This window comes from Aphis gossypii, chromosome 3 (genome assembly GCF_020184175.1).
Source record: "Aphis gossypii isolate Hap1 chromosome 3, ASM2018417v2, whole genome shotgun sequence".
In the NCBI taxonomy this organism is placed as follows: Eukaryota; Metazoa; Arthropoda; class Insecta; order Hemiptera; family Aphididae; genus Aphis; species Aphis gossypii.
In genome coordinates this window covers 11336484-11480662 of record NC_065532.1, presented here as the reverse complement: position 1 = coordinate 11480662, position 144179 = coordinate 11336484, and the positions used below count along the sequence as shown (strand labels likewise).

General features: G+C 28.1%; 9 protein-coding genes, 3 long non-coding RNA genes and 1 pseudogene across 21 annotated transcripts in view; 8 read left to right on the top strand and 5 right to left on the bottom strand.

Annotated features, from left to right (window-relative positions):
• Positions 1-9225, top strand: part of LOC114120575 (uncharacterized) — a 22552-nt gene extending 13327 nt beyond the window's left edge. The window contains 13 exon segments of the mRNA XM_027982519.2: positions 212-347; positions 595-799; positions 1796-2009; positions 2927-3040; positions 3109-3212; positions 3473-3600; positions 4927-5569; positions 5667-5917; positions 6512-7307; positions 7380-7620; positions 7694-7828; positions 7831-8030; positions 8180-9225. Of these exon segments, the coding sequence (XP_027838320.2) occupies positions 212-347; positions 595-799; positions 1796-2009; positions 2927-3040; positions 3109-3212; positions 3473-3600; positions 4927-5569; positions 5667-5917; positions 6512-7307; positions 7380-7620; positions 7694-7828; positions 7831-8030; positions 8180-8368 (3356 nt within the window). The 3' untranslated portion in view covers positions 8369-9225.
• A 4233-nt stretch (positions 9226-13458) lies between these two features.
• On the top strand, positions 13459-28288 carry LOC114120586 (protein mesh). 2 transcript variants are annotated; one of them, XM_027982537.2, is made up of 17 exons: positions 13462-13839; positions 16219-16826; positions 16929-17066; positions 17180-17348; positions 18098-18209; positions 18294-18439; positions 18526-18719; positions 18821-18966; positions 19341-19755; positions 19842-19989; positions 21346-21672; positions 21814-21950; positions 22067-22196; positions 22360-22653; positions 22809-22991; positions 27571-27706; positions 27983-28288. In XM_027982537.2, the coding sequence occupies exons 1-17, from the start codon at positions 13548-13550 to the stop codon at positions 28125-28127; spliced, it is 3720 nt and encodes a 1239-aa protein (XP_027838338.2). In that variant the 5' UTR covers positions 13462-13547; the 3' UTR covers positions 28128-28288. The 2 variants fall into 2 exon arrangements, with proteins under 2 accessions (XP_027838337.2, XP_027838338.2); XM_027982536.2 differs by lacking the exons at positions 27571-27706; positions 27983-28288 and adding an exon at positions 24750-26753 and having other exon boundaries at positions 13459-13839.
• Positions 28289-28626: 338 nt separating this feature from the next.
• On the bottom strand, positions 28627-60737 carry LOC114120589 (serine-rich adhesin for platelets-like). Its single transcript, XM_050204106.1, has 10 exons — positions 60441-60737; positions 43939-44045; positions 43701-43881; positions 43490-43619; positions 41946-42089; positions 41792-41869; positions 32684-32771; positions 32480-32583; positions 32289-32391; positions 28627-31429 (listed from the first exon to the last, which is right to left on the bottom strand). The coding sequence occupies exons 2-10, from the start codon at positions 43994-43996 to the stop codon at positions 30126-30128; spliced, it is 2190 nt and encodes a 729-aa protein (XP_050060063.1). The 5' UTR covers positions 43997-44045; positions 60441-60737; the 3' UTR covers positions 28627-30125.
• Positions 47890-48867, top strand: LOC114120590 (uncharacterized). Of its 3 annotated transcripts, none has more exons than XM_050204108.1 (3): positions 47890-48306; positions 48386-48713; positions 48777-48867. In XM_050204108.1, exon 2 carries the CDS (start codon positions 48428-48430, stop codon positions 48704-48706), a length of 279 nt encoding a protein of 92 aa, XP_050060065.1. In that variant the 5' UTR covers positions 47890-48306; positions 48386-48427; the 3' UTR covers positions 48707-48713; positions 48777-48867. The 3 variants fall into 3 exon arrangements, with proteins under 3 accessions (XP_050060065.1, XP_027838344.1, XP_050060064.1); XM_050204107.1 differs by having other exon boundaries at positions 48181-48306; positions 48383-48713; XM_027982543.2 differs by lacking the exon at positions 48777-48867 and having other exon boundaries at positions 48180-48306; positions 48383-48762.
• Positions 60738-68206: 7469 nt separating the features above from the next.
• LOC114120597 (ankyrin repeat and LEM domain-containing protein 2) lies at positions 68207-75036 on the top strand. The gene is made up of 12 exons (XM_027982552.2): positions 68207-68657; positions 68740-69056; positions 69383-69688; positions 69750-69914; positions 69985-70184; positions 70261-70561; positions 70625-70890; positions 71559-71767; positions 72025-72078; positions 72161-72217; positions 72275-72410; positions 73690-75036. The coding sequence occupies exons 1-12, from the start codon at positions 68573-68575 to the stop codon at positions 73820-73822; spliced, it is 2229 nt and encodes a 742-aa protein (XP_027838353.2). The 5' UTR covers positions 68207-68572; the 3' UTR covers positions 73823-75036.
• A 1240-nt stretch (positions 75037-76276) lies between these two features.
• LOC114120602 (dynein regulatory complex subunit 2-like) lies at positions 76277-82866 on the bottom strand. The gene is made up of 8 exons (XM_050203216.1): positions 82444-82866; positions 82267-82380; positions 81111-81249; positions 78895-79118; positions 78433-78630; positions 77390-77584; positions 77190-77306; positions 76277-76632 (listed from the first exon to the last, which is right to left on the bottom strand). Exons 1-8 carry the CDS (start codon positions 82582-82584, stop codon positions 76414-76416), a joined length of 1347 nt encoding a protein of 448 aa, XP_050059173.1. The 5' UTR covers positions 82585-82866; the 3' UTR covers positions 76277-76413.
• Positions 82867-84022: 1156 nt separating this feature from the next.
• Positions 84023-91273, bottom strand: LOC114120598 (uncharacterized). Its single transcript, XM_027982553.2, has 6 exons — positions 90597-91273; positions 89565-89778; positions 87002-87438; positions 86711-86927; positions 85436-85732; positions 84023-85216 (listed from the first exon to the last, which is right to left on the bottom strand). Exons 1-6 carry the CDS (start codon positions 91097-91099, stop codon positions 84812-84814), a joined length of 2073 nt encoding a protein of 690 aa, XP_027838354.2. The 5' UTR covers positions 91100-91273; the 3' UTR covers positions 84023-84811.
• Positions 91274-94391: 3118 nt separating this feature from the next.
• LOC114120587 (protein N-terminal asparagine amidohydrolase) lies at positions 94392-115920 on the top strand. Of its 4 annotated transcripts, XR_007604957.1 has the most exons (11): positions 94392-94568; positions 94716-94798; positions 97712-97795; positions 110851-111038; positions 112245-112310; positions 113549-113731; positions 113837-113944; positions 114018-114118; positions 114729-114890; positions 115316-115512; positions 115592-115920. XR_007604957.1 is itself a non-coding variant. In XM_050203460.1 (10 exons), exons 4-10 carry the CDS (start codon positions 110852-110854, stop codon positions 115439-115441), a joined length of 933 nt encoding a protein of 310 aa, XP_050059417.1. In that variant the 5' UTR covers positions 94392-94568; positions 94716-94798; positions 97712-97795; position 110851; the 3' UTR covers positions 115442-115920. The 4 variants fall into 4 exon arrangements, 3 of the variants coding, with proteins under 3 accessions (XP_050059417.1, XP_027838340.1, XP_027838342.1); XM_050203460.1 differs by having other exon boundaries at positions 115316-115920; XM_027982539.2 differs by lacking the exons at positions 94392-94568; positions 94716-94798; positions 97712-97795 and adding an exon at positions 104199-104448 and having other exon boundaries at positions 115316-115920.
• A 3099-nt stretch (positions 115921-119019) lies between these two features.
• LOC126550983 (ionotropic receptor 25a-like) lies at positions 119020-119750 on the top strand (annotated as a pseudogene).
• Positions 119751-121816: 2066 nt separating this feature from the next.
• LOC126551220 (uncharacterized) lies at positions 121817-123525 on the bottom strand. 2 transcript variants are annotated; one of them, XR_007605086.1, is made up of 4 exons: positions 123385-123525; positions 122495-122733; positions 122258-122433; positions 121817-122048 (listed from the first exon to the last, which is right to left on the bottom strand). It is a non-coding gene; the product is annotated as an uncharacterized LOC126551220 (long non-coding RNA). The 2 variants fall into 2 exon arrangements; XR_007605085.1 differs by lacking the exon at positions 121817-122048 and having other exon boundaries at positions 122244-122433.
• A 5097-nt stretch (positions 123526-128622) lies between these two features.
• LOC114120591 (ATP synthase subunit alpha, mitochondrial-like) lies at positions 128623-133296 on the top strand. Its single transcript, XM_050204377.1, has 10 exons — positions 128623-128898; positions 130024-130149; positions 131083-131195; positions 131344-131685; positions 131757-131905; positions 131991-132160; positions 132222-132536; positions 132601-132745; positions 132903-133020; positions 133108-133296. The coding sequence occupies exons 1-10, from the start codon at positions 128833-128835 to the stop codon at positions 133214-133216; spliced, it is 1653 nt and encodes a 550-aa protein (XP_050060334.1). The 5' UTR covers positions 128623-128832; the 3' UTR covers positions 133217-133296.
• LOC126551324 (uncharacterized) lies at positions 132628-139396 on the bottom strand. Of its 3 annotated transcripts, none has more exons than XR_007605209.1 (4): positions 138783-139396; positions 136784-137270; positions 132807-132913; positions 132628-132723 (listed from the first exon to the last, which is right to left on the bottom strand). It is a non-coding gene; the product is annotated as an uncharacterized LOC126551324 (long non-coding RNA). The 3 variants fall into 3 exon arrangements; XR_007605207.1 differs by lacking the exon at positions 132807-132913 and having other exon boundaries at positions 136784-137018; positions 137080-137270; positions 138783-139379; XR_007605208.1 differs by lacking the exon at positions 132807-132913 and having other exon boundaries at positions 138783-139389.
• LOC126551325 (uncharacterized) lies at positions 137080-142740 on the top strand. The gene is made up of 3 exons (XR_007605210.1): positions 137080-137166; positions 137594-137742; positions 142268-142740. It is a non-coding gene; the product is annotated as an uncharacterized LOC126551325 (long non-coding RNA).
• The last annotated feature ends 1439 nt before the right edge of the window (positions 142741-144179 follow it).

Genomic DNA, 144179 nt, shown 5'->3' with positions numbered 1-144179 from the left:
AGTACTAAACTTCAATTTTACATCTGATATTTTTTATTAATATAGTTTTTGCTTAAGCTATTTTGTATACATCGTATTTTCCACAATTTTATATACATTTACTTAACGGAAATACTTCTTCAATGGGTATACGTTCTATTGAATTATGTGTCTTGCAAAGGCTCTCATACTGTGTAAATATATTATATGTTGTGTTTGCTTGTTTATATAGTTGTATACTGTGACTACGCAGCTTCTGGAAAATCGCTGCAATTTATTGAAGACTACATACTTAAAGAAGTTTTACCCGTCTATGGTAACACTCATACGACAACGAACGTCACTTCGTTGCAGTCTACTCTATACAGGTAAAAATGTGTCCATTATAATAATTGACACTGAGTATCATAATACCTGTTAGATTCCGTTAAATATAAAAGAAATAAATCCTTTTTAAATATTGTATGTCTCAGTAAACAATTTGTTTGTGGATTGTATGACAAAAGTATTTTTTGATTTCCCCATAATAATCAATTTTTGAAGGATGCTTTTATTAAATAAACAATTATTATTCAACCTAAATTTAAAATGTAATCATTATATTTTCTCATGTAGACATGAAGCCCGTGATATCGTTCGTAATGCTGTCCATGCTTCGGAAGACGACGCTGTAATATTCGTCGGGAGTGGATGTACCGGCGCCGTTCACAAATTGATACACGCCATGGACTTCGCTTCTGACGAAATCAAACCAATAGTCCTGGTCGGTCCTTACGAACACCATTCAAATTTATTGCCTTGGAGAGAGATCGGCGCTACGGTAAATACTCGGAATAGCAGCTCGGTCTGGCGTATCTTTGTGTATTGACGGAAGTAATAATATTGTTTATTTATTCCGTTAATTGTTTCATTTCTACCAAGAGTAATATACTCACTGAATTTTAATGTAATTTCGACGACCGTGAAAACATGTATTCTGTATCGATAGTAATCAATGATATACGATAATAATATATTGTCACTTCGTAGCCGATGTTGTCCATGTACTACCTAATATTGATAAATAGATATTTTGTGTTGGTCCTACAATCGGAGTAATTATTTTATCATATTAAATCGAATCGGTGGCCGATATTACATTGAATAAATAACTGGAAAATTGTATGCGTCTAGAAGTGATATAAGTAGTTAGTAAATAGTTCATTTCGTCACAATAGACGCTATTTTATTATGAGGACATCTCCGGTGTTTGGTAATGAAATATATTATATGACCTTGGTCAAGAATAATTTTGTTTCTACAGTTTGCGCCTTGACGTTCGTGTCTAAAACAACATGTTTCTTATTATAATCGTTATTCCAGTCATTGTCAAATAATAACGATTACGACTTGGCTCTATTTCAATCGTTTAAAATGTGTATTATGATATTTGATTGCATGCCAAAATGTCTGTTTTCGATTGATTAGAGCCATCGTCGCGTTTCCTTAAAAAACGTTTCTTGTATAAGTATTGTAATTTAAAAGTCAAAAAACGTTAAATAGAACAAAATAATAATAAAAAATTATTATTTATAATTTTAATGTCATTATTATAACAGCTATAAAATTCGTCTAACAAAATAATTTACTAACTAATATTGTCATTATATTATTTAATAATTGTTTACTATTTACTTGACTTCTAACTTAAATAATACATATTAAAAATTAACTTTACAATTTTCTATTTCCTCTGTCACAGACCACAGTCCTAAAATTATTTAATTATTATCGTATTGTGTGATTAAAAGTTTAAAATTTTTTTTGAATTTTTTAGGTCATACGCGTAGCGGAAACTAAAGAAGGTTTTATTGACCTCGTTGATCTCGAAAATAAACTTCGATTGTATCAATCAATTAGTCCAGGAGCACAATTAGTTGGTTGTTTTTCTGCCGCCTCCAATATTACCGGAATACTTGCTGACGATATTGCCACCACGTTGATTTTACACCAATATGGTGCACTGGCATTTTGGGATTATGCATCCGCAGGTAATGATTAATGTGTCATTGTAGCTCTGGCTTTTAAAAAATGATGGTATATTTATAGATTCTGAATAGAATGATGACGTTAACCGACTAACGCTCTTAAGGTCTTATGTGATTTATATGTTTATTTTTTATACTATTTTTATTTAAATTTTATAAACTTATAAATATTTACAATAACTAAAAAAAGGATATTTCATGTAGCACATAGTATTCTGGTGTGGACCAAGTATTATTTAAGTGTAAAACACTGTTTCTGCTTTTATTTGTTACAAATATATGTATAATAAATATATGTATATTATCGTGATTTGTTTTTCTCAAATTTTTCCTAATAATTTGTGTAATATCAACTAATCTTATACTATATTTATTAAACAAAAAAAAAAAACCATAATAAAATAACAATAAGTATAAGTATAATGAGCAATTTAATACAAATACAGTAGATATAAAAATACAATTTTACAGTACTGAACAATTAATTATGCATTTTAAAAAGATCAACTTAAAAATTCACTTTTAATTACAAAAATTTTAAACTACATTTTATGCTATAAAACATGCATAATGCATATGTACTACATTTTTTTATCTGTTTTTAAAAATGACTTAACTAATAAGGTTATTTATTTTAAACAATGACTAAGTTAACAACAATAAATATGTCATTAGCATAGACATTATGTTTAGTTATAACTTATAACCAAAATGTCTATGATAATATGAAATCTTCAAAATTGTTATTTCTAAACAATGATATTGTTAATATTCTGTAGTAACCTGTACCATATCCTAACTATTACCTCATATATATATAGTATCTACATTAAATATGTTTATTTAACACCTGCCAACTCAAATAGTGTGTTTAACTTTTTATGAATGTTTTGAATGTTTTTATATTTTTATTTTTATAGCTCCATATGTGGTTTTGGATATGAACCCTTTGTTTCCAGCTAATGACCAAGCCGTTTATAAAGATGCTATATTTTTCTCTGGTCATAAATTTGTGGGCGGAATACAAACACCAGGTTTGAAAAACTGTTTGAATTCATATATTCCTATGGCTGTTTAATAAAGAGATTTATGGACCGCTTAGGTGTATTGGTGGCCAAAAAAAAACTATTCAAAAACAAGGTGCCAAATGGCAGTGGTGGCGGTGCAGTGTTTTTTGTCTCAAGAAAAGATCACAGATATTTAAAAGTAAATATAGTTAAATTAGATTGGGTTTGTATGATTGGTGGACATTTTGAGAGGAATTAGCATTATTAGTTTTCTCCTCAAATTGCATTGTATGTACAACATTAGTGTACATTTATAGATCGTGTAAATAGTTATCAAGTAGCAGACCACTTTACTGCTACTGTTAATGGATAATTTCAACTAAAAAAAAAAAAAAATAGTTGTCTACCTGTGGTATGTACTCATTTCTGAGATTCATGTATATCTATTATCTATTCTAGGATACAGAATTGCGAGAAGAAGGTGGTACTGGGGCCATTGTGGAATCTGTGCGCTTGGGTTTAGCATTACAACTAAAACAAAATATTGGAGTACCATTTATTATGGGCAGGGAAGAAAAAATTACTAAGTAAATAATATTTTTATCTTCAGTAATAATTGCAAAATATATAACTAGATAACATTTATTATGTTTGATGATTAACATTATTAAAATTAGCTGTAATAACTATTTCATTAATATTTTTTTTTTTACAAATTTTTGTTTTAGTATTTTTCATATTTTATTAGTGGCATACAAAGAATACATGCTAAAGAGTTAACAATAAAACTTGTTTAAAAATTTGCTATGCATTTGTGTATACAATACACATATAGATAATAAATTAAAGATATCAAGCTGTCGAGAAACCTCACAATCCCACTCAGTTTACAAACTACATATTTTTTAAGATTTCAAGGGTCTTCAAAAATAAACTGCATTGTACACTTTTATAGACAATTTTATAAATTATTTTCGTATTTCAACAATATTGTACTTTAAAAGTCGTGTAAAAATATAATCATATAGGTAGTAATTTTATTTAAATTATACTATATATTTAATTATTTATTGTTTATTTATTTTTCAACATGTCTTAGAAGTTGAATAAATTAATTTTTTTATTTAATTAAATTTATAAATATGCATTTTTATAAAGATTTCTTGACATAATTCAATTTTATAAAAATATTATTACTTTGAAGGCAGTTCTGTTATTTTTAATTATAAATATTTCAATATAAAAAAATTGTTAACTGATATTTCTTAGTTTTTTTTATAGCAATAACTATAATAAATATTAAAAATATACCTTTTAAAATTATTTACCTTTAATCTACCTTAAACTTATGTATATATTTAATAGTTTTTGATTTTAATAAAATTTAATCAATATTTTTATTTTAAAAATAGGAAAATAATAAAATATGTATTTCTTTAATACTTTTAGAATATTAGAAGAACTCTATTCTATTTATACACATTCTAGAATGATTTGTAATAACTAATAACTGATAGGTCTGGTTATGGTTTGTTATTTTTGAAAAGTATATATTATTATCGTCATCATCATTGTTTTATATGACCTCTAAAAATTATCACTATCACTTATATATTGGTAGTATTATTAGAAACATTATAAGTTAGTCTTGAATTATAGTATGTGGTTAGAATAAGAATTACATGTATTAGTAATGAGTAAAGATATAATAAATAAATAAAATTACTTCTTAATCTGTATGCAAAATATTATATTCACTATAAATTTTAATATACATTGATATTATTAAAATATAATGATCTTGAATGAGTATAAAAAATAAATGTGTTTATAAATGTCATTTTGTGATCACTGTTTTTTTTATCAACTATTATTGTATTAATAATTATATAATATATTTTTTGTTGTTGTAGGACAGTTTTATCTTTTCTACAAACTATGCCGGAAATAATAGTGTTAGGTAACTGCTCGCAAACGGTGAGACGGCTGCCAATTTTCTCAATGTTGGTGCGGCATCCTCGCGGTGCGTTTTTGCATCACAATTTTGTGTGCGCTATCCTCAACGACGTGTTTGGTGTACAGGCTCGTGGTGGTTGTGCTTGTGCTGGACCTTATGCTCAAGATCTTTTGGGTATCAGCGACACTCTGGCCATAGAATATGAAAACATGTTACTAGAAGACGACCGTTTGGACAGACATCACCTGCGCCGTCACGAAGAACATTCTCCATTTGAGATGCTCAGGCCTGGTTTTATCCGTATATCTTTGCCATTCTTTATGTCTGACAACGAAGTGTCTTATGTACTTGAAGCCCTGAAAATGGTGGCCACCGAGGGCTGGAAATTATTACCACAATATACATTAAATCCAGAGACAGGTGAATGGAAACATCATACTAACAATGTGTTCCGCGATCGTAAGTGGTTGGGATCAATACGATATACAGATGGTAAATTATCAGTGCCAGAACGTAAGATTTCTGTACAAAATACATGCCCTGCTGATTATGCTGAATGTCTGAAGACAGCAAGAAACACATTCAACAAAGCGAGAAAAGTAATTTTTAATTGTGATATTTTAAGTTTTATTGGTAACAAACAATTATATTTATGTTAATAATAATTATTTTTTTTTTATATTTTTATACTTCTAGATGGCAAAACGATTTCCATTGCCTGATCAGAGGAGTATGTTCACAGAAAAGGCTGAACATTTACGTTGGTTCATGTTGCCAAGTGAAGCTCAAGACTTATTGTTAGGACATTCATCCAGCCATATTAAACAACGTGTTCCGTTTTCACCAGCAGTCTACTATGGATCACCTCGAACTTCTGAATCATCAAACGTTTCTTCTCCAAATTCATCTTTAGCCAGATATAACAGTCTATCTGCTTTAGATCACAAGTATTGTCTCATTTATATTTATATTTATAACTTTTTTAATATAGACAGATATTTAATTATTCAGCAAACAATTATACAAACTATAATTAACCTAAATTATGATTAAAACAAATACAGAAGTTCAATAAAAAATATTCATTTTTTTTATTAGTGTTTTAATATGTTTTTTTTGTGTTTTGAGATCAATTATATTAACCATGAACATTAATACAAATTAAAAATGATGTATAATTTACTAAACATAAAAAAAATATTGCATATTTTATCACATCATTACATCATAGCTCTAACGATAACATTATTTATATAATATAATCCCTACATATTATTTATTATATTTTATATACATACATATGCTGTGGAACTCGAACTATTAGATTTGATTATATTAGAAAATTCCCAGCTTATATTATTTGAAAACAAATTTTGTGTTCATAAAAATTATAGTTTGTAATTGACAAGCTAAATAAATATAACACAGGTCACAAGCATGTTTTTATAAACTAAAAACTTAAAAACAAATTACATTTTAAGCTTGGAAATAATTCATTTGTATTTCAATTAAATAATCTCATTCCTTTATTTTTTTTTCAGTTTATCTGCTCGTGTGAGATCTTCAAGTGGTAGTTCGGATATGTTACTGCCTAATAAACACTTGAGTCCTGTTGGACTAATTTCTCAAAGAGAAAGATGTTATAGCTTAGGGTCAAATCCTAATCAATTTAGAAGGTTACGTGAACGACAGTGTTCTTGCAGTAGTCAAACTGAATTAAGTGATTCTGAATCACGTGCATCTTGTAGTGATGTACAACATGATGAAAGTATTGAAGCTTATGTACAAGAAATGACTAAGGAGTTTGTTACAGAAATCAAATCTGAACTACGTGAAGTTATAGCTACCGTTGACAATGCATTGTCAGAGAGCTCAGAAAGCTTGAATGTTATAGATAAACAAAGTAACATTTCCAAAAATATCCACAAAATTATGCCTAGAAATAATTCTGTCCCAGTAATAACTACCACACCATGTCAAAATGGCCTTGAAGAACAAGTCATCACTCGTTTATCTGAATTTGCTTCAGAAATGAAATCAGAAATACATGACATGGTAAGCTCTGTTTTGGCTTCTTCATCTTCTCTGTCAGATGAGAACACAGACACTATAATGGAAAAAGAAACAGATTCAGAGAGTGACAAAGAAAACAATTTAAAACATCCAAATCTTAGCTCAACTGATAGTGGTATAAACATTAAGACAGAACCAATTGAAATTAATTTGAAAAAGTTTAAATCTGAATGTACTGTGAAAATGAATTATGAGAAAAATGTTGATTTTGCTGTAGCTAGGTGGTATTGTCCAGCAAAGCCCATTTGGAAACCAACAATTGAAGTAAGTATTAAATGTAATTAATTTTTAAATTATTTTTTAAATGTAGCTCAAGACTATACTTTGAAATTTAAGGCTATTAGGGAATTCAAGATGATTCGAGACGGAGATCGTATAATGGTTTGTTTATCGGGTGGAAAAGATTCATTGTCATTACTTCATACACTTCATCAGTACCAATATTATGCTTCATCAAAAGGTATACATTTCACATTGGGAGCTGCTACAGTTGATCCTGGTAGTGCAGCTTATGACCCTAAACCTCTTATACCATACTTAAAAGCATTAGGAGTTCATTATTTATATGAAGAACAAAGTAAGTATTGTAATACATAGTTGAATAAGCATATAATCAATATATAAATAAATGTACATATATTTGTTGATAGAGATTCTTGAACAAGCTGCTTCTACTGAGTGCCGTTCCATTTGTAGTTTTTGTAGTCGCATGAAACGAGGACGTTTGTACTCTACTGCACGAGCAAATGGTTATAATGTGCTGGCTCTTGGTCAACATTTGGATGATTGGCTGAGAGTTTTTTAATGTCCACATTTCATAATGGTCGATTGAGATCAATGAAAGCTCATTATGCAATTAATGAACGTGATTTACGTGTAATAAGACCATTTGTTTATGTCAGAGAAAAAATGTTACGCCAATTTGCTGAATCTAAAAAATTACCTGTTATCTCAGAAAATTGTCCTGCGTGCTTTGAAGCTCCCAAGGTAATACCCGAAAATACCTGATGTTAATAGTTATATTCCTCTAAATAAAGAAAAACAATGTTGTAATTTGAAAATAATAAAACAATGATTGTTTACTTTTTAATTTAATACAATATTTATGTATTATTTGCTTTTTGTTTTAATTTTAGGAGCGACATAGAACAAAACAATTACTCGCTCAACAAGAAATATTGTTCCCACACTTGTTTGCATCTTTACGCTCAGCTTTACGGCCCTTAATTAGTTTTAAACAAACTGGTGAAGAAACCAAAGCATACCATCGCATGACTGGATTTGACGATTTTCAATGTGATAAAGATTCAGAAGAAGAACCATGATGTTTATTACTACCAAAATAACTTCACATAGCCTAATTTACCATTTTTTTCTTACTATTTTTAATTTACAATAATTGAAGACATTTGAAATATTTCCTTCGTGTTTGTTTGTTATTATGATTCTTTTTTGTTCTCTTATTTATTTATTTTTTTTTTATTAAGTTACATGACACTTTAATTATAAAATAGATATTATTATTATTTTAACGAAAGATCTTGGTAATATTTACTTACATCTAATTTATAATTATAATAAATATAGACCCATAAGTTATTTAATTATGGTACTTGTATGTTTTCAATTTAATGTAACAATTTAATTATTACATTATCTTAATTGCATACAACATACCTACCTTTACAAATGTATGATGGTTTTATTGACCTCTTGAATACATTCAATAGAGTTTAAATTTCTTAATTATTTATTTATTATATGAATATAATACATGTTATTAATTTACTATAAACTAATTTTATAGATCTTCCTCGACATTAATGACAGTCAAATTACAATATAACATTGATATTGTATTGGAATGTTTGTAATTTTAATGGAAAAACTTAAATTTGATGTATACGATTCCAAACATTGTGTTAATTTAAAGTATAAAAATAATATTTTTTGCATGTGTATTTTTGTTCAATTTTGATATTTTTGACTTTTATTTAATATACAACCACTAGTTTTAAGACCATAAATATAATTTCAGTTTGTGTTGTTTTGTTTATGTTTTAAACTATAAAGTATATTTTTTAAATAGTTATTAGATACTATAAGAATTTTGGGTATGAAATGCTTTCAGCTTTAACTTAAAGCCTTTAAGTAATTCAATAAAGTATTCAATTTTAAAGAACTTAGCTTTATATTGATTTTAATAATAAATCATGCATTCTTAAATTTATTTATTTATTTATTTGTTAATCAGTTTACAGGTAGTACATTTTTAATACAATCAAGTAATATATTTAAGGTATAGTAAAGCAAAAAAACACACATAGCAAAACAAATTATAATAACATACACGAAAAAAGAAGATACTTAATTTACAAAGTTGAAAACAGTTAAACAGTAAGAGTAATTAGACTAGAAAGGAGGTATCCTCATTGGTGCTAGATATTATGAGTCCTAACTCCTAACGGTTCATTTTTCATATAGTTGTTTTTAAATTGGGGAATATGAAGGACATAGGTGTGCGGATAGAAAATTGGTTAAAACTTTAACATTTTATGTTGTTAAATATATAATATACCATTGTAATCTCGTCAGGGGTTTAATATTATTCAAAACATATACATAATATATTGATATTCACCCTCCTCGTAAATGAAAACTTATTGTACGTGAGTACGTCATTGAAACTTTTAAAAAAATATGTAATGTTTGTCACTAATTATATACTTGATACTTGTACTTGAAAAGTTAAACTAACGATAGTCAAAACGTAGAGCAAGCATCGGAAATTACAGTTTCAATACTAAACTCAAGTCTGTATCGTTTTTCGAACTTAATAATTTGTCATTGAATTTGAATTTATTATTAGATACTACAGATTATCCTGACTCGAGCCACTAGTCAAGCTAAAAAATATATCAAATGAGATCTCATACACTTGGTCGTGGTAATTTCAGTACTCCACAAATAATCCATCCGTTTTTATTTTTTAATATAAAATTTGGAGATAGCAAGCTCGTCGATCATGGTCATTCAAGCCATGCGGAGAAATCAATGTATCAATCCTCTGTCGACGACACAAGCGCTTATAAGATTTCATTATATTGTATTATCTTTACCTATCTAGACATGTTTTGTTTTGGACAGTGATTTTTTCTAATTTTTTAAGAAAAACATGAAGTTTTCAGAACTCTACCTATTCGTCAATAACATGCAATATGAACATGCAGTACAAATATATACCTAACTACCTAAGTAATGAAAGAAAGCGTTATTGAAGTAAATTTGTCCAACTACGACTGTTCGCCCGCACACTGCTGTTATTATAAATAGGTATTAAAAATAAAATAATCTACTAAAACTGAAACAGAAAATATGCAAATGTAAGTGACATGACGTGTTTGGTAAGTATATCTGTATAATAACACATCTAACGCGACTTAATTAAATCTGCAGTGTTAAAATTTAACGTCTAAAGATTTCTGTTAAGATGTAATGACTAATGAGTTAGTGATCTTAAATTTAAAAAATTACATTGGCATACAACCGAAAACATGTCGAATTAGTATTAGGTATGTAGTATGTACTTATTATAATAAGACAATGCAGTATAACGATACAATATAATATGTACCAATATTGTATAGGTAAAGTTTACGGAAAATGCATTTAACGCTGAATAAGCGAATGAATATTCAACGAACTGTTTCTATGTGTCACGTCAAAGCAGCTTTACTCAACCAGTGACACAATAGATATTATGATTTCGAGTGAACAAGACGAGCGCGTGCTCTTATAATGTTATATTATGCTCACATCGTAATAATAAGTAGGCAATAGCCCTTACGATGTATACAATGTTAAGTACCTACACACAATTAAAAAAAAAATGATGATGTACAGCGAATACAATTTTACTATGATGAAATTTATTATATTGTATATTATGTATGTATTCGTATTATTATTCTGAACAATGGGACGAAAACGAGATAAAAATAAAATAAAAACTTTATGAATTAAAGTATAAAAGTCTATTCTTCGTGAATTTATTTTATTTACGTAAAGTTTTCCCATCTTTAAATCTGTACACATATGTATTACATATTATGTAGGTACAATTTAAAAACATTGACATATCGTACATCGCAAAATGGGCAAAACGCCAGAAAACGCCACCATTTGTTTAGTAATATTTGTCAGTAAGAACAGAATTAAAAGACTACGAAATATTCATAAAAGTATGTATATAAAAAAAGAAGTTAAACAACGCTCAAGGCGTACTTATTTTTAAATTTCGTTTTTATAGAAATATTTGTGATTTACATTTTTAGACATTATTACGTTAATACTTGTACTAATAAATTACCTATATGAATAATATATTACATCATTAACGTATTCAAATTTCAATCCCATAATATAAGTTGTTCAATATGATTTCGATTCTATAGTACCTACCCATCTATGTCGTTTATCAAAACTTGTTGATCATAATTATTATATAATTCACGTTGTGGTGACAAAAACGAAGGTCGATGACGACAATTTTGCCGAACATAATATTTGTTTGGATACTTTACCATAAAACAATAAACATGCTCAAATCTGTTCTAAAGTACATAATTTTTTTCAAATACTGACTTTTGGAACTTTTAATATAGGTATCTAAACTCGACACAACCACAATGTCCTGACCATTGGAGGAGCCAACAGGTTCAGAGGTGCAAATATTTCTGAAGATCTTAACCACCCGACCACATCCATCTACATAAAAATATTATCAATACAATATATACATACACTATATAGTACCTATTGTGCATTTATTTTATAGAAGCAAAAGTCACGAAATAAAATTATTAAATTACAACAAATTGTAAGGTTACTTGGACTACACACATCATGCACAATGACTCACTCCGCTCAAGATCTAAATTCGTCATACGTAAAGGAGTTTTTTTTGTTTAGGACGTATCACCGCGTACCCTGCACCGCCTGTATGGTCTTGACACATTTCCGGAAGTTCAACAGAAACGGCGTTTCCTGTGCTGCGGTTGCATTTTGGTATCTATGTGATATTATCATTTATCGTAATATCTATATATCTGTATACCTACTACATTTGTTATAGAATCATTTAAAATTTAAAAATTAATGTTATTTATTGTAATCAGATAATATTAATTAAATTACAGTACCAACCACTATACTATGTACTTAACCACTAATGTTTGAGATGTACAAAAATATTATTTATGAATAATAATGTACATACACGTGCGCGTGTTTACAGATATTAAATTTTAGTCTATCATCATAAACGGCGTTGCCAATGACAAAAATAATAGGTACCGCTTAACCGCAGTGCAGGATATAACCCGTCTTAAATTCGAGTAGTTTTAACTAAAAAAATATAATACAGGTTTAAAATTGTGTCTATAATTATAATATTTATTTGGTTTTCCGTAACCAATGAATGGAAAATAAAAAAATATTCGTTTTTCGCGCGGCCAACAAATCTGCACCGTCGTGATAGCCCATCTTTAAAAAGCGATATTTAAGAATAATACTTCGTGGTGTACAACCTCGGAAGGATATACAATATACAAATATATATAATATAAAGGATTACAATTATGTATAAAATCTTAGAACCACGTGCTTGCAGGCTGTTGATCATAATGTATGATTGTTGTAAGTATGCAAACATACTTACACTTGCACACACAGACATCGACTTTCATTAATATATATATATATGTATTATGTATTCTACATGTATGTATGTATAAATATCTACTCTCCAAGTCTCCAATATATACATATAGGTATATAATTGCTCAATAATTTATACATCTGCATTGTCGGCTTTGTATTGCCTTTTTTATTTATTTATAAAATTATTATACGTTTTATTAATTATTTATGCTTTATAGTTAGTGTGCCTATACTTATCGCCATCATAATTAATATAATATAACCTATTTAGATTTTGGTACACTCAGTTTCCACTCGATTAACCTAATCTGTTTATATTGTTTAGGTATTTATTAGTGATGTTGACGTACATACAATCTACACGTATCAGAATAATTAATCAAGTAACAACACACACCCTACGATCCCGCATCGCTTTAAAATGGTAAAATATCCTCATCGTATAACTCGTATATAATATGGCATTATACATAGCGTTCGTTTTTTAAATAACATGTTGAATTGTATTTGTCCAAATATTTCATCACACTAGTATTTAATATACAAAACCATGAGTAATATAGCAGTTTGAAAATACGAATGCATTGATTAGATAAACTTTTCTCGAGTGGTTCGAACCCACAGTACGCATAAACCTACACCCATATTTGTTTTCTCCAAATCTTATCTGTTCGTGTGTGTGGCTTGAGATACACATTTGAAATTACATTTTTTTAGCATACGTCCGATAGCTGTTGTATATTGCGGTCGTATACCTACCTATTAGTTACCTATACACCGCGAATGGCGAATAATTGTTGTTTTTATTTGGTTGCGTGCTTAGCACTATACGCGTATCCGGTGGTCAGTCAAAACGGCTTTAACAATCCTTACGCTCAAAATGCTCAGACGTTTTGGCAACAGGCACAGCAGCAGAGGCCGCAGGACCTCATCAACCAACAATTCAGCCGTCCAGGGTACAATTTCCAAGAATCCCAACTACAGGCTCAGCAGCAACAGCAACAACAACTACTACTACAACAGCAGCTACAGTCACAGCAAAATCCAACCATGTTTCAGAGAGGACAGAATTACAGTAAGTAACAGATCACTTTCCTTTTTATATAATGTAAGTACCTACCTATAGAAATGTAGGACGTATTATTTTAGTTGAGTTTACAGTAATATGTACGTAGAGCACAAAGAAGAAACCTCTGGTTTAAACTTTAAAGTATTGAAAAATATACTCATTGTCAATATTATTAGATGATTATTTTTAAATAAATTATTAGTTGAATGATAAAAAGAAGCTAAATCGGGTGTCACTTAGATTAATTGATTGCCAGGTACAAATTATTATTTGTCTACTATATGATGACTATATGATGATTAAGTATTTCTCCCAAAATATTGTTACCCCAATTTTTGGACAAATAAATTATGGAGCTAAATGAAAGGGTGAAATAATGAAATCCGGTACCACCCTCTAGTCCCGATTCAAAAACGTATGTAAAAAAAGCTTTTAATCCATAGCCTTTGTAAGATAATAATATTATAATTTATATTTAATACATATATGAATGATATGGTTAGATATATGACTAACGAAAATTTAAAAACTATAATAATGATCTTCATTAAATTTACTATGATACAATTAAAACATATTTTTAAATTAAATAAAAATTGGTCTACAATATGAATTTTTTAAGTAAAAATAATATTAATCCATTATTAATGTGAATTAAACGAAATAACTTAAAGTGCTTTAGGTGCTCCACGTGGTCTAGTACTCTAATCAAATAAACTTGTTTAACACCAAATTAAACTGTATAATAGACCTAACAATATACTATTCAACAAAAAATAAAAATAAAACATTTGTTTTTTAATCAAAATGTCACATCCTTTGAAAATTATTTAAAATTATATACTTCTTAAATTGAATATACCTAATACATTGTTAAACTATAGTTAGGTACTTATCGAGCAATATAAATTGTGTGTACCTAATATTTTTACGGTCGTAATAAACATAATATAATAATATCTTATATTGTATAATATATAGGTACTAATACCATACATATTATATAGCTGTAATTAAAACGAAAATTCCTAAATTCACATTTAGATTAGGCGACGTGTGTTTACTTTAGAATATTATTTCGACATTTGCGATGGAAATTACAATGTAATTTGATGTAACGAAAGTGGAATACTATATGGTTATTATAGGTATTGCATTAAGAAGAGTACAATCGCAGACCTCAGATCAAAATTTGATTTACACGTGTGCGACCGTGCAAGGAGGGCCATGTGCGGGTTGCGCATCGTCCTACCTACCAATAATTGGTGTAAATACATTTGTAACTATAGATTTATTGTTTTAATGTTATTTGCAGTTTTTATATAATCTTAACTTATGTGTGTATTAGGTATATATATACATGTATATTGTATATAATTAAATTCAAGAATTCCCAAATTTTTGTTTAACATGATGTTTTTTTATTTTAATACCAACTAAATAATAAATAAGTAATACAATAATATACTACTTATATTAGTATTAGACTTATATTATACACTTATAGTTCCAGTAATAATGAATAAATAACAGTTAAGACATTAGGTAATGTTAATGTTGTATGCGTTATAAATATTATTGGATTATACATGGAGTATATGATGGTGTGTCACATTATAGTTATGTTTATATATTGTTTATCTCTAGTAGTATAAGCTCACTGCTCGACAAGACTAAATGAGTGTGACGTAATTATTATAAATTCCATCACTGAAAACAATAAGCAATAACTTAATACGTAACAGATTTTATATTTAAACCGCTTCCTGTTGTAGTTTATTTACACAGTGACAAAAATCATAAAACATTAAAACATAATATTATATTGCCGTATTGGTTGTGTCAGAAGTTTTAATGTATTTACTTTTGTATTATTACATCTAAAAACGTACCTATGATTCAAATTGTTATAAATGACTATAATATATCTACGACCTACCAGCTATATATATATATTGAATAATTATTTTTATTAGCTGATAAAATATTATAAATTTATACTTTTTATCACTTATATGATTTATAATATTCAACAGACAACATTTGCCAAGTATTAAAAACTATATTACTTTTACGTTTTAAGTAAAAACTTTATACACCATTAAACCCATTACATAAAGAAAAATATGTTATTTGATATGTCAAGTGTATGAATTTAAAATATAGCACTTCCATTAAAACTACTTATAAAATTATAGAGTTTATTGTTAAATATTAGTTATTCTTACTTATATATTTGATATAAAATTTATCGATTTTATTTACAGTGATATTTTATCTATAATATATACCTCCTACTACGTGTAATGCGTGTAACGTATATACAATATACATTTTATATATATATACATATAACAATTTTTAAGTCTTAATTTTATATTACAGATGCTTTCGCGTCCAGATATGCACCTCCTACCCTAAGATTACAATCTGGTTCGGCTCCATACGTTTTGACCCAAGAGAGATTGGCCGAAATCCGCGAAGAGTTTATGTACTGGTATTTTGATAGAGGCGGCGATAATGATCTAGGAGACTATCAGACCGACATACACGGATCTATGCCTCAGATTCACAAAAATTTTAATTTTCAATTGCCGTTTTTCGGCTTCAGATTTAACTACACTCGGGTGTCGATGAACGGTTATTTAGAATTCAGCGATCCGCCGAAACACTACCGCTATCCGTTGTCATTTCCAGTTAAAGAGTGGCCAAGGAAAAACGATCCGTCTTTCATCGGAATATTTTTCAGCAAGTGTCGTATTGGTTCACTTAGACCCGACGACATTGACCGTCGCAAGCCCGGTGTTTATTTCCGCATGGAGAGGGATTTACAGGCTCGTACCGATCAATTCGGAGTGGAAATGAGAGAAAGATTAATGTGGGATATCCGAGAAGGCGTAGTCGGCGCGGACTCGTTTGTACCTAAACATTCAGCTATTATTACGTGGAAAAATATGTCATTTGCTGGAGGAATTGACAATTCTCTATACAGGGTAAACACGAAATTGCATTTCATTTATAAGTACCGATAATTTCTACTTCGCAATTTTATAAACGCCGACACACAACAATGTAATTTTTGTTGTTGATTTCAGACTAATACGTTCCAAATGGTCTTGGCCACCGACGAAGTATTTACTTACGCCATATTCAATTACGCAGACATGCAATGGACCAGTCATACAGAAGCCGGAGGAGATACGACTGGAGGCGAAGGAGGAGTACCGGCTTTCGTGAGTTTATTTGAAAAATCGTTTTAAATGTTTCAATATTATAATACTAAATCGAATTTGTAGAAACAGTATATTATATTAGTATATTACCTATTATTATGCTCTATTTATAGGTGGGATTCAACGCTGGCAATGGAACTAGAAGTTTCGAGTATTATCCCTACTCGCAAAGGTCGACCATCAGAGATTTAGTGGGTCGTGGTTGGGCCAATAATTTTCCGGGTCGACACATATTCAGAATCGACGAAAACATAATGTTAGGAACGTGTAACAAAGATATCGGTCAGTAAATCAATTGAAAATGTATTTTAAATACTACGTGATTATAGATTGCTATTTCGGTTAAAAGTTAATACTTAAAATATAATTATATACAGGACGATTAAACAATCATACTCGTCCAATTTAATTCTATTATATTTTTTTGTATTTTTAAATAGAAATAATAAAAACTTTAAAAAAATCTTGTACTAAATTATTTTGACAAAGTAATTTTTTTCATCAATATTTTTAGAAAAAACTTTCAAAAACATCAATTTTTAAATGTATATTATAGCCTATAGATATAATAGCTTGAAAAGAGTCAAAATATTTTTAAATAATATCGTGTATAAAAAATGCTAATGAACACAAACATTTGACGAAAAATTCAAGTATATAATATGTAGTTACATATAAATTGGTTTTTTTATTTCATCAAAAAAATAGTTTTGCATACAAAATCCACAAATATTTTTTTCCTGGTGATTTTGAAAAATACTAGTAATTTTTAATTTTTACCTCCTAAAGGTTCCAACTTCCTAACTAGAAAATATATCAAAGTTGAAAATCAAAGCATTATTTACACTATATAAAACGTGTACTAACAAAATTGTAAAATTAATAAATAGTCATCACTTCGCTTAAAATCTAAAAAAATGTCTTCTACATCTAAAATAGTATTTAAACACTTTACGACAGTGGTATTATATCTGGTACTTTAAAATGTTTAATATATTATATTTTATTATAATACAATTCTCGATGTTTAGCTGGTACGAATTTGCCATTGGTTTTCGCACCGGAAAGTGGCAACATGTTGGGCGGCACTGTCGTCAACATCACCGGACCGTGTTTTGAGCCTGGAGACAAAGTACGATGCAAGTAAGTAACATGTTTTTTTGTTAGCTTAAAATCATCGAATAGAGCTTTAGTAAAACACGATTTAACGTATACACGTCACTGTAGATTTGACACGGAAGAAGTTGTTGGCACCGTAGTGAATAGAAACCGCGCAGTTTGCATTCAGCCGTTTTTGATGGCCGAAGGTTATGTCATATTTGATGTGGCGATTGGTGACGAAAAATACAACTGGAAAGGAAAATACTTTGTGGGTATGACGATATCGACGATAAATTCGCGGTTTAATACTTAAAGTTTAGTTTTGTTCACTTTGCGTATTTTTCACGTTGTTCTGCAGAGACTCCGGCCACGGCTACCGAACGCATTCGGTTCCAAGACGCGGCAATACGGGAACGGAAGCCTAAAGAAATAAAAATCACTTGGGAAAAGCAAAATCTCACTACCAATTTTGACGCCCAAATACAGATATCGCTTTACGGTTACAGAGAAGTAACGATCGCACCCGAGCTCGTATTCATCGACGTCATAGCGGTAAGTTAATTGTTTACCTAACACACGAGGTTTTTCACATTGTTGTATCGACAGACTTCCCGTGATCTATATAATATCATTATTGTTTTGTATCTGCGCAGACGAATATTCCCAATTCTGGCGAATATACCATAAACCCGGCTGCTTTCGAAGACCGCGACAACACCGTAAACCTAGATTTGACGTTTGGATTCTTACAAATAAAACTGACCAACCCGACGACGTACTCCGGCATTTCGATTTCTCCGTAACCGTCTTTCTATTATTATTTACACAGGCTATTGTGTTCTATTTCATCCTCCCTGTCCAAATTGCACCGGGTTAACAATTGTAAGTCGATTATAGCTCAATTATTATTCGTATGTAATCGTAATATATATAGTTCATGTGAAACGAAATAAATTATTTATGACGGAGGTGCTATATTACGCCAATTCCCCGAAATTAATACCCGTAAACCGACGAACTTACTAACAGTTCGTAAAAAATCGACTTACAATCGTTCGGAAATCGAGCTTTTCACACAGTCACGATTTTCCCGGCGTGATTTGGACACGGCTCCGCCTCACATCACTCGGTTTTTGACGTTCACCCGTTACCTACGTTATTCGTGTCGTGCAGGATACTGTGGAGCAAGCCCGTACCTCTAGGGTGGTATTTCGCGCCGCAGTGGGAAGAGTGGCACGGGTCTGCTTGGCCCGAGAGGCTGTGCGACAATTGGATCAAGAACGACAGGTACCTGAAAAACTTCGCCGCCGAGATATTCCAGTGCCCGTGCACGCTGGAACACGCCCTCGTCGACCGTGGACGGTTCTTGCCCGACGCCGACTGCGACCGGGACGCCAACCCGCAGTGTCTGTACAACAGGGGCGCGGTGCACTGCGTGACGACCGGGGCGCCGAGCATGGAGGGCTCGGAGCAGCAGTGTTGCTACGACAAAAACAACTATCTGATGTTGTCCTACGACCAGCAGTGGGGTTCTAGGCCGCGGAGATCGCACAACTTGGGATTTTTACCGTGGACCGAAGCCAACAAGGTACGAATAAATTAACCTAACGGAAAACGCCCGTCACCCGCGACCGATTTTCCGCAATAACGGTGAAACGTTTGTCCGCGTTCCAGGTGCCGACGCTGTCCCAGTGGTTCCACGATATGAGTCCGTTTTTCCCGTGTTGTATGTGGCAGGAAGAGCAGGCGGTCGGTTGCGAGACTTACCGTTTCGAACGACGTCCGTCTCAAGATTGCGTCGCATACCAATCGCCTTACGTCGGTAAGTGTAAAAAAACCGGCGATCCCGGGGCAGAAAGTTAACTCGTGTTTTACAATAAATTATTGTTGACACGGTAAATTCGAAACCGGGTTTTTTTATCGATTTCGAGCCCGAATGTATGCACCCACCCACATAAATAACCTACCACATTTTTCACAGTTGAGTCATAGGATCACTGGTTGTTTGGTTGTTTGTATCGCACCGAAAATGTCCACTGTTTTTGCCGCATTTCGGTATCACGCAGTTGTGCTAAATTTATCACATATACTTTCGAATCACGTTGAACGCAGTATACTGAAAATAGAATATATTCTATATCGAGGGTGGCCAACAGGTCGATTACGAATATTTTTCGTCATTTCTTGAATTTTTTTAAGAATAAACAAATAATAATACGTTAAAAGTACTCAATAATTTGTAATCAAATATATTAAAATACCTGTCGTGTACAATTATGAAATCAAACGTTATTATTACTTATTATTATTATTAATATTCTAAATAAATGAAGTGTAACACGCATAATATATAAACAATATATTTTTTTTTATTAAGAGCCATTTTTTTCGGTCGGTCACGATTACCTACCTAAAAAACGATAGTAAATCGGTGGTATTGTTTGCCGGAAATCGGAGGATAAATCGTATAAATTACTAAATAAAATCAAATTATTCATCCGAAGACGATAACGAATTGACACCTAAATAAAAAAAATCCGATTGTAGCAGACTCCCAATGACGAACGTAAAAATGTATAGGTAGGTCTAGTTGTCTAGTGTCTTCTTCTGCATAACTATCGGTGCTATGCTATTTGGCCCGTGACTTAAAGGTGTCATCTACACGTAGTGTTATCACACTATAATTTTATCAAACATTATCCACGTTCAAATATTTTCTCTACAAATAAAAAAAGTTGAAATTTCTAAATTAGTAATATAATTAAATAACAAAAATCTCAAACGCGAATAATTGCATTTAGTATAACAATATAATTACCCGAAATTATACCCTTGGAAACTAGGTTAACTATATAGGTACCTAATGTTGAGTTTTGAGTATAGTTACAAAAATAATAATATTTATATAGTATAAAGTAGAATACGCGTTTGTGTGTTTTATTGTATAAGAATTTATTAAGACGTAGTTATAGGTTTTGTTTGTTTTAGTTTTTCCATATAGTTTCTAATTAAATTTTAAAACTGCTCCAAAATAATCTCGTTTGATGGCACCATATATATATATATATATATATATTGTATATGCGTTATAATTATCTGTATCATATATATAATTTATTTAATTACACAAATTTTAATCACTATTATACACCTGATCTCATATTATGCAAATATATAGCTACCGTCTTTGGCGATCCACACGTGATTACTTTCGACGATCTGGAGTACACTTTCAACGGAAAAGGCGAGTTCGTGTTGGTTCACGTGGATTCGGAAAAGTTCAAATTCGACGTACAAGGTAGATTCGAACAGTTGCCGGACAATATATACGGACCGGTAAAAGCCACTACGCTGACGTCCGTAGTCTCCAGAGACAACACGTCCACCGTGATCGAAGTCCGATTACGGCCCCAAGCGGCTCAGTGGAGGTACAGGTTGGACGTTTTTGCCGACGGTAAACGAGTGTACTTCGACAGACCGGCGTTGAAGGTGCAACACTTTCACGGTAAATTCAGTGCTAGTACATTGTTATTATTTTTATTATTATATCGGAGCAGTGTTGTTGGATAGGTATATACGGTCGAAAGCGACCGTCATACAAACCTTTATCATTTATTTATGATTTTTTCAATTCGTTTCCATACAGGTGTGACCGTTTACGCGCCTTCTTACGTTTTAAACCAGTCCGAAATCGTGGTCATGTTTCAATCTGGCGCCGGGTTAGAAGTTTTGGAAAACAAAGGATTCATGACTACTCGGGTGTATTTGCCATGGCAGTTTATCGTAAATATATATTATATTTATATTTTTAAACTATTAAAATTCGAAACTTCTCTATTGCAGTTCTAGGTAGACAATACACTTGTGTATTTTTTTTTTTTATTTTGTTATTCTTACAGAATCGAACTCGAGGATTGTTTGGTAACTGGAGTTTTGACCAATCCGATGATTTTACTCTACCCGACGGTTCAATAGTACAGCCTAATACGTATGATTTCGAAGCAGTGCACAAGCTGTATGCTTCCAATTGTGAGTAATGAACGAGTATAACAACTATAATAACTATACACACACACACAGTACACACATATTATAAACACACTCGTATAATGTGTTTCTTTTGTTTATTGTTTTCTCGTTATTTTATCGCAACACAATAATATTATTGTGTCATAATTGTTTTGTATCTCAGGGATTTTAGAAGACAGAGACGAAAAGAACAAAGGCGGCGCATTATTCTTTCGCGAATACGGTCGAACGGCCAGTTATTATGCGAACCGAACGTTTGAACCCGTTTTCGAGTCCACTCCGGAAATGATTATACCCGCTAACCGATCTTCCGACATACAAAGAGCCAACGAACTTTGCGGTGACTCGTATCAATGCAAATACGATTATTCGGTTAGTCTTAATAGAGATCTGGCGTTTTATACGTTACAATATCAAGACGGATATGTCAACACGAAAAAAATGAGTAAACAGAGAGGTAATATAGAGAAAATCTTACATTTAAATTTTAAAGCCGCGCGCATATATATATATAATATATACCTGTATACAATATAAGTTATGTACACCTATATGGGTGGTGAGGCCATAATCCGATCGTATATTTCATTACCTTGTATAATACTGTTGTAGTTATATCGTGCGGAGTTTTGGAAACGCCACGTTTCGGACGAAAAAGTAACTTTCTGTTTGTACCCAACACCAAGGTGACATTCGAGTGTAATCAAGAATTCGTATTGATTGGCGACCAAAGAAGATCTTGCTCGTCCGATGGTAAATGGGACATACCAGAATACGGGTACACGGAATGCTTACGTAAGTGCCAACTCTTAAAGTTATGAATTTGTGATAAAAATATAATGACGGTCGACTTTCTAGTTGAAAAAAAATCAAACGTACTCTGTACTGTATGGAGAATATTATGAATTAAGAGCGCGGATTTTTATACACTGCAATGAAAAATACTAAAATACTATGTTTCTTTAAAAAAACTGACAACAAGTGGCTGTAGGTTGAGGGTTCTATTAGAGTCTAATTTTAATTTTGATATTTTTTACTTTTTTGTGCATTAGTCATCGCATTAGATCACATATATGTGAAATTTTGAATTTGAAAACTTATTTCTTCATCAAGTATAGTACATAATGGGTTTTTTTCAAAAAAAAAACGGTATTTCGTGGCTTTTCACATTACATTTTGAGATACTCCATATTATTATTGTTCTAAAAGATATGTGACGTTTTCTTAAGGTGTTTAATGCGTTTTTAAAATGACAGCAGTTTATTTACACTGAAAAATACGTATAACAAGTTTTTTTTAGTAAAAACTGACAACTAACCTGTGAGTTCTATTAGAGTCTTAAAATATACAGATATATACAAATAAAATTGTACCATTAAATTCGTGTAAATAACAGACATTAATCTGAAATAGTAAAAAGGAAAAAAATATGCAATTGTATAGTTATCCGTGCTCTAATTATGATCTGTAATAGGAGCTATGATTAAATAATTCAAAAATCGAAAATTCTTAAAGTTAATCTTATTTTTTATATCATTTATTTGACGTAATGTTTGCCTACACATTAGCATTTTAAACCCATATAATTTCTTTCGTTAGCTTAGGTACCTATATAATTTTTATCTAATTAAAAAAAAAAAATATGTTAGTAAAGCCACAATAACCGGACAATATACAGTTTTTATACATATACATACATCTTCTAACAATACTTTTACTTCAAATTTAAATTTGGACGGTGTATTCATTTTAATACGTTTAAAAAACAATAATCATTTCTTCAGTAGTCGCTGCTAATCACTTTCAAATCTTTTATTTTTCATTATGTGAGTGCTATTGATTAAAGTGGATGTCTTTGATTCTTTGATATTAAGCGCTTGTGTGACGTACGAGTTAGTTTCTTATTTGAAAAAAAAAACAACACGTATTTTTACATCAACTTTTCTTCGTACAGTATAAATCAGGGGCTCTCAACCTATTTATCATCGAGTACATACCAGACACTTTTACAATCAATACGCGTACCATTTCAATTTTAAAACTAAATTATTTTTAACAAATATTTTTATGATTCATTAATTTCTTAACATTTTTTGTTATTTGATATTTATGAAAGTAAAAAAAAAAATTTAATTTTTTAGTTAGGTAAATCTTTAATTTAAAATTTCTTTGCTTACCACCCGCGAGCCTTCCGCGTACCGCGGGTAGCAGGAGACCCCTGGTCTAAATAATATAATATATAATACGTGATTGTAGCGGACGCTTAAAATTATAATTTTTGTCCGTTGTGCAGGCCGAAAAATTATATTTTGTTTTCAGTAAAAAAAGCAATATTTAGACGCTTAAAAAAAAAAAAGCCTAAGTCTTAATAACGGTTCGATATTCTGCTGCAGGCTGTACGACGACATAATAATATAATATTAATAATAATTACGATCCGTATAATATTATAATATAATAATATAATCTTATGACATGATAATATTATATGAAATACAATACAATAATACAGTAATATTATAAGAGAGTGATGTATGATGACGTGGTGTAAAGGTCACATCGAGTACGAGTCTCGGAGTGCCTGGACGACGATCGCTCTGATTGCGTGCCTCATAGTACCGCTGCTGGTAGGCATCTGCTGCGTGGTGTCGCAAGTGTACCGGCGCAGCGGCCGGCTGAGCCTGAGGTACCAGACGGCGCGGGCGGCCAAGAGGCGCAACTCGGTGCTGGCCCTGAGCACGGTCGACCTGTCGTCGGCGGGCGCGGCGGCCAAGAACGGCAAAGGACGGCGTCGCCAAAACGGGGAAAACGACGATAGCGGCGGCGGCGACGACGGTGGATCGTCCACCGAGGACGAAGGACCGGCCAGTTCGGTGCCCAGTTCGACGAACCCGCGCCGGTCGTACGACGCCGTGTACCGGACGCACGAACCGCTGCCCGGCAAACCGGACGTGGAGTTCGACAAGACAAAGGTCTGGGACCTGGAAGCCGAGTACGAGGGACAGCTGGACAAGGTGGACAAGAGGACGGCCATTTACGTGCCCGGATCGCCGCCGCCGCCGTCGGCTGGGGACGCGACCGCGGGATGGAGGTCGCCGCCCGTCGCAGGACCTTCGGTGGCTGTCCAAAAACAGATTTTGCCGTCCCGATTCAAAGACTCGTTTTGAAAAAAACCGTTTTTACCTCTTTTTTTTTTTGATTCTTTTTTATGCGCGTGTAAAAGGACGAAATTTCATTCCAAACATGAAGCGGCGGCGGTACTATACAATAATAATATGTTATAATAAAACATTAATCGATTAATAACAATATATATTAACAGTGCAATATAATATTATACCTATCGTCTATGATGGGACCCAGTCGAGTGGGTGTTCAAAATTATATACAATTATAGGAATATTAAATCAATTCGCGAAATCCCCGAATAATATAGGTATATACGTCATTTTGTAGGACCCGAATCGATCTTAACCCGTAACATAATAAAATAAAAAAAATATTGTACCTATAACACGAATGTTTTAATGGTTTATTAATTACTTTTTAATCATCCCGGTTAACTCGAACTTTTTTTTTTATTTCACAAATTTCACGAGATAATAATATGTAATCTTGTATGTATTTCTTGCGGATTTTTTTTATTTTCGACTAATCACTAAACATATTTTATAACCATCAACACTAGCTAACTCTAAGGTCAATGCATTATTATGCTTCCGTCCGTTAATTCAGCAGTATCGTCAACCAGTAATACTTTATGAAATTAAACGATATTCTAAAGAACGTCAATAAATCTATTAAAAAATTATTGTCGTAGGTGGTACACGTTGTTATATAATAGTTTTCAAATTGAGTTTTTGTTGCAGAACTACACTGCTGTTCAGTATTAATCATCATATCGACCCGTATATAAAAAGAGTTATGGACGCCCAAACGTTTGATCAAAATATATTTTACTTCGGTGTATGAACACTCTAACGGCCGAATAAATGACTCGGTCTTAATAAGCCTCGACGTAACACTTAATGCACTTATAAAAACATACCAACCCGAATAGTTTTATGTCCTCGTGTCGAGACTCCTTTCCGGCCACGGTTCGGTGTTTATAACGGACAATCCACTTTTTTCTCGCTTTAACGTTATGTACCCGTACAATATAATTAATATTTTTCTCGATTTTGCCCTCGAAAATCCCTTTTACTTTCAAAACACGACAAAAGTATTCTACGGCGTGCCCTGCTCAGTTTAAAACTCCAATAGCGATCAGTATAGTGTGGAAAATCGATACTCCTAAGACGATCGAATAAGAATTTTTACAAATACCTGCGTCGCCGCGATGACAATCATGTGGAATGAAAATTCGGCTTTCGATATTTTCGTTATTATAGTTGTGTACCTATTTGTGTAAAAATATATTTATAATTGTTTATAAACACCGATTTTGTAAATACATTATCGATTTTGTATTATGACTGTACGGCTGTTATTACGCCATTGTACGATTTGACGATTAAGTTTCAAAGTCTTAATTAAATCGCAATTATTTTCATTTCACATGAACTGTGTATTGTTGTTTCTTTTTCGAGTGTATATCTACTCTTTTGTACAATAATATTATGATTGACGACGTCGGGTGTCGGAAAAATGTGATTTTAAAACCAAAAATAAAATCATCTCTTATTACAGCGGTAGATAGGTAACTGCTCATCCTATTCGGGACGAGCGCACCGTGCAAATTCGTAATTTTACGGTTTTACTTATTGTACATAATATCGTGATATTATCGTTACGATGATGTCAGATACCGGAAATCGGACTCGATAACGAAACGAGGTCGACGAGTCATCGACTGATTATTTATTGACAGATGACTCTACCGAGTATAAATGAATCGCGATAGATAAAAAGTTGCACGAGTTGCGTTATAATGGGAATTCGAGATTTATGAAGTGTCGAAGGATTTTAATAATTACAAACGAACGGATTATGAAAACAACACATTTTCCTATATAAAATTGTCTCGTTTGATTTACAAGTATATTGTTTGGTTTGCGCAACGGCTTTATTTTTTTTAAAGCATTTTAGTCTATATAGAAATCTCAAAATCATAAAAGTACATAAGATTATATTATATTTTTTTCCTGAACGCTACGACATGGAAAAATTAAAAACACCAAAAAGTAAAAACAATCGGTTTTTTGAACGTTCACCGCGCACTTTGAATAATCAGCGAGCCAACAATTCATTATTGTCCGGGTATAGTGCTACACTATATTATATACTTTTAGATTTCCCTAATGAGGAATGAAATAATATTAAGAGTGATGTACATATAACGTGTTTAATCGCACTGTCCCTGCTCGCGCAACAGGTCATCAAGAGTTTTCGTCGAGAGCGCTGGTGACCATCGTACCGATCATGTTGCTCCTGTTGGGGCCGCTTTTCCTCGTCCTGGTATGCATCGGTTACCGAATATTTATCAAGACCAAAAAGGCGCAGGCCGTCAAGTAAGTACCGTGATACACAGCGCCAGACCTACCGACTTAACGGTCGGAAAGGCGAATAATTCTGTGCAGTGGCGTAGCTAGCCATTTTTTTCTTGAGTAGGCCCGATATTTTGATGTAATAAGGATTATCGATGAATATTTTTATAAAATAAAAAACATGATATAAAACATTTATTTTTTAAGAAAAATGGGTAGGACCGGGCCTACCCGCTGGCTACGCCACTGATTCTGTGAGACTAAACTTATTATAATTACGCTTATTTTTTTCTCGCTCAGTCGATTGCGAGGCTTGTCGAGACGTCACTCGCGACAGTCCCGCGAAGGCGCTCCAAACGAAATCGGCGACGAAGAACTGCAGCAGCAGCCGGGCGAGGAAAACACGGTCCAGGAAAGTCATCAGAGGGAAACGGAAATCAACTGACGACCGGAAAGCGGTTTTCGTTCCTCGGACAAGTCGTGTCGTCCATAGACTTATATATATATAAATATTAATAATAATTTTGTTACACTTGTATTGTAATAATTAGTTTTTAATTTTTTTCAACAATTTTTAAATATATAATATAATATAATATATAATAATGTCGATTTCAAAATATTATAATATATGTTGGTCATAAAATATAAATACAAAAATACACGGTTTTACGAAAAATAAATATTCAACATATTTATAAATATACAATGATGATATAATAATAATAATAATAATAATAATAAAAGTATACAAGCGTCGAAAAAAAAAATAATAATAAAAATAATAATGTGATGATGATCACACAATGATAATAGTAAATGATAATAATAGGCCGAAATATTGTCAGGTAGTTTTTTTCTTTTTTGATATAGTTATATATATATATTATTATGTATATATTGTTAGTACGTAAAGGGTGTTTTTTTCACAGGTATTTTGATTAAAAAAAAAAAACAAAAAATTACACGAGGTTAATGTTTTTTTGTTATCGTTTACATTCAATCCAACCAATAATCTATATGTATATATATATATTTATTTATAGTATATTATTATACTATAGTCGATCGACCGTCGAAATACTATGGAGATCACGGTTCATTAAGTTTCAGTCGATTGGATTAAAAAAAAAAATAATAAAATAAAAATGTTATTTCGAATTTAGGTACTCGCTGTGATAGGATCGTGCAAAAATAAGTCGATAAGTCTATACACGTTAAAAATAACACAACCTGTCGGTGAAAATACACTCGAAACACGACACGCTACCATACCAAACGAGAAATTTCGTCCAAACGGTTCAACGCGTCCGCCGTCATCCGGACCTAATATTCGTGTACGCGACATGGTTTTTTACGACCTGGTAATCGGTATGCGTGGTCCAAAATATATAGTGACGTTTTTGCGCGGATGACTGTCGGACGGGATCCGTGACGCGGGTGTGAAGAGGGGCAAGAACGCGGCGACGACGTATCGTATACAACGAGCGTACATTATGTATTAATAATATTGTCGAAAGGTAAACATTAAATATAAAAAAAAAAAATCACCATTAAATACTTAATAAATAATGGACAGTTTAGTAAAATTTATGAAGAGGAAGGAACTTTAACAACGAAAACAAATTGGGCAAGGTAAATACAACAATTATTAAATTTTAGATAAATGTTAGTTAAAATTATTATTAAAAAAAAATGTCTTAAACGTTTTGAAATCACAGATTAACAGTTATGAAAAAAATTAACGAAAAAACAAACATCGTTACTACAACATCAATCGCTTTATATAGACTCAACAATAAATGTAAATATAATATAAGTACCTACATATATATATATATATTATCTAAATAACTTTTTGAAATATATAGGACTTTACGAACTGACGAAAAAATATTTGTCCAAAACAACATAACTACAGTAATATTATATACTCTCTTACTATATATATATATATGGATATATAATAAAATATATATATTTTTATAACACGAACATTTATTATATATCTTTAAATTTATAAAATGGTAATATCTGTTGAATTATTATTATCGAGTTTTTTTTTTTTATCAAAATATATATTGCATTTGTAAAAGGTACGTGAGTTTAACGAACATATATATATAACGAAAGTCACAACCTATAGTTAATAATGTATGTATAGACTCTCGCAAAAGTCTAATGGGGTAAAAAGTTAACAACCATCATCTAGCACCATTCTATGTATGTATAGAAAAGGAATATAATATATGATAAAAACAGCGATTTTCGACTCGTCGCGTATTGATCGAATAAAAAACAGTTGATCACACCTGGGGCGGAAGTGACTCATATATCATCGTGATAACAGATGTAGAGGGTGGAAAGGGTGAAAGCGGAGAGAGGACGAGAGAGAAAAGAAGAGGAATCTATAGTACTGCCGATCCTTCCGCATCGCCGCTCATCAGTTCCGCTGTTGCTGCAACAGTCGCTTTTCCCACTCTTCGCGGCGCTGCTGTATGCGCTTAAATCTGGGCACGACTTCGACTGCCGCCGCCGCCTGGACCGTCTGGTTCTCGTTGACGTCCACCATCACGTGCTCGACGGCTTGACGGTTATCGTCGTCGTCGTCCACCACGACCACGACCACCCGGTCCTCGGACGCCACCGCTTGACGTTCCGCCGGCCACTCGCCGTTTGAAGGCGTCGCCGCCTTGTCGTCGCCGTCGCCGCCGCCGTCCACCTCGGCGGCCGCCAACAGCAGGAATTCGGGTTCGCCGTCCTTGCCCAACTTCAGCGACCGCCGGGCGAACACTTTCAGCAGTTCGGGTTGCTGTTGGTGGTCGTCGCGCTTCTTCCGCCTCACCACCACGTCGGCCGCGGTACCGCCCGCGCCGTTGTACAGTTTGGACGGGCGCGGGGCGGGCACCGGTCGCAGGTGTTGTTGGTGTTGGCCGCCGGCCAGGTGTTCCGAGTCGCTCGAACTGTAACTCCGATGCCGTTCGTCCGTCGACGACACCGCAGCCGCAGCAGCAGCCGTCGCCGTCGAATCGGCCGACTCGTCCAGCGCGGCGCTGGACACGCTGTCCGACGACGAGGACTTCTGGACGGACGACGACCCGCCGTCGCCGCTGGACGTGGCTTCGTCGTCCGTGGTGGCCATCGAGTGCTGTCCGAGACTGAACGAGTGTTTGATCGGCGCGAACGTGTCCGGCTCGAAAACGTCCTCGGCCACCGCCGACGGCGCCGGCACGCGGTGGTGGTGGTGGTGGTGCTGCTGCTGAGGACGGTGGTCGGGCGGCAAGTCCGGAGGATACGACAGCTGCATGCGGCCGGCCGGCGGCGGTTCTTCGCGTTGCCGCGGCCTCGCGCCCGTCGCCTCGTCGAACAGGAACCGGTCCACGTCCACGTCTTCGGCGGACGTCGACTTGGCCGCGGCCTTTTTCTTGGTGCTCCGGCGCGACAGCAAGCGGTGGAAAAAACCTTCTTCGCGCCGCGGCACGTTCTCCACGGAGATCTCGTCCACGGACGTGTCCAAGTCGCAAGACCCGACCGACGAGGCGGTGGCAGCGACGTGAGTCGTCGTCGTGTCGGTGACCGCTGCGAAGACCGGCACCTCGGTCGTGAAGACCGTGTCGTCTGTAGACGTGGCGGTGGCGGCGGTGGTGGAGGTGGATGTGGTGGTGTTGGCAGTGGAGGTGGTGGTGACGGTGGTAGAGGTTTTAGTGTTCGAGGTGGTGGTGGCGGTGCTGATGGTGGTGGTGCCATCTGCAAACAAAAATAGATAAACACGTGTTGTAGTATAGTGAGTGCAAAGTAAAAAAAAAAAAAACTAAAAAAAAATCTGGGTGATGGTACAGCGGATGAGAGAAGGAAAAAAGCGGTAGTCATTTATTATTATTATTATTATATTATTATCATCGTCGCAAATGCCCTTGCCTAGACTCAAACGAGAACGCGCGCGCGAGTTTATCTGTCTATAAATTAAAGCATAACATTAAATTTTAAAACGGCACTAGCAATGCGTTTTTCCACCGACTGATCGTTGCAGTTTTCATCGTCGCGTAGTCCACGGAGCCCCCACACAGGGGACACACGTCCTCTTCGCTGATGGCCGACAGTCTTTTTCTCTTCGACATGGCGTCATCTTCACCACAGACGTTACTACTACTCGTTCCACAACTACTATCACTACTCGTACTAGTACACACGAAGTAACTCTCCAGAAACGCCAAATACCCTTCCGGATAAGCGTACAAATTCAGTCTAATTCTACCTTGGGTCACATCGATTTGTTGTGGTCGTTGTTGTTGTTGTTGTGGTGGTGGTGGTGGTCGTCGTCGTGGAAGCGATTGTCGTTTTTTACGAACCGACAATGGAGGAGAAATCTTGTTAAATCCGACTGGGCGAACGGACGAACTTCGCACGAAATACGGGAGCGTGTCGTTTCGTACCCGATATGCGCCGGAACGGCTACGGCCGAGACAGCCGCACAAACGAAAAGCGCGGCACCGTCGATTCGGTATTTTACGTTTCGGTTTAGCAAAAGCGTTATTTTTCGACGGCCGTTTAGCACTGAATTTGCTCGGATAATAAGCGGAATAGCTTTGACCGTAATTGTATATACCTGCTGTGTCGGCAGTCTGAGGTTTGGTTTCGGGCGACGTTGACCGGCCTGAGTGCTCTTCGTTCACTTCGGGCGTCGCGGGAAGAGCGTTTGTCACAGCCAGCTGAATATAAAACATTAAACGTGTCGTTGGTATATTAACATAAATATGAAAATTCAAAATAATGCAATTATAGGTCATTCACACTTACCGGTTTTTTGCTGCGAGGGTTGCCGTGCTTTCTTTTGGGCCTTATCGCCATTCGGTGTTTAGCTACATCGTGACTAAGAGGAACACTTGTAGAATTGTCACCGTCTGCACAAAGTATAATACATAGTTTCAAATATTATATATATATATTATACATGAATCAATATTACAATAAAATATATTAAATAATGCTCGTGATATTTACCCGAACTGTCTAAATGAGTTTGAGACGCGCGCTTGTCATGTAACGATATTTTTGACGAATGTCGAGAATTGTGAGGTCCAAAAGAATCCTTAAAAAAAAAATTGTATTCAATAAAAATAAAAACGTAGAGTTTATAGTAGGTACATATTTACATTTTATTTTTTATTAACATGTTTTATGTTAATAGGAATTCAAATTTAAACAATTTATTAACATAAATATGTGATATTTTTTGCATGGTATATTATATCGCATACTAAGATATATATATATATGTATAATTAAATATTTTAGCTTACTCGGGAGTTATTTAATACTTAAAAATAACCTTCAGGACATATTTGATAAAATTATAGTTAAGAGGATATCGTACCCATGTGTGTTATTATTATCTAATACATGCATAACATGGCAAATGTATGTATTGGATTCCATTACTACGTACTTAAAGTTAATTTATTAATAATATTAAAGTAAATTTACTTAATATCGAACTTGTAGAAGTTAGATAATATAATAAACCGTGTTCGAATAAAGAATTTTCTTTTCATATTTTTATTTTAAAATGAGTTAAAAGTAATTAAAAATTTATTTTTTCAATTTATACAACTAGTGTTTTTTTTTTATCTTATTTTACTTAGATCTTTGATCTCAACTACGTAAAGTCGGATTCCTTTGTCTTATACTTCTATAGGATTCTGCTCCTCATCTCTTTTTCAGTTACATGAATCATTTTTGTATCATTCTCTATTTTGTTTATATATCTCTTCTTCGATCTTCCTCTCCCTCAAATTCGTTTTAAAATTAAAATATGAAATTAAAAATTAGTATACTTAAATATTTTCAAAATTGAATTGATCTTTATTCTACTTTAATCATGTATTTTGTATTTAAATGTATAGTATGTACCAACTGTGGTGTACGTCTTTAGCGTTTTGATTTGTTTATTTTTTCAATTCATAACTTTATTAAACATTATATGTGTCGCCGCCAAGACGTCCCTATATTATTATTATTATCGCGTCATTATTATATTATATTATACATCCCGCTGCCGACCGATCACACACACACGCACGCGCATTTTAATGTCATTTATATTATTGTTTAAATTTGTATTTGTGAATTATATAGTATATAATAGTAAGATTAAGCGCAATCAGCCGCATTTTTATGTCTTCCGTCGGTCCGCGGCGGCCGTGTATTATTTTAATTATGTTAGTCGTTCTTCTCCAGCGTTTCATGCCATAACGCACTTTTTTGTCACGTGCGCTAATCGACGGGTTTATTTTGTTTGCAAAGTTGCAATTTGTGGGCGCGAATCGCCACATTTTTGTTATACTACACGTACGGTTTCGTGTGCGCAAATCGCTACCATTAAACCATTTGTTCATTATTATATCGCAGGCGCGAATCGCCACGGTCTATTATATTATATTTTATTTTATTGGCACTAATTGTCACAATCTTATTGTTTTATTATATTATTATATTTACGGCGCGAATCGCCGCATTAATATTCTATTTTATTTTATTGGCGCTAATCGCCGCAATTTTATTATTTTTTTTATGTTTGTTATTTATATTTTTGTTCTTTGTGTGCAATTATTATATAGGTGTCTTTAGGTAGCGGCTGGCCAGCAATGCTCCACAAATTGTGAGTTTTTATTTATTTATTATTATTATTTATATTTTTACCTATAGTTTTATTATTGAATATTGGTCGCATTAATAAATTATCATCGTTATTTTGGTTGTGCCGAACCGGCAAATATTATTATTATACTATACATATTTTTACCTGTTGGGCCAAAAGGGCCGTAAATTATTATCATAATTATTATTATTATACTATAACCTTTTACAAAAATTTCTACTGCGTTACCATTTATTTTGAATTACCATATTTTTATCATTTACCTCTTTGTTCTTAGCTATTAGTTGTTACACACGCATACAATATACACACATACACACACCACCGCACACTAGCACTCTCAGATCTTGCTCGGCGAACCTGTCCACTTTCTGTTGAGTGCTATACATATATACACACATTTTACACAGGTCGGTCGGTGTGTGTGGTACGAAGTATTTCGGTGACCGGGCGCGCGTATTATAATTATACGCACCCGGCCCGCACATTTGGTGACCTCGACGTGATATCATACGACGGTATCGCGATTATTTATTATTATTGTTATCATTGATATCGCAATTTTATAATATACGTGGCTCATTAAATCATACGTAAATTCGATGCAACTTTCTAACTTTGAGCCTTTATTGTATTAGCTCGTGCTTACGTTGTATTTTATTTTAGCGTGCATTTTTAATTATAAGATACATCATATTTGGAGTTAGACTGGTATTAACTGTCTTATAAATTGCTACAATAAAGGTAGCAATGGTTTTAGACGGAGAAACATCGAAACTATTATCGGATCTAAAACGTAAGCGAGGTGTTGTGAAAGCTGCGCTTACACGAACGCTAAAATTTATAGGAAATTTTGATCCAAAGGTTGAAGCACTATCCTTGCTAGAGTTTAGGCAGGAAGAGTTGCCACAAATTAATAGAAAATTCGATGATATTCAAGTAGAGATAGAATTGCTCAGCACTGATGATCCTTCGGAAGAAGAAAGGGAAAGAGAAGAATTTGAAAATAATTATTTTGCTGCACGTTCTCTAATTCAAGAAATCATAAATAAAAATAAACGTCGTAATGCATCAGGTGATGATGCTTCGCTTGATTCAGCGGCGCCGTACCCTCGATCGCGTCTAGCTCCGATCGACTTACCGAAATTCAACGGGAATATTCAAGAATGGGAAGCTTTCTTCGACAGTTTCAAGGTGATGGTACACCAGCAAGACAGCTATTCACCAGCTCATAAATTCCACTACCTACGATCAACGTTAAGTGGACAAGCACTAGACCTAATAAAGTCTCTACCAATGACGGATGCCAACTATGGATTAGCAATACAAAAACTTCAGCAGCGATACGACAACAAAGGTTTAGTAATCCAAACACATATTCGGGAGATTATGAATAGTCCTCGAGTACAGTCTGCCACTGCTCAAGAATTGTCAAGGCTACAATCACATGTCGCCGCGCACTTAGCAGCATTAGAAGCGCTAAGCATGCCTATTAAACATTGGGACGCATGGTTGGTAACTATTCTAGTGGAAAGAATGGACGGAGCATCCAGTCATGAATGGCAACTCCGACAAAGGAATACAGAGTTACCCAAATATAATGAAGTGATGGAATTTTTGGCAAGCCGCAGCATCGCCTTTGAAAGCTCGGAAGCCCTAGCGATTAGGGTAAACGAAACCAACCACTCATCGAAAAGGGCAAGTCAAGGAACCATTAGCAAAAGAATAGCACTGGCGGCGTCATCAGAATCGAAGCGTGATAAGTGTAGCCTGTGTGAAGGATCACACAGGCTATATGCCTGCTTGAAATTTAAGGAACTATCCGTGTCAGATCGATTTAATCATGTGCGTGGGAGGCGTTTATGTTTCAATTGTCTGGCGCCACATCACATGTCTGATACATGTCGGTCTAAGTATTCTTGTATAAAATGTAGACGAGCTCATAATACTCTGCTACACTTTGAAGGGCATGTTCAAGACGTTACGTCTGCAGTTACTGACCCAAAAGATAACGAAGCCGCATTTAACGTCGAAAAGGGTTCTGATGGAGATCAAGTGTCATTATTAGTAAATTACAAGAACAGTCACGTGTTTCTGTCAACCGCGGTTGTACTAGCAGCTGATAAATTTGGTAATGACCGTCAATGTCGGACTATATTGGATAGTGGGTCTCAGGTAAATTTCATATCCAAGAGTCTGTACAACAAGTTGCAACTGCCGACAAGGTGTTCAATTCTGCCAATAAACGGTATTGGATCAAGTCACGTGCAGTCAAGTTCCTGTGTGGAAGTGCAACTCAAGTCAAGAGTGACAAATTTCAGCTTAAATCTATCTTGTTATATATTGCCGGTAATCGTGGACACACTACCCGCAGTAGCCTCCCCAGCGCATGGTTGGAATATACCAGAAGAACTAGTAAAGGGCTTGGCGGATCCGATGTTTTTCGAGGCAGGGTCAGTAGACTTGCTTATTGGGGGAGGCTCGTTCTTCGATCTTTTGGACCCGGAACGAGTTCATTTGGGAGTGGATTCACTGTGCCTGCAAGGTAGCAAATTCGGCTGGATAGTGACAGGTGAAATTGGTGTAATTTCTCTCCCGGGCGTTGCATCGATGGGACAGTTGTTAGAAGAAGATTGGAGAGCGTTGAAGGACAAAGAAGATAATCTATACGGACGGCATTCAAAAACCAATCTCAAGTTGTCGGAAGAGAAGCAGACCGTTGAACATTTCAAGGAGAACACAAAGAGGGAAACGGACGGCCGGTTTATCGTAAGATTGCCATTGAAGCCCTTAGTCGAAGAGCTCGGTGATACGCTGAAAATCGCAACCACCCGTTTTTTAAGTGTAGAAAGGAGGCTAATGCGAGATGAGAAGCTTAAAGGGGAATACACTAGATTTATGGAGGAATACCTTGCTCTTGGGCACATGGAAGAGGTAATTGATGAAGATCAAATACCTAAGCGATCATTTTACCTACCTCACCATGCAGTGATTAAGGAGTCGAGCCTAACCACTAAGGTCCGCGTTGTATTCGATGCTTCTGCAAGGAGTTCGACTGGTGTTACGCTCAATGATGTTTTGATGTGTGGACCAAATGTACAGGAGGATGTCTTCTCCATATTAGCAAGATTCAGGAAGCATCAATACGTGCTAACATCAGACATCGAAAAAATGTTTAGACAGGTAGCAGTTGCTAAAACAGATTGGGATCTCCAGCGAATAGTGTGGAGGGCAAACCCCAGTGGCCCGCTGCGCACGTTCCGACTCACCACCGTAACTTATGGGACAACATCGGCATCATTTCTCGCAACTCAGTGCCTAGTAACCTTAGCGGAAAATGTGAAAGAATCCTACCCTGATACAGCTCAAATAATTGGAAGAGACTTTTACATGGATGACCTCATGACAGGAGCTGACACCGAAGAGGAATGTTTGAAGTCGCAACAAGAGATAAGTGATATTTTGAACTCCGCCAAACTCAAATTGCGAAAATGGTGTTCAAATTCTGTGAGGGTATTAGATAAGATAGACAAGGTTGAGGACGACCCGCTCTTTACCCTAGAGATTAAAGATGGAAGTACTGTGAAGTCTCTGGGTTTAGGTTGGAAACCATTAGTAGATCAGTTTCACTTCAACATCTCCATAGATCCGTCGTTGAACAAATGCACAAAGAGGTCACTATTATCTGATTTGAATCGTGTCTTTGACCCACTTGGATTCTTATGCCCTGTCTTATTAAGAGGAAAAATGTTTTTGCAGCAAATATGGTCGATGAAAATAGATTGGGACACGGAACTTTCTTCTGACATTCTAGGAAGGTGGAAATCATTCATTAGTGACTTACAGGATCTTAAATGTTTATCTATCCCAAGGAAGGTGAAACCGTTGTCAAAGCATCCTCCCGAAATACATGGGTTCTGCGACGCCTCCCAGGAGGCATATGGAGCTTGCATCTATATCAGGACGAGAGATAATCAAGGAAAGTGGAGTTCACAGCTTCTTTGTGCAAAGACAAGAGTGTCACCGCTGAAGGAATGGACCATACCTCGACTAGAGTTAAGTGGCGCCTTGCTGCTAGTGGAATTAGCAAACAAGGTCGCTGAGTCATGGTCTGTTGAACTACATACATTCCAACTGTGGACAGACTCATCAATAGTATTAGGGTGGCTAAATAGTCAAAATACACGGTTAAAAACGTTTGTAGCTAACCGAATCAATCAAATACTAGATTGTACCAACGTTAAACAATGGCACCACATTAGGAGCGAGGATAATCCAGCTGATGTGGCATCAAGGGGATTAAAGCCGACAGAAATATTACATTGCACTAAGTGGTGGAATGGACCTAGTTGGCTCACAACAGAGGAACACAATTGGAAAAATGAAGCTGAATCAATAGTCAAAGAAGAAGACCTGCCTGAGATAAGACCAATTCGTCTTGCGCTAATAACGACCAGCATAACCAGTGATTTGCTGCCCTTATATTCAGATTGGATCAAGCTTGTTCGTGCAATCGCTTGGTTAGGAAAATTCATAGAGTTCAGGCGAGCCAAGAAAACAGGAAGCACGTTACCACGGTACCTTACAGTAACAAATCTCCGCTTAGCAGAACTTAGATTAATAAAGGGAGCGCAAGCCGACGAGTTTGGAATAGACCTTACGAATCTCCTAGCAGGAAGGTCAGTTCGGAAAGGAAGCGTTCTCAGAACCTTGTGCCCGTTTATTAGTGAAGATGGAATAATTTTGGTTGGAGGGCGACTTGAAAATTCTGATATTGCTGAGACTCAAAAGCATCCAATAGTATTACCCTCAAAGCATAAAGTAACAAGATTAATCTTCGAAGATCAACATAGAGCATTGCACCATTGTGGACCCCAAGCTCTTTTGGCCGCTGTCCGACAACGTTATTGGCCACTACGAGGTAGAGTAATGGCACGATCTGTAGCATCTCGCTGCGTCACCTGTATTCGCTCAAGGCCACGATTCGAGAACCCAGTGATGGCACCTTTGCCGAAGAATCGCGTGCAATTTTCAAGACCGTTCACAACAACAGGCGTTGATTTCGCAGGACCCTTGCTGATCCGAAGTGGCATACGTAGAGTAACAGCAATAAAAACTTGGATAGCAGTATTTGTATGTTTCACAACCAGAGCGATTCACCTAGAGGCAGTAGTTGGACTCACAAGCGACGCATTCATGGCATCATTGCGACGCTTTATGTCCAGACGAGGGAAATGTAGGAAGATATATAGTGACAACGGAACTAACTTCGTAGGTGCGCAAAAGGAGTTGTCCAGTTACGTGGAAGGCACTGAAGATCTCATGGCCCGGGAAGGGGTAGAATGGCACTTCAACCCACCATCAGCCCCTCATTTCGGTGGCTTATGGGAGAGCGCCGTAAAGAGTGTAAAAACTCATTTAGTTCGCGTCATCAAGGATACACGGCTCAATCTTGAAGAGCTACAAACGCTATTATGCCAAATTGAAGCGTGCGTCAACTCTCGACCTATGACTCCATTGAATACTGATCCAAGTGAGCCCAATGCCCTGACACCCGCCCACTTCCTAGTAGGCGGTACCTTGTTGTTACCAGCGGAACCCGAGATACCACAAACCGAAGTAGCGCGCTTAAAACGTTGGAAATTTGTACAAGGTCTAATGCAAATATTTTGGAGACGATGGTATAGCGAGTACTTACCACAGCTTCAAGTCAGGGGAAGATGGTTGACCTCAAAAAGGGGAATGGCAATAAATGACGTGGTAATAATAAAGGAAGATTGCACTCCACCGACAAGATGGAAGTTGGGAAGAATAGTCAAGGTGCACCCAGGAGGCGATGGTATCGTTCGTGTAGTGACGTTACGTACTATTACCGGAGTTGAAATGCAAAGGCCTGTCGCTAAGCTATGTCGGCTCCCACTGGAACAAGAAGTTGAAACTTCATAATTTTCAACGGGGGGAGAATGTCGCCGCCAAGACGTCCCTATATTATTATTATTATCGCGTCATTATTATATTATATTATACATCCCGCTGCCGACCGATCACACACACACGCACGCGCATTTTAATGTCATTTATATTATTGTTTAAATTTGTATTTGTGAATTATATAGTATATAATAGTAAGATTAAGCGCAATCAGCCGCATTTTTATGTCTTCCGTCGGTCCGCGGCGGCCGTGTATTATTTTAATTATGTTAGTCGTTCTTCTCCAGCGTTTCATGCCATAACGCACTTTTTTGTCACGTGCGCTAATCGACGGGTTATTTTGTTTGCAAAGTTGCAATTTGTGGGCGCGAATCGCCACATTTTTGTTATACTACACGTACGGTTTCGTGTGCGCAAATCGCTACCATTAAACCATTTGTTCATTATTATATCGCAGGCGCGAATCGCCACGGTCTATTATATTATATTTTATTTTATTGGCACTAATTGTCACAATCTTATTGTTTTATTATATTATTATATTTACGGCGCGAATCGCCGCATTAATATTCTATTTTATTTTATTGGCGCTAATCGCCGCAATTTTATTATTTTTTTTATGTTTGTTATTTATATTTTTGTTCTTTGTGTGCAATTATTATATAGGTGTCTTTAGGTAGCGGCTGGCCAGCAATGCTCCACAAATTGTGAGTTTTTATTTATTTATTATTATTATTTATATTTTTACCTATAGTTTTATTATTGAATATTGGTCGCATTAATAAATTATCATCGTTATTTTGGTTGTGCCGAACCGGCAAATATTATTATTATACTATACATATTTTTACCTGTTGGGCCAAAAGGGCCGTAAATTATTATCATAATTATTATTTATTATACTATAACCTTTTACAAAAATTTCTACTGCGTTACCATTTATTTTGAATTACCATATTTTTATCATTTACCTCTTTGTTCTTAGCTATTAGTTGTTACACACGCATACAAATATACACACATACACACACCACCGCACACTAGCACTCTCAGATCTTGCTCGGCGAACCTGTCCACTTTCTGTTGAGTGCTATACATATATACACACATTTTACACAGGTCGGTCGGTGTGTGTGGTACGAAGTATTTCGGTGACCGGGCGCGCGTATTATAATTATACGCACCCGGCCCGCACAATATGCTTACCTAAATACTATATAAATGGTATATTGCGTAATTGAATATAATATATATGTACCTGATACATACTTTTTTAATTTTTATTTTGCTTGCTTATTTTATAAGTGTATAACACGATTTTATAGTTTTTTTTTTAAATTAATTAATATTAATATTTTATATTATCAAAATTAAAAATAAACTGATTAGGTTAGGTTAACCGCTCTTCCAGCACAATTTTAGCTCATAAGGGTAGGGTACTGCAATACTTAACATTTATAAAAAATATCATCTGCGATTTTTGAAATTAAGTTATTATTATTAATATATATTTGTCATACTTCATCCATTTCGGAACTGCCCATGCTAAGAAGTGATCCATCACTGCATGTACTATGTGAAGATTTAGTTATCAGCTCCTATTAATACGTTTTTTTAAATAATTAGTTATTAGAATAGGTTTAATAAAAAGACGTTTAAGCTATATAATCTTACTTTGCTCAATCGGAGATCGTTGCCAGTGGCAATAGTAGGAGAATGCATTGATGGACTTCGTGGGAGTCCTAAATCTTCATTGTCGAAACTATCATCGTCATCTTGAATTTTTCTTCGCCTTCTTACCGCTTCTAGTAGTTCAGCCTTTATTTAAGTTTAAATAATTTTAGTACGAAAAATTAAAAAATTTAACATAATTTATTAACTAAAAACAGATTTATAATTTTATAAACAAATAAACATAATTCATGCATACATAATATTTTCAGTTCTGTAAACTAGATTCACACCATCACATTTCAGATACCTATATCAGTTTTGAGCACTATTCACAATTGTGCACTTTAGTATAACCTCAGCGTAGATAATTGGATGTGTGAAATGTAAAAAATTAATTATTAATTTTTTGATAATTTTAAAAGGAACTGGCCAACACTTGTTTATATTTTATAATATATTTTGGGTTCAGTAATATAATAACACAAAAATATTATAATTTATAATTACAGTTAAATATTAAAGATTTACATAAATTAATTAGGTAACGATTTTTTTGATTTTTAAGTATATAAGTTATTATTCGTAATGATTGAAACTTCCATTTAAATGAGCTTCGATTACCGTAGTAATAGTATACATAATTGCATAGTTCTACGTAAAGTATGGTGTACATAAGTTTAAAAAGATAAATAATATTTAGAATCAACTATTAAGTGTGTAATAGCAGTATAATATCATCAGATACAGAAGGTATAACAGCAGGGCGTTACACATGGTGGTTTGCTATACAGTGTTGATTAAAGGTCACGGTCAGCTGGGTTCCTGCAATTCTCCCTATTCGAAATGCTTCGGGCCATTGTAGTGTCTGGTACACATACTAAATATAATAGGTCGTTAATGCACTAGCGCGCGCATCAACCTCGCTTATCTAGTTTTAATCGAGAGAAAATGTAAACTGCACGCAAACTAATAAATATGATATTATTATAGTTTCAGAATGAATTCAGAAAAGAAGTGTTTTCGACTAGAATTGTATTTTAACAATTTTAACAATAAAACATCTGAATGATCTATAAAATGATTTACTTACTTGAGCCATATTTTTTTAAAGAAATCTTTAAAGAAACTTATGCGTTCAAGAGTTTTGACGATACGAACAAATTGAGAGTTTCTGTTTCTGTATATTACGTTAGACAGTAAATCTGAATAGCAACACACTACATCATTCTAACGACTTAAAATTTTATATAAATATACATAATTCATTGAACGAACGTTGCATGGAAGTATATGATTTGTTTAAAAAATATCAGAAAACAAGTGTTTGGCAAATTAAACGGAAATTAGCTATTGTCTTTTGGACCATTTAAAAAATTGAAACGAACAATACTAATGAATGTTAACAGGCATTGAAAACAATGAGAAAATTTTCTAAATAATACAAATATAATATTCTAAAATACATATAATATAGTAATGAAAGCATATATTTTTAAGGTGTATTATTAATTTTATATAAAACCAAAAATGGAATTTTTAATTACCTGTATATTGGCTTGAGGAAAACCTAACCGTGGCACGGATACAGCAGATTCAGAATCGGATTGACCAGAATGTTGTTCAGGGTTGAATACACTGTCATGGCTAACACTTAGTATAGTGGAGTGTAAGCTTCTATAATTAATTTAAAAACTTCATTAAAACGTTGCCCCGGAGCGTAAAAGATAAATAAAGAACTTCATTCTTTGTACATACCGCCTCCTGGTAAATGGCTCGTCAATCAGCTGACTAGTCGAACGACTTCTAGACGTATCCAAACTAGGTGGTTCTACAATATTGTCACATGATTTAACTTCATGGGGCTCAGGACTATGAGCTTTACGTTTGAATATTTGACGCAGACGTCTGAGTGGATTAAACCGACGTACTTTTGGTTCTATTAAATTTTTAAAATATTATTTAAAGGATCTTTTTATAACGTTGTTTAATTTACCTGGTCTCTGACTGACTACATGTTCTGATTGCGGTGATGATTCCCGCACACAAGACATGGTGTGTAAATTATCATGCAGTTTGTTTTATTTTTTCCGTTGCATTTAGCTGTAACAAAAAAGAATAATCAATTTTCTTTTTATCTTTGATCATTAAAAAAAAACACATTCATTTTTATTTATTTTGTGGGATTAATGTCATTATTATTATATATATATCAATAAATTGAGTTTCTTCTGTTCGCCAAATACGAAAAACATGTGGCCACCCTATTTTGTATTAATATACATTATATTATATTGAACATTTCCTTTCGATAAAGAGCGCAAAATAGAAACGAAAACACGAATTCATGTGCCGTTATTTTAAAAACTAGTCTGTCTTCAAAACCGTGCCAAAATTATAAACTAAGAAATAAACGGTGATTAAAACTAAATATAACCCATATCAATGAAAAAGACAAAAAGATATTTATTAGATATAGTTTACGCTTTAATAAACAATTGACGTATAAAAATGGTATTTAATAAAATTTAAACTTAGACTTAGCACTGTGTTGTTGATGTATTAACAGTATTATGTATTGAAAATTATATTAAAACTATACGATTTGGCTGGTTTTAAAAGAAATAATACAAGAAAAATAAAAACATAATTTATGCATCAATATTCAACGCATATCTTAATCAGCTTAATTAAAGATCAACAAAATGTAAACCTATGTATCATAAATATATTACCTAGGTATGTTTTAAAATTTAAAAATGACAGATTAGTATATAAATATACAAAATATTTTAATAATTATAGATGTATGCTGTATAAAAGCATTAATTTGGCAGCAAGTAACATAAAACATAACAAACGTGTCTATTAACTATTGTTTATAGAATCTTTAGGTACAGGTATTATGAGTAAGTTTCTATATAAATAGTACACAGTGAAGAAATGCAAAACTTCCAGAACATCTATCAGACCTCTTGGCAATAACATATTAAGCTCACTAATAACAGTCACCATACATTTCATTAAAAAATCATCTTCAAAATAAACTGTAAATTACTAAAATGTACATAAATGTACCTATCCTTTCATTCCTAAAAACTTTAAACTAGCAGATTTAATATTATTAATATTGTTCAATTAATAAATAAAAAAAAATATAATATGACACACTGAAATTGTTTTCCAGTACAAACTACTTTTATTTAAACTTTTACGAACATACTTTTCCGAGTGTTTTCGTAAATTCCAATATTTGTACTTAAAAAATAAAAAATAAATTGTATAATACCTAGTTCACGATCAACATATTACGTTTAAAGTAAATAGGTAATATCCCAAATAATTAATGTATAATTTATATAATATCATTATTTTTATACTAAGTGAACTTTTGTGTTTTATCATATAAAATAGCTAACGCAAATAAACAGTATACCAACAAAGTATACCTATACATATTACATATACTATATAATATACCGAGCTGTTTTTATAATATAAAAAAATATTATAAATAAAATGTCAGTATAGTAATTAAATATATAATTATTATCTTCGATAAGAAACTTTCATAATATAATCATATTATACCTGATTGATATTTTGTGGTGATAAATACATTGCTATGTCATTTAGAATTATTTTTTATTGTGTAATTTTTATGCAGGTATAATATATAGATTTATAAATTTATAGGTACATATTACATATAAGTGAGTCTTTCTTTATTGATTCAAACCAAGTACTGATTTCAAATTTATACACTTATGAATAAAGTAACTGAATTATGTATATAATAAAGTTAATAGTATGTACATTATATTATATACATAATACACTATATATTATTATTATATAATAACCTTAGTTGTTGTCATTATTTTTTTTTTATTATTTAGATTTTGCGGATGTTTAGAAATAACACGTTTATATTTTGCGAACGACGCATAAATATCAGTTTCTCGCTTATTAAATAAAAAGTTTATGTAGGTATATAGAATATAACATAAACGAAAATTATTTTTAAAGACTTTTAAGATTATTCAAATTAAATTAAATTTTTTATTATTATTATCATGTTATTGTATCGACATTTTATTTGTGATTTATTGTATGGGTGGTGATATTAACAAATTCTTATAATATTTAAATGACTTCACAATTAAAATTTTTAACTATAATCCACTGAACAGAAATATTTTCAAATAAAGTTTATATCACAGTATTAAGGTAATAGTTTAATAGTATTCAAATCAATCTATGGATAATTTTGTATAGAAATATATGTTGAAATTAAGCATGATTACAGAAGATTAGAATTGATAACATGTTGATGTTAAGTTAAGCAACATAACTAATAAATGGAACTAGTAATTTTGAACTAGGTAATTTAATTGTTTTGTATTAGTCTATTATAAGAGTTTGCGTTCATCTAAAACAAAAAAAAATAGATTTAAAAAAATTTATATTATTATGTACGAGTATAATGAACAATTATTATTATTAAAAATTTCTGCGGACGCCCTTGCCCTTGGGTGTAATTATAAGAGATAATTTTATAAAGTACCTATAATTTCTATAAAACGCTAAGAAATATAAATTTATATTTTTTTGTTTACTAAGGATATATGTATATCGGAAAAGGATGGATAAAGAAATCACTTATTAGTATTGATTGCAGCAGCTATGTGCTATGGTAATTACTATTTACTATGATCATATATACACAGCTGACACAACAAAGCCCAAGTAAATCATTTGAATGCCGCTACTTGGTGTACCAAAGACATCAAAAATAACTAATCCTGAACCTATGTTTTTAAGTCGATACATCACAATATTTAATTTATATAATAAATAAAATTCTATATATAATATTTTGTATTTATATGCGTATGATGTAAAAATAAAATTAAGATAAAACATTAAATTGTCATGATGTATCAAATTTAATAAATAATAAAACTATTTTTTTAAATATACATTAAATTATACCAGTATATGTTCTAATGTAAAAATATATGCATCGTCATTATAATAAAATATAGTATTAATATAATTACCTATAATAGATAATATTATATGTTATGAGTTTATGAGAGTGATATTATTTAACTATCAATAAGTAGTGACAAAACTCAGCTACTGGTAATTAGTGCTTTGATAACCAATAAGTAATTATCAATTATATTACTGTAAACATTATATTATATAGTGTTGTTATCAACAGAGTAATTTTACAGATAATTATTACGACAATAAATTGTATTGTCTCTACTCATTGTTTTAACATTATTTATAAAAGACATTTCCGTTTTAATATATAATAGAATTTATGCCTTACACAAGTTATAACTTATCAATATTATGAAATATTAATTTGTTTTTAAAGTGTATAAATAACACATTTATTATAATTATAAGTCTAATTTTTAATAAAATATAAAATAATTTACATACCTAATTTCTTACGTTAAAATAAAATAGAAAATCAGAAAATTCAAAATAAATATAATATAATAATTATACTATTTATGTATAGGGGCATGGAGCACAACAGTAATGTTTAACAGTCCGAAATGTGAACCCACTTTCTCTTTTTTATAGTTATGGTTATATTGTATAGAAATGACTAGTCTTTTAATTTTCATCATTGTATTATTTTATTTTTAGAAAATTTGCAATTGTCATATTAAGATGAAAAACTAATCATGTAACAATAACGTTAGGACAATTCTTTACTCGAGAAAATTAGAATATTTGCTGATTGAATTGTCTCTACAATTCTCACATACCGGGGAAATTACATTTCCGCAAAACATATTAATACAAATATTTTCACTCAATAGGTATTAAGTATAGTACAATTATTATGTATTTGAAAAGATGTGAAAATCATTGTTGTTTTCAATTTTTAATAATTATATTAAGATCTGTTATAATTAGAATTATTATTGATGAACTTATCGCTACTTTATAACGTAATATTAAAATCCAATATCACATGATACATACTTGTATAAATGATAATTTTAATATTTATAGTTTATAACATAGTATATATATATGTATAATATAAGCTCAATTCAATGACGTAATTAATGATAGCAATGAATATCAATGCACAGTAACACAATAATATAATATAAATCTGCTATACACGACCGATGTATCAATATAGTATACAATACACTATAAAAACATATTTTTTTTTAATGTAAAAAATAGGTTTGGCGATTTATGTTGTTACTATGGTTATAAACTTATAACTAATAAATGTTATGTCGATTTGAAGAAACCATCATTATTAACGTTCTATTTCGACGTATAGTCAAAAATTAAATAATATATTACTTTGTTTTTGGTATTTATTTTTGTTATATCTAATAATTAGTTATTTGTATCACTCTTTCAAGACCTGATTTGTTATCTGATTTCAGAAGTTAATACATTGTGATAATTCCTACAAGAATAAAAAATTAATAATGGCTAATGATGAAAAATTAAGCCGTAAGATGATTTTTCCATACACATTCACATCTAAGGTTGTCCAGTTTCCCTTTAAACTACACTACAAAAATCATTGGATGTTTCCGTGGTTTATTAGAGCAGCTATACTTGTTACGCCCATATTTTATTTTATTCAGAAAGCTGCCAACAGTGAAGCTAATGTAAAGTTATGGGCCGAGAAAAGGAGGAAAGAAGAAGAACATTACAAACACAAGTGGGATTATAAAGAAGATAGTGCTAAGAATTTAAATTAAACAAATTGTATTTTGGTTAATTTATATAAATAAATAAATGTTTTCGTATACTAAAATGAATTTTGTATAGGAAAAAAACTGTAGAATTAGATTTCATAAAAGGTAAGATCATTTTTAAGTTGAAGTATAGAAAAGGAACAATGAACTATCCATAGTAGGCCAAACTCGTGACAATGCTCCCAGGCCAAGTCATTATTAATACTCAAATGGAAATACAGAAGTTAAAACGATAGCAAAAAATTTTCATAAAACTATAAATGTTGGGAACACCTGAAAACCACTTAACAACTACTGTTTATTTAAGTAACTAGAATTGGCCATATAAGGATCAAAATGGAGTTCGCAAATTCGTTCGTGGTCATGGCTTGACCTTTATTTGTAATTTTTTTCTGTCATCATTACCTTTCTAAGCAATGTAATTCGATTCTGTAATACCTAGACAAAATCTAGTTTTTACATGCATAAATAAATATTTAAAATTATATTAAATCCAAATAATTAATAATTAATTATTTCATAATTGTCATCAATACGTATTGATTCTATTTTTAAATTTAATTTCTCCATACACATTACACATAACAGAAAAAATACCTTATACATTACAAATAATGTATAAAGAATGTTATTTAATTTGAGGGATTAACTTTACCTTCATTTAACAAATTTGTTTTAATTTTTTTAATATTCATAAATATTTAAAATATAGGTGTTACAATACTCTATAATTAATGATTAATATTAAATAATCAAATTTAAAAAATATCAGTTATAATTGAAGTTATCATATCAATGTCCTTCATCTAACGGGCAGCTGTGAGAAACTTGCCAAATATGTTATAGGTTATGCACATGGTGATTTTATTTAGACACAGTATTTTACGTTTCATAACAATGTTTTTTTTTTTTTTTTAATAGAGAACCAGTCACGCCCGCACAGTTTTAATCCAACAACGTTGTAAAACGAGTCGAACGACTATTTTAAAAACGATCCAATGTTTTTCTATACTCATTCGATCGAGATAGGTGGATTGAACGGATATGATCATGGTTACAGGAAGTATGTATCAGTAATGTTTAACAACCCATATCTTCCTTCCGGCTTTTGTATAGTATGAAATCCAATAATAATGCAAAAACATTTAATTCGTTTCTTTGAAAATAAGAAATTAAATCAAATTTTACATTGTTTTTACGAAAATTAATAACAATATTAGGTATTAAATGTTAGATTGGATTTAATTTTTAAATGCCAGAATATAATGACATAAGAAGACACCACATCCGTGTGCTTGTCTCCTCCGCCTTATTCACGTACAACATACAAAATAATCCCGGGAATTGCTTATCCCTAATAAAGATGATAATAAATAGTACCTATAAATAACGTTTTAAAATAAATGAAATATATCATTGCCGAGGTTGTTGCGTATAGTAAAATATTGTTCATAATAATATAAAATACGTATAAACTTAAGTTCCCACGAATAATGTATTCAAGTTGTAACAAAATATTTAAATATTGTTATTTATCGTTTAAATAAGTAATTTTGTCCAAATTAGAACATAAAATGTCAATAAAAAATAACCATCTTTATACATTTTTTAAATATTATGGTTCTTATTTATTAAATTTTCAAAACTTACGAAACAGTAAAGTTAATATTTAATAAGTAAAGTTATTATTAATTGTTAATTATAAAATAGTTTTCAATTTTTCGCTAATTTGACTAATTTCGTCAAAATTTTAACTTGAAATGCGTAAAAAAATTGTGCTAACATATTCAAAAATGTTTGAACAACTTTGAAAATATTATCGTATAATGAAAATGATAATACAAACATTTAATAAAAATTATAAGTATTTATTGTTTTATTTTTTTATTTTATTAACATTGAAATACAATACAAAATATGAATTTGTTAAATAATTATTTTAGGGACGAATATCGTATGTTGTAAACATTTCAACTTGAATTTTAATTAATTTTGGCTTTCAAAATTGGGTTGAAAAACTTAAAAAGAATCTTGTATTACATTTTAAAATATTAGGCATAAAGAAAAATTGTTTTTCCGAATTTCTTTTCGTCTTGTAAGTTTTTAAAAAATTCTTACTAAATAACGCTTAAAAAATACTTTTAGTAAAGATTTTCAATAATGTTTAATAGACAAATTAACAATTTTTGAGGAGTTTTTTATTATTTATATTCAAGCATTTCTTCTCATCAAATAATTTTTAAACGATATTTATGAAAAAAATTTTTGAAAAAAAATTCAAGGTTCTAATGTTATTTGTTTTCGAGTTTTATCAAAAACAAAATTATAGAGAATTGAATTTGCTTAAAAATTCTTATTTTTTTAAGCTAGATCTTTCCAAATTACAAACTACATCCAATTTGTTATCCAAAACTACTACCATTTTTGAAAATTTAAGTATTTTATTTACAACTAATCCGTTATCGTGTACTCATTATTGGTTTTTCTATTAGTATTTGAAGTATTTGAATTTACATATTATTTAAATAAGTTTTATAACATACTTAATACAAATAATTTATAACGGTGGTAAGAAGTAAATATGAATACTATACAACTGAATTCTTACAATAATTAATAGCTTACTTTAATTTAATTTAATTTTTATTGTTCAAAATATTGATACAATTATAATGAAAATTTGTATATAAATAAATTAAATTTACTTGCGAAGTATGTTTTTAAAATAATAATATTGACATGCATATTCAAAAGCACAAATATAATATTTACAATAAGCGCATCGCCAACTCAGTAATATTTTTTTACTGAGTCGTTATGGCAATAATAAAATAATAAGTGGAAAAATCTTAAGACGTGCGTTATCTATTAAACGTGCAGTCAACCAACTTAGTGATGTTGAAACCAGATCAAATTACGCCGGGGAACAGAATGAAGGTGTTCCTATGAAATTTAAGTAACCCATATATTTTGATTTAACCATAACACTGAATTAACTGCTTGTGTAACAATTTATGAGTATTGTATTTATATAAAATATAATAATTATAGTTGATATATTTGTCGTTCAATTCATAATTTATAATAATATGCATTTAATAAAAAAATAACAATTTTAGCATATTCTTCTAGACATTTAATAATATATTACATAATCTTATTGTATGTACTTCATAATAATATGTATAATAGTGTCATTAAATATTAATACTAAAAAACGAAAACCGTTAAGAGGATTTCATCCTCTAAAATCTACAAACTCTCGCGCGAATAACAAAGCAAAAACAAGTTTACGCAGATCAATCATCAGTCATAACTCGAAAATTATTATTAGGAAGTGACTGAAAGTTTAAACTGGTACAATAAAAATAAAAATACATATTCTTGAGCTTCACATAACTTTTTTTTATTATACGAGTATTAAAAACTAAATATAAAAAAATTCTATAAATGTTTTACATAACTTAGAATATGGTAACTTTTTTTTAAAATATTCATAGTCTACAAAAATAGGCAATACTAAAAATAAATGCCTTTAAAAATATTTTTATTTTTTATTTTTTTTTTACAAATTACGTTTGAGTGAACGTTAAACTAAAATATTCACTTTCAATAAATTATTACTTAGTTTATAACTTAGCTGTAAAAGGTAACTCTCTACATATTTTTTCTCGAATGCACAAAACTGCAAATTGCTTCCTCGTGGTAACTATTTTATTATTATTTAATGAAAAAAAAAACTGTTCATATTATCATTATTTTAACCTAAATAATATTTATACGTTAAATATATATACATAGACATGTGTAATTTAAAAATATATATAATTTATTTTACAAATACTATCAGTTCCATCAAGTATTATATATAGGTACCTAACATTATAAATATATAACTTAAAATACATTATAAGTTGTAATAACTTATATGCAACGAACTAGTTTATTTTATTAGGTAACGCTTACTCTTTATCGATAATCAGTGTTTAAAATCATATTTGTATTTATTTATATGTGAAAAAGAAAGGTTTATAACTATTGATTAACAATATATATCCATTATTTCAAAAAGAATTATTTTTTGAAAATAATTACATTTTTAATTTTTATCTTTATCATTTTTAGTTTATTTTTTTAAATGTCATATTCGGAAGCAGAATATTTATTTTAAAATGTCGAAGTCTAATAAATAAGTTTCAAATAAGTATAAATCATTAGTTTTAAGTAGGCATCGATTTAAAGTTTTTAAGAGCCGAATAGAGTGGCCTTGAGGTACCCCAAAAATCGTTGATGTACCACTCCACTTATCTTAATGTAATAATTATAAGTTAAAAAATTACTTAACATCTCCTTCAAAATTCGATTCGTAAACGTAAACACCATACAAATGTCCCGACAAGTGTTCTACTTAAGAATATTAAATTTAAAAGATATGTACCTAGCCTATCAAAAATGAAAATACATTTCGAGATAATGAAAGTTTTATGTTGAAAGGAATCACAATGTACCTCTTATATTACGCACGAAATGTGTAAATAATTATTTTACAATACGAACAAGTAAAAAATAGTCAAGAGTCTTGAGTGAAAAAACCATTCATTGAGTATTGATAGAATTAAATGGCATTGAGTGGTCGATTTTAGTCGTCTAGAAGGTTATGACACCATCTTGTTCAATTTAAATAGTTAATTCGATCATAGATTTAATAATGTGTATTTGATTAAGGGTTTATTATTTGTTTTATTCAAACAAATTACGTCAAAATAATAAAATTAATCGTGGCCGTAAAGTATTTTCATATTATTCGAATTCGGTTATTTTACTGCAGTTAAAAATGTTAATAATAATATTGTATATCAATAGAGATAACAATTTAATAATTAAAATTGTTTGAAGATAGCACACACTTTTCTAACGTAACAAATACAAATTGCATTGCATGCATTTCCTATAATAGCATCATTTTGTTCATTGTAATTTTAAAACAAACAAATATTGAATAGTTATTCAAATATAGGCAGTTACATTTTTTTTTATAAATAAACAATTGAAACATATGTTAAATAATATCAACATTCAACATTTCATAGTAATAAAATTATTGATATTCGTCATCCGATACGTTATGCACCCTACGCAGGGACACATAATCATACTATAAAATACCACCGGAAAACCTCACGAATATCAGATAACAGGCTTGTAACCTATCATAAATGTAATAAAGTGAAACTCTCATTAATTTAACCTAACTATTTTTAGTTTTAATTTACTTGTTGAATTGTGTAGAAAGAAAATAAAATTAAAAACTAAAATTAAAACATAAGAATCACTTGACTTTTAACTTAATATTCTAGTACATTGTATAGTTAAAGAACATCAATCGGGAATGTATAATTATCTATACTTAAAACAATCAGAACTCCAAATGTTGGCAACATGTCAAAAAACTTAAAGATGAACACAAATGGGGAAGAAATAAGAAGATTATAATTTCAAATGCTCAATAGTCAATATTATATTATAATAAATTAATAATATAATACAATATAATATACTTTTTAGTTTTTTACACGGTATCAATCATTATGAATAATGATAATACTTACTAGAAAATAGATAATAATATCTAAACCTATGCATTAATAGCTCTTATGGGCACAATACTAACACGCAATTATGATAATTATGATAATTTTAATAAAATACAATCAAAATTTAAAATATACGACAATAGTACTATAATAATTAATATTACCTTTATGTATTCATATACAATTGGACAATTATTGAAAATTTACAATTTTTATCAAGCCAATTAATAATTATTATTTAAATAAATATATTAATAATTAATAATGTACTTCCATATCTCTTATCACGTTTTATGGCAGACAGTTAGATTCAATTTTTAACATTAGAGCAAGTATTTGATACTAAGAAAATACGATCAAGGTGTACTGAAAACCTGAGAAAATTAAACGAAATACTGTGGGAAAATAGAAATATTTATACAACGTCAGTTTTTTTTCAAATACATTATTTTTATTTATTTTTAATTCAAAAAAAGATAATCATAGAACGATAAATATTTATTTTAAATGTACCTACACCAAATATTAATAATATGAATTCTTTCCTAAATATAATGAAGTTCTATAAAAATAGAGCATTTTCACTAGATATTGAATTTTCTACACATATTAAAATATTCATGTACATATTTTAAACTAAATTTAAGCTATTTATACTACCATCTAGTGTCCACCTAAAATCTATTAACACTATATAATTATAGGTACGATACCGCAGCTGTACTGACTATAAAGTTATTGATTTTAGCTCAAAGCTAAAAGCTATATTTTAAGATGAAAGTATTTAAATGTACAGTAGGTTTACTTTAACTATGGAATTAAGAAAATACTAAAATACTAAAATGAACATTTTTTCGTATATCATAAGAAAACTTAGAAATAGACGCTGATCCATCACTTATGCTCAGAATCGTTTTTTTTCTCGAATTATGTTATTGAGTTTAATTTATCATTGAAATATCAAACATTTCAACATAAACATTACATTAAATTTAATGAAAAGGTACTCAACAACTACTTTAGAACAAGGCGAGTTCTTCAGATTTTTTTCTAATATATTTACCAACCATCCGAGGAACCATCAGACTCTCTTCAAACTTTGCCGTTAAATTGTTACTTTTTGTTGTCTATTTTTATTACAATTAATAAGATTCGAGTAAAAATTCGAATCTACAAAATTAGATACGTATTATAAATAATTATCAACATTGATTGTCACGTAATTAAATAAGTAATAACTAATCCCCATTAGTATCTCTAAATAGTTTTTTTCTCTTTGATTTAATTACCTAATTATTTCACGATAAAATAATTGAAAATGAATGATATTTTACCAACATTTAATCCAATAAATCTACTTTTAGTGTACTTATTTATTTGAATTATTATTTTTTATTTATTAATGTATAATTTGTTATTGTTATTAATTCATAGCTACTGGTAAGTACAAAAATAATTTAAAATAATTTAAAGAAATTATTAGAAAATCTTTGATTAAAAATATAATAAGAAGAATATCTAATGATAAAAAATTGTTTGATCATAATTTTTTTTTTGTGTATGTGAAAAGTCAATATACCTACTTGTTATTGCTTATTTGAGAATTTAAAATATTATTTTTTTGTTTTTTGATATACAATAATAGAATTTTTCACAAAAAGTTATTTAAAATTAAAAATATAATAAAATAAGCTTACCTAACCTTTATAACATTTATGAAGTAATTTGTGAGAAACCTAAATTAAATTTCTTATGAAAAAATTATTAAAGTTAATATTCTTTTATTTTATTAGAATGAATAAACCAGCACCAATACTACAATAGATTATAAACAAAAATAATTTGTCACCCAACAAGTATAACAACAATAGTTTTTCTAACTCCTTATTCCTTGCAGTTGTATTAAATTTAACGAATAATAACATGCGGAACTCAAGAACTAAAAAATTATAAAAGTGGTAAGTACATATAAACTATTTTACACACTTTAAAAAAAACATAAAAATAGAAATACTCCGAGATATACGAAAGAGAAAAAATTTAAAAATTGTTTATTGTGTTTTTCAAGAGATTTACTTATAACTTATTATTTTTTATATTTTTATAAATATTTTTAATAAGTTATCTCAGTTTTTCTTAGTCAGATTTATCAAATAAGTTAATATGTCATACATATAAAATTCAAGTTTTTTATAATCCTAACCCTGTCGACAAAAGGTTTAGTATATTTTATTATCTATCCTAATTGTTTAAATACATAATATTATATAATAAACCGAGCAACTTATAAAAGAATTAAATAAATATCATTATAACTAGGGATGGAAATATTTAGATTTGAAAACCCCGAATTAAACAATTTTATCAATTAATAGATTTTTAGTTTTATTTTTTTATAAGAGAACGTTGAATTTATTACAAAAACATGTTAGTAGCGTTGATAAGATTTTTAAGTGTGCTATTTCAAAATAATATAAGTTACCAATAAATATATCTTATTGTCTGATTTTATTACGATTATCTACAAAATAATCATTTAAAATAATTGATCATTTCAACGCTAAAAAAAAAAAAAATACTGAAATACGTAACTGTTGTACCTATTATTTAATTAATATTCTAAATATGTTTATAAAAAATGTCATTTTATCCTAAATAAATTAGTTTCTATTATTAATATGTTAAATATCTCATTACACAACAAGTAGGTAGCAATGGGGGAAACTAACTTGCAAATTCTGTTTTTTTTTTCGTGATTCTCTGCAATTATCTTTTACTTAACTATTCAGTGATTGTTTTATAATTAATAAGTATTAAAGAATTAAAGAACTATAATATTATGATTAACAAAATTAGATAATAGTTAATAATAATTATTAAACAAAAATTAAACCTTGTCCAAAAAACTTTATGATTATCTGGATATTCAAGTACCTATTTGAAGAATTTTATTCTCAGCCCTGAATAAAAACATTTTGCTCGTGACTCATACATAATACATATATACACCGGTAATCCCTTTAATATTACACTAATTCATTATTTCAATTGAAAAAAGGTACGGTTTTTTTTTCTATTTTTATCGTCATAATTTAAATAAACAACATTTAGCAATTAACAACATTTTTTTTTCGTTATAATTCAAAATATTTTGATCTATACAAATCAAATTGCGGATAAATAATTTATTAGATATAATGACTAGGACTCGGATTTTAAAGCATATGCTTCTTTTATTTATAAATGAGATGGTAATCTAAATTTAAAAGTATATACATTCGTTTCGTGTCATTCTGATTACAAATAAACTAATTTATTTTAGCTTTTTTACAAAATTATTCCACCTGTGGATTTTTTATATGTTTATTACCTATGCTATTGTAATAAATAAAAAATGAATTAATAAGAAATTTAAAAACCCAGAATACAGACTAAATGGTTATATTAGATTATTATTGTTTTCGTTATCGGCTTATTTATTAAATATTATATTTAACTTAGATTACCGATCTATATATTATAATAGACCTCAGTACCTATACGGCCAGCATGCCTATAACATCGATATCGATCGTTTCAAAATTTAAGATTTAATATTGTAATTTGAAACTTCTTGTATGCAGTATGGATCGATCAATTCAGTGGTTGTAGATAGTCGTTTTCTATGTATAAAAATATTCTGTCAGATAATATTAAGGAAGTTTCACTACTGCAAAACATAGTGCAAAACTAAAGAAATAGGTACATGATAATTAATTTCTAAATTTTTTTTTTCATTTTTATAACTAGATCATGTTAATTTTTGGTCATGCTTTTTTTAAAAAATAAATATGCTTCTTTTTTAGTTGCTTATTATGCTTTAAAATCCGAGCCCTACTCATAAGTATATAAAGCGAAGTATTAAGGTTTGATGGGTGGAGAAGGTAATGGATCAACATTTTGCGATGTGCGTAAAAATACTGTTCATCTGCGCACATTAAAATGTTTATACTTTAAATACCAATTTATACAACAACTACTCGTCCAAAATTTTATTTTAACTACCAAAATAATAAAAAAATATTCTGCTTTAAAATAAGGAACTAAAAATGCACGTTGTCATTATTAATAATTATAAACACAAAAAAATATTATATTTTTAAAAAAAAAATTTTAAATATTAAATTTTGTAAAAAAAATTTCAAAAATTTTAACAGTATTTGAAATCAATGTGTTATGGTAAATACAAAATTAAATAGATTTCACAGTGTGTATTATTTGATTTAGATTTAAAAATATGAATTTCTTTAGATAAAAATAATGTTTATAGGTATAGGATTCTTAAATATTAAATTATATTATTTGATGACTAGAAAAATATTAAAATTATAACATATTATATAGATAGACAAAAGATTATCAAACATTTTAAAATAAGCTACCTATCTCTATAAAGAACAGTAAATTTGTAATACAAATATTAATTAAACATAAATAATTAAGTTACTAACCCAACCACAACTAAATACTAATTAACCCAAGTTTTTATAATATTAATTATTTTCTTAGTTAATTGTATATTCGAGTAGCCAAAACATTATCGTACATATATCAATACTAGTATTAGGTAAATAGTTTAATTTTTTTAAATATTGGTATTACTCTCGGTATTGCTTGACATAAACTATTCAATTAAAAATAAATACCTATCGAAAGAAATTTGGCCAAGCAGAAAATAATTAAAGGTATGGAGTGTAAACATAATCACTAGAATGCTATTTTATTCATTTTATTTTAACAATAGAACATTTGTTGTACAATAAGCATATTATACTGATATACATACATATTTTAATTTTTATACAGACTTGGAAAAAAGAATAATTAACTAGTCATTAGTGATCTATGACATTTTAATATAATAAGTAGCGGTATCTTTTTTTTTTTTTTTTTTTGAGACAAAGAGGAATAGTTCTTAAACATAATTTTTTCAGCTAACATTCAAGAAAATATTTGAGATTTTGGAGTGAGAAGTGGATAAAATTTAATTTAATAAATGTAAACTACCCCAAAATAATACCTTTTTCTATATGTTTAAAAATTATTTAGAATTATGGGAATTTTTTCTAAATGATAGCCGATAGGTAATAAAATAAGTTAAGATGTAAATCTTCATGAATATTTAATAACTAAATAATATTTGAAATAAAATATAATAATCAATTTGATACAGATTTATATCTAATAAAAATAATTTTTAAATATTAATGAACTTAATAAGTATTTAAAAATAAAAGTTTGAAACTAAGTGTTTTGTTGTTATTCTATAACATTATTTTTCATCCTTGTCTCAATAATATACTTTTCTCTATACTTGATTTAGTCTTGGTAAATTAAATACCCATTATAAGTAAACAATATAACTAACATTATTTAGGTGTTTGTCATAATTTAATAAGATCATTAAATATTATTAACATAAATTTTAAAACCATTAATAGTTCAATCCAATAACTAATTTATTTTGTTTTTAGGTAATAACTAGAAATTCTAATAGGTAATAATAGGTACAATTTACTTATTAATTTATTGAAGCATTGTGTCAAATAGGTACCATTCAACAGTGAAAATACTAGCATAAACTGCTAAATAATGATGAATATCATAATTAATATCTTGTATATTTAAATGTACTTCAAGATAATATAATTTTTTGTTTGCATTGTAACATTCAAATATATTTTTATCTAAGTAAATATTAGTTTGAAATTGGGTAGGTATTAATGTACAAGACATTTTTTTTTTATTATAACCAAATAAGATAAATTGTGTAGCTATGTAGGTATGCAAGTAGTACAATTGAAAAACAATTTTAATATTTACAGTTTTAACTCTATATAATTACCTATAGTTTGACTTATATACCTACTTCAAACTCAAAGATCTCAATATCAATTTTTAAAACATACGAGTAACTTAATTTAACTTAAATGCGTCATCTAATAGACTAGTCATTTTAAAAAATATCTACCTAAAAGGAAAAATATATTGTGTATGAATATAAAATATTGTGATGCAATACCATTGATGTCAGTGAGAATCTGCTATTTTACTCAACAGTTTTATTTTACACACAAAATATTTGTAATTATTGTAAATCTTACCTTAAGTTTTTTAAATGTATCTGCTGAGCCAAAAACGATTCATTTTAATTATTAAACAATGTAAATATATTCTTCTCAGAGACACACGGTTGAGGAATTATCTATTAACTTTAACACGGATCTAAGAAACTTCACTATAAACTAAACAGAAATTAATTTAAAATTGACACAAACAAGAAACATTAAAATTTTACAATAGGTAATAATTATTAAATTTGAAAACAAACTAAAAAAAATAAAGAAATAATACAATTACACTAACACACTAGCGCGAGACACACGGCCCGACTGCAAATGATAAAAAAAAGAATGAGAAACAAAAACATAACGGGTCGTTCACAGCTGCATTTTCAGTGTCGCCAAACATGTCATGCAACTCCATAATTATTGTACACACCTTATACTCACGCACGATAATATTATAAATATATTATTATGATTATAATAAATTTATATTGATATTCAGTATTTTTATTATACTAAAATAATAATTACTTATTTTAAAATGTGAGACTTTTTATGTTCATTATTGGGTATTACTATTTGTAAAAATTGAAAATTACATGAGTGAATGAAAAACACCTATTTCAAACTAGACGTGCTTATTGATATGGATAGATGTATAAGACATTATTTTTATTGTTCTTTCCCAATTATTTTTCCTTCTGGGTATACATATTTCCACAGCTAAAATGTTTAGTCTCATCAAGAAATTACCCACACTTGAATCAATTGGATAGGTTAGGTTTGACCTAACTTAATTTATCATTAATTCATATATTATAATAGTCAACTTAGGTAATTAAGCGGTTATCTTATTTCTTCTCCATCTGGATAGTTACTGTTGTATAAATTGTATCTAATCCTTTATGCCAAACACAGGAAAACCAAAAACTGTAAGCCTTATAGTATAACCTTGTCAGTCTTTTTCTAACTTTAAGTGAATTTTTTGAACAACAAAATAAATGTTCTTTGAATTCGACGTAACTTTCACAAGTACCCACCAAATTATTCCTAACATTCAGTTTGGTTTTCGGTCTATATATGTATAATATATATAGATACATCAAGTATTCAAGTCTATCGACTCGTTGATGTAATTGACAAAAAAGATGATACGGCCATACTATCTATACATATAATACACAATGTTAATGCATAGAACAGCTATAATACTCAATTTGCAATACCACGCAAGCCTCATTGCAGCTAGGTACAAAAACTGGTTGATCAAAATTATTAATGAGAACAAATGAATAAGTACAAGTTAGTAGTTGCCTATTTCCTTCTCCGTAATATATTAAATTTAATGTCACTCAATAAAATTAAGTTATGAAACTATTCCTGTCTCCAATGAAATAAAATATCTTGGTATTGTACTAGAAAAATATCGAACTTGGGGCTCCATTTCAAAAACAACGAAAAATAGTCCAACTTCATCACCTTTTTTAGTTTAAGTATTTATATTTGTCATTGATAATTAGTATTTTTTTCTTCATTTCATTAGATTAATGGGCTTCACTGATCATACACCCAGCAGGTCCATAGTAAATCATAACTGTATGTCTATAAATTTCAATTTAAAATTTAAAAACATATTATTTAGGTATTAAACTAGTGTATAATATAAATAATACATCATGTTTCAATTTTGAATTTACAGTCACTGGAATGCGCAGGTGGCATTTCCTACTAGGAACCTGTTACTTTATGGACTACCTTGTGAATTCTGTAGCCATTTGAATAGGTTATAATAAAATAAACACTATAAACTGCGTTTTCAAAAAAAGGTCACAGTGATAACGTAAATTGTGGCTGTTCGGGTATTTTTGAAACGTACCTATATAATACATATTATATGTATATTGTATACGTCTTGAAATGTTCTGTGTATTTCCAGTGAACAAAACAATTTTAAGATAAATAATAAACTATGTTGAAAAAAAACCACATACTTATAACTTATAAGAAAAAATGCATGGATATTACAATGAAAAATAAAATAATTGTTTAGACTTTGTTCGATGTTTGGTAATTATCTTGCTCATATATTTTTATCAGTTACTATTGCATATAATTACTAATTTTTTATAATAAATTTTTTAATCATAGAACAACAAACAGCAAAACTAATATTTTTAACTATACCCATATATTAATTATATTTTCAGTTTTAAGTCCAAAAAATGTTAAGAAAAGGAAAAAATATCTGTGGACGTAGTATTCATAAGAATAAAAAATATTTAGGACACAATATTAACATAACGAAATTAATATAGGTCATAATTTACAGCTGCCCGTAGCCATATATTATGTATATAATACGATTGGCATATACATCTTTGTCTTATACCTTGAAGTTATGATGTCACAATATCTTGACACGCCTTTGACAGTTGGCCGCGCACGTAGTCCCAGGAAAACGGATGACACCTTTTGTCAAGTGGGTGGTGATTTTGAAGACGTTTCTCGAAAATGTCATTACAATGTAGGTATAATACAATATTATTACAATCACAGCAAGCACCACCCGCCTACGACAATACGACACATAATAAATTATTGTATAAAGTAGAATCAAGTTATAATACATTGCCGAAAATACTCGTATTTTATTTTTAAAGCCTATTGTAGCCGTATAATGAATAGGTAACAATAAATATATTTTTAACATGAACATTTTTTTTAGATCCGTGTGCCTCTATGATTTACCATCGCGATATACACAAATACACAATACCCTATAATATTGCGTACATTATATTATATAGTACTGTATATTATACAGACATATATATTATCTTAATATAATATATAAGTTCATGATATATTTATGTGATCAATATGTTATTATAACGACTTAGTGAGTTATCATTTATCTATTACCTATATATATAAATAAAAGCAGTAGTTGATTTTTAAGGAAGTCGTCGATTATTACGTATTAATAAGTCGTATACTTTTATACAAAATATAAAACTAACAATGTATCTATATACTTACATGGGCGTAATTTGGGAAATTTGTATGGGGGGGGGGAGTCAAACTTTATTTTATGTCGATATACCGTATACTTTGAGATACTTAGAGACTAAATATACCCAATAAATACGTTTTATATGAAAAAAAAAATAAGAACGTTTCCCATTTTTATTTAATTAGTTTATTAATTATTATACCTACCTACTTATATTATTTTAAATTTTAACCGCATTGTCTCTATACTTCTCTTCCTAAAATACATATTGTATTATATTATCTTTATATTGAAGATATTATATAATACTATAAATATTATTGTCAAATGTGAAATGTCAATGCACAATGCACTATTTTGAGTAATTACTAGTTATATATAGAAGTTAGAAGTTTAGAACGTCAAAATACTCAATTTTCTTCGTTACCTTTATAATTATAATATCATATTATGAAAAGTGACTAGACGTTATTTGTACCTACAATGATTAAGTATAAGTGATTTTCAAGTTTCAAACAAAATTATTGATTAGAACCTAACCTGGAAAAAAATGAATATTAACTGAAATAACTACGAAGAGGTTTAAGTATAATATATACATAACGACAATTGACAAATAACAAATGACAATGACAGTTTAAAAATCATTAAGAATCGAAGTATAATTAATAGTGTAGTCGTTTATTACAATAATGAGTCAAGGATACATATAAATTGAATTGTAAAAGTATAAATAGTATAATATTGAATTGAGCATTTGATTATATTATATACCTAAAACTGTGTAATATATTATTGGTATATAATATTATACCTAAATAATATTCTAATTTCCAATACATAAATACGTTGCACACTACCTTAATTATATTTGTATCGATGTATAAATGTAAATATAATAATAAGTAATTCTATACTTCTATGTCTTATTAATTGTTGGACTTATATGAAGATTTTTTTTTCAATTTCAAATGTACATATAACGACATTACGTATAATAGTACCTATATTTTAATTTAAATATTCATATAACTAGTTTTAATTGAAAACGTACGTATAATATTTAAGGTATTTTGTTCCGTTTTGCCACGATTATCGTAAAATAACTACATTTTGTACTTTTATAATACTTATTACAATTTCGGGTTTGACCACATTATCGTGACTCGTCACTCACCAGTTACCAACAATCGGCAGCCACCACTACCTATTGGCTATTATTATTATTTGTTCACGACAACGCCAACGCATGTTTTTTAGTTTTTTAGGTCAGCTATAATCCAACCGCCGCGTGTACAATGTTAAAACCGCGGAACGTTACATAACCCAAGAGTCAAATTTCCAAATATAATAGTATTTATACTCTAATAACGTCTACATATTATTATAAGACTATAGTATACTACGCCGGAGCGTAAGTATCTAAAAACTAAACGCGGAGTATCTGACAGTGTCTATCTGTGTCTGTTGTCAGATCGAAAATCGAAATGTATGCCACTGCCATGCCAGTTTTAATGTGTGTATGTGTGTGTGTGTGTGTGTGTGTGTGTGTATGTTAGAATAACGAAATGTTAACGGCCCGTTAATAATATTATAATAATGATTTATGACGCCACCGTGGTAGGACTAAATTTGGCCTGAGGTGCGAAAACTATTATGTTCATGTGTATCTAATGCAGAGGTTCTCAAACTTTTTTATCGCGTACTAGCTATAGTGTACTACTCAATATATCCATATAATATGTGTATTACGAATAGGTATTTACGTATCATTGAATCAGTTATACGTTCGACACATCATTAATGAAATCAATAGAATTATGTAAAATAATATATCAGTAAAATACTTGGTACTATGATTTGTAATGCATTAATGCATATTTTGTTATAATTACCTACTTATAAAAAATTACCTTATAGGTATATTCATCGTTCCTCATTGTTTGGCAATAGAATTACCACTTGGCGCCAGCATAAATTATAAATATTAAATATTATAATATAAACACAATTTTTTTTATTTACTTATTTTACCAACATATTTGTAATTCCTTGCGTATTATCGGTGCTACAGGTGGGTATGCGTACCATAGTTTGGGAACCTCTAGTGCAGTGTGTAGAATTAGCGAAAAAAATTGGACAAAACAAGGTAGGAGGCACTTTAGTACTACCTATAGCCTATAGGCGATGCGTGCGTTAATAGGAATAAGTTCATACTATTTATACAATAAATAATAGCATAATACAAAAAATAAAAAAAACGTTTACCAATTTTGTACGATTTCACAGTCGAACAAGAGAGAGGGGAAATTGACTGGCACATTACATAAAACCATAAAATTATACCTACCTAAATATCATACAGTTTGCAGCTTCTATACGACATTACGTCCATACCTACATAGTATATAATAAATGTACTACTCTACAGTATATCGTTATAATATAATATGTAATATGTACTTATATGATATACCTATATAATATAATGTAATAATGTAATATGTTATGAATATAATGTAATAATAGTATAGTGCTTAATATAATATAAAGGTTTCACGAATTAAAAATTAAAATAATATACTTATAATGATAAATAAAATAATATCTTAATTATTCGTGGTAAATATATAATCTATATACAATTATTGCAGATTGCAGATACCATACGATGTACACAATCATCGAACCATATACATATAGTGTCCACTGTCCAATGACCCGCAGTCCAAAACATAAATTTAGATATTTTTTATATTCCCTTCACCGTGTATAATAAATGTTATCTTCAATGTCGACAATCAGTTATTTTCATTAATGTCTGGTCATTATATTGACAAAGTCTAAAATTCGTTAAGACACTGGCAACATAGTTTAACAACGTTTGTAGGACCGTTAGTAGATATCACGAAAATCGATAATCAAAGTAAACAATATTAATGTATTTATTACAGTATAAAAGTATTAGTGGTATAATCATATTTTATTTTAGAGTATACAATTTATTTATAAATCAACGATATATATTAACTATATATGGAATATGAGAATCAATACAATCATGTATTACATCGTTAATTATTATAGTACCTACCCACTTAATACTTATTGAAGTTATTAATTTTATACATAATATTTACTATAATATTATAAAAATATATTATTCTATTTATTTTCACTATATAGACAATACTGCTATACAGTATCATGAATATGGACCAATGTCATGTCCCTGACCCACCATAACGAAAATATTTAGTAGGTATGTGTGTATTATTGTATATCATACCATATATGCATATAAACGTTGTATAAACTATGGTATAAGCATGCAACTAAAAATTAAGTGGAGGGAGTCAGAGACGTCGAAGTTGATAATTTAAAGGTATAATAAATAATAATATATTTCATCTCGATAAAACCTACTTTAATTAGTCTGATCAATCTGATCATCATTAATTTAATGATAAAATAATCTACTATATAATTATTATAATTTGAGAATATACCTTCTAATTAATTGTCAACAAATTTTTTATGAATTATTTGTACTCTCAACTAAAATAAAACGTTTGGTAATTAATTTTTAGAAAAATTTTTATTGAGGACTAATTAATAACCATAAAATAAAACAAAATCATTTTCGCCTTCCGGGAGGCGGGAAGTATTCAATACTTAACACAAACTATCCTTAAAAGGGATTGATAATCATAAAATTGTATTGTTTGTTTCTATATTGTTAATTTATGATGATACTAAAAATAAAAAAAAAATTGAAGTAGATACATTCAAAACAGCAATATATTATAGTATGTACCATGTACGTTATGTCGTTATAAACAATATAAACTAATAAATAATAATTGCAAATTGGTTTATGTATTAAGCTTCCTTGAAGCCAACCACTTGCTATGGAATTGAAAACAGTAACATCAGTTAGAACAAATTCGATCGCCACTAATTCAGGCAATAAAGGAATCACTTTGTCTATAAACAATTATTTATAACTATAATTTAGTATTCTGATAAACAAATAACAATAACAAAAGAAAAAAATCTCTATTACGTTCAACGATATCACATAATAATATCATAACTCATAAATCATAATGTAGTAATGGGCACTAATGGCACTATCGGCAATTTTGCAGTTAGTTGTATTGTATTATTTTTTCTAGTGATGTAGTATATTGTTCTATAATCTAGTGCATGCAGGAGCCGCGGACGCAGGAAAAACATTTTGGGGGGTTTTGAAAAAATTAGAATTTTTTGAAGGTTTATGAGTGAGAATAACTAAGTTTGAAATTAATCATCCATTCATTTTGGAGGGGGTTTGAACCCCCCCCCCCGCGACTGAGTGCATGAACAATGAACATAACAATAATTATACTGTTATACACTGTTATTAACTAGTGTACGTTAAGGGACACGGACATTGATCATAAACACGGCTATAGATACTATAGTAATTACTAACTAGTATTTAAAAAATATTAACAATTAAAAAATCGAATATATAAAATATCTTTTTTTTATTATATTTAAATATTAAATCAAAATGACCATAATATTTTGATCATAATATTGCACTTAAATAATATAATGTCTGTACATGAATATTAGAGTAAATTACTCTAATATTTATATTGTATCTGTATTAATATTATTGTCGAAATATGATAAGTGGTAACACTCTGTTATCATGACCACGTGACTAGTGTGCCCAATGGTGATACTGGATGCGATATCGTATGATCCGGGAAGCTGATTTTAGTAGCGTTTTTGTTGGCACCGCCGTTTCAAAATATGTTTCAATGTTTTTAAATGATACTTATCAATAACGGTGTTCGTCAAACAACAAAATATAAAACCAACTGGCAAGTCGACCAAAAATAAGTTTTAAAAATACGTTTCGGTAATCTGTACAAAACCCGATTCCCGTTTTATTCTTGGCTTATTATACCTCACAAAAAGGTTAAAAAATGTTGTTTCTTATTGGACTTTTCACTGATCATCCCAGTTATACAATGAACGATTATAATTCCTGTTTAGTAAAGCAAAGTCCATAGTTGTAACTTGCAAGTGTGTTCATTACAAGACATAGTTATACAGTTATACGGTTGGATTAAAAAATATTTTTATACTTTTATACCCCATGGATTCGAGTAATGCCGCAAACGTTTCAGATGACGAAGAATCGTTTTATGGCGTTTTTGTGGAATCAGATGTTGAGGATAGCAGTAAGTTTTGGCATCGATTTTTAATTTTTCTTTTTAAAACTATGTTTTTACTTAAATTAATACCATTGTTTTGAAATCATAGGTACTCCTAGAGTGTTCACTAATTTTAAAGAAACACTATCTGCAGTCAAATCTAACAAAACTGCCAGATTCAAGTTGTTCAGATCAGCAACTGAAGCTGAACGATTTAGTGTTTTTGGACATGAATTACCTATAAAACAAATTGAAAAAAATATACCTAATGTATCTACTGGTTTCACTTTTAAGTCTCTAAAATCTGAAGACCTGGTTGCTTTCCGTCGTCTAATTGAGGGTGGAGAACTAGATAAGGTGAAACTGGCTGTGAATTCAAATCCGAGGTTTCTTGTTAGCAGTGGTGACACACCATCAATAATTCAAGTATAAAATATTTTTAAGCTTAATATATTGAGGTTTTTTAATTAATGAACTTTTCATAACAATTTGTTAGCTATATACATACCTATATAAAAATAATAATAGTAAAACTATAATAAATATTTTTAATTATCTATTTTACAAATTCTTATGTTTAAGAATGTTTTGAATTTATTTACATTGTATTATTTTTATTAAACAATTAAAAATGTTAAGTATTGTAAACTGTTCATTTATAAAGTGATTAAAGAAAGTCTTGTATTTTAGATTGTTATCTAGACATATTTTTTAAGTTAGTTATTTATACTCATTTTTTTTTTTTTTTTTAGGAAGGATGTCGGTATAATGCTATGCATGTAGCAGCTCGATACGACCAACCACAAATTGTTCATTTTATAATGGAATGTATTACTAGTTCAGAATTTATAAAAAGTTTATATGGTACGGAACAATCATATCTATCTCGGAGTGAAATCATTACAGATTTGTACTTAAACACACCTGATAAAGCTGCAAATGATACACCTTTACATATTGCCTCAAAATTTGGCCATGTGGGTGTAGTAAGAGAGCTAGTTTCATATGATAAGTGTATATTAACATCTCTAAATAAATATGACCAAACTCCTAAAGATGTAAGTTTCATTGATGAATTATTTTTTTTTTTAAACTAAAATATCATATAAAATAATATAGGTTATATGCTCGAGAAACAACAAGGAAACGTATAATGATATATTAAATTTATTAGAAAATGGATATTTTGTACCAATGTGGAAATCTGATGATGATTGTGTTCAACCTACAATTGGTAAACCATTTTCACCTAAGTCTTCAACTATATTGTTTCCACCATTACAGGTGATAATTATAATATATTTTAATTAATTTACTTTTAACATAATTAAATTTTTTATATTAATTTATTTAGAATGACAATCCTAAATCATTAAATCCCATACTTGAAGTAAGAGCTGTGGCTGGACCAATGAATGAATCACAAGCTCTAAAGTTTTGGAAGGATTGGAAATCTCCAGTACGAAAAACATTATTATCACCTTCACCAAAAAAGTCTCCATCTAGTCCAAAACAAAATGAGTTTAAAAATAAAAGTATTGAAAAGGCAGGAAGGTAATTTAAATTATTTATATTATTAATCACTTATAAAATGTATGCTTAATATATTATTAATTTTAATGAATTGCAGAGATTTAGCTGAAAAAAAGAAAGTTGGCTGGGCTGAATATTGGCCCTTCCTTGATGAAATAGTGGATCTGAAATCAGATAGAGGTTTAGATTTGCTTGAAAAATATTTGAGACAAAGATTTATTATCAAAGAACAAGATATTCCTGAAAAATCATTCACATCGGGACGAACTATTTTATTAAGCCCTATGGGCGAATTGTGTAAAGCATTAGAGTCAATGAGAATTGGAAGTATAGTTAGTAGACGAAGTCCTCAACGTTATACTCTTGTATCTTATACTTGTCTTGTAAAATCTTGTAAAGTACGTATAAACTAAAACAATTGTATAAATAAGTTGAACTCATTGTAAATTTTAAACTTTTAGGTTTTAGCAGAACGTTTATCGAATGTAATAATATCCGAGTATAAAAATATATTGGGTATTGAATCATTAGCTACTCGGTTATGCCATGAAATAAGACATTTAATGGCTTTGGAAGATAGTTTCTACTCAGATATTCGATTTGATTCAAATATTAGAGGAAAAATTCATGGAAAAGTAGCCGAACATCTTTGTCAATTATTAATTAATAATTTGGAACTTGTCAGTAATGTTACTTTAATAGTTACAAAACTTCAGAAGTATTATGCGTAAGTAAATTTAAACTATTTATGCAATTATTTTACTCAAAAGAACACTATATCCTCAAGTGTTGTCTGTGTTTCACAAATATACAGCATAAAATGTTTGTGTAGTTAGTTTAAAAATTAGAGTGATTAACACGTCATGTTGGTAATTATAGTCATAGTGCCCTCTTAATAATTTACATTAAAACTTGAAATGATCTAAGAGTTTGTTAGTTATTTTTTTTTCAGTTTGTTATGTTTCCTATTTTTTGACTTTGTACTTGATAATTTTTATATTGATGTTGTGTATGCACATATTAAATATATCAAAATGAAGCTACACCCACATCCAACATGTTTTGATTTTATTTTACACACTCACAACAGAACATTTTTGTTTAGCAAAATTAATTGTATGCTGTTAGATTTAATGTGAGAGTCAATTTACCTATTATCAAATTTAAGGATAATAATGTTATTTAGGATATATTATACACCTACTATTATTTTAATTTTACACTGAAGTGATCAATGTTGCTTGTTAACAATCAGATAATAAATAATAAATATATAGGTAATTTTAACTGCATTCAATTTAAAAATAATTATTAAATTGTACTATTATTTAATTTTTTTTAATTATATTGATTGTATTAATTTCCAATTGACTTGTTTATAAAACTATATTACAGATTTCATGCAATTGGTAGTCGTAGTGAAATCACTGGAGCTTGCTTGATAACTCAGGTTCATAATATTCTTATTGAAAAGTCTTCTTTTACACATAGTATGCAATCTGATGATAACGAAGAAAGTTGTAAGCGATGGTTTTTATCTGCTGTTCCTTGTTTATGTAGTATTGAAGCTAAATCAAGTTTAAAGCCTAAAAAACTATTTTGTGGTAAGTATGAAAAATATTAAGTTATTGTTCAGATATATAGGATATATTTGTATTTGTATTTTGGTGCATTTTAATAATTATATGCTTGATGATTTGAATATTCTACTATTGCAGTTAGCAACTTCGAAAAATATATTTTTTTAATTTATTAAATTGATTACAGATTACTGATTAGTGTGTATTACTATAATATAAGTATTAGGCTTTAGATATTTTAAAATACATTTGTTCTATATCTAAGTTTTTGTTTTAATTAGATAACGAACCTGTTAACAGTACAGTTGAGACTGAAGAATCTAAAAACATGCATGGTAATTATAAATTTCAAGAAATTAAATTTATATTAGTTATTGAAGAAATGTTTTAGTCTTACTGTTTAATTTTTCATTATAGATAATATAGAAAATTCTTTAAGTTCCATTCATGAAAGAAGAGAACCACTATCAAATGGTATAACATAACTAAAATTATATTTATTTAGCTGTGTCTAATTCTTGATGATTTTAGGCTATGACTCGGATGATGATGTTTTTTCCAGTGCTCCTACAAGTCCGTGTAGTGAATATTCTTCATCAGATGAATCTGAAGAATCAAATATGTTTCATAACGCCGAACAAAATTTTTCCTACTTGTTATTTTCAAGGTAATAATATTAATAAATAATAATATTCAGGATTTTGACTAAAATAATTAAATTTAGTTTTACAATTTAAAATAATATGATATTATGTTATACTTTTTTTTTTTTTATGGTCTTTTAAACCAAACAAAACTATCCAATTTATTTTATGTTAGTATAAAATAATATATCTAGGCAGCAGAGGTCTAAAATATCTCTCTTGACATACTCCTAGCGTAATCAAAGTTACTTGACGTCTATCCCTCTTGGGTTTCTTTTATATATGTCCTGCCCATCCAGTCTTTTTTTTTAATATAATTAATTATAATATCTAACTTATTGTAAAGGTTTCTTAGTTTTGTTTTGCCATTTTCCCGTTTGTGGGTTAAGGTATGGTTTATGTATCCTTCTTAGTGTCTTCTTTTTGAAAACTCTCAGTCTTCCAAAGTTCTTAATTGTTACTCATACATTAGTATATTACTATCGATCTTATCAGTATGATGTTTACTTTTGTATTCTTCGAGAGAAGCTGTGACTTAAATAAATTGTCCTAGGAATATTTATAATTGCTGTATTAGGGTCCGTTTTATACTTTTATTATCTTAATAATTATATTATTTGATTGGGTAATTATTGCCATGGGCATAACTTGTGCAATTTTTATGGGGGGGGGGGAGTTATTTTATGTTGATATACCGTATACTTAAAGATACTTAGACACTAAATATACCTAATAAATGCATTTTTAAAAATATCAAATGGAGTAGTTGCCCCCTCTCGCCCTTCCACCAGTTTATGCCTATGATTATTGTACTATCACAACTTTTTTGAATTTATGGGATTTAATCCCCAAAATCTATTTGTATTTTATTTTTTTTCTCTTAATTTTTTGACTTCAGTGTATTTTTTTTATTATTATTTTAAAAGTCTATTTTCTTAGCTGTTTTTATGAGTTTGATGCATAGCTTCTCACTGTTTTTACATTATTCATTAGCTATTTATTTATTAATGTTATGCATTACATTTGTTCTATTTTGAATGATTTTTCATTTAATTTTTATTTATGTTTATGTTATTAATAATTTAATGTTATACTTTCATTTTTTTCACATTACTAATGAAGCACTAATATTTTAAATGTGTAAATCAATATATCTTGTCCTAATAGGAATAAAACTAGCTTTGTGCAATACAAATAAGACTGGCTATTACCCATACTGTTCAGTCTTTTGTTTTGGGGTGATGTGTATTGTTTAAAAATATGTATTATGATAATATATTATTGTTAAAATATTTTTTTCAGAGATGAACCAATAGATTATGATTATGAAATCTTTGATGCTATTAATGGTGTAAACATAGATTCCAACAAATATCCATGGTTATATAGGTGGTTGTATTCAATGAATGACTATAATAATGTTAACGATCTGTGATAAACAATGTAATGTTATATTTTAATGTGGTGATTTATTATTTTAATTTAAGTATGCTATATATTTTATTCAATTTGTAATGTGTATGTACGTTTGTATAATAATGTAAACACTAAACTAATATTAAATATGATTATCTATTTTCAATATTTTGGATTTTTATAATAATTTATGTAACTATTTGTTATTTATATATATCTATTAATGTATTCCTTTTTAAATTCTAAAGGGTAATGTTGTATGGTGTTGCTCATTAAATTAATTATGCTAAATTTCTACTTATAAGATTAAATTGATTGTAAATTCTTATGTCTATTGACTAATTCTTTTAGACACAAATCATTTTCATTATTCATGAAGTATTTGATATTTTCACATGTTTATTTGTTTAAACAATGCACATTTTTTGTTAGTAAATTAATATATATATATTTTTGTATAATATATTAAGTAATATGCATATTAAGTATATTTTTCTTAGTTGTATACTGAGGAACTGAAAACAAACAATAAAAGTGATTTAAATAGGTTGTTACCAAAAGATCTTATTATGAAACCATATTAAAATAATATATATATTTTTTAAATTTTACACTGAAGTAAATAATTTATAAAATGACAATACTTAAACATTTTTCTATTTATGTTTTTTTGTTTGTTTTTAAATACACTTATTGGATTGTCTCTTTTAAATAATTAGATTTTGTTGAATGATTTTATTAAGAAAAAATGTAACATTATACTTTAAATAATACTATTGACTTCAAAAATGATTAAAACCAGGGTAATTTTTTGTAGCTTTTAATATGGGTTTTATGAAATAAATGTATTTTTAATCAATTTTTTCTTTTAAGTTATTTTAAGATATTAATATTGAATGCTAAGAAGTGACAACTGTAATAAATTTAATAATATGGTAGAAATGAATGAATATAATTTTTGTTATACTAACTTGAGTTATGTTATACTTTTTAGTTACACTATTATCTGCTTAAATGTTGTTAGCTCATTAATAATTCATTAGTATTGTTAATTTGATGCTTAAAAATGTAAAGTTATAAAGTTAATGTGGATAGTCGAATTTAGATGTGATTATAGTTATATAAAAATAATGGTTATATAATTTTATATTTTATGTTACTTATGTTAGTTATTTTCAAATTTTATATTTTATTCAATTATAAAAAAATAAAAAAATAACATTATAAAAAATATTTAATGAACTACTCTAAAAAAAAAAAAATAGCTGAACTAACCAAATAGTTTATAAATAGGAAGATCAGTAACTAACCCTTGGCCAATGATGTTAGTAGGAACAATTTCCAAAATTATTTAATATTTATAAAAGTATATTACTTATTAGGAATTGAGAGACTTTTCTTATGTTACATTTATTATGGGTTTAAGTTCTTACTTTTATTTTTTTTAAAGGGTTTGTAACAAATTGTTTTTGCTTTATAGATATGAAGTTTTGGACTGATAATTACAATTAAGTAAAAGAGTTCAGTCTTTTAAAATATTATAAAAAATAAAATAAATTAATTGCTATTCATATAACCTACTTCAAAGATGAATTTAAAATGTAATTAATAAACTCTTATTTCCAGTACGGCCTATGACTTGAGATAATCTAACAAAGCAATAAATTGTATGAAAGTATGTATTTCAAATATAATACAAATAAATATAGAGAGTTTACCGTGCATACTATGTACTGACCGATCTCACTTAATAATGGTAATATTTATGTAAACAGCGACTGAACGAAAATAATAACAAATAAACGGATGCCAGACGTGGCAGAGACTTCATTGACGTTTATCAGGCCATTGGCGTACGGGGGTATTTTATATTGGGTAAGCGTTAAAATAAAATTTCAAGTTTAAACTTTTAAAAAAGGTATTTTATTGATAAAACTTACAATCAAAAATTTATTTATACAACAAATCTATTCGTCTTCATATAAACTTATAAAACCATTTTATATAGGTAGTGAAAAAAGTTAAATTTAAGTTAGATAATTTAAATTTAAGTTAGATAATAAGAAGAATGGTCGAGAAAATCCCCATTTCATTTCAAATCACTTCCACGTGATGCCGACTGGTAACGTAATTCTGGTTTCGACTAATTGGAAAGGTAATAATTACCTTTTTAAGCCTTTAAGGTACTTAAAGAAGGCAAACAGTATAAAATCGAACGGCGTGTCAACCAACGACAACCAGAATGGTTTTTTTTAAAAATTTTTTTCATTGACGTGAGTACTAAGTAGGTAGGTATAATCTAACTTTCACCCTACCCAAATTACGTACTATTCAGATCTAGTTTTCTACGAGAAATCGTTCTCAACATTGAATATTGGGGAATTTTCTTAGTCCTAAAATGTATCGTTGAACATAAAAAAAACACTTAATTATAATACTGAAATATTTCTCGAATTAGCTCGAGATTAGAACCTAAAATGTAAAAAATTATTTATTATATGAGCGGTTACTAAATACATATTATAATATAATACTACTACTACAATCTATTATAATATAGGTATAAGTATATAAAATCGAAACCATTTGACGCTGATCAATTTCATATTTTCATCCAGCTTTGACCGGAAGCAAATTCAACTGTATTCCGCCGTCTTTTATTTCTCTCTGCACTGATGCCGGCCGGGCAATAGTTTTTAAATAGTAGGTCAGAGCGGCTTTCAAGTCCTTGTTCTCCTGTGCGGCTTTTGTTCTTCTGACGTCAAGCTCTTGACACTGCATGTCTGCTCTAGCGCAACGCTTCCAGAATTTCGACATTTTATCGAACTCCTAAAACGAATATTTTTACTACCTATTTATTATATATTTTTTGTTGCTGTTTGGTATTAAAATTAGTGTATTATTATTTATATATATCATTTGGATTTTATTATTTACGTAAGACATACATTTCTTAGCTGATATTTTTTATAATTAACCAATAATGAACACTGATTTTGTTGTTTTTTTTTTTAATAAGACAACCGATATTATTTATTTGAACACCTAAGAAACTATACTATACAACTATTTAATATTATTCTTAGTACCTAAGTACTTCAAATTATATAAAAACGATTTTTTTTTTTAAAAACCAAATTTGAATTAGATTTAGGAATTAGATATGTTTTACTACTTCAGCATTTGTAAAAACCGTCTTATTGTAAAATAATAATATATAATACTTAATAAAATACGAATCATATATTTTGTACATAATAATTTGCACTGTGCGCAGTGCGTAGTTTAGTCTATATATAGACTAAACTACGCACTACCTATAGGTAGGTTACTAATGTAGGTAGTAGTAATTTAGATTGGTTAGGTACTATCATGTGCATACGTACTTCTCCGTCATTGTCTTCGTCGGGATAGACTATGTTATCATCATCTACCATTAGTTTGGCACAATTTTCTGCAGTTTTAATTATTTTTTCGCTCTTTTTTGTAATCCTTGTTAATTTCTTGACGTAACATTAACACAAACAATTTAATTTTTACGAATAACTATAATATCGTACCAATAAGCTTAATTTATTATCCTTACGTCAATAACATTTTTGTAAATTTTCGTCATAGCTTCAAGTTTATTTTTATATTCGTTTCGATTAACGTTTAGTTGATTTTGTGCCACGAAACAACGTTTTATAAGGTCTTCACGGTCCTGTTTTAATTCGTTTTCTCGTTGCGCATATTGAGCTTCACGTTTGGCACACAGCTGTGTTAGCATTTTGATCTCTTCCTAAACATAACATGTGTGATGGGTATAATATATGCCATGTCGCTATGACAGTATAGTGCTTATTCAGAAATTATATTTCACTTATTTAATATGATATATCACATAATACCAGATTAAATTGTTATCTATGAATCTATTAAATCAACTAATACACCAATATTACAAACATTTTTTTGTCAACTTTTGAGATTTTGAAAAGTTTTTATTTAGTTTTTAATTTGAAGTACAGCCAAGTACCTAGATGCTTATTTTATATTTTTTTTTTGTTTACGCTTAACGGTCTTATTTTAAATGGCTATTCTTCAAAAATTTAATTTTACATCTCAATAGCACAGTATCTACTTGTATTAGGTATTCTAAAAAATGTTGGTGTAAATATTCTTTAATTGAACAAATATATATTATTTTATTTGAATATATGGAAAAAGTCAAAAGTATTACGTTTTAGAGTATAAAACTAGAGTGATGTGTTTGTATAAAAAAAAAAGTAAAACATTAATATATTCAATATATTTTAACTATATATTATATTATTATTTTAAAAATCTCAAAAATCTATTGAGTATTATGTTTTGAATGGATTACCTTGTACTTGTGTATACCTACATATTAGTTATGTGTAGTCGAATTTATATTTTATAGTATTGTTACATTGTTAGATATTTGTTGAGTCCAAAAACTAAAATAGTACCTACTATACCTACATAATAATATGTATTAATATAAAAATAAATGCGGTCTGTATTCATAAACGATGTCAAAACTGTGTTATTATGACAGTAAGGTGATTTTTTTGTGAATAGGTACTATACATTGTGTTAAAATGTATAATAAACGCTGAAACTTACAGAATATTCGTGAATACGTTTGTTGTTCTCTTCGATAGATGCGGTGTTGGCTTCATCTCGCATTTTTAAATAATTGTAATGATTCTTTTTTGACTCGGTTTCATTGCTGTAGTCGTCTAGGACTTTCTGAAATTTCTTCATAGTAGTTTGTATCTCTGCAAAACGTATTTTTGTGAATCTGTCCTTCTCGAAAAGCATCTAAATTCAAAAAATATTCACGGATAACAACAATAGTCAATAAATGTTGTAACTTATAATTAATTTGTTAGTTTTTATTAAAGTTATAATTAAAAAATATGTTTGTTTAATTTTAATTTAAAAAATTATTTGTAGGTCGTAGGTGCAATTCATTTCTCAAGCGCAACACTATTATACGTACATAAAAAAAAAAAATTCAGAATTTAAATGAAATAAATAACAATACGTCCTATTATATTACAAAGGACATATAGGTATACTGACCTCGTTGTTTAATACGGCAATCGAGTCTTCGAAATTTATGTGGGTTTGTTGTGTGTCATCATCATTTCGTGCATCGAAAATAATAGACATAAGGTCCAAGCGCTCATCATCTCTACTAAAGATATCTCTCATCCACCTAAAGTTATGTTTCAATTCGTCCAACAACAATTGCTTTTTGTGTTCGTAGCGAGCGTGAAGTTCTTCTAATGATTTTTCATGGATACCTATTAAAGTAGTACGAATGTGGGTATATAATAGCACCATTTAAAAAATATACCTTATAAGTATTAACTTCAGAGACAATTATCAATTAATATTATTTATTATAAAACAATGGAAGTATGGAAGAAAAACTGGAATAATGTACCTCTCATAAACGAATTAAGATAATATATTAAACTGATCATATAAAAAATGGGAGTATGCCTTTGTTATAAAAATAAGAGAAGTAATAATGACCATCCGAATACTCGATGAGTGTGAGTGTCCCACTCATGCATTCGACTCACTATATACTATCTCATCTGTCATCATTAATTACTAAATAATTGCATTTAACTTAAAGCTTTAAGATCTAAAATGTTGTGAATAAGTTCCTAAAATAAACTGCAGAAATATAGAAAATCTTCAACAACAGCAATACAAGCACTTAGACTCAACGGAAGCAAATAAGCAATACACAGATATATTTTCCATAAAAACTTAAAACGAATATGTTAAATAATTTTAAATAGGTATGTAATTTTATCTATGATTTAGTAATAACTTTTTTAGATTCTGAACGCAGAGATGAATGTGTTGATTCTACAATGATGTATGTTTTTTTTTTTGTTTGTTTTTTTTGTGTCTTTGTACAGCATAACTAGTCGAAATAATGCTTTAATTTCAAACTTCGAGGGTGGTTTCCGATGGCAAAATGAATATCTTTGGTGTATTATAAAGGTAGAAAGTAAACATTTTTAACAGTTTTCAAAAAAATCGAAAAAAAAAAAACAAAAAAAATGAGGGAAAAACGGGAATTTTTACGCAAAACCAGTTTTCAACCAAATCGATTTTTTTATATGGTTGTAATTCAAAAACTAATCACTGTAAATACTTGAATTTTTCACAAAATGTTTATGTTAATGTTATATAGATATAGTTAAATTTTCAAAAAATTTTGACTTTTTTTGAATTATTATTATAAACCACTGCCATTTTCGATTTTTACGAGAATTTTTTTTGAAGTGTCGATAAAATTTTTTGGCCGAGTCAAAATACTTGAAAATTGAATACAAAGTTTCTCATAAGTTATTCTTATAGTGATTAAAAAGTTATAAAAATACATAGGCGCAATTTCTTTTTATTATATCATTTGAAGTTCAAATATTGACAAAAATTAGTCAAAATCATGAATACTTGCAAATTATTTTGTAGGTATAATTCATAAAAAATTTTACATAAGTAGCTAAGAGTTGAAAATTTAATACAAGATTTTCATAAGTTTTGCTTACAATAATTATAAAAGTACTTAATTTTTGGTGTTTTCAGGCCATTAAAACATAAACCACCTTTTTCACCGACCACTGAAAATTATATGCTAGGCTGACAAATCATCTTCGTTCAGAATCGTTTTTCATATACAATGATACCTATCATTGGATTCAAATTAAACACTCCTAAAATATATAATAGTAATGCCACACGGCACATAATGTAAAATAGAGCGGTACCTACTTACCCGCTTTTTTATTTTTGAAATAGACTATTAGGCTAGTAGACTAACTATATCGGATACATTATATCACACACGTTAGGTTAAGTTTAGATTATTTCTGATTTAATATAATCCTAGAGTAACTATTTATTATCGTCATAAATCATAATATATTATAATCTACACTTATATTAAATATTTGGGTCAGCTTATAAAGTTAAAAATGAAAACAGTGTTTATTGCATATAATTAAAACGGGAAAAGAAAACTGTATAATTTTAATATTCTACACCAAACAAAAATGGCAAAACAAATCTGAAAATAATAATTTAATTAGAATAAAATTCACAATAACCATTTTAGATATTTTATTTTATTGTGATAGTATATACCTATTATACTTAGTAACTATATCTAATTTATAACCCAGCTTTTCAACAGATAATAAAAACTCGTAGGTATGAATAAATTAATAAAATATACAAATTAATAATTATAATATGTAATTGTTGTAACTTACCCAAGAATTGAGATACGATTTCAGCGTGTGCTCCGTATTGTTTTAGATTTTGTTCTTCGGCGTCTTCCAAATCTCTCAATAACATGTCTATGTGGTCGTTTTTGCAGTCTAGTAAGATGTGGAATCGGTTTTCCATCGTCTATTAGTATACGCACATAAAAGGAGACAATAAATAGGTAGGTATTTTTATGTATTATAATTATAAACTCATGAATAGCGTTTACAATCAATGAATATAGCAAATGCAAAAGATCTATTACAGTCAAGAGTCAAAAAAATGTTAAACATTTTTTAAAAATTTACATTTTAATAATGACAAACTATAATTGAGTTTTAAAAACAAATTATATTCAAACTTTTTTGAACAAGAAAAAATGGGTTTTTTTTTATCTACAAAAATAAAAATTAACTATTATACATTTTATGCCTGGTGTTATATTTTGATCGCTATTTATTTTATTTATCTATAAGGTTAAAAACAATTTATCACCTTTAAGCATGTTTGTAGTGGTGATAGAGAGTTAAATTAGAATACTATGCATGCCATTATTTACAATATTAACGAAGAGAAATAAAATAATATCTAAAACATTCTCAATAATGAATAAAACACAAACTGTTTTAGAATATAGGTATGTAAGTACCTATGCAAACAATAATACAATTATTATAGCAGGTCTTATTAGAAGTATCATTCATAAGTCATTTTATAGTATTAAATAAAAATTAATAATTATAGTAAATAAAAGCAAAAGATACTAGAGATCTTAAATAATAATCACAAATTTCGCAATTAAAACATTCTTATTTGAAGATCATTAATAGCATTATTCTATCAACACGACTAACTATTCATAAATACTTACTATATTTTTAAGATTGTTAATAATTTTTGTTCTATAGATCTATTTATTTCAATTTTAATTCCTATGGTATTGAATTAAAATATGTAAGTAGTCAACGAGTTATTGTCTTTTGACCAAATTATTTTTTTGTAAATTTAACTTTTACACCATACTCCCTAAATTATCTTTTTTCATTTAAGTTAGTTTAAATCCTCTAGTAAAGTATTGTTCCATACTGCTCGTATAATTTTGATTTTTTTTCAAACAAATATTCTATCTGTAAAACATTTAATGTTTACAATAGCGCATACCATCATTTCGTCTTTTAGCTCCTTGCACTTGATTTGCCGTAAATTGTGCCGCCATTGTTGGTTCAGTTTTGCAGTATTTAGCCGGGTAAACGCTTCTTCTTTTTTCAACTTGCTCTATTATATAAAATAAGAAAAAAGAATAGTTAAATTAAAAAAATGTACGCCTGGCTTAAATACCTTTAAATACGTGGCGACTAATTGTTCTTTCCGTCGTTTCGTCTCTTCTTCTATGGCTGCCCGATGCTGCAAGTATCTCAACTTTTCTTCGTCGCTCATTCGAGCTAATTTATTACTTTTCTTATTCTTTTTTGGTGCCATGTTATTATTTTTAAGTCGATCAAGTTATAAAACCAAATAAAACCAACCTTCTGCGTAACGTAAGGGAGTATCTCGCAGGCGTAGAATGCCTATAAAGTATATTATGTAGCGTGTATCGCGTTATCGATCAAACTCTTTGCCTCTGGTAGCAACGCTTTTTTATTTTCATATACACTAAAGCTATAGTGTATAAACAATATATAAGCGGAAATTTGATGAAATTACTGGGGAGAGGGCTGAGTAATATATGCCCATTACATCCATATATGCATTACTATACTAGAGTAGCTGTAGGTACCTTAAACTTCTGAGGGGCCTTAGTCCCCACAAGTCCCCCTCCGATTTCCGCTAATAAATATGTAAAACAATACTATAATATATTGTTGCAATGGATTCGAATCATTGAATCTACGTTTCAAAATCTCAAAAGTTATAATCTCTCTACCTACTGTAGTGTTGGTATTTTTATTATTTTTTAATTAAAATTACCTCGAAGTTTCAAATAAATTAACAAATTCATTTATTGTATTTTATTTTATTTTAAATTTTTATAAAATGTAATTATACATAGTTATATTAATATAGAGATTCTTAAATTAATACCAGATCTAAATTAGGTAAAATAATTAATAATATATTAATCATTGTCTATGTGTCCTCTACTCATTTAAGGAAATATATATATATTTTTAAATAATTATTACTGACTTCCTAGTTCCTAATGTTTTCATATAATTCATATATTTATTCTTAAAGTACATACTCGATAAGTTATATCTATAGTGAAACTTGTGAAAGATTTTCACGCATTCTAAAAATTTGAATATCAGTAATGTACTTTGGAAATTAACGTTTTAAAAAATGTGTCATGTAACAATATTTCAGATTAACTTGGACATGTTATGTATTGATTACCTCCCTATAATATTATAATACTTATATATTTTGATAATATATTACTACTTATTGACAAGTATGATAATAGGTACTATTATTACTTGTATAATAAATTGTTGATTGGTTTATAAGACCTGAAGCTCACTGTTTAGTTTCAAGTTTTAATGAATATGTAAGATTGTAGAATATATTATTTAATACTTACATATTTACTTACATGCAGATCTTTAGGAAAGCCTATTTTCAGTGTCACCCAATTATTATACAAATTATAACAACAGGGCAAAATTAACGGCGGAACCACCCACCCATCTAACCATTAACATTTCAATATACATAAAAATAGTATTCCAATTTTAAATTATGCATATATAGCATAATTAAATCTAATATATAAATTATTTTGTTGTTACCAACCACCTACTATTTTCTAAATAAGTAGGGCAATTGTTTCATTATTGTTAATAAGAATGACACTGGTATAATATTTTGTTATTTATTATATTTATTTTAATTTACAATAATAATGATATAATTAACAGTCTCAATAATAACGAATACGGAATAACAATTTTTTTGTATTAAAATATCACATTATTGTCGAATAACGTTTAAAGAAGTATAATATTATAAATAATCTGCAAATAAATTAGGTACTAATATAATTACAATTGTTCAATTAATAACCATAAGCTTATTAAATAGGTAGGTACCAACTTTGTATAATTAATTCTTTTGTAAGTAAAAAAAAAAAATTTAATTAACCTATAAATAAAGATCACATATTGGATTTTTTTTAAGCTTTTTTTGCAAATTATGTCCTTTTTTTACAAATGCTATCATAATAGCTAAACCTATAATATGGGTTTCAAATAATGTCATATAGAATTGTAAAAGTAATTTTGTAGTATTTTACTTATTTACTGATTTCTATCTACCTATTACACGATGGACATTATATTTCTACATTAAATCGGAAATAAATTATTTTTAAATTTAATATGTTTATATGTTTAAAAAAATTAAAACTACTGAATAAAGTTGTTACCTATAGCCTATAGGCCAGGGATGGCAAATCTATGGCACGCGAAGATTTTTACTATAATATATTATATAATATTATAGGTAATAGGTAAACATATTTAAAAAAAAATTTTATAATATTGAATATAACATTCAATATTATACAATATAATATTTTTCATGGCGCTCTCTAAATGGCACGTGTTGTTCAAAAGGTTCGACACTCTTGCTAGGCTATAATAATATAATATGAGTAAATTATTTATAAATATTCTGATTAATCACTTAAGTAATTCTCAATCAGTAATTATTCATAACGATGATGCCTCCTTCTTGGTTTAGATTTAGGTGCTCGTGTATGATGATTATTTGAAGTGTGTTTTATCCGACGTTGTTTAGTAGAATTTTTTGAAACAATCTGTTTGGTAATCTGCAAGTCATTTTGTTGGTTATCTGCATCGATTTGTTTGAAAATATTATCTCGATTTTCTTTCTTGTTACACCCAATAATTTCAAGTATGAAATTGGGGTTGACTTTTTTAGATTTAAGTTGACACACATCCATAATTTTTGTTAATTGATCCAAGAATAATTGAATTTGATCTGAATTTTTGATTTGACCAAAAGTAATAGCCAATTTAATTTCATTACATACTAATTCAGCAAGGTTGAATACCTTAGAATGATCTTTTATAAATATTGATTTATGTTCCTGAAAAATATAATGGTTATAAATAACTATAACTAAATGTTGATCTTATTAAAATGTATAATTATTTTATTTATAAAGGCTTAGGAAGATAATGTCTAAGTATTGAACATTAGTTTGTTAATCATAAATTAGTATTATATTCAGTAACGTGGACAACAAATATTTAATTGGAACTAAGTAATAAGTAATGTATGTTGGTTATTTGGATCGATTTCTTACCTTGATAATATCGCTATCAGCAATGTTTTTGTTTTTGATTAACATCATGAATTGTTCCACGCCAACTAGAAGATTTGACGATTCTTTGAAAAGCAAGGAATAAGAACAAATTTGTGCCATTATTTTCCAGCGATTTATTCCATCATATTTTTCAAATAGATTAATTAAATCCAGTATCGGGTTACTCCCTTTCTCGTATTTTTCTAGGATAAGTATTAAGTCATTTTCTAAGTCATCATCTGAGTCTTTTACTTGATTTTGAATATTCGTAGTTTTCAAATTACTTTCTTTTTCATTCTAGGTATAACAAAATTTTATTTTATTATAAAATTTCAACTATTGTTTACAGTTTATAATAATATAATAAATATATTGTATTAAAATCGAATACATCATTGTACAGTGTACACTGTACAAAATGAATATGTGTTGTATGATACTATATTATATTTACTACAAATACATAATATATTTATCAAAATAGTACGTGATTGTATAATACCTATTTAAGTATGAACAATTTCAACGATAAGTTTCCTCAAAATATAATTCGAATTAATGAAATAATATCTGAGGTGTTTCCACGTGGAATAAGTACAAATTTTAGGTTACAATGCATTTTATTTAACATTTTAATTGGTTAAGTTATATTGTTTTTGTTTTTTGTGGAAATATAAGTACAGAGTGCATAGGTATTTGAAATTTTCGTACAAAAACAATTTTTTCAATATTCTGTAAATATTTTAAATTATTGAATTGCTAGGTGCTTTTAAGTGTTGACAACTCGCACACTAATACTATGTAAGGGCGTTAAATTTTTGTAATCCAGTCTTTAACTTAGGTATTTTAACATATTATGTCCTACTATGACTATATACTTATGACACTGATAGTATGCTAATAAATAAACATATTTACAGATTTTTATACTATTATAAGGTAGATACCAAATACCTGCATTGGTTAATAACAATAATATTATATATGTATAATATAATGAGTGATATTTTTACCAAAGCTTTAAGATAAACCAATTATTAGAATATATAATTTTACTTATATTAGTATAAATTATCGTTAAGAATAGTGATTGACACACCTCGTATTTTTATGTAATGGTTTATAATAAAATCACAATTTCACACATCTATTTCAATGACCTATAGCTACTTAATGACAAGGTACGCTCGATATCTACTATATAGTAGAATTATAATTAAGTTGTTCTACAGTTCTTTAATATTGAAATTTTAATAAAAATTAATTTATTATTACCATTTCTTTGTATGTATAGACTAATTCTCTGAAGATTTCGATGCTTTTTTGAATCTTTCTAATTACCGTAAAATCGTGAAAAGCCATATTTACTGCTATAGATATAATTTGTTTACTAAGAAAAATGTCGTCTTCAGTTAAATATGGTAAAGTCATTAGAGATTTTGCACATTTAACAACTAAATGAGGATCCTCCGGTTCTGTGCTCACAATTTCCCTGAGAAATTAAAATGTATATTTAAAACAATTTTATAATACCAAAAATAATTATAATTAACTTTGTATATTTACTTGATTAATTCTTTTATATTGAGAAAGTCTTTTTTAATTTTTTCCAATTTATTTTCATTTCTAATACTTTTCCTTCTATTATCATCAATATGATAATGATAGAGTATTTTATTCGTCATTAAATGCATTCTGTGGAAGTTAAAATATGGATTTGGTTCATTTGATAAAATAATTGCTTGCTGTATAGAGTCAAACTCTTCATTAGTAGGGCATGATATATTGGTATTCAGATATTGCCTTTGAGCAGTCATGGCTATGGAAAGAAAATAATTCCACTGCATTGTGTCTGGATCTAATTCACACGCTGTTTTCGCATACTGAACTACATTTTGCAATGATTGACCACCTATATCTATACAAACGGCTGTACGTATAGCATTAATTGCAGCTCTTGACTTTGAATCTAAATTGTTAAATCTTGTTATCATTTCAAATAACTGAAACATATAATTTAACCGATCACTACATTATAAAATACAGTTTATTTACATCTGGGGGTATACAACGGTCGGGGGTGTTAATAATGGTTTTTTTTTTTTAGAAAAAAAGGCTTATGAAACAATGCTTATTAGAAAAATTTCAAAAATATAATATTGTTGTTCATATATTTATAGCAAAACGTAGTTATTTTATTACAATACATATCTCACATATTGTTATAATAATACCCAGTGCTGGCGCACGGTTTTCGTTGTCCTGTGCCAATTATACTATGCCGCCTTTATATGATTTATATTTTTTTATTTTTATCTAATTATGGAACGGCAATATACAAATTAAAAATTTTAAATAGATATTAATTTTCTTTAAGTATATATATTAAAGGTAGTATTCGTATATTCTCTATAAAACTAGGTCCACTTGATGATAATAAAACTCAATAGTTGCAAATATGATAACTAATATCGTGATTGGAAATTGTTCAAGTGGAAACGTAAGGATAATATTATAGTTGATGTCACAATATTATGTGTGTATTAAATATGTATTAATTATATTATTTATTTGTTTTGTGTACAGTTAGTTATAATATAACATTAAGTATTAACAATCCAAAAGTAATTTTTAGAAATACTTACATTTTATAGTCTATAATGTAATAACTGCATAAACACAGACGTTTTTGTGAGGGATCTCACCTAAAATTATTTTAGCATACCTACAGTTAAGTTTTTTTTTGAGAATTTTAATTACTTTAAAACACCTATTTTTATAATAAAAGTTATTTTTTTCTTTGATCTCCATTCTTCATACTCTACTGGTAGACATAATAATGTTTATAATATATATTTGTATACATGTATAGATCATAGTTAAAATATTGGTTATAGATCAACGGGTTATATTCATTATTATCATTGCCTGACCTACATATTCGATAATTAAAAATTAAGAATCATTCAATACATTTAATTAATTAATTTTTTTAAATTATAAAAATCTCAAACAACTTTAAAGTAGAAAATTGATTTCGATGTCGATAATAATTATCATAAAACGAAGAAACAACAAAATATAAGTTTTACCACTATCTAACATGAAGTGCGTTTCAAACGTGAAATTCCATGGTAAGTACCTATCTAATATTGAAGAATGACGATATCGTATTTATTATTACCTGGCTATATTTATATTGCGATTATGAAACTTTTATTTTTTTTTTTTAAATAATAATCAAGCATTTTATTAAAATATAGTATGCATTCTATAAGTACTATTCTTTCTTATTTCACTAACTTTATTGGTTTAGGAAACTTTACTAATTTTTTATTTAAAATTATTTTACATATAAAATGTGATTAACAAAACAATAATAAAAATAATATTATACATAATATATGAAATGCTGAGTACAAATTATTAAAATTTTAACGTATAATTTTTCAAATTAACTGGGAAAAGTTTTAAAAAATTAACTTTTAAGTATTTAATGCCCGATCTTGGCATAATGTATGTATGATAATTAATAATATTATGTTTGATGTTTTATATTTTTTAATTTATTAATTTATTATCAAGCCAATTAAAGAATTTTAATGGTTGAACTGTGAATTTATTTTTGAGTTAATATTTAATGAACAAAGTAGCAAATGAAAAATGTATCTTATATTCTAAAACAGTTGATTTAATGGTATTAAGTAAGATAATAAAAGGAAAATTTTGAAAAGTGTATACAATATTTTATTTAAGTAGATATAATAGATGCATTTTGTTAAAGAATACATTTCAAGTAGTTTTCAACGAATAATTGTGTATCTTGTCCATTTTATAGAATTATAGGCAGAAGTATAGATATTCAAAGAATGTGATGACTATTATGTTTATTTCTTGTATAAACAATTATTATTGTAATTGTTTCTCAGAATACTTGAATATTTATATATTAAAACATATTAGTGCCGATATAGTTTAGAAAAGGCATTTTGAGATTGGAAAATATTAAATCTATTAATTATATAGTTACCTAATTTTTCTATTGAATAGATACATAGTGTGTTCTTAACTTATAAGTACTATATAATAATTTTGATTTTTTCATGGATATTGAGTAATTTTGTCTTACCTGTTGACATTGCACTCTATTCATATTGAATAATACATGACACAATGTAGACATAACGATATGTTTCAATCCATCTCTAATAGCCAAATAAGTAGGTTCGTTTTTATCATCTAATTTATCTAGCCATTCCCAAATGTTTATTAACTTATCGTGTGCTCTGTCTACTTTATTCATTTTAAATAGCCCACAACTGATTAAAAGGTTGCTTATGTACCTGTAAAAGAAAATGCATGTATAATTTATATTTTTTATTTATTTAAATTGAACACATCAAAGGAGTAATGAGTACAGTAAATGGCATGCTCAATTAAATCTAATAATATACAAAAAAAAAAAAAAAATAAAATATTATATTATTTTTAATATTACTTTACTGCTTATAATGTTAAGTTAAATAATAAAAAAAAGACGGGTTGAATATAGTGTCGGTCACTCTTTTCATTTTTCACAATTTGGTGTTGGAATGCTTGGCGTGTTAAATTATAATGAATAATTATAATAATGAATTATATTATATTAAATTAAAAGCAACTATAAATAATCACAGTCAACAAATGATTCTGATTAGAAGTATGAGTTAGAATCTTACTTGCTAAAATTGTTCTACTATTTTAATTGTTGTCGCCTGTTGAGATTTTCATCCGCCTTAGGCAGGTATATCTATAGAGAATAGGTATCAAATAATAAACTAAACAAAGCGTATGTTATTGATCATATGAGACTTTTTATATCGTTTAGAGAAATCTGTCTACTTAAAAAAGCAAACTGAGAGAACAGTGAAAATAATTAATGAGAATTGTAAAATTAATGCCTTCTCACCAAATTTTTGAAATACCTAATTTTTGTATAAAATTAAAGATATTACAGCAGTTAATAATTTTATAATAATTTAAAAACTGATATATATTATATAGCTATTAAGAAATAATAAGATAAATAGAAATTGATGGAATAGGTAATTAAGCCTATTTAGTAAATACATAATATACCTATTATATATAATACATAATCCAAAAACAAAAAAATATTTACTTTTCAAATGAAAATCTGACTGAAGAAATATTCGTATTGTATTTGCCATAATTTTTCTCAATTCGATTAGCAACATTTTTTTTCCACACTTCAGGTTCAAAATCCCAAGTAAATGGACATTGTAACGATTTTAAATGTTTTTCCGAAACTTTACTAAATCTATTATTAATAACCATAGCGTCTTCTATATTAGCTTCTAAATCATCAATCTCTTTTATTACTTCAATGTCATTTTCAATAACTACTGATTTTTCAGCCTCAGTTTTTTCTGGAGTACAATTTTTAAATTCATTGTACGGATCAGAAATCGAAAGATATGCAAAGTGTTTGTCCGTAACAAATATGTTGTCATTAGATGTGTCCAAATCGTTAAAAATATCCAATTTGGGTAGAAGTTCTTGGATAATTGATTTTGAATTATTTACCTGTAGATAATTTTCATCAGATTTTATCGTCTTACTTTTTTTGTTTTTACTGCAGTTTTTAAAAAGTAACCAAATCATATTTAATCAAATCACTTTAATATAAAATATTTTATAAATAAATGCACAATTATTACGACAATAAATTATTTTAAATTATAGTATTAATAAAGAAAGATTTTATTGAAATTGTATGTTATTTAATTTTTTACAAACATATAATGAAAATATAACTGTCAAATTGCCAAAATGAATCATACAATTATTAAAACGTAACTTATAAACACAATTAAATTTTATCTTTAAGTTTCTGTATAATAGGTATACTAAATAGATAATAGATATAATGAGCTAATAACCTTGTAACATACATAGTGTTTCACTTAGCAAATACAATTTTTATAATTACACGAAAATAATAATTATGGAATAACTAATTAACTACTTGTCATAAGCATAGTATATTTTAATTAAGGATACAACATTAAATTAGGTACCTACCAATATTAGATTAGGTTCAATTTTTACTTAAATTAATAACTCAAATATAATTGGAGTTTCAAGTAGGTATCTTAATATTCATAAATAATTTTTGAACCGTACTGTATATAATATATATATTTTTTTTTTATCGAATACTTATTGAATAATATATTTCTTACTAAAATTTATTATTATATAAAGATACCTACATATAACACCAATTCATCCGCTTTGTTTATTTAATTACGTATCACTTACCTATACTTTATAGGTTCATACCAGGTACGTATCATTAAAATATTTTTTTCTGCGGTGTATCGAGGTACTTATAAGTATTAATTAGGTATAATACATTTATAAAAGAAATAGGTGTTTTAAGATTTAAAAGTTACTGGCCAGTGGCCAACCAATTAATATAATATAATAAGTATGAAATGTTATGATTTACATCAATATTAAAATATTATAATGGAAAAAATTTAATATTTCTAATATTAAACCATAATACGAAGAATAAGTATATACTTTAATAGTAATATGTTTACATACAATAATCCTAATATATGTTTGGAATGTTTGGATATCTAGTGGCACCGATCCTATGGGTGGATTTATCTTAACTGTGGATAAAATATAAATGTCTTAGATAATTTAAGTGGGTGGGCAATGGCATATCCAGGATTTATTTTACGGGGTTGTTTTAACATTTAATATAATCATGATAGATTGATGGCGGAGCCTCCCCCTATAATACATAACAAAAATCATATATTGATATAAATTATTATAATATATGATAATAAGTTGCATAAAACTTTTTTATTCTATAAAGCACATAAAATAAATAATACAATATAATATAATACTTGTCTTATACTAAAATAAGAACTATAACATAATATTTATTTATTTATTTAGCCGATGGGGTTGTTTTAACATTCATATAACCAACCCCCATAATACACCACTGTAGGTGGGTGAAATTGCATTAAGCTTGAAATTAGTAAAAACAAGGCTTCAAAGTACTATGTCTGTAATAACTATAATGATGGCTGCTTCTCATAACTAAGTAGGTAATACAAGTAATACTAAAAATAATATAGCATCATTATAGTTCTTAATACACACACCATTATACCATATACTATTATTATATTATATACAGTCGCATAGGAATGGATGTTTATATGATTATGGACATCTGTGGTTATATATTGTTATGTCTTTATTTTTATCTAAAATAAACATCGAACTATATCCATCGACTGTCGGGCACTCGGACACTGCGACACTCTCCCTGCGTGCGCGTTTGGTAGCGGACTTTACGTTAAGGGCTAAATAGCATATATCATCAAATAGTATTTTTGTTCACTAAATAATAAAAGTGTTGTCTTAATATCAATGATATTATATTACTTATGTCTTTAATTAATATTAAACTTATCTCTTATTCTTGCATCATTCACCGAATACCCGATAAGCCAAACCTGACAATTAAATAAGGGCAAGTTAATTTACTATATAATAAAATCTTTATATGCATATATGCGTAATCATGTGTATACATATATACATATTACAGAATAGTAATCCAGACCATATGCACATTATATATGAATGATAGATCACGTATAAGTGAAAACAAGGTAAATAGGTACATACGAGTATTATACCAAATATATTGTTCACGCGTGTCTATTTCGCTTTATTAGAATGTCTTAAAAGACACGAACATTAGCTTATAATTAGTTATTAAAAGGGCCTTCATGGACCTCTTTTGGTGGAGGAAGGTGCTTTGTTGGTGCTTTGGTAGATGGTAGGTAATATATATATCTACTTCTTTACAATTTTGTTATGGGTATTTCAAATTACATCGATGTTACTGCTATCGTTGATACCTAATTATAATTTGTAATAATCTCAATACTTACCTATTTATTTAATCATTTATCGATCAGTTTAACTAAGTTTTAGGATATTTATTATATGTAAACCCGGGCCTTATAGTTATGACGGAAAAACTTGAGATATTCGATTGTTTAAAATAAACACGAGTTGAGTCCACGGTGTTATTTTATCTTGATATTATCTTAAATTACCCAACTCAAGTTCAACGGTGAATCCTGAAAGTTGTCACTAGCTAACATATTGTAGTAGGTATTTTACTTGCTAGTTACTAGTAGTCAGTAGAGCGTAGACCGACGTCCGGCACGTCGCATATATCAAGGCTAGAAGTGTCGGCTTAACGAAATATAAAATAAAATAATTATAATCGTACCACAAGTAGTATTGTAAGTCTTTATGCAAAATTAATACTAGTTTTGGTACAGCTTACCACAACATTTTAATGTTATTACTTATTAGAAAATTTACTTGGAATTCAGAGTAAAATTTATATTTCACTCCCGAGCACTAAATAAACAGCAGAAAAATAACAATTTTTAAGAGAAAAGATTGTTTGTTTTAATAGAGGAGAACTTTTTTGTGAAATATGTTTTTTAAATCTCTTACCAAATTTAAACTACTAACGATAAAAACAAAAAAATTAAAAAAAAAGATATACCTAATCAAGCTAATCTAATCATAATTGTATAATAATTATATAAATAAGAAAAAAAATGCTAATTGAATAATAATTTTAATATTTTAATAATTTTTACATCAGACCGTTATTTCCTACCTAGATAGGTAACACAAAGCTTTGTGTAACCAAAAACTAATTTTTTTGGAAATTATTTTAATAAAGGCACCTTTACGTAAAATGCGGACGTACGATAATATATTTATTAGTCTGTAATGTTGGTTACACTGTCTCAGAAATCTCTAGATAATAAAACGTACAGTATTTACAATAATTAATACCTATTATCATTTATCACGCAGACTGTTAGATATAGTGCGAAGGAGTTGACGTTGAATTGTTGAGTGGTTCATTTATAATTAGTGATTAATAATATTATTAGTTTTTTAAGTATTGAATCATTATTTATAATACATATTTTACATATATTATATATAATCTATTTTATTAAACTCATATATTTCTTGTTTTTCTTGTTTATTTTTAGTAAGTACTTTTAATTTTTAATAGGTAATACAAATGTATTGATCTCGTTTTATGAAATTAAAATAACTTTTGTACATTGTACACTTTTTTTATTTATTATCTGTTAAAATTAAAATTTGTTAATAATTGTTTGTTCTTTTAAAACAGGGCGAGATATATTCATAACAATAATTGGCATGAATTTCCAATGTTTTATTATTGGAATTATTTGATAAATGCTGACAATAATCGTAAGTAAACTATTATAGTTTGTACTAGGTACCTATTTATTTATTATTTAGTTGTCTAATAGATTACAAAATTTAATGATTCTCAGTAAATATTTTTTGTTTAACGTTTGAAAACGAGTTTGGCTTATAAATTAATGTTGTATTTAGTACTCACATAATAAAAAATATGAAAGAATAAACTTATAGTTTTTAATTTGCGTTTTTGATACTTGTGGTTTATTTTGATTTAATAACATGCTATGAAACCTATCAAATTTATAATAAATAAATGAATATCATAAATAGGCTGATTCATCAAGCATGCTCATTTCTATTTTTTTCATTTAATATCTAATGAGGTAATTTATTAAATTTCTGATTTTTTAAATCATTAATTACATATTATATTCTATGTTTCAAGTTTTTGAGATTTTTTGTACTTACTAGGGACTTAGGAATTGTCAGGTAGCAATATGAGTTTCTATTTTTTCAAATTAGAACTTTTCTTTTTTATTGTAAATTATTTAGTGGTTTTATATTTTTTTAAATTTTGATTTTTTCAGTTGTTAAAATGTGTATATTAAAGATACGAGTCCTTAAAAATAGTTTTACAAAAATATCTAATAAATGTATCTTTTGGACCATTTTAATAAATAAAAAAATTAATATTGTTAGTTAAATATAAATTACTAACATTTTAAAATTACAATTTTCTCCATTTCTACCAAATCCATTATTATGGACATATTTTAGTATATTAAGTTAAATATTATTTGTTTGAATTTCGATTTTGTTTCATCAATATTTTTATGAAAACTATCGGCTATAAAATTTACTGTAAGAAATTTGATGTCTTAAAAGCAAAAGTTAGTATTTCCACAGTACATTTCTTGAACAAATCAGTTTTAATAATATACTGTCTTTCAAATTAATCAAATTTTGAATAATTACATTATCGAAGAAGAAAAAGGGTTGTGCATGATTGATGAATTACTCTTTTATATAGTTATTTAACATAAAAATTTATTTTGAAAAATAATATAATTACATTTTAAAATTATTCTTACTAATAAGTTGGTATCACAAACTTTCTATTTTTTTTTTTTTGGTAGAAACAAAGAAGTAGTTATGTTACTTTGATAATTGTTAGTTATTAAACATTATACTTAATAAATAATTGGCAGGTGTTTAAGGCACCTGCTGATTTCAGGATTAAAATGTATTCCTATCATTTTTTCAATCTATTGATTTTTGAATTTCTTGAATATTAAAATTTTGATAATATAAATTATAAATATAATTAGGTACCCATTTTGTATTTATTATTATTTATTATTATTCAATTTTTTTAATGTTGGCTGTCTAATTTAATATCTATTTTATCTCTTATCTGATGTTAATGAATGTCATTTATCGTTATTTGTATTTCAACTGATATTTATTAGGTATGTATTTAATTTGTAAATTTACTTCACAGGCAATAATTCATACTTTTGCTTTTTGCAATTAATCTTGCATAAAATCTATACATACGAAACATATAAACTACCAAAATATCATTAGCTAATAGTTAAATCAATTCATGTATAGCAAAATAGTTCACTGTTAATTTTTTTTTTAAATTTAAATTTTAAAGATATTTTTAATGCATTCAATTCTTATTTTAAACATCTTATTGGTATAATTTTATTATGACTTAATATTTTCTTGATTAATACCTTAGACCTTGTCGGTAATTCCATGTATACTGCTTTAAAGAATAAATTACTAAATACTTGATTTAATATTATAATTACTATTGTTGATAAATATTTAAAAAAATACCTATATATTCACGAAATATTCAATCATTTACTGGAATTACTTTTTACCTTGTCAGTAGTGTTACCTAAGAATTTTTTTTTGTGTGCATTGTTTCAATTTTAAACATAGTTAAATTAACATAATTATTATGTGTCAAAATAGTCATTGTATGCTAAACATTCAATAAATTAAATTTAAAATTATGAATCATATTGTTTTTATTTTCATTTGAACAATTATTATCCATAAAATAAAGTAAGGTCTATTATAGTATAGTTTGTTATAACTAATGAGTATTCAATTTTAATATTTATTAGAATTTTTTTTTTTGTTTTATTGTTGGATATTTATATTTTATTATTTAAATATTTTTCTTGTATCTTATGTACTTTAAATTTGAATATTACATTTTTATAGTTATTATATTAACCTAGTTTGGAAGTGATTAAACATTCATTATAGTAGTTAAAAATAACTTGAAGAATATAGAAAATATTCTAATGGATGAAAAAATAAATGTCATGTTTCTAATCTATAAAAAATAAAAAAATATGAATTCCTCAATGACTTTTAGGTTATTTGTTATAGGTATATCTCTAATATTCAAATTTTATCACTGCATTTAGAAACACAGAGTAAACATGGCTGTAAACTATAAGAAATAATTTAAAGTTATTTTATATTTATAAAGTTATAATATTGTATTATAATTTTGTGATTAATAATATATCAAATAAATGTACAAAAGTTGTTTAAAACAATCCTCCTTAAGGCCTTTCTTACAATGTCTGGTTAAGTGTCTGTTAACGCTTAACTGGCGGTTAGAACATTTTATTACCAGCAGAACTCTACTAGTTAGCATTAAAGAAAAAAACTGCCCTTAGTGTTGTAAAAATGAATTGTTATAGATGTAAAGGTTTTTAATTTTATAAATTATATTTAGTATAGTGAAATTATAAATTGGACATTTGAAAAAAAAATGGTTGATGCTTTATGAGATGATTAGTATGAGAATAAAATAATAGATATATTTATGTATTAAGTTTGTTGTTGTAATGTTGTCTCATTTCATCAATTAAACAAACAATTTTTACTTCTGTACTCATATTACATTTTTCATTATATTTATAGAATGGAGTTAAACAATTTTCAACAAATACTTCTGATACTAAATTGTATCAAAACAAAATACACTATCCTATAAAAATAATTAAGGTAAGATTTTTATTAATACAATAATACATTTACTAGTTAGTAGTTTTATCATTTATTTTTATGCGTGAAAATAAGGCATGATAATTTATAATGTGATATAGCATACCTATTTAGATGGCGTACCTGTAGTATATAATAAAATGGATTAAATCTTGGGTTGTTTATTATGATACAGAATATAAATATAGTTAGTTGGATATTTAATACTCATTATAAATAATTTTTTTTATTAAATTTTTAATTATAACTTAAACATAAAAAGTTTATTTATAAGCATTAATTATTATTTTAAATTATCTAGTGGGGATTATAAATGCTTTTGATAAACATGGTTATTTAAACTAGTTAATCAATATTGCAAGGTGATCATTACATTTTAATGTTGAATTCGTAGTAGGTAGGCATTTAATGATAAACAGAATATTAATAATATTTTCTCTTATCAGTGTTGTTTCTAGTTTATTTCTATAATGATAAATGATAAATGATAATTAATAAATTAATAATTTAATAGGTATGAATGGTATGATGTTTTGACTCAATTTATGCCTCAAAATAAACAAACTAAGTTTAAGAACATGTATATAGATAAATAATAGTTAAATTATTAAAATGTATCATATACAAATTAAGTAGGTAGGTAATTATTGGCACATTTTATAAATTTGGAACCTTTTAAAAGAGACAATAAATAATTACAATAACTTTTTTAACATTATTGATACTATCTACATAGTGATAAGTTCATACCTAGTCAATAAAATATTTTAATCTCGTGTTGACTATAATTGTGTACTCACTAAATGATATTTGATATATTATAAAAAAAATTTTGTGTTTGGAGAAAGTTGTGTGTTAAGTTGCATATGACGTTTGTGATATTATTTAGAATTTAGATATATTACATATTTTCAGTACTCATTAAACAAATTATTTTAAATTTAAATAATATAAATTCTTTTATTATTATTTAATATAATATGATAGTTGTGGTTGAATATTGTATTGGTTGTTTGATTATCTATTATATATCGAGTTATAACTACGATTTAATTTATTTTAAGTTTTAATTAATTAAAATTGACCCTTAATAGTACGAGTATGTGTCAAAAAAACTACGTTTTTGTCGTATTCAAGATGGATTTTAAACAGTCATACTTGTATAATAATTTACTATTATTATTGATACGATAAAAAAAGCACAGCATGTCGTCTTCATTGTTATTATGCTTAATATATATATATATATATATATATATATATATATATACAATATACGTGTTATACTAAACCTATGCTTAAGTTGGAATCCAAGTCACTATAGTTCAGAAAAAATAACTTCCCACAATGCTAAAACGTACTATATAGGTACCATTAATTTTAAATAATTTAATAAAACATACTGGTTACCTATAATTTATTGTTAATTAGGTATTTAAATACTTATATTTATATTATGTATACAATAATATCACGTGTATATGTAATATGTATCAGTATTACCCGTACATATTGTATTATATTGATTTTCATGTTATTGTGGTGACGTTTTCTATTTTTTTCTATGTTTGGTCGTCGAGCATATTTTAATAATATAATATATGTATCACACTACACACGCTATAGTACAGGAGTGTCCAATGTGACCCTCACTTCAGTTTTAAGACCACCAATTAATCGTTTATAATAATATGAGAAAACATTTATTTTAAGAACATAAAAATAAAATAAAATTTAATACCTACTATGGTGAAATTATAAATAAAAGTATTATTATATTACAATTTAATCATTAAAGTTTAATGTATTATAATTAAAATGTATATACTTGGCCCACAACAACTTCTGCTAACACTTTGTGGCCTAGTCTTCACAAAAGGTTGGACACCCCTGCTATGGTACATAAATTATTGGTAGGTATACGTTTTCAAAGCGTCGCGCAGTCGTTGAACTCACTTGCATTTATTTTCCTAGCCGTCGTGCTATATGACCAATATGCCGCCCACGTATCGTCTTGTTTTCTACTAAGTGGTTGGAAATTGAAACGGCCATCGCTCGTTCTTGAAAAACGTACACTATAATAATATCATAGCCATACTCCGTACTATGTACCTACTTAATGCGTTATTATTATAACATATATTGGGTGCTATGCTATTATCGTACAAAAGGTGTATGAGACACGTCGACGACCGTTCATCGTCATCGTTCGGATCGTTTGCATTTCAAACGGATGACAGACGCGGCGGCGACCTAATGATAAATCGTGCCGTCCGCCTCGTGCTTCATGTGGTCGTAATATTAATATATTACAGGTTAATATTATAGACAGGTACGCGCCAGCAACGGTTGGATTACTATCGACGCTCCGCCGAGAACCCCGACTTCACATCGTAGATTCGGTGTTACAAACTACACTGCATTAGTTGATTGATTACAATCGAACGACGTGGTGTCGTCGCTCCGTGGTTCGGACCAATGTGTGTTTTATACGCATAATATATTATAATAAATTAATATTCCATTTGAAATTGTAATATAATTGGGGCTGGGAACCTGACCTAAAAACATCAACACAAAGTAATTATTTATAAGCCATATCCGATAACATCATTAACGATTCACCTGTTTAAGTAAAAAATAACTTCTTTGCGTTTTATAAAAATTACGCATTTCTTTTCGTTGTTGTAAAATATAAAAATACGAGTAAACATAATGTATCCTATAAATTAGTTTCGGCCCTTATAAAAATATTTTATCGGCAGATATTGATACCGTACAGATGTTTTTTTATTGCTGCCACTAATTCTATAGCGACTATACCGCCTGTACCGCATAGGTTACTCATATCTGTTCTATTCATCCGTTTTGGTTCTTTAGGATTCAATCTGTAGAGGGTCTTTTATTTTATTATCGCTGTGCATGATTCCTTTTGAGAGGAGATAACATTCACAGATTGAAACGTTTATCTACATTTACTTTCTATTGGCATTTTAACAGTTCTTAGTTTATTCTAATGTGACTTCTAATAATTTATTAAATTATACCATTAATATACTTAAGATTTTGGTGTCTCGTTTGTAAGTCGTTGAAGAAGTATTTTCAAAATCACATTAGGCATATAATAATAATTTGAATTACTGTAATTATTGTACCCACGCAAATACAATAAAATTATATTATAAACATAAAGGGTGTTTGGTGATATATATAGTCTTTAGCTATGTGTTAGACTTCCTACATGAATAACGTCATAATTTAATGAGTTCCTACAGTATACGCATGTATAATATAATTTTGAAGCTTTAACTTAATATCACGATTGCGTTATACCAGTTTTTCCTTCCAGTGGCTAGTAGGCCGCCGTTGCAGTCTCCTTATAGTATGGTTATTTTTCTGTGGTAGGAGGGGTAGGGTTAACGTCCAGTTATTTTTCTCTTTCTCTTCTACAGCATTAATAGTCATTATATTATTAGACGCCTACGTATATAATGTGTTACATTCATCAAGAAAGTATCATATATACTTATCGTAGCAGCTGTTAATTTTTAAAAAAATCTGTAGGATATTTTGATAAAACGTGACAGTTGATAAGAGCTCATATCACTTATGACTTATGAATGCCCTATCGTTTAATTAGACTAGAATATAAATGGTCAGAGTCCTTTTTGTATAAGACTAACTGAAAACGAATGTGTTATTTCAATATAATGTTTTATATCGTTCCTTCCTAACCTTCATATTATATACCTTATACATATGTTAATAATATGTTATCTAAAGTGTATTATACAGTTGAGAAAAAATCGATTTGTCTTATTTGGAAATATATTAGTAGCATTAATGTTAAACACGTTTTATTGCCTCTTGATTATTTTATATTATAATCTGTTGTATTTTAAATTTTTAAATGAATGGTGAAATTAAACTGTAGTCTAGGTATTATGAATGTGCTCGATTTAGTTAATTCGAGAATATTCAGTTTATGTTTGTTTTTTAGAAGTTTTTAATTTTGCCTAATTCTGGATTTTTAAATTAAATTAAAAATTTATATTTTTAACTACAGTGTCAAAGAAGAATAAAAACAAGTAAGAATAATGCTTTTGTATGCCTTTTAAACATTATAATCGTAATAGGTAGTTGGTACAATATTTTTTTAATAACTAGGTACCTATATTTAAATTTTATTCAAACAGCTGTTATTGTGTTAGTGTGCTGTGTTTTTCTATTTCTATTTCTATCTAAAATATCTTTTTACAAATGAAATATCTGACAGCAAGTATTATATTATTTAAATTTGAATCTCAAATTATAGGCATTGGATTTTTGTAATATATTTAATTAACATTTTATAATTTGTAAAAATTATACGGAGCGTAAAATGTACTATGAATCACATTTTTATTTATCTATTTTATATAATATAAAATATATAGGTTCTCAGTGCAAAATTTAAAACCAAGGGCTATTGCCCAAGAACTATTTATCCTTTGTATTTTAAGTTTGAGTTGGGTAACTCTATAATTAATAGTTTGAATTTCGATTTAGATGCATCTAAATTTTTAAAAAAATCACTCGTTTAAACATTTACAGTAAAAATGAATTTTTGTATCAACTCGAATTGTTTCTTAAATTGTATAAAATATCCAAGTATTTAAAAATAAGATCTTTAAGTATACCTACTAAAAATTTGAATAAATGCATTATTAAAACATACTAGTTAGGTAAATCACCTATATTTATTATTCCGATTCATATAAATTCATCTTTTTATTTATTTATATGCTTGCACAAAAAATTAAAAATACTTGAAGTTAAATTTATAATAATTAAATTTAATCAGTATAGTTATACTTGAAATACAGTAGGTAGAATTAAATAATCTAAAATTATTTAGTTAAAATGTGTTTTTTTATACTGTTATTTTTACATGCTTAGGTACTCACATATATTCAATTTTTTGTGGTAGTTATATTAAAAATAATAATAATCTTGGTGGAATTTGGCATACGATATTTTTGAACCAAAAGTTTTGAGTGTACGTTGCCAATTTAAACTTTGTAATATAAAAGAATCCTTATAATATTTTATTATAATTTATATATTTTTTTGTATTTTGTATAATGTATACTATTCCAATTATAAATAATTATAAAACGTTTTAGAAAATAGGAATTGTTCACTTATCGAATATAAAATCATATTGTTGATTAATAAGTTTAATATTTATTAATATAGCAAATGATCTTCGTCTAGTGTCACATTCATTCGTGATTAAAATATCCCGTTTTTATTATTAAAAAAATTATATTAACCTCTGTTAGAATGAAATTGTTGAAGTGAAATGCTTGAAAGTTTGACTTCTGTAATTTATTCGTTGATATATCAGAGTATTCGTGATGCACAAATAAAACTATCAACATAATATAGCTGGTGAAATGTCCTATATAGGTAGTTAATTACAATTTAAACAAATAATATTATATATATACAAAATAGTTAGAACTGGTTTCTCTACATGAACTTTACGCATATACTTGTGGTACGTTTAGTGCAGACGTGTTATTGTAAAAGTACGTAATTTCTCTATGCATTTAATAATAATTTACTGCCCCAGATAATACGCGTAGTTAAGAAGTCGATGGCGTTTACATGTTTGGATTTATTTCATCTGTCGACACTCAAATAAACTAACATGATATGTATAACTTCTGTTATTCTTAGTAGTAGATAGATCCCGCCTTCTCAAAATGTTGATGAAATTTTTGAATATTTTTCTGCTTTTTTGAAACAGCTGACAATTTATTTTCATTGTATTCTAGAGCTTAGAGTCTATCCCTATCGGGCTAACAACATTTTGGTTTTTATTTCTTATAAACTCTAGGATCAAGGACAAATATTATTCTAGAGAATTTTTTTATTTAGGGAGGTATCATTGTTTGGAAGATTTGGTGTGTTCGATCATATATAGAATACAGAATATATCTACGTATAATCTGTATGCGATAAGCGTGTATTATAGTCGAGGGAGCTGCGGTCTTCTTCTATCGGAACACATGCTCACAACGGAGATAATAGTTGTGATGGTGATGAGAAGAGAGGAGAAGAGAGAAATTGGATAAAGAGAGACTATAGCTGTTGGACTGAGAAAAAGAAGAAAACAAAACAACGGTACTTTCTATAAGAAATATAAAGATCCGTGTGTATATTTTATATGTGTTTGTGTGTGCGGGTGGATGAGGAGATAGGTCGTCGGTGGAAAGTGGTGGCGGTCGCGGCGGTGCAGCGGTCTCCCAGTAAGTCACGGCGGCGGCAGTCGTGTACAACACACACACAGACAACCGGTTTGCCGTCGCCGCCGCCGCCGCCGCCGCCGTCGAAGAATTCTTCGCGCGAATCCAATCCTATAGTGGTCGTGCGTGCCCGAGGGGGTGTCGACCGGCGGCGTCGTCGATCGTCGGGAAAAACTCATCGTTCCGGCGAAATTCATACCGCTGCAGTCCGCGGACGTACCCGCGTCGCATACCTATACGGATTTTTTTTTTTTGTCGCCAAACGGTTGGCTGTTGTGCTGCAAGTTTAGTGTCTGTGACCGGTATAATAGTGTCTCATCAACGATATTATTTGCACCTAGTAAATTGCCATCGAATTAGGTTTGTTTGTTTGTTTGTATTTTTATAATTTCCAACCGTCGTTATTACCGTCGAATTACCATTATTATTACACACTATCACAGTATTATTATAATCTGGTTTAGTGTCGTGTGGTGTATTTTTTCTTCTGGTTACGTATAAAAAATAAACATTGGTGTTTGGTGCAACTTATAACGTTTTGCGTGTTCCGAAGTTTGAGTTTTGTCGTATAGTTTGCTTCAACTGTACCATAATAATCTATAATAGTAGGTATAACATTTATGCGTTATATCAGATATTAATTATTATTATATCCACTGCGATTTTAATGATTATGTAAAAATCAATAAATTTAATTCCTAATTAAACATATAAATGAAATAACAATTTGATTTTTATACGAAATTTTATTTTGCACACTTTAGATGTGGGCACGTGGTGATTATATATATATATATAAACATATATAGCTTCTAAATTATAATTATTGATTTGGAGCTTTGTTACACTATATATTATATTTTAATATTTTAAAATAATTAATCTATCAATCACAAAATATACTATAAATATTTTTCATTTATTATTTTGAACATTTCTTATGAATAAGCGTATTAAATTTTTTTTTCATAATTTATAATTTAAAATTATATATTAATTTAAATAAATTAAATTTTTTTAATGTTTTAATATTATTTACATTTTAAATAATAAATATAAAATATTGTGATTTTATTCTATTATGTATTTATGTTAAATTTTTAGTTACATAATATGTACAACTGTGCATTTTTTATATTTTTGAATGTATAAGCAAATGCATATTTAAAGTTTTTTTAGCGAATTAAATTCGCTATAGGTAGTATTATAAAAAATATTATTATATGTTATATTGGCGTATCATCGCCTTGACTTTTGAGAAACTTTTTAAATAAATCACTTAGCATTTTTTCAGAATTTAAGTTTAGGTAGGTTGTATGTACTCTGCAAGCTTTATAATCATGTGCGGAAAAAAATCTAAAAATTAGTTCAGTGCGGCTTATTTTGTCCAGTATTATTGCATCATATATTTATGTAAGTCAACTCTTAAAAGTAATGATTAAAACGTATATTTCACGTTTTAAATTATAATCTAATATTACAGTTGAGTATGTATTCACTATTCATTATGCTATTTTTATTTTTTATATTCTACATAAATCAAAAAAATATAGAATCCTTATTTTACTTACAAAATTAAAGTTCGCGACACATCGAATTGCTCTGTTGTGACTGAATCATAAAATCGGAATGTAATTTATTTTATTTTATTGGTCTTGATACGTAGACATAGGAATCAAATAGCGTTTATTAAAAAAAAAAAAAAACATTAATCATTTTTATGAAAATAGTATTACCAATGCTTTTTGGAAAAAATATATTTTGTACTTATACTCATTGTCGTATTCTATATTTCTTATTATGCTTATAGGATGTTCTTTTGTCCGTGCGGTGTATAAACAATGAGCATTGTTAAACCTTACGATATATTTGTTAAACCAAGTTATAAATACAGTGAACTACCATTATTGCTACAGCTATAACTTTTGGCGAACGGTTTAAACATAAATCGATTAGGAAATATTTAAAATTTAGGTGGTTACATTGTATCATAATAATTTATTATTATATTCTCAATTGTTTAACATAGTTCGTTAAATGGTATTCCAAACATGTAAATTATAAAATATAACATGGACGTTTTATGAACAAATACATTTTCCCCATTATTTTATATTGTAAACTAAAAAGTATTAATCCGATCTAACATCTTGTTTTTAACCTATTTAATATGTCACTATATTGTTTACCCTTGTCATATTATATATATTTATGCCTAAACAATGGAACGGTTGTTGACTCCCGGTACCTCATATGTTAATATTGCTTTAATTTGAATAATTTAAGCTGTTTTATATTTTGAATATTTTTTCATTTCAGACGACCCCCCTTATACATAGGTACATAAGATTTGCATAACTCTGCAGAGGGGTCTATTATTTTTATTGATACAATGTATCTTTAGTTTTATAATATATACATGTAATAGTCACTTTATGCAAATATTAATATGTGCATTGTGCACTCTATTGTAATTGAAATGTATTTTTAAAACTATATAATATGAATTAATAAGACCATTTGGATGGATACCATTTTTCGAGGCTATTCCTAAATCATTAATTGCAAAATCTCAAAATCTACTATACCATATTATGTCGTAATAATATGCGTGATTTTTCTTTTATTATAATAATACTTGGCTAAAATAAATTTCATACGAAAATATATTGATGGTTCACATTACTATATTATAATATTATTCATGTGTGGTTTTAATTATTAATTTATTCTTTTACGTCACTGAAAATTGTTATTATTTGATTTGTTATATTTCTGTTTAATCTGTATGTATAAATCTCTATATTATGTTTGGATAGTATGCATTTATTGTATAGTTGTGTTTTCAATAATATGATAATTACAGTTTTAATAAACAAAATCAAAATATCGTAGTATTATAATATAATATTATTATTTATTACATTAAACGGATTTTGTACTTATTGCGTCGTTGATCATTTTATCGTGATGAGATCGATTTATATAGATGAAAATACTAAGTCTTGTTCAAATATGGTACATTTTATGAAAATATAATACATGATTTAAATTGTAACGTTAAAAAAGTAACAATTGAACTTAGGCAAAAATCATTTCATGCAAAATAATTGTTTAATATAATTTGAATTATATTGATTGATAATAAGACTTATTTAATAATTTTTTGGATATTTATAGTGTTTATTTTTTTTTAATAAAGTATTGATAATTTAGTATAGACAGTTGTGATCTATGTTAAAAATTACACTTAAATATTATATTCGTTAGAATATTACGCGTAGTTTATAATGTTGTTGTTTATCAGGTAAAATCCGACGGTATTAATTATAATTTGCATTGCCGAACGATGTTATATCCAAAATGATGTAATCCATTTGATAATATAGTATAACTATTTATATTTTCAATTCCAATTGGCATTTATACTATATGTGTATGTAATTTAAATCATTATCTTATTCTTAATGGTAGTTATTAAACTCTTAATATAAACATCGTATCTACATTTTATAGTTTTACATAATATTATTTAAATTGATTTATTAAGAATAAATACATTAAAATGTTATTAAATTCAATCGTTTTTATTCATTTTATTGAATTGATAGATATTTATAAATAGTGAAATAAATTTTAGTATTCATAAAATAATAATAGATAATATAATTTGATAGGTAAAATGGATGTGCTTACATATTATTTTAGATCCTGCGCGAAGGCATGACTATATTGGTTTTACAATGTTTTTTGTGAGATAGTTACTTCAGATTTCAATATTGAGGGGGTTTCTTTAAAAATAGATTTAGTCGACTGGTCAAAAGTAAAAAATTCTTGAAATTAATTTTCTTTAACAATTTTTGTTATTTTGTCATAGATTTCAAGATTTTAATCGTAGGGGCTTGTGACTTTTCATCGTGATAATGAAAATATTTAGACTAATTTGAATCTATTATTTATACTAATGTATTTATTTAATGTACCTACTTATTTACACCATTATACTGCAAATCGGTGTTCACTCAAAACAATTGAAGATATACAATAAAATATTTTAATAATCATTATATAAGTATTTATGCAATATTATTGAACTCAAATTTATTAAATCTCTATGACTACACAATGTTCAGTACACTAAAAATCACCCTCTGTACCCTTTGTATTGCAAAGTGACTTCAATTTCTTTTAGTATTAATTTATTTTACTATACTCTTTTGAAATATTGTATAGTATTTTAAATTAACTTACTATACCTATTGCATAGAGGCTTTTAATTGTACCTATAACTGTATAAGTATATAGGCATTGTTTATGCGAAAACGTAGAATCGGTCCATATTTTGTTCATAGAAAACAGATATTGGTGATAAATAGAAACAAAAGTATATTATATACTTTTGATTGATACGTGTTACCTTTTAAAATAATCGTTAACGTTAAACCTGCATTTCAATGTAAACTCTTCTAGCGATAATCTATTTTTGTTGTTAACTCATCCCGGTGGCCGATAGATCTATTATTTTATAGTCCTTATTATCTTTTTTTTTTGTTTTATAGATAGAAAAAAGGAATTATATGTATTTTTTTTAGAATTTTGACTTAAATTATCTGCAATACAAAGTAATTTTCATATTTATGTTATTTAACTGTCCATTCTGTTTAGAAGAATACATTATGTAACTTTAAAATGAATTATTCTATTAAAAGTAAAACAATAATAATATTTAATCTACATTATAGTAAATTATTCAAATTAGATAAATCACACTTGTAAAAAACAAGCATAATTTCGAAATTATAGTTGTGTAATTGTATAATATGATATGTTTTAAAACATGGAAAGTAGATATCAATCATTTATTTTATATACGGTGACATTTTAAACTAATTTTGTCATTATCTTATAGAATTCTAAATCAAATAGTAACTTATAATTGAAAAGCTGCAGTAGGTCATATACAAAAAGAGTATGATTTTTTAACACGTTGTTATGAATAATTTTTTCTTGATTCATTTAATGCTATAAGTAGGTATTATCAATTATCATGATCTATAAAAAAAAAAATTGGCATAATTAATAATATAATCTATTAAGGTTTTTTTAAATCAATATTTAATTTTTTTTTTTACTAATTATTACGTAACTAAAAATTATCAAAGTAATAACTATTATTATAAAAAATTAAATTTGTTTTTATAATTACTTTTCCAATGTTTTGGTTAAAGGATAGATTTATGGATTGAATTAACTTCGAATATTATACTGTTATTCAATCAAATGGAGAATTTTTTTTGTTCGTAATACATAGCAATGCATTGATACGTCTATATGAATATTTTACAATGTTAGAGAATAATATATAATGTGAATACCATGTGGTATACAGTATATAATACATATTACATGTACCTTATGAAGTATTAAAAATAGTTTGACTGTTCTATATGTATTCATTTGTGATGTATAGGTTTGTTAAAAACTAATGTTACTCGCACATAAACGAATATCATACATTGACAAATGACAATTACTAGTAAAAGTATTCAAAATACTATACAAATTTAAACACAAAAAGTTATTTATATGTATTTGTATGGTATAAGATGTCATATTTTCTTGTATTAGTATAATAATTGTATTATCATCATTACAAACGTGTAATATATTTTGTTCTATTTATAGTATATTTACTTAATATTTTATTAAGTATTCTAAAATATTTATTATAAGTTGTAACTGTCGCATATGACTTATGTGTTCCGGGTACTTACGTATAATTTCTTCCCAAGTTGAGAGTGTACACTTCACTTGAAAAAAGATTTACACGAATTGCATCCCTGGTTGAATTTGTGTGTGTATATTTGTTCGTTGTTAATTGAATAATCTATAGTTTTAACCAATTTTAGTATATGATTAAATATATGATACTCATTACTTACCTACTTATTTAATATTATAACCACAAGTAAAATATTGTGTTATTTGTATGTACATATTTCGAAATAAATATGAATTTTTGTTGTATAGGTTAGGTTAAGTATATTCAGTAAACTTAATTATTAATTTTAAATTACAATTATTCCCCGATAATTGTGTATTTTTTATTTTGTATTAGGGTATAGTAGTAGCTTGTGATTATTTGTATGAAACTATTGAACAAGATAACAAGCACATAATGGTTTAAAATGTAGCATAGATTGAACGTCTATCTAGAAAATCAAAAATCAAATTTATTAATCAACTTATATTTGATAGATAGTAAAATAAAACAGTCAAATAACAATGAAAGGATATGTAAATATATAAGATACTTAATATATAGGTATAAATACCACAAAGCAAACATTGAATTATCATTATCATTTACATTTATTTAATTTATTTGAATTTTGAATCATTGACTATAATCTAAATTGTTATTTATATTATGTCAAACATCTAGTTAATAATTGTTTATTTCTTCGAATTTAATATCCATTAATTCTTTTTTCTTTTGAATTATTCAAGAATTCGACTTATATAAGTGAATATATAACATGTGCTTATCATTTATGATAATAAATTATAGGTGAGGTAGAAAAATAATTAGAACGCGTAATTTGTGTGTACCGATCATTACTATTATTACTTATACCCTGTTTATATGTTATGTAGACTTAAGTTTTGTTTTTTTATATTAACTATTAAGTTTAATTAAAAAAAAAGAAATCAAGGTTATTTTGAATCATTTTTTTTAATTTATTTACTCGTTTTCTGCAGGATGGTGTTACTAGTGCGAGGCGTGGTTCAGGACGAACCACCGCCGGACACAAGGACGCTGTACCTCAACCACCCGGTACTGCGAGATTCCGCATCACAATTGCTCACCATTTCTACTAAAGTAGTCGGGCCTATAGGGCTCCTTTACGTGTGCCAACGGGAGATGGCTGTGACCGTACCGCATGACAGTACGTATATCTTTTATTAGAAATAAATGTGATATATATAAATATATATATATATATGTGTAGTTTAATCATATTGGGAGTTTTTTTAACGTTTGTAATATCTATTATTTTTGACATTTAGGATTACGCTTGTTTTATAATAATGTATTGATATCATCAAAAATAGTATGGCGTATTAATAATGGTAATTATTGTAATTATATTAGTTCCGAGTTTTTATTAAGACCTCGGTGTCCGGTCCTATCTTAGAATATATAAAGATCAGAGGTGAGATCGCTGTAAATATGCGTTATTAAACGTGTGCAACACAATAATTAATATAGCTTTACATATACATACGTACAGAAAATGAGTAGGTACCTGCTTCATATAATTATTTCCTAGTTCTCATCATTAGTATTTTTGATTTCTGTTCTCATTCTTTACCAGAAAAAATGATTTAATTATCGTGACATTAAGTAGTGAGCATTTCTATATCTAAAGAATAGTGTAATTTATTGATTCTACTTATTTGTGAATTGTTTATTATGAATTAAAATTTTTAAATACATATTTTGTTACTTTCAAATTACGAGTATAGTCGAGTAAACTTCTTATTTATTAGTTTTTGTTCACTTAGATTTAAATTAATAGGTATAAACCCTTCCTTCTAGTATCATAATGTATTACGCCATTACGGTGTATAAAAAATCTTTGAATATCTGCCCATATTTTGAATAATAATTAAATATTCGAACATCGAACGTTCAAGCATCATTTTTTAGGGAGCCAACATTTTTCATACCTATTCGTATTGTAAACACAATACCTATTTAGGATTTGATGTTAAATATGATAAAGGGAGAAAGGGGCACCACGATGTCCCTTGAATCCGCCACCGATGAGCATTATATATAGCCATGATAGAGGGCGCTAATATTTGGGTCTTAAAGATGCAATTGTATTATTTATAATAAGTAATATATTCGTATCTAATAATCTATGTAATATGTTGATGTATTCAATCACCAAATGTACAATATTTTTGATTATTTTATTTTACATTTATTCAATTATAAATCTATCGATTTTCAACCTTCCACATCTATTACGCTTAAAATAGTTAACAAAAATAGTGTAGTATTACTTATTTATGTTCTATGATATTGATTAAGATATATTATGATGTATTGCGTTATATATTACATATTTATTTTTTGTTTATAGAAAACGTGTCGATCATTGGTTCCGACGATGTTACCACTTGCATCATTCTTGTACTTCGACATACCGGTAAGTTAATTTTGTATTAATAGGTACTTAGAGTGTATAAAATTAGTTCTATAACGATGTGCACATGCGATTTTTAGTTTCAACATTTGATAAATTCTTCAATTTTAATTTTAATTTTTCTGATTGTTAAATAATTTGGTGAACTGCAGAATGTAATAATGAGATTCTTCACAAATTAAAATAATTTCAAATCACTCACAGTATACTTGGTTTTTTTCGAATTAATTAATAAAAACAAAAAAAAAAAAATAGAACGTGCTTACCTTTTGTAATAAAGTCTTGATTATCTACTGTATAGGCAGAGCTCTTATTTAGATAATATACTGTGAGTTAAAATCGTGTTTGAATGCAAATTATAATTGCTATTTATAATCTAATATGATATGAGTATGCTTTTTCGAATTTTTATATTTCTTTAAATATTTATTTACAAATTTATATTTCCGAAATAATAAACGCTCATTTTGCATATCTATACTTATTTACCTGTCTTCTATTTTGAATTGTTTATAATGTGTGCCGCTTAAGTAGGGTTAAATTAGCCTGAAAGGAACCTACTATTAACATGGTGAGACGCAAAACATAAGCAATGATATAGGCGAAAGTCAAAAACTGATTATTTTCTAACACCGAGTCAATATTATACCTACGCTTTTATAATACGTACTAATAAAGAGTTCGCTGGTGTTCTTATAGGTAGGCACGTTGTAACATGGTGGTTCACAATACACAAATAATTAATAATATATTTAATATTAATAATAATTAACGCTTAGTACAAAATAATACTAAATTCAACATTAACATCAAATGATCTTTAGCCTTTCGTGTAACCACAGTTGGGAACCTCTACTAAATATGTATACATTTTATTACACGCAGTAATGTCTAATTCTTTGGTTTTACCTAATTTATTTTGGAGTCCTATTAAGTAAATTATAAAAATGTCATAATTATAGTGATTTAAATAAAATCTAGATAAGTTAAAATATACCTTTGATTACATTAATAATTAAATAATATTAATAAATAATTCTCATACCAAATATGCAATACATAACAACAAAACACCGAGTACTCTGTATTATAATTTGTAAAGAAATTGTTATTTTTTTTCCTTCACATTAAACTTCCATTCACATTTATTTTCCTGGATAGTACTTTGAGTTTTACATGCTTGGACTAAATATGATGTGGAGTCAATTGTTTTCTTGGGAATACTTACACATCATGTTTAGGTTCCGGTGCCGTGGGATTCGCTCATCTAGATGGGTCATGTACAGAGGAATGCGTGGTGAATATGGTACACAGAATTCAAGAACTATCCATGGGCTTCCCGGACGGACGGCTGGAAATGTCACTGATTGGCGGATTCACTCACGTGTTGCGCTATAGCGAACAAGTGTTTTATAGTCTGATGGGTAAGTGTCGTACAATTTTTTCCAACCGAAAAGTTAGTGTTAATTAAAGTAATAAAAAAATAATAATATTAATAAACTTCGCACTCGTGCATGTATATCAAACAGTTGCAGTTCACAAACATCAAAGCGAAATTGAACTTGTACTCGCGTGCGTTGGAGAACTCAACACTATTATGCGAAATAACGTCCACTGGCCATTGCTTTACGGAGCTGGTAATGTTTTTTAAACTTATAGTTTATTTTAGATACGATTTTAATAACGATTTATTGTTTTTGTCTTGTATAGGAGTTATGGTTAAGAGTGGTGAAGTATTTCCGGCCAACTTTCCTGACAAAGGACCTGAACAACCTCTGAGACTTGCTCGGCTATTCACAGGCTTACAACCAGTGTGTATAAATACGGATTGTATTAATATTATAGTGTTATAGTAGTGTATATTATGTATATTGTATATAGTATAATAAAGTTATTGTTTTGTACATTAATATTTTAGGTAAATTTATGTTTTTGTAAATATTCATATATTTTCTTTTACATTACTTGAAGTCATTATAAGTTACAGCACAACATTTTCGTTATATTTTTTAAGTTTTTATTCTTTATATGACAACTCACATTTTTAATTTCATTTTTAAAATAATTATCTGGGAATTTTAAATAGAAATCTAAAATCGAACTAGTATAGTTAATCAACTTAAAGTTGACTAACTTTATAAGCCGAGTACTCCGACAATTTAAACTTTTAATATAAATAATTTATAATTGATTAGTAACTTAGTGAAAATTTAATTTTCATATACTCTTGATATATTTATCTACCTATACTCTTATACACGATCTTAATTAAAATATGATCAATACAAATCTTTTTTACTTGATCATGTTTGATATTTATACTTGTATTATACTGTATTATTGACACAATAGGTCATCTTGTAGACTATGTTTTATTGTTAAAACAACATAGGTATAACATTTTTTTTTGTGTATTAATAGGTGTTGGATGTGTATGACTGCAGTTTGGGTCTCTTGAGAATCGGACCGTTCAACTACGAGCCTATGCGTAGTGTCGATTTGTGGCTTCAGCAATCCGATGAATTCATTCTGCAAGCTTTGTCAACTACGCCCGACGTAGAACCACCGCACACAGTCATGGCCGTAAGAATCGAATAAAAACTCAATATATTATATGTGCTAATAACTCTCATCCCATTGTACTCTCATCCCACTTAGAAATTCAAATCTCGATACCTCGTAGTATATTAGTATAGTACTTGTAATTATATATAATAATATACTATTTGCGATTTATTACTACTCCAAAAATATTAAAATATTAGTATATTAATATATTTTTAGAAAATATAGTAGAAAACATAATGGTTTATCTTTAGACGCATCATTCATCGATATATGTATGTTAAAATGGTTAATTCTAATTTTAAATATTTTCATCACGTAATGTCGAAAAAAAACAGTAAGATATATTTGCTGGTGTCTGCGTTTATATTTTTTTTTCACGTGCAGTTGAAAATAATCAATTGAAATAAAGTTTTCATATCTTTATTATTGATTTATTTCAGATACGAGCCTCTTTGAAATACGTCCAAGATCATCCGTTTCCAGCGGTTACAGTCTTTAGGGACAATCGACCATTATACTATAGGCGAGATGAACATTCTGGTACGTGGACTCCATTTCGCTATTAAAGAAATGTCAACCTATAACTTGACAATCCAACGATAAAAGTGTCAAATGTTTGTTTGGCGTCAACAGTTAGGTAAAATTTAAGACGTAAAATATCATTGATATAAAATTACCAGTGTTAGTTTTTTAATATTAATTATTTTTATTTATAGAACATTCCATTTCGTTTGCCCTAATCTTGTGTTTTATAAGCTGTTCATTTGTATTTTTAAGTGTCTTTATAGTTAAATTCGATTTTTTAAAAGCTGTTTTTATAATTTTTAGAAGCTAATGGAAAACTTGAGAACACTTAAGTAAATTTTATATGTATTAAGTTTTATCTGCGGTAATATTATATTTTATGTTGTACGATGAAATAATCAAAAAAAAAAAAAAAAAAAAACAATGTTGATTTATTTTTTTAAAAATTGTTTCATACATGTGAATTTTAATCAAAATGAATGTTAAGTGTACAATAATTATATTTTTTTATCATAATTTATTTGAAATTGACTTATTTTAGTTGTATTGTCGTAATTTCTTCATTGACAACCCAAGTGCAGAATTTTTTTATGCTATAGTAACATAACGTTATCAACTCATATCTGTGTATTAAGTATATATAATAGTTTGAAACCAAAATTTTAAGTACTATTAATTTAACCAAAAGTATTTGAAAGTATCAGAACCCTTTTTCGATTTTTTTTAGTAATAACCTTAACCAGATATTAACCATTTTTTTTTGGTATTACAATTTTTCGGTTCCAATATTTTTTAGTTTTTAATCATTTAGGTAATACTTCGTTTATTAATTTGGTTGTAAATTTATAGACGGGTTTATGATTTTTATTTTTACGACTATTATTTATAAAAAGTTCCATAATATGAATATTCATAAAAATGTTAATATAAAAATTGTTGTTTGCTCTTTGGTTAGATAATTATTGATTATTTTTCTTTAGCTTATTTATAGTTTTGGATGATAACGTTTAGTGATATTGACATTTAATAAAATAATTATTGAAACCATTATGAATATGTATTTTTAAATTTGTTATAAAATTGTGATTTGGATCAATACCTAAGGATAATTAGTATGTACTTATTTTATATTTGTTTATACACCTACATATATCATGGTATTTAATAATTTATAAACAGTTTTTTTAAAAATTAAATAGTAGGTACATTATACCAAAACACCTGGTACTAAATTGTATGATAATAATTTAAAAAATAGACTAAAAATATAAGTTTTATTGAAGAAATCTCAATATATTGCACAATTGCTGCCATAAATTACCATTTATATCAATATTCTTTTCAATCATAGAAAATTATATAACTATCGCACGGATGTTTAGTAAGCAAGCAAGTGATATTAACAACTACAAACTCGATCACTTCTCTTGGCCACATTTATACCTTCTTATACCTAAAGTACCTACTAGGTGTTTAAATAAAACACATTTTAATTGAGACTGTCGATTTCGTTTTTGATTGTATTAAATAAAACTATGATAAAGTTATTATTGTAAATTCTTACAACTTATGTCAACCTAGGATTTTTTAAACTTAGTTTTAGATGTTTTTAAATAAACTGTAAGTATGCCTAAGATCTTTTGACCCATTTAGATAAATATTATTTGGTTTTATAATTTAAATATGAAGTTTGTACTTACCCAAATATTTTTTGTGTTTGGAAAAATAATATACTTTTAAATGCCTTACTGTTATTTACGAAACAGGTGCCGGAACCTTTATTCTGTAGTTGGAACTAAAACCGTAAAATTCTTATAAAGTTTCCAAGCCTTGGTATGTATATCAACCGTTTATAAATAACAAGTTGAACCCGTGCACTTCGTTGCTCGTTAAAATGCCAATTCTATAATATGATTCGAAGTTTGATTAATTTGTTATTTAATATTCGGTTTTACGGTGTCCAAAACATAGACATTTTCATTGACTATTTTGATTCTCAAAAAACTTGTGCTATCACCACTTTAAAATGTGAATTTTGTAAAATGCTTTCTTATTGCACCCTAAATTTGTGGTACGATTGTACGAATGTACCGTGTAAATTGCAAGCATTGATCTATCATTGTTCACGCTTTACGTTTATCAGTCAGTGAGTTAGTCAAGTAATAATATTATAGTGATCCTGCTTGGCGTTGCCCTTGAGACTCTTGTGATTATGCGAGCAGTATTTTATCAGGTAAGAAATTCTCCCGTGGTGGATTGCGGATCCCGCGAGATGTGTACGTAAGTTTATAATTTCTAACCCTTAAGTTTCAAAGTTATATCAATTTTTTTTTAATACGGTGAATAAAATACAATAATGTGCCATCTCGTGGTTTTTATGTTGTTGCCTGTTGGTTAAACAATAAAACCTAGTATAACTTGTTATGTTAGTCTATTGCTGTGATTTTGAGATTTACGGTGGACATTGACTTATTTCGCTAATTCTTTTTTTGTTGTTATGGTTTTTACAAAATATAACAACAGGTCTACAACTATTATATTCAATTTTAACCAATAATGACCTTACAATAAGCAAAAATATAATTTATTTTCTTGCTGGACAGTGAAGTCATTGTTATTGTTTTTTTACATCCAGATTCTGTACTTTTCTGATGGATTTTCCTAAAATTGTATTACATAAGAACCTTCTCCTGCGTTCAATTGGAGCGAATCATCAGTGAAAAATGTTACAAAAACGAGGAAAATAAATAATAACAATAAAAAATTATTACCATGATGGTTACCGAAAATAAAATAATAATAATAATCAGTACTTTAAATTTTTTTCTTGTGCACTTTAGAGGTCATAACTCCGGAACAACTTATTGCATAGCGTACAAACTTCACAGAAACTATCTACATATTAATCTTAATATGCATTGAAATTTTTATCGAAATCGGTTGGTTGGATCTTGAGTTATAAAATTTATTTAAAATGTACACTTCTTTTTATATTTATAGATTTTTATATTTTATGTTATAAAATATTTAGTTATTTTAAAATTATAAATATGCATTATCATATTTATAATATTATATATAATTTAATACCGTCATAGTTCATAATGATAGATGAGTATTATTGATTGTCGTGTATTAACGTAGGTAATGGGTGTTCAATGTTCATGCTTATTTTTATGAAATTATATATTTATTCACACTATAATAAATTGGTATAGTATTAAATTTTCAGTGTAAATCGATCAGACATTATACGTAGGTATATGAAAATTATCGAACGTTAAAAAAATGTATAACAACTTAATGCTAAATTCGTAAACTATGTGGTTATGAACCAGTGAATTTATTTGTAAGTTACACTGTAAATCAAGTATTGTTTGCATGCTGTAAAGTACACTCATATAATCAGTGAGTATTAGGTGGTCAGAAGATGCTCTGAAATTAAGACGGACCATGAAACAACAGATAAATTTCGTTTCTAACGGACTTGGGATGATAAACGATAATGATATAACCAACCATCGCCAATTCTGTATAATATGAACGAAGCGTCGACATTCTCCTAACTGGACGAAAGTTTTGAAAAGTCGCTTGTATCTAATATTGTGACGCGCCACAAATGCCCGAGTTTGGTTTAAAATTGGTCCACAAGCTTCGTGCGGAAATCGTCCGGGAAACTTTCGTGGGCATGCAATTCGCTGCCAACCGTGTAAGTATTTCGTACAATTGCAGTGACCTAGTTTAACCCATTTCGCGTGGGCGGTGGAATACGACGTCGTAAGTAAATTGTGATAGTAGTAGCGGGGGGGGGGGGGGCAGATGAAGGGGATCAATTACACTGCGGACTATATGGTAGCAGATAATACATGTTCACGCTGGGAATAATAATAATAAATAATACATAATACATATTTTATACATCAACCATGTTCAACAATAGGTATTGGACGATGAACAAGGTGAATTCACTCTAATTCATGATTAGTTAGATATCGAGTATAAAGTTTATAACAATTGTAACCTGACTGAGGTAGGTGAAATATTTGCGGAAAGACCATATTCGATAGCAATCCAGCAAGGAAGTCTTATACAAGAGGAAATTAGTAGAAAGTAAATTTAATAACACTAATTAGTTTTAAATAATATCTAACCACCAACAAATTTTCTAGGATATTGGATTTGCAGAAAGATAGATTTTTCGAACTATTGAACTCCAAGTATTGGAATGCTTCTATAATAAGCACATGTCCGAATTCTGATGACATCATATTAGAGAGTTTAGGTAATCCATAGAAGGATAATTATTAAGTTATATATCTACAGTCCATTTGTATTATTACCTATAAGATTATATTCAATGTGTAATCTTATAGAAATTGTATCAATTTTCTTTTTCTTTTCAATGTACTTAGGTACCTATTCTAGACTGTTTAACTCAAGATGTATGCGTAATTTAAAATAATTACTGATTAATTTAATATTAGACAAGAAGTCTGAAATCTGAGTGAGTACAACCTAAAGAGTAATAATAATTAAAGTGATTTCAACATTCAAGCATTTAATTTGATTAAATGCTTCAATGAATAATATATTATCTTAGATAATACAAAATATGGTTGTAGCCATTCTTCTCCAAAAACGATAAACCGTTTTCCTGTACTGTGAATTATCCTCATAAAAAAAAAAAAAATAATAATAATTTTTGACCATTTTCCTCCAATAAATAAAATAATAAAATCGTCATTCGTTATCAGAATGTTAAATTAAAAATAAAAGAACAAATCAATTATTTAAAATTATACATTTTAGTAGTATAGTAGTATATTTGTTTTTACTGCCTTAGCCACGGAATGAAAATAATTTGTTTACATATAATTACGTTCGTATACCTATTAGCATTTTATGACATTTTACGATTTACGATACGAATTATTTTCAATAATATACATATTTAGCAGTAAGTCATGTACCTATAGACTACGGGCATTCCAAATTATTAATAAATTAATATTGCATATTATATATATAATAAAGTGCAGCGTTTTCAATAATTTTATTCTGTAATGCTGTCATATTATACGTACGACATTATAAAACTTATTAGTAAAAAAAAGACCAAGGGGGGATCTATCTCCCATATCCCCCCTCGTAAATACGCCACTGAGTTGTATTACTTTAATATAACTACTAAAATCGGTTTCAAATACCATAAAAATGTACGCGGAATGTTCAAAAAGCGGGTAAGTGGGTACCGCTCTGCTGTACATTAGGTGCCGTGTGGATCACTATTATGTATTATAGGAGTGTTCAATTTGTATACAGGTATTTTTTTATTATTTATTTTATCCAACAGCAATCACGGTCATTCTTCATTTTTCAATATAGTTTGTAAAATAACTATTATTTTTTTTTTTTTTTTTTTGTTGATTGTGTCGAATTAAGAGTTTTATACGTTGTTGCGCTAACTCATAATAAACTGCAGTTGTCACTTATTTTTCTCAACTACCACTGAACTAATGCGTTGTCTGTAAACTTTTTCTGCAATCAATATATTTTTAGCATCAGAGTAAGTATATATAGATAGATAGAAATCGGCATAGTCGTCTTAGAATAATCAAAGATTGTTAGTTATAGTAACGTCGAAGATCTAATGCATTATACTTTATAGTATAATATAGGTATAATGAAGCTATATCGTGTACTTTGAACAATATAATCTAATAAGCTAATAAATAATGGTATATAACTATATTAATATGTACAATTTGTATGCAGTAAAGTAGGCGTGCAGAGGGTATGATTTTGAACCTCAAAGGTATTTTCTCAGACCGTTTGGTATGTTATTTTCTTGTTAATCTTCTAGTATCTAGTGCGCTTATGTATGTCTGTAATGATTCGTTAAGTTTAAGTACATAATATGCTCCCTATCTTTTAAACTTATTGGGTAAATACATAAACGTTTAAAAAATAAGAATTTAAATTAATTTATAGTTAAATGAATAAGTGTAGGTACATGAACGTGTTTATGGTTAATCAATACAGTAGCTATAAATGGTATGTATACACTATATACCTATAATAATATATACGTATATTATTATATACACGTGCAGTGTAAACATAATACATACTACATTAGTACTATATGTGTTTAAAAAAAAATATTAAATAATTATGCATTTTTTATTTAACTATAGAGACCTTTTAGCAGAGTGTTTTATAGATTCTACGTATATATATATTCTGGTAAAATAAAAATATATTTTATGGTAGATAGATCACAAGAATTATAATTACTTTATATAATTTAAGTCACCTAATAATATTAAAAAAAAAATAGAACCTACTTACACAAAAGACAATTATATTACTATTAAACGCTTATTAATAAAAAAATTTCTATTAACTCTTATTTCAAACGTAGTTAGTATTGGTACATTTACTTTTTGAAAGACATAATAATATAAGAGTACAATTATAATACACATTTTGAAACGCTTTCTATTGAAACAATAAAATAAATGTGTTCATGTTGTTCAAGCGGGAAACATCGATTTAACATCAAATCTAGTACTTAAATAAAAACTGGCGTATGTGCTTTTTTTTTTTTATTTCAAAAGTTTTTGTTTCCATCTTCATTGCCAAGTCCTTAAAAAGTAAAAGTACTACAGTTGACAAAAAAATACCACTCGCGTTGTAATAATTATGATACTGAGATGTGTTACTACTGTAATGCTACAATAGCATAACGTTAGTTTTATCAATTATCATATTTTATATCTGCAGCGTATAGATTTTTTTTTTGTTAACTTTCATTCAAAGTATGAACATTAGAAACAGAGATAATCATAATTAACTGTAGCTATATTATGTATAATAACTTCCTTGATAGTATCACTTTATTAAACCAAACTAAAAATCCGTTATTCTCGCCAACATAACTGAGTTGGCAATAGTATTTACATTTTGGTAATATTTTGGCTTATTGTATTATAATAGCAAAAGCTTGCGCGTGTGGTGTTTGCTATTGTACCTGTAGAGTAGTTTTTTTTTTTTTTTAATATGAAGATAATAATATTTAATTTAGTATTTACCAACTGATTCTGTTCAGTGTTGACATTTATGTTTGTAAATATACCAAATACATACAGGATATAGTTTTAAAATGTTACGTGATTATAACAATTATTTTATTTCGTGTCACCAATGGTAACGCTATACAAATAAAAAAATTGAGCCAAAACATCCATGTGTGAGTTCTTCTTAAAAATGCGTGTTTTGAAAACTTTACTTCGAGGTTTACATCCTTGAGTATAGATATATATATGATTATCTACAAAATATCAGAATTATGAGTTATAACGAAGTTTTCAGGGATTATTTTTAGAAACATAAGAAATATTTAAATAAGTACGCTTAGTTTGAATTAAATTTGATCGAGGATCGAGGTACAATAAAACCGAGATATACTCACATAATTCCGTGTTTATATTATACATATATATTTTTTTTTGGCGAAGTCGGTTTATACAGATAATTTATTTGTATAAATCATTTAGACACATAGATTAAGTATCATAATAATTTTAGTTAATTATAATTTAATATTAAGATCAAAATAAATACTTACACGGTGTACCTACATGCTTTTTTAATTCACAACAATCATTAATAAAAGAATCAATTTTATTAGGTTTACATAATATGTGTTAAAGTTATAATACAATTAGTTAACTATAATAGAAAAATGTTGTTGTAATTTTTGTGTAGTTGCAACGATAATTAATATAGATTAAGATTTCATTAATTTATATTTTATTATATTAGATACTTTTAAGTTAATAATAATTAATAACTAACAATTATAGACAATCAATTCATTAATCGCGTAATTTCTACAAGAAATATAAACTCAATTGAAAAATGTATGCTGTAGTATTTAAAAAATATTATAACTGCATATCTATTTACAACTGGTACCTACCTATGATTGATTATTATCAGTTTACCACTATCCACGAATAGGCACTTCTCCACAATTGTATCTATTTAGAATCTAAAATTTTTTTTGTTTACATAAAATTAATTTACATATTTTAAACATATTTTATACATACTGTTTAGTCGGTTATTTCTTATACTTTATACGAACGTAATTATATGTAAACAATTTATTTTCATTTCGTGGCTAAGGCAGTAAAAACAAACATAAATTAAAATCATGCTCTTCATCCTTTATAGGAGAAATTATATTGTATGTGTACCTAACCTAAATCTAGTGGCAAAGTCGTAAATATATTTTTAAGAATATGCTTAATTATTAACTGTTTGTTGCACGACTTGGAGGCTCTGTCCATCATTCCCGACCAATTAAAAATAAATAACAATATTTAAAGAGCTTATTATTTAATTAAAAGGTTTAAAATTTATTATATAATAATAATTATTTTTTTTGTGTATACATATTATTTAAAAACTATAGCGCATAACGATTAATATACTTATAATATTTTACAGTTTTTGTCAATTTCAATACAATTCAATATTGAGCCACTACGATTTTTTCTCGTGCAAGATCTATTCTACTGATATTTGATTATTTACCGACTTGCGGCTTTTCATGTACGATTTATTGTTTTATTCATCAAGTGGGTGGTCCCTTTATATATTTTATGTTCTTTAACATATACTACATATTTATTACACTTACTTAAGTTAATACTAAAATTATTTATTCGTAATAATAAATTAATAATTTATAGACTTCAATATTTAAGGACTCGTAATTTACATCTATTTGTTGAATAAGGAGATTCTATATTTAAAAATTTATATTTTTGAATCGATTATCAATGATAGGTTCTCAAATCAGACATTTGAACTAAAATGTAGGAATGTAGAATAATATTGTTCCATTTATGCGTATTTTATAAGCATAACGTATTTTCAGCAAATATACAGCTATGCTGTAGCCAAGTATTGACTTTTATTTTATTCCTATATATAATTTTATAAATTTGGGAAGTGAATATATGCCGTATATATATCCCATTACTTCCGTATAATCTTCACAAAACTTCTACCTACGTGGTATTATTTCACGTGTTTTTTTTTAAAAAAACATTTCGTCATATGAGCATTGATTCTCATTTATATTACATAGGCACTGCACATTAGAGCGTGAAAAAGTCAATAAATTCGCTTCCGGAAACATTTGTGACAGTTTCATCATAAGTATATATCATTGTTTCACCAACTCGAAATCTGATCAACTGAAAATCCTGAAAATTTTTTGCAAACGTATACGTATTATGTAAACGGCAAGATTTTTTTTTTTAAATAATAATGTTATTGTTCCTATTGGGGCCTAATTTTTTTGTAATTTTCAAAGCTTACAAGTGGACGCGTGTTGAGACGATTTTTGAGAGATATGGTCTGTGAGTTATTTTTAGGGGTGGGTTATTCAAGGGAAATTACATTTATCAATCAGATATTAAGGGCTTGTAAATTGAATAGTATCCGAGAAGCCAGTGGTTGAAATACTGAAATATTTGTATAACAATTTCATATTCTTTCATATACTGAATAATCTAAATATTTTTACACATACAATCGAATTTGGTTAATTTAAAATGTTTTATGTATGCATTTTCTTGGATTTAATATACACATTGTACACCCATAAGTCGTCGATACTATGGATTACTTCACCGTGAAAAACATAAAAATTATAGCTTCGTATATATAGGTACTTATGTAAACAATACAGTATTTATCGACACGTTTGGTTGTAAAATATTACGCATTTTGTTTTATAACTAAGTTCCTAAGCCCACCTGTCGTTGCAGTTCACCACACACACCGCATAAAAGCTCTAGAAGGAACTATATATAGACACTTCTTCGAAAAGGTTTGGAGGATACCCACGACTTGATTCTAGGAAAAGTAAACGCTTTAGTTCACACACATTTTCCATACATAATATCAAGTTATAACACGATATTGTAATCATGCACATTACACACATAATATTATATGTATATGTGCAATAATATTACTCATATTATTATTGTTTCAGGAATTACAGCTGAAATATGGTAAATCAGCACTCTCGTAGTAAACATAATACCGTGTATTGTGACCGGGGTTTGATTCTTGTGAGTTGTAACAATCGGTTATCCGTATTAGATGTGGAAAAACATGACGTAGCTAAGTATCTACAAAAGATATTTTCGATAGTAGCATACTGCCATGATTTGAAAATGCATCATACGAGGTTTTTATTCGCACACGCGGAAATTACTTCTTCATATTATGCTATTGTAGTGTTGAACATAATCAATGCTAATCTGCAGTTCAATCAATCAACTCTCGTGAATAGTTGTTGTCAAATTTGAATTTAGGTCCCAAGCTAGTAATAATGGTCACCCCTCTCATATTTGTCTTGTTTATAGATGCTATAAAAAAATGCTTTTCGGTGTTGCCATTTCATAGTTTTTGTTGATGACTTAAGACTTTACTCGTAAATTTACTTCGTGACATATTGCCGCTGTCTTCAAAATGAGCTTAGAAAGTTAGTTGTTATTGGCTAAACTAATTGAGTTGTTATTAAACGCGATCAAATGTCAGTCAATGTAACTTACTAAACGTCAAACTCCTTTCAATTTTTCCTATACTATAAATGGATCATCTCTAGCGAGAATATCATTTTATAAATGGTTAGTGTATTATTTTCATAACGAATGTAGATTTTTATCCCTATATTTAGCATATTTGATGTAATGCTTTGATAGCATTATGCTTCATCGAATAAATTTGCTCGGATTTAAAATTTTCGCTTTCTTCAAAATCCCTTTATTGTTAGCTTGTCAGATCGATTGTCGAATTTGAATTGGTTATCTGGGACTCATTCGCTTTTCATTGCGTTTCATCAAAAGTTTTTCCGTTAAACTTATCAATGGGTCTATATTATTATATAACGTAACAATGCTAAAATGATTGTAAGGCAGAGCGAAATATTATATTTCAACCACTAACTGACAATTTCCGCAACGACAACATATTGCTATTGTTTTTATGTCCAAATAACTTTTAATTCTAAAAAGAAAGATTTTTATATAATATACTGTCAAGGAATGAAAATTGGTTTTCAAAATCTTGAAATACTATGCTAATTGGTCCACTTTTTAAATTAGTTGGCTTGAGATTTTCATGTTGGAAATGGACAGAATTTGTTGTTTTTATATACTGCATAAAACTATGTGTATTTAAAAAAAAAAATTAATATAATGCCACTACGTTGGTATTGACTTATTAGTTAACAAGTAATAAGTACCTAATTACTGCTACTATATAAAGCAATATAAAATAATATGATTATAATCATTACTTTTCAATATTAGTTCTAGGTTAAAAATAATTTAGCAAAGTATATGAGTTGGTATTACTAATAATAATATAAAATTTACAATAAGATATCCTTAGAAATATAAACTGATGGTTTGTTAATCATGGGAAGTTTGTGGAAGTAAATTCAAAATACGAGTAGTTTGTACTTACAGAGGTTAAAAGTAAACAAGTATTTTTTAAAACATTTTTTTGTTTAATAGTATTATTAAAATAATGGGTTTATTCAATATTTACTCTACAGTATATCGAGCTCCCAAAATTTCCTACGCATATTTTTTTTTTTTTTTTTGGCAAGCGCTTGAAGATGATTATTATAAATATTTGTGCATATGCGTTGCCTGAACTACAATCAATACAATTAATTGTGCATTTAATATTATGATAATACATCAGTAATATGCAGTCTATTCATGTATATTTGTAGTATATACACTCAAATAGTCAAATACCAGATTTCTAAAGGATAATTTGACTATATTATATTATAAGTGGACGGATAACGTTATAACCTGTAATCAGTATAGGTATGGTTTTTTAATATTGCGTCCCGTTATGATAGATCGTCTGAAGTTTTGATGAAATTTATCATCAAATGACTTACATTTTTTAATTATAATTTAAAAAGTATTAATTTTAGAAATTCTAAATTTTCTATTGTTGATCAAATTATCATTTTCTATAATACTCAATAAAATTTTAAAATATTTCAGCTAAATTATGTAAACAGTTAATAACTAATATTCAATGTTATTTTGGTTGTTGCACTAGCTGATCTGTGTCTTTCCCTGTACCATTGTCTTTTCATTAACTTGAACAAAACAAAGTTGGAAAACACATTTTCAATTTACAGATTTGATAAGTTCACAGACTTACCTGAATATAGCAACAGTACTTTGAATCAGGAAATCAAACTGTATTTCCGTTCAATTGAAAACAATGTTCCAAAAAGATCCTTGTGATTAAACGGCCAATATTATTTTATAATTATTCTTTAAATAATTTAAGTATAGAACCTATCATCATTGTGTATTTCATTGTATTTATTTCATGTGTAATTTCAACCAATATACTGGAGCTTTACTTATTTGTTAACACTGTAGTACTACGTGATCAATGTCCATTTTAATGTACAATAGTTATAATTATTGACATGTTTTGTTTTTTTTGTATTTATTTATTATATTATTCTCATTAATTCAAGGTTAAATGAGTCTCATTTGGACTTTAGTAATTTAATGAGAATAATAAAAACGTTTACTCATTTAGCTGTTAATTGTAGTCATTGATTGTGGTTTTTAGGGCTCTAACAACACAAAAGTAAAAATTGACTCAAAAACTAATGCTGTAGTTATAATAATTTTTTCATTGTGTTGGACATTGGGCTTCAAATGGAATATAGTAAATATAAATATCAAAATATATAATGATATAATATGATAATATTTTATATTATATTATATAAATATGGTTTATTAGTGTAGCATTGTAGTAATATTATAATCATAATTTAGTATAATAATAATAATATAACTTATAGTAAGATTTCAGATTAGTAGTATAATTATACTATAATTATTAATTAATTTTATTAAATTTATATTTTAATCTTCTTGATAAAGACTAAATTCTGTACATTGTTCATTGTTCAATGTACTAAGTGGTTTGTCTCCTAGACAAAATATGTATATTTATTTTGTCATGTTACTAACTTCTATATGTAGAATAAACTTACTCTGTCATGACTCATAATATAACAATTAGTGTTTACTAGTAAACATAAATAAATAGATGCAACATAATTAACTGATCATTAGATATCACTAAACACTATGCATTTTTAATAGATTGGGAAGAATTCTAGGGAATATGATGATCAGACTTCACCACAATTATACACCAATAAGATATTAAAATATTTTTGAGTCCATTCCATCTTAGTCCATACACCATAGTTGCGACCATATTATTTGTATTTTATCGTATGATAGTGCACGATCACGTTTAAATACAAAATACTATAAAGATGTTTGGTCAATCGCTTCGTTTCGCTGCAGAAATCGGAAAACAATTTAACAACACTTTACCCCAGGTAAAATAAATTAATTTGTATTAATTCTTATATATATATATACGAGTACATCATAAATTTATTAACTGATAATGTTCCAAAAGTACTCGATATTTTCTTAATTCAATTTTACTTAATAATATTAATAAATCACCTACTATTATACATAAATTATTGACGTTGGAAATTATATATAAGATTTTTTTACTTATTTTTTACATATAGTCTATTTATAAAATAAACACATTTATTTATACAACTTAACTCTCTTATGAAATTTGATTGTTATTGAAATATTTATAGTTTTATATAAGTCAATAAAGTGCATTTTCATATTAAACTATTGGGAATATAATTTAATTAAGCACACGAGTTTTACTGGTTTAGACTTTAGTAGGAACTATTTTTTACTATTGTAAAAATAAAAATAAAACACAGTCAGTTTAAGACGATTATAAAAATAAAAAAAGTTAACTGATCGAAGTAAGAATATTATTAGTTTATTTTATTTTTTATTTTATTTCATAGTTTCCAAGTTTAGATATTACCTAACGAAAGTAATTTCCAAAATCAAAGTTAAATTTGTACTTACCTAGTAACTACCTACATGTTTTATTCTAACATTCACTATAAATATTAGTATTATATCATCAACGTTGCAATATCTATAACTCTGATAAGTGATAAGTTCTGGATAATTCTGAATGGAGACGATGTAACTTTATAGTTACAATAATACAATTTTAAGAAACGTCGTGATTTTTAATCGTTCTTCATGATTATTTTATTAAGTACTGAGAAATTTCTAATTTTGATTCCCTTAAAGTACAAACTATATATAAAATGTTTTACAAGAAACTTCCCTTGAAGTTTATGATCGGAGCATCTTTTCTATTAGAAAAAGTTCCTTCAGACACAAACTAAAAACAATACATATACACTACTTATAGTAAAATCTATGTAGTCATTGCTCCGCTTTAAATCTAATAGTATGTACTCAATGATGGAAAATACAAACAAAATTTATTAGATACTTATTCATTAAAAAATGGTTTTTTTTTAACTTTGACTTAAAATACTATTACTCTTGGATATTATTGAACTATCAATAAATTAGGTTTTAATAATTATATTAATTATGCTTAGATAAACAGAACTTCTTCAAGGACTACATTAAAACTCATCTGTCGGCCATTGCATATAACATGCAGTGTACAAGCTTCAGAAATTTCTTCTATTTTGGAACAAAGAATTTTGGGAGCTCCACCTAAAGTATGTAATGTCTAGACTTATATGTATAAAAGGCTAAAAAATCCATTAAAGTAAGTATAATGTGTACTGCACCTCATTATTGAACAGATTACTGTAATTAATATGTGCTAAATTTTAATTTAATGGAAAATCATTGTATTCGATAAAAAACAATTCCGGAAAAAATATGGTCTAACAACTCAGATTACCATAGGGTTTAATAATAATACTTTACAAATGTTAATAAATTTTCATAAGTTTATTTTTAAGCTTATCGAAGATTACATAGATTTTAAAATAATGTGTGTTTTTGTAGTATGTAATTTAATACTTTTCCTAGTAGAAAAAGTGATTTAATGATCAATTTCGATTTAAATTTCTGGTAGAAAACTAGATCTAAATTTCGTTTTTAGGTGGTCAAAATTAAAAATTCGCTGTAATTAATAAAAACTACAAGGAAATACAAAAAAAGTATAAATTTTTGTTCACATTTAAATATTATTATTCAATTAATAAACTATCTGGTAACCTCGGTTACCAATAAACTGAAACATCTTTGCTCGACCATTTTTTATCAAATACAATGATTTATAATTGAATTCAAATTTAACACATCCATTACTAGATACATTCTACACTTGGACAGCTAAGTAGTTACCAACATAACGGCTCTATATTTTATGTTTTTCCTAATTATTTAAAAGTATCTACCAAGAATTTTTATTTTCAACCTCTTAAATTCCCAACTAAATCTAATTTTACATCCTTTAATTTTGATGATAAGACAATTTTTTTAACTAGAAAAGTTAGAAAAGTGTTTTAATACAAAAAAAAAAAAAAAAAAAATGAAAATACACAAGAAAAAACAGATTATTATGAAATCTTTAATATATTTTCGATTCGTTTAAAGTTTAATGAAAATATATAAATATTTTAATATTATGTTTAATATAGGCCGATTTAGAAGAAACTGGCCGCGTTATTACTATTGGTGATGGAATTGCTCGTGTTTATGGATTAAAAAATGTTCAAGCAGAAGAAATGGTAGAATTTTCCTCTGGATTAAAGGTTTGAATTGATTTTATTAAAAATTAAAATGTTTAAAATTTATAGTCTTGTATATTTTAGAATAAACATATTATTATAATGTGAGCATCAATTTACTTGTATTTTTTATATAAGATAATATAATTTTTTTTTTTTTTTTGATTATTTGGGTATGGCTCTTAACTTGGAACCTGACAATATAGGAGTTGTAGTATTCGGCAATGACACACTAATCAAAGAAGGAGATATTGTGAAACGTACTGGTGCTATCGTGGATGTACCAGTCGGTGACGATCTGCTTGGACGTGTGGTTGATGCCTTAGGAAATACTATTGATGGTAAAGGACCATTGACATCTAAGCTTAGATACCGCGTGGGTAGAAAGGCTCCTGGTATCATACCCCGCATGGCTGTACGAGAACCTATGCAGACTGGCATTAAGGCTGTTGACTCACTCGTGCCCATTGGACGTGGTCAGCGAGAATTGATCATTGGTGATAGGCAGACTGGGTTAGTAGTTGTATGGTTGTATAACTGTTTATTAAGTAAAAATTATAAAAATTACAATATTTATTATTTAGAAAAACTGCTTTGGCTATTGATACCATAATCAACCAAAAGAGGTTTAATGATGCTCAAGACGAAAAGAAGAAACTATACTGTATCTATGTTGCTATTGGACAAAAGAGATCAACTGTTGCCCAAATCGTAAAAAGGCTTACAGACACCGGTTAGCACAAATGTTTATAAAAAATTATTAATCGAGTTTTGATTTTGACTTATATATTGTGAATCTTAAAAAATTTTTTTTTTAGGCGCAATGAAATATACCATCGTTGTAGCAGCTACAGCTTCCGATGCTGCTCCTTTGCAATACCTCGCCCCGTATACTGGATGTGCCATGGGTGAATTTTATAGAGATAGTGATAGGCACGCTCTTATCGTATTTGATGATTTATCTAAACAAGCTGTTGCTTACCGTCAAGTATATAAACATTTTGAATAAATTTGTTTTAATTATTATATTTTCAAATAATTTTTTTTAGATGTCTCTGTTATTGAGGCGTCCACCCGGTCGTGAGGCCTACCCTGGTGATGTGTTCTACCTTCATTCCCGTCTTTTGGAGCGAGCAGCTAAGATGAGCGATGCTATGGGTGGTGGATCTTTGACCGCTTTACCTATAGTCGAAACTCAAGCTGGTGACGTATCTGCATACATTCCAACTAATGTCATTTCTATCACTGATGGGCAGATTTTCTTGGAAACTGAATTATTTTACAAAGGAATTCGTCCAGCTATTAACGTAGGTTTATCTGTGTCTCGAGTCGGTTCTGCTGCCCAAACGAAGGCCATGAAGCAAGTAAGTAAAGATAAGATTTTGATCCGTAATTTTTATATGAAATAAATTCAATAATAATTTGTAGGTAGCTGGTTCCATGAAATTGGAATTAGCCCAGTACCGCGAGATAGCAGCATTTGCTCAATTTGGTTCTGATTTGGATGCATCCACTCAAAAACTTTTGAACCGCGGTGTTCGCCTGACTGAACTGTTAAAACAAGAACAATACGGTAAGAAAGAAAATTTTTTAGAACCTTAAATCAAAGTGTTATTTGATATTATTATTAATACTTTTCATATGAAAAATTACTGCGTGTAAATTAATAATTGTATATATCGATTCTTTGACACTTATTAAGTATAAGACTATTGAAATTTGTATCTTAGTACCAATGGCCCTAGAAGAACAAGTTGCTGTTATCTACTGTGGTGTACGAGGATTCCTTGATAAAATAGCCCCATCCAAAATAACTACTTTTGAAAAAGAATTCTTACAACACATAAAGTACTTATTTTAAATACTGTGTAGTAACTATTAATTAACAATACATTAAGTACATAATATATAATAACTTTATTTATATATTTTTAGAACCTCCGAGAAATCATTATTGGAAACAATCGCAAAAGAAGGGAAAATCACAAATGAAACAGATGAAAAATTAAAATCTGTTGTTGTCAATTTCTTAGCTTCATTTTAAAATGTTCGAATAGAATAAACTGAAATTAATGTATAGTTATTTTTTATTCTAATGATTACAATTAAAGTGTAAGTAAAATTAATTTGAAAAAAATTAAAAAATTTATTGAGTGATGAAGTTTGAATACCTATCTAAAAATTAAAATATTAATTTATCGAAATATTTAGTCATATGTCTGTTTAAGATGTCCTTGTATAAAAACCTACATAATGAAATGTTAAGAGTAATCAATTCGATATTACATAAAATATTTTCTATAGTTTTTTTTAACTATTAATTATTTTTTAAAATCGCGCTATTATTATATTTAAGCATATTATTTATAATACAAGTAAAACAGTGTGGACGAGTTACTTATGAGATATAGGGAAATAATAAATTGTACTGTACTATGAGTATATGACTATAGATTAAAATTTCAAAATATAACTTTTAAAATAATTAATAATGTAAAATAATATGTAGCATTACATATTATAATATATGTTTGACTCTAGGTGGGGTACTTTTGTTTCGTGTTTTGTGTTAAGTACATATTTTATGGGAGAAAATATGTTTGGATTGAAGTTTCAACTTAGAAAGAAGTGTCTAATAGAAAATTGAATAAATTAGAATTAGATAGTTGAAGTATAAGAATAGTAGTTAGAACTTTTTAGTAAAATTTTTAAATCCTTTTCTAAGAAAAAACAACAACAAGAAACCACGGTTACAAAACAATTTTTTAATAATAACATTAGATTTTTTTTTTAAATTTCCCGTTTTTTCTTATTTATTTTCACTGATTATTTTAAATTACCTTCAAAACAAAAATTGAAGCATCTTGTCAACTACTTATTATATATGTAGACACAAAAAAACACACACACGTTGTTGTAAAATCAATAAATTCATCTCTCCGTTTCTACTTATAAAATGGGAACTGTAATGCAGAACAGCATTTTTACAAAAAGTACCTATTTTGTTTTTTTGTTTTGTTTTGTTTTAATTAATACAAGTAGTTACAGTTGTATGGATTTGAAATGTTTACTAAATTTTCATATTTTGTGTGTAATGCATTTGCTGTTTTTTAGTTAACAAACTTCTATTTTAATAAGGTTCTTCGTAAGTTATTCAAACCCAAATTAAAAATAACGAAAATAACGAAAATACAATATAAAAGTTAAAATTTTTACAAAATTCATCAATATCATTAAAATTATTTTGTTATTTAAATTGTATAAAATAATTAATTTTAGAGAGTAAGGTTTGAAAATTAAATAAAATATTTTTCATACATTTTTTATTACTAAAAAATAAATTAAAAGTATAGTATAAAACTACAGGTATTTTTTTAAGTGATTGAAATTCAAATTTTTGTGATAAACAAACATTTCAAATTAACAATGATTATATTTATTATATATCATATTAATACGTTATGAAGGAATTGTAAAATTGGATCTTATCAGATTGAATTATAAACTATTTTGTGTATATAAAAATTTAAGGTTTATATTAACACGAAAAATTGACTACGGTTACACACGTCGCCGTTGTCAATATTCTATATATACAAGTTCAAGCAATAAGTTATATTTACAATTCAAGTATTGAATAATATTTAAATATTAAATAGGTATGTACTAAAAATCTAACTGAATTCAAAAAAAATTGAAGTAAAGAAAATTAATGTAGTGTACATTTACAACATTCAGTTTTTAGTGTTTGCAGGGAATCTTTTTCATTTAGTAAAAAAAAAAAATAAAGTATTCTGAATTGTTGAAATTACATTCAAACCATTATATAATTTATTCAGAAATATATAAATATTTTGTGTCCATATTTTTGAAAATCATAGTCATCAGATTTTAACAATACAGTAAAACCTCGATTATTCGGGGTAATGGTGGCGAGGGGGTCACGCGGATAAATTAAAACTACTGTCAATCGAGACTTTTTATTTATTTTTTTAACAATGTTATATATTTGTGTGTGTGTTCATTGTCTTGTTATAACCTAACCTAACCAGAGCTCAAAACATGAAGTAATTATTATTTTTTTTTAACCCTATGTATAACAAAGTCTATTCATGGTTTAATTATTATTATCGTTTTCAGAATACGCTTGCAATAATGTACTGATTAAGCGCCTATTTCTTTACTTTTGATGCATACGGATTTTCAGAAGAGAGAGCACAGTTAATCGCGAATACGGATAATTGAGGTTCTACTGTAACAGTTATTACATATTTGTGCATACGGAATCTAATTAAAACAGTATAAGTAATTTTTATTGGAAACTAATTATACATACACTTTATTTTGAACCCTCCCTGGACTTATTCCATATATTTCCCTTTTTTAAGAGTTAATAATCTGTTACAATTAATTATTAATCACTCGAGGTATTGGGTTATTTGTATGGTTGTAATTATTAAAAAAAAAAATATTACATATACCTATCAAATACTGTATTATTATTATTATTATATGGTGCAATTTTAACGACAACTTTTGTGCTCCAATATGAGTTAATAAAAAGTAATAAAACTATAGTGTCTACTTTGAATGTTATAAGCTTTTAGACGTTAGTCTACCCACAGGGTCAAAAGTTTTGGCAGTATAACCGAGTGTGGGACTATCTGTATAATAGCGCTGTATAAAGGTTTAGTAATAATTCATTAAAAATCATAGTCCCACGTTTGTTCGCTGTGCATAATATTATGAAGTATTTTTAGCAAAATTAAAAGTATATTGATTTGTTTATAACCACAAGAATTAGGCAAAAAATATCTAAAACATATAAATTAAAATAAAATATCAATAAATGTTAATATCATACGTAACCGGAAATAAATATGATATGTTAAAAATTGAGTAAATATTGGAGCACTTTGACTTCCAGCCAAGTGATCTAAATGCCGACAGATGTTTTGTACAAATAACGAACAATAAATAATCTCTCGTAGTATATTCGTATAATATGGTACTTAATTATTATATTTTAGTGTAATTTATTCAAAATATTTAATTAAAATAGCACTAAAAAAACGCTGCAACAGCTAGTTCAATGCACTGTATACGATTTTGATCTATATTACTTCTATGTATTCTGTATTATTATTTTTATTATTATTTGTTTTTAATTTAAAAACACTTATTCTTTACTAAAGAAATTCTATTTTCGATTTATTATTATATTGTTTTATTATTAACCATCGCTATTATTTCATATTGAGGATTTATATTAATTGTTTGGACGTGAAAGAATATTTACAAAGAGGTTTATTTATTTTAAATTTGTAAATCTCGGATTGTTAATTTTCAAAAGGGGCCAAATGGCTGCAATATTGTATTTTATTATGTAAATCAATTTCGTTATGCACTACTATTATGTAGTATTAATTGTATAGATAATCGAATCAGAACAGAAGACGGCTTTTCTTTTAAATTTGACGATATTTGAGTATCGTAAATTATAAGTTATTTTTATTTAATTTTTTTTTAATATCAGGCCTTTTATATACATTAAAATTAATTATATTGGTTCATAACTAGTTTATCGATAAACAAGCAATCATATACGTACCGCATAGCTACCGTACAAGCATTATTGAATCGATACACAACCATACAGTATTGTACTGCAGAGCTTAGAGGTAAGCACTCCAGTGTACATGTTTTTGAAAATTCCTTGGTTACTTCTACTTGTATATGTTTACGTTGGTGAAAAATCAAAAATATAATCACGGGTCGCAGTGATAATGGCCACTAATAATTATTTACTGTGCTCCGCTTTTCGTTCACGCGCATAATTGACCGGGCTGTAAAAAGAAAAAAAAAATTCAAAACGCTGTCAGAAATAAAATTAATAATACGACATACATATTTTAATTATTTCTGTTCCTCCAAAAATGTGGAAATCGCTGTTCTCAGCTGAAGTGTTCTTTGTAAAGGCGTTTTGAGTCTTGGGTAAATATTGACATTATTATATTGGCACATATTATATTTAAGCAAGACAGTTCGAGTGTAAGTGAGTTGAAAAACAAAATGATCGCACCAACCACTACGCCTCACTCCAAATTTAAAAACTAATTAGCTGATGCAGAAAATAGATAATAAAATGTTTTTTTTAAAAAATCTAAGCTTTAAATACGACTAAAAATAAAATAGTTGGCGAGCATAATAAATTATAATAACGTTGTCGTGGCGAAACAGTTATTTATTCTATATAGGTAGGTTAAGTAAAAGGTAGAAATAAGGAAAAAAAGAGGAAGTGTAGAAAAATGCAATGAGGGATACACAGTAGATTAAAAGCTTGGAAATTATTAATATCAGTACATTTTTAGGCCATGTTTTCTGAGCTTTGTTTTTAGAGTGTTTTTTTTTTTTTTTTTAGTATATATTATAATACGCGTCCTATACTCATATTTTATATGATTTTCTTCAAGGGACCGGATGATTAAAATTTGCCATTTATTCGTGTTATTCGTTACGGCTAACGTAAACACTCGTAAATAAAAAAGTGACGATAAGAAAACAAGAAAGGTATCAAATATTATATTATTATATCTTACAGAGTTATGTAAATTTTTTACAGCCTTAATAAAAAGCGACATAAATTGCGCGTTATAGTATAGATTTATACTATAACGACTCTATATAGTTTGATATTATTGTTATTTTATCTGGCGAGTAAAAAATAGCCTATATGGATAATGGAATAAAAACACATTTATATGCGTAATACTAGATAACATTATTAAATACTATAACTGGTGAAAAATATATTATTATTATTAATTACTGTTAAATGAACATGCCATACATATAATTATTTTATGAACATTTTGATCCTGAAAATTTATGAAAAGAATAATATTTGATAAGTATACTTACATCATTTTTACGTAACATTCAAGATGATAAATAGTATTAAAAATTCCGGTCGATCAGGATGTATAATATGGTTAAATTAAAAAAAAATATATATATATATATTTCACAAACAAATTAAATATTATATCTATAAGTATTTCAAAAAATTAAATAATTACATTAAATATTAAATAATTGACCATAATAGTAGATAAGCACGTTAAAAAATAACTCGTAAGTGTTCATACACAAATTATGAGAAATCGCTTGAATTTTAGTAATCGCCGAGTACTCAAATGAAAGATAAATAAATGTATGTTACTCAGAATTCGGGTATTTGGATATTTCAACGAATTCAAACGGTTGAAAGTCAAATGATCGAAATGGAGTACAATTATTGACAATAATTAATAATGTAATAAATTATTAATTCTATAAAATTTTATTCCAGCGAGTTAAATCCACGTGATTGAGATGTAACTGGATGTAACCGTTGTTTTATCTTTTATGAATAATTTTACCAAAGGTTCTCCATTTAACTGTACTATTTCTATTGTAAACAAAATTTTTATCTACTCTATAGGAGCTATATAATGAAATGAACAGCTGTAAAAGTACTTTTTCGAAAGTCGGCAACAGTTACATTAGTTACAGTATTATCGAATCGCATTCTATTATCTTATAATGATAAACAATAAGGAGAGATGTACCTATAGTATTTGAAAGCGTTTTTGAGCTCGTGGTCTGCTCTTTATTGTGTTAGTTTCAGTAATCGATAAACGTATTTGTATAGTTTTATCCAATTGTGTGAATAATGATCTTATCACCAGTTTTTAAACAATCTCTGAGCGTGTAATTTTTTTTCGTATTCAGAATTTATTTCGATTATTGATTAGTGATTATCATCGAATATTTGCAAGGCTCGACTATTTACGCATGAGTGGAAATTTCCAATACTTATAAATAATGATTTTTATTTTCGTTTGTTAACTATGCAAACTCAAAGTACATATTGTTTTGTTTAATTTATGCAAGAAATTCCGTATAATTTAATAAAATACTGATTAAAATCAACGAAAAAATATTTCTGTTAAATAATATTGTAAAAAACTTATTAAACCTGATTAGTCTTGGAAAATTTTTATTTTTCTGAATATGTAAACAAAACTAAAATGTAATGAATAAATATTTTATTGCTTTTAAGAAATTAAATTCAACTTTAAAACTATGCTCCAAATTCAACAAACATTTCGAACACCGAAAAAATTTGGCTATGTAAATATTGTTGAAATCATTAATTAAAAAGTTATTGCCATAGCAACGTAAAAACCAAACGATATTGATATAGTAAAACGTGAGATATTTAAAAAAATTAAAATTAAAATTTCTGATACTTGGTTAATAACATTTTAGATAAATTAAATTTTATATTTTATAGATAAGTGTATTTGCTTGGAAAGCCAACATACATTTTTTAAACAGATATTTTGATCAGTATCTAAAATATCTTTAACCATAGAAATGTATGTATTTATAAGTACATAATATAATCAAGTTTACATTATTATTATGTTATAGTGAATTAAAAAGTTATTATAAAACGGATATTTTGTACTTAACTAAGTGAACCTACCACAATTCATTAAATACTTGTGGATGTTTGTAATTCACAATGATAAATAACGTAAAATAAAAATCCAAAGTTTTTAGTTACATTGATTTTGAATTTCAGATCACTTTTTATTTTGTCAGAAACTCGAATAATGGTTAAAGTTTATACTATACTATAGGTTGAAATTATAACGCAGTAGAATTTATGAAAGAATTTCTGTAAATTAGTTTTGACTGACTCATTATTGTACGATTTACGGTCGGCATCTATAAAAGAGTCTCTCCGTGCACCATGCATAGGTATAATAACTCGTATAAGACACAGTAATAGAGCGATTTTTTAGACGATATTTGACAAAACAACACATCATTTTAAATTTTTTCGTTATTGTTACTTTTTAAAAGTTTTTGGCTCGCTTTGTGCTAAACGTTGTGATCGCTCATTAGACTCGGTGCTTATATTTCGATTTGTACCACCATGTCACACATAAGCGCGTTTAACAAAGAAACATTAGTCACTTATATTTAATGTTACTAGAAGACGGTTGGTTCAATTTTTCTCGGATTTCAATTTCGTTTTAAAATCGTGGTTGTTAACGTGTACTTGATATGACACCGGAAATTCGTAAAGCCCTTTCAGCAGAGAAATGAACTCAGAAATCGTCAACGCGTCTGCATCACTATCACGGCCTACTCAAGGAGTACAAAGGGACGTAAAATATTTCGTCGTCTGCACACCACACGATTTACATATAATTATTCACTCGTATTACACTGACAGGATTAGAGACGTGCCTACGCGTATAATATTATACGTTTGAAATATCATATAATAATTTGATATTAATCGAAAATAATATATTTTGTATAGTCATTTGACTCGAGCGATTAAACATTTTACCGCACATTATTTTGTACGTGTTGATATATAATAACGACGATGTCGGAGCATTTCACTATGTCATTGTGTCGCATCTTCATGTAATAAATTATAGATGATATAGATGATGTAGATGATGAAATTGGAGAATAATAATAATGATATTTCAATGAAAAGTGTGAGTATCGTAAATATTTTGTGGGCAGGACCAGAGACGACCATATACGCGTAGGCGTGGATGAGTGACCATAAATATTTTTAATATTTCAAGATTCGTTTAGTATGGTGGTAGTACGCATAATATAGTACCTCTATTATATAACATTATGTAGTTGTCAAGTATAACATGGAATTTTTGAATTGAATTAGAATAAACTTTTAAGTTATTGACTTTTTAGTTAATAATCGGTATTAGTAATTCTTGACAATAAATATTAAATTGTATTTGAAATAATAAAATTGAGTGTGTGAGTAAGTAATGTTAATAAGAATTATTAATTTAAAACAATAAGTTATTTATTTAAAATGTACAGACTCATAATAAATGACATATCACTAATATTTTGTGTCTATCATCTAGGATTGCATATTGCAAAGCGAATAACCAAACAAGCCTCTGGCAATACAGAATTTTGTTAGACTGTTTTTTGTACTTTATTGATTTCAAGTGAAATACAATCTTTAAATAAAGTGACATACATAATTTTAAACCTATATGGTATGGCCAATGAAAAGTGAGCCACGATCGTTACATAAATATGGCCGTTTTTCATCAGAGTTATTCCAACTGTTTTATCGCATAAAATAAATTGTATGTCATAAATAAAAAATAAAAACGTGTTTTGAAAATTTCATGGATAGTTATATTGAATAACTATATCAACATACCTTGCTGATATTTAAAAAGTTTACAAGGTGTTATTAATAATAATATATTAATAAATATAAAACCACTGCAGAGAATGATAATAAAGGTAATAGGTGTATGCCAAGCTCATTTTTCGTTTTACAAACTATTATAATATTTAATATTTATAATTTTACTAACAATTTATAATATTCGTCCGATTTAATTTTTTTTTTTAAAAGGGTGGTCGAGTGGGTAACGTTCTGTTGTACAGTAGATATCGAGTGAACCTTGGACAAGCGTTGAATTTGAGTGCAATAATAGGTATAATTTTATACAAAAAAGCTATTCTGAACGGAGATGATTCGTCAATTAATATGATGACATATACATTACACAATCACAAGGATAACGTTTGCACCAATGGGCCAGTTAAAATTTTATTGGCGTGTATTATTAGATTTTTGTCTCGTAATCAGTTATTATTAGTTTTTTAATTATAGCTGTTTTCTATTTTATTTGAAGGCAATAAAAACACACTGGTGGTTTGTATCGATAAATTACTTTTAACCATTAGTTAGGATTTTGAGTAACATTTATTATATACGATAAATTCTTAATAACGGAGTATCTCGAGAATTTATCGTATAATAATTTGAAAAAAAACATTCGTAGGTTTTTAATAATGACTATTTTTGTTATTATTATATAGTGTTAATATTTAATTTTAATTGTACTGTCTAATATAAATTAGAAAATAAAAACAATAGTTTTAGAGTTTATTTATAATGTCAAACTATTAACAGTTTATTAATGTTCTACAATACGAAAAATTATAATAATCGTGTGTATTATAGTGTCTTTATGGCTGATATTCTAACATCTGGTACAGTAATGAATACTCACCAAAATTGGTGTCAGTTATCGAGAGCCTCCATTTGGAGATCAACCACATTATACTCGAATTCGAACTAAACCACCACCAACCAATGTTTTATGGAAGCATTGCACTTTGCATAAGCCTACACTTATCGTCAAAGACGCCAGTGATACAGCGAGGATGTCGAGAAAAACACGAAGCTTATGGAGACAGTTTGAAAAAAACAACGCGTGTTTTGGAAAAGAACCAAAAAACGCTTATCAGATATTTTCCGAGTGGTTTGTCGTTGCGGCTACGTCACCCGCCATTAACAATAAGGAGTTTTTCTTATGCGGCGTTGCTTTTATTATAACTATCGGATGATTCAATGGCTTTTTTTCTATGTTGTCTCATAAGTAATTATACATATCAATAAATCGATATTTACTCGATATTTATTATTTATATCGAAATCACTTGCAAATTTACAAGATTTTTTAAAAATTTAAATTTTAAATGTTTATAAAAAAAATGTGACTAATGATTTTTGATTTTTTTTTTTAATTACAACAAAAACATCTTATAACAAACCTTGTATTAAATTTTCAAGTTTTTTTATTGTTGACATTTCAAAAAAAAAAAAATATTTAGAAAAATCGAATATTTCAGTTGTCTATAAATAGCTAATATAGAATATTTTTAAAATTTAACCGCGTATAGATAAATTTAATGTAAATATTTGGTGAAAATTTCAAGTATTTATAATGATTCGATTTTGAGTTAGAAACTATATAAAAAAATCGATTTTTTTGAATCTAAGTGCTGCAACCATTTTACTTTTGAGCTCTATAATTCATCAAAAATATTCAATTTAACACCGGAAACCACCCCTGAAGTTTTAAATCGAAGCATTATTTCAACAAGTTATGGTGTAAATAGACACAAAAAAACATCATACACATCACTGTAAAATCAATACATTTATCACTCCGTTCGAAACCTAAAATACATTTGTAAGACGGCGTGTTGTATAGGCAATTTAGGTACATAACTACGTGCAATACTGTAATAAGTATATTAGTATATTTATTAAAAACATAATCTTATTCAATATTATCGTGTTTATTAATTCATTTTCTCAAACACAATGACATATTATATACCTATTGGAGTTTATTAAAAAGTCATTGGAAAAAAAAAAAAAAATAAATAAGATTACAACTCTGTGTACAGTGCAGCTTTTCTCAGAGCCTAAACTTTTCAGAAAGATATAAGGCTATAGGAATTTTTATACTAGTAAGTCATACGTGTTTTGTTGAAGTAACATATGTTCACAATTTTAAAAGCATTTTAATAAAGTATACGTACATTCAAGAAAAATAAATGCATTTTAATTCTAATCATCATGCGTTACGCGTAAGAATATAAGATGTGAATTATAAATTCTACGAATCAAATTCAAACATACAAAATAAAACCAATACAGGTTTTTTTTTGGTTGGGTAACCGATTAGATAAACAATATAAGTGAATTATTTTATATATATTATGGTTATGATTATCATAAATATAGAATACTAAGAGTTAATTTTAAAAAAAAAATAATATTGTTTAAAATTTCAGAAGAATAGTTAGAAAATTAAATTAAAGAATTTTCAATGCTCAATAAGACGTACATATGGTATCACTCAGTAAGTATCTTGTATTTATAATATAGATTAAAAGCTTAAGTAGTATTTGCAAAAAAAAAATGTATTTCTAGATTGGCATTTTAATGTATTTATCACATGTATAATATAATTAAAAATGTATTGTAAGTTTAAAAGTTAAAATAATTATTGTATAATATAACTGTTGAATTTTTTACATTAATTTCAATGAAAATTTACAAAATAAATAAAACATTATTG

What these genes read in the sequence shown, in the direction of transcription:
- LOC114120587 (XM_050203460.1), top strand. Translation starts at nt 110,852, where the DNA reads ATGGTGTTACTAGTGCGAGGCGTGGTTCAGGACGAACCACCGCCGGAC. An exon ending in TCTTGTACTTCGACATACCG is followed by an intron (nt 112,311 to 113,548) that starts GTAAGTTAATTT and finishes CATCATGTTTAG; the next exon opens with GTTCCGGTGCCGTGGGATTC. An exon ending in GCCATTGCTTTACGGAGCTG is followed by an intron (nt 113,945 to 114,017) that starts GTAATGTTTTTT and finishes TGTCTTGTATAG; the next exon opens with GAGTTATGGTTAAGAGTGGT.
- LOC114120589 (XM_050204106.1), bottom strand. Translation starts at nt 43,996, where the DNA reads ATGTCTTGTGTGCGGGAATCATCACCGCAATCAGAACATGTAGTCAGT. An exon ending in GAGCCATTTACCAGGAGGCG is followed by an intron (nt 43,620 to 43,700) that starts GTATGTACAAAG and finishes AATTAATTATAG; the next exon opens with AAGCTTACACTCCACTATAC. An exon ending in ACGATCTCCGATTGAGCAAA is followed by an intron (nt 41,870 to 41,945) that starts GTAAGATTATAT and finishes ACGTATTAATAG; the next exon opens with GAGCTGATAACTAAATCTTC.
- LOC114120586 (XM_027982536.2), top strand. Translation starts at nt 13,548, where the DNA reads ATGGCGAATAATTGTTGTTTTTATTTGGTTGCGTGCTTAGCACTATAC. An exon ending in GAAAGGAAAATACTTTGTGG is followed by an intron (nt 18,440 to 18,525) that starts GTATGACGATAT and finishes GTTGTTCTGCAG; the next exon opens with AGACTCCGGCCACGGCTACC. An exon ending in CGTGGACCGAAGCCAACAAG is followed by an intron (nt 19,756 to 19,841) that starts GTACGAATAAAT and finishes TCCGCGTTCCAG; the next exon opens with GTGCCGACGCTGTCCCAGTG.
- LOC114120602 (XM_050203216.1), bottom strand. Translation starts at nt 82,584, where the DNA reads ATGGCACCAAAAAAGAATAAGAAAAGTAATAAATTAGCTCGAATGAGC. An exon ending in TAGTCGCCACGTATTTAAAG is followed by an intron (nt 82,381 to 82,443) that starts GTATTTAAGCCA and finishes TTTATATAATAG; the next exon opens with AGCAAGTTGAAAAAAGAAGA. An exon ending in AATCGTATCTCAATTCTTGG is followed by an intron (nt 79,119 to 81,110) that starts GTAAGTTACAAC and finishes CTACTTTAATAG; the next exon opens with GTATCCATGAAAAATCATTA.
- LOC114120597 (XM_027982552.2), top strand. Translation starts at nt 68,573, where the DNA reads ATGGATTCGAGTAATGCCGCAAACGTTTCAGATGACGAAGAATCGTTT. An exon ending in AGTATTGAAAAGGCAGGAAG is followed by an intron (nt 70,185 to 70,260) that starts GTAATTTAAATT and finishes AATGAATTGCAG; the next exon opens with AGATTTAGCTGAAAAAAAGA. An exon ending in TCCTACTTGTTATTTTCAAG is followed by an intron (nt 72,411 to 73,689) that starts GTAATAATATTA and finishes TATTTTTTTCAG; the next exon opens with AGATGAACCAATAGATTATG.
- LOC114120598 (XM_027982553.2), bottom strand. Translation starts at nt 91,099, where the DNA reads ATGATTTGGTTACTTTTTAAAAACTGCAGTAAAAACAAAAAAAGTAAG. An exon ending in GTCAGATTTTCATTTGAAAA is followed by an intron (nt 89,779 to 90,596) that starts GTAAATATTTTT and finishes TTTCTTTTACAG; the next exon opens with GTACATAAGCAACCTTTTAA. An exon ending in CTGATAGCGATATTATCAAG is followed by an intron (nt 85,217 to 85,435) that starts GTAAGAAATCGA and finishes TATATTTTTCAG; the next exon opens with GAACATAAATCAATATTTAT.
- LOC114120591 (XM_050204377.1), top strand. Translation starts at nt 128,833, where the DNA reads ATGTTTGGTCAATCGCTTCGTTTCGCTGCAGAAATCGGAAAACAATTT. An exon ending in TTAACAACACTTTACCCCAG is followed by an intron (nt 128,899 to 130,023) that starts GTAAAATAAATT and finishes AATTATGCTTAG; the next exon opens with ATAAACAGAACTTCTTCAAG. An exon ending in GTTAAAACAAGAACAATACG is followed by an intron (nt 132,746 to 132,902) that starts GTAAGAAAGAAA and finishes TTTGTATCTTAG; the next exon opens with TACCAATGGCCCTAGAAGAA.
- LOC114120590 (XM_050204108.1), top strand. Translation starts at nt 48,428, where the DNA reads ATGGCTAATGATGAAAAATTAAGCCGTAAGATGATTTTTCCATACACA.